Here is a 136,900-nt window from a genome sequence, read left to right as displayed (position 1 = left end):
AGCCGGCGGTGCACTTCAATGCCAACAATGCCCACTATATACTACATGCTACTACTTAATGATGGAATCTACCAAAGATGATTTAATGGTACATATTTGGACACGACGAATTTTTTTAAAAAAAATTATTGTAATATTGTTTAATTATTGTATTTTTTTAATTAATGTGGTGTTAATTTTTAATTTAAATGCTATTTATGTTGTTAAATTTAATACTTAAATCAATTGAAAAATACATTAAAAATAAAGACAAAATAAAAATTAAGTTTAAGAGTTGAAGTATAGAGAACTATTGAAGAGAATTAGTTAGATAGCAGTTAGTTAGATTGAAGACGATTATGAAAACTGTTAGTTAGCTCAAAATGTAATTATACCATGCATGCAAGTGCATGATAGCTTGTATTATAGACTCACGGTTGTAACACAACTATAAATACGTTAATAAGATATGTGGAATCTATTTATTATATGAAAACACAATTTTGTGACAAAATTGTAATTAAAGAATCAATCAAAGGATATTTATAAAACTCAACAAATCCTATATATTTTCTCTCTCCTCTCTTTCATCATACGCATTCTTCAATTTTCTATTCTCTCTCATATTCTCTTTTTCATATTTTGATGATTTTCAAAAAAATCAAATTTTATTTATAAAAAATATTCTATATATATCTTAAATTAAAGATAAATGCAAGATCTTTGATTTGGTATCAAATAATTATTCAACTCTTTTATTAGTATTCTAATAAATTCTAATAATATAATTTATTTTCCTACTTATCAATTGAAGCTTTTCTAATAAGATGACATAGGTAATAAGCTAACTTAGAAAAAATAATTTTATGCATGATTAGCTCATGTTTTAAAAATATATATTGTGATGTGAAACCTCTTTTTTTATTATTTCTTCGTTTCTTTTAATTTGAAGGATGTGTTTATTCTATAATTTTAGGGAAGAAAATAAAGTTTTCCATCAAATAGATGGAAAATTAAAAATGATACTTTTCAAAATTATAAAATAAAATTAAGGATCTTTACTGAGTAATTGATGTAGATTATTTTATTTTTTAAGAAAAAATAATTTACATTTACTTATATTCTAACTATATTTAATATTAATTTTTTATTTATTTGATACATCATTTAATTTATTTATTTATGATAAATTAACATGATTAAATAAAGATATTTAAAGGTTGCGCCACAGGAGGCTCGAACCCAAGACCTTCGGTTTTAGACATTAACCCCTAATTGCTTAACCGATATACACACACTACATCGTTTAATTTTGATGCAAAACTATGTTCGTCGTGCATCGCACGGGCGAATGTACTAGTAATAAGATATGTGGAAGTCTTTATCTTCCTTTAGCTAAAATCTCAGCTCATTTCATGCTCTTATCTTTGTAGTTTAACATAGTATCAAAGCTTGAATTTTTTTTAGATCCTTCCACTTGATATACTCATCCATGGATTCTGCAACCAGTCCAAATATTCATCTGATTAGTGTAAAACTGGATCAGAGCAATTTTTGTTGAAGTCTGGATTCAGGTTCTCAGCTTCAGATCACTCTCTTTTCTTTCTAAGGAAGAATGGGAAACTTCTTCTTGTATTAGTTTATGTTGATGATTCTAATCACCGGAGAAGATTCAACTCTCATTACTGATCTTATATCGCTGATGAGGAGTAATATATGCGGAGCAGAGGAATGAACGCGGAAAAATGACTCACTAGGGTCAGAGGAACGGACCTCGCCAGAGGAACGGATCTCGCCAGAGGAATGACCTTCACCAGAGAAATCATTAAAGATAAAAGGGCGATTTGCCTATGCGCCAGAGCAGAGGAATCGTCCGCCTACAGGTAAATTTACTACTATGCCCCCGACCACGCGGGGAGCATGTTTTTAGAGATGAAGTTACTATTTTACCCCTAGCATGTAATCTATAAATACCCATGCACCTGTATCTTGTAAGGACACGCTCTCTATCAATACTACAGCAATTTTCATCGACTCTCAAGCAATTCAACCTTTCCTTTCGCCTCTCACGATCAAACACTAGGTAAACTTTGTGAATTAGATTAGGTGTTGATAAAATACTTTATCAGCTGGCGCCGTCTGTGGAAAATAATGAGTTAAGGCGTGAGTTCCGACCACCTGCGCATGCAGATCTGTAATTACGGTCGGATTTACGTGCGCAGACCCCAATTGATCCGTTGTTTCGAATACCCAAGTGAATCTGGACCGATAAATCCATTTCTCGCTCCGATCTGTATGCAAATTCATAAGATTCATGGTTTTATTGTTTTTCTCGCATGTGCATGTTGGGAAAATGGGTGAGATCGAAAGTTGGGTGTTGATCTATGGTTGTGTTCCATATTGTCATAATCATTGCGTGCGATTGTCGTATTTTCTTACATGATCTCTATTTTTCTGACGAATCTAACATGTTTCACTAACAATCTTGTGATTGGTGCTCTGTTTTTCGTGTTTTTGGGTTTTCATGGTTGATTTATCGGGTAATATGTCCTCTCTACCAACTTTGAATCCGGATCTAGGAGGAAATCTCCGTTACTCTCTATCTATGTTTGAATTCGTGTCCTGGGTTTATTTCCTAATACACGGGGGTATTTCGAAAAGGATCTCATAATGGCCTTCGCGCCAATGTTCGGAATATCTTATATTGCGGCTTTCTCTGCCAAAGGGTGGTTCGATCTGTTTTTATTGAGATTTTCTCTCACATTTTTCACATGTAGGTACTATGGATTCTTCTGAGGCTTGTTGCACTCTCAAAAAGGAGTTCGAAAACACTGGGCTTAGCTCTGGCGCCGGCACTGAGATACCCACCTCGCTGCTCAACAGTCTGCCAGCCAGCACTATTTTCACCACACCGCCGGGTTTCCATAACACTTCCGCTACTCCGCTGATAGGTCAGAACATCACTCCCCAGAGATCTGCTTTGGTTGCCACCGGATCTGAATTGCAGGGTCTGATCCCCACATCTGGTGGCGGTCCGCTGAACTTCGTGTTAACAGAACAGATGATGGCTCTGCTTAATTATGCTGCTGTACGCCAAGCACTAGGGACTCCGCTGCTATCAACAGTCCCCGCCACGACTCCTCTGTTGGGAATGCTCAACCAATAGGGCACTAAAATTCCGCCTCCCGCTGCTCTGGAGGTGAATGACTAACTCGCTAACAAACAAGCCGCGCTACCTAAGGAAACACAGAGGTTCCCTGCTCAGAAGGAACTGGAAAGGAGGCCAGAGGGGAGCCGCGTCATGCTAAGTAGCATTATCAGGAAGGAGGGGGTAGACGAGTCTGACAGTCGCTCCATCACTCCCATGTTTGAGGAGGAGAGACCAAGGGAGAACGCGAAACTAAAAAACCAAGTGTCACAATTGAAGAACCAGCTTAAGGATTTGGAAGATACTCTGAGGGAGAAATCTCGGAGGAATGAGAGGGTACAGAGGTCAGAGAGATCTCACAAGGCAGAGAAACCGTACCGGTTAGAGAAATCGCATCGGTCAGAGAGGTCACATCAGACTAGAAGGTCAGAGGGACAAGAGCAGGAGTACTCCTCTGGCAAAAAGGAACACAGGGTCCACAAGCGCTATCATGCTCATGACTCGCCAAAGGAAAGAAGGAAACACGGGAAGTATAAGGATGATAAGCGGGCTAGGACATCAAAAGCCCATATCACTACCAGTCGGAGCCCATTTTCCGCTGACATCCTGGCGGATACTCTGCCAAGAAGCTACAAGCCTATTTCATTGGATTATGATGGCACCACTGATCCGGAGGTACACCTTAACCGTTTTGAGGGACTGGTTACACTGCACATGTATACGGAAGGCATCAAATGCCGAATATTCTCTACCACTCTGACTGGACCTGCCCAGTTGTGGTTTGGAACGCTAGCCCAGAATTCCATTCATTCTTTTGAAGATCTACAGACACGTTTTCTGCGTCAGTTCGCAAGTTCGCGAAGGGTTGGGAGGTCAGCCCTTTCCCTGATGGACATCAAACAAGACCAAAATGAAACACTACGGGAGTACACCGCTAGGTTCAATCTCGCTGCTCTGGAGGAGCCAGAGACGGAGTCGCAGATAAAGAACTGTGCATATGTCAGAGGACTGAAGCCAGGGCTCTTCTTCGATGAATTACAAATCAGGCCAGCACGGGATTTCGATGATATCATGGCAAGGCTACCAAGGTACTTGCAACTGGAGGACGCTAGGATGGCGCGAAAAGCCGAGAACGATAAACACAAAGCTAAAAGGACCGAAGCTGCACCGGAGCAGAATAACAGGAACCAGGACCGAGCACCTTTCAGAGGATTGCCTCCCAGGGTACTTCCTCCCCAAGCAGAAGCACAACCCCACCAACAATGTACTGTGAACGAGGTCAATCGTTTCACTGAGTACACCCCCCTAAACAAACCACAAGAGGAAATATTCCACCTAATCAAGAATCAGCCGTTTTTTCGGGCACCGAGCACTTATAGGGACGGACAGCCACAGCAGGGGCCCAACAACAAGTTATGTGAATATCACAATGCCTACGGGCATTACACTAGATACTGTGGACACCTCAAGCATCAACTAGAATTCTTAGTACGCCAAGCAACTTGGACCAATTTATCGCCAGGGGAAATGAGGGTCAAGGGCAGCCACCGCAGAGAAACGACCACAGCTAAAACGGATATAATTATGTTTAATTTGACTCAAATATAAATAAATTCTATTAGAAAAATAAACTTTTGACAAATCAATTATTCCTATATTCATCTATAGAAAGGTGTAAGATTAATTTTATTTCTTTCACCTTCTTCATGATCCTTCTTTGTTTTTTTATTTAGATTATACGTTCGTGGAACAATCCCCAGATACAAAATATATGAATATAGTATAACTGTTATTTCCGACTTGCTTTTTTCTTTTGATAGGGCTAAACAACCTTTTGGAGATTTGTGGTTGTTTTAGGAGGTAATTTTTGACATATACTCCCAGTGCCACCTATGGAAAGTCAGCATGACTTGGTGCATGCCTCCGTAAGTTAATCTCAACTTTGGAATATGTGTCAAGTTCTCAAGTTAACTGAGAACATGAAATTACATGTATTTTATTCTATCTTAATACATAATTTAATAAATTATATTAGCATGCATAATTTATTCATATTATAAACTAATCTCAATCAATTGAATATTATTTTAGTATTAAGTATAGTGATCAAATCTTTTTTTTACCTATGAATTTTGAAGTTAAAAATGTGCAATATTCAAGAAAATAGCAGGATGAATTCGATAGATATTTAAATATTTGTAGAATTAATAATAAATATTTTGATTTTGAAAACAGTACATATCAAATATAATTATTTTTTAATAAAAAATCAGGCAAATCCTTATGGTTCTAATGCAGAAGAAATCAAAAAAATTATAGAATAAATACTTAAAGTAGATGACGTTATTGTCGGTGAAAGTCTTGGTGATGGTTGTTTATTCTCGAATATTCCGGTGTTCTGAGATCTGTCTTTGCTTAGTCACTACTAATTTGAAGTCTGCTGTGGGCATTGTACGTAGAGAGATCCGTCGTGTAAGTTTCGCATTTCTCTGAAACTCATTCTCTCTCTACATTCAAAATGCTTGCTGACATTTTTGCACACGGAGATGTTTTGTGTGTGCATACGAATTGCAACAAATCTTATTACAACTATAGTAGAGAACACATACCCTGACGTAATTATTAAGTCATGTCTCTAATGTCTACCAAAGAAAGATGTGTTTATCTAATTTCATACAACATTTGCAAAGAAGATGGACAAGTTGACTTTGATGAAGAAGTACTCTGGGTTGAATATCTTAACACGATCAAGTGTTCATGATTGCTTATTCATGAAATTGAATTGAAAGAGAGATGCATAATCATGCTTCTTAGAAATATTGATTCTTCTAATGAGCTTAGGGAATATGTAATTAAAGGCAAACTCATTTTAAGAAAAATACGGGCAAGAAATTTCCTATTGTCCAGAATAATTATGAGTGAACCGAAATTTACTAAATGTCGTATTCGGTTCCAAAGAAGGCAATTCTAATAGGTCTAAAGATTTTAGTATGTGATGAAAATGGTCATACACATGACACAACAAGTAACGCAGTGTATGATGAAATTTTCGAAAGATTATATATGAGGTAATTATAAATTTAATAATTTATTCAGACTTTGTAAATTGAAGTCATCACTGATATTATTTAATTCATTTTTTTTTCAATGACTGGTTGCAGCTACATTAAAGACAGATTCACACTTTAATTTATACTTCAAACCATGTATTTCATTGTTGTCAATCCAAACCCTAAACGGAAGCTTAGATTATTATGTAATAATTTATGGAACATATTTTTTATATATAGTTATTTTGTGCCCCCCATAACAAGAAAATTCTGGACCCGTTCCTAACTACATTCTACATTAGGTAAAATTTAAAGAAATATTGCAATGTCTGTATTAAAATTTTGTGGGTGAGTACTCTGTTTAATACACATTTCATAAGACATTTAATTTAGGCCAATTTCAAATAAAAGTTACAGATTTTATATTTTAAAGTTATTTAATTTAATAATTTATTTTAGTGAAATAAAATTCATAAATAAAAAATTATATTAAATAATTACACAATAAATTCATATAATAATGAATTCCCGTCGAATTTCAACGGGCCACTAACTAGTTAAGATATAAAGGATTTATTTAATAGTCTCATTAGAAGTTTAATTTTTCTAGAGAATTGAAATTAAAATTAATTATGTAAAGATGAAACTTAGAAAATAAACATGAATTTCATATCAATCTTCTTCTCTTTTTGGTCACGTTTTTCTTTTTTTCTAATGACGAAAAAACTAAGTGATGCTTGATTAATTATAATTAAATATTTATGTTAAATTTAGATGATTCTTTCAAATTTTATGAGTTTTATAATATTATAATTTTAAAAAGATTATCCTTTAATTGGTTCAAAAATATATTAAAAAGATAAATGACATTATAAAATGAAAAAAAATATACTCCCTCCGTTCACGAAAGAACTTCCTATCTTTCCTTTTTGGGACGTCCACAAAAGAACTTCCTACCTATTTTTGGACTATACCTCACCACTTATAATCCTCTTACTTTTCACTTTTCACAACTGTCACAGCCCGACCTAAGCTAGTGTATAGTTAAGCCGGGGAAAAGTGTGACTGGGAAAGGAATCAGAAAATGAAAAAGAAAAATAGGTTTCAAAACTAATCATTAACCTGCTTAAACAATAATTTACCATGATGTCTGGTAATTATAAGCAATCACTTCCAAAAACTCCTGAGTAGACAACTTACAATAATATAACGACAAGTTGTCTAAGCATCAAGTGGCATAATCTCTAAGCTATTAGTTTGAAATTTTTGCAACACATCAATAAGGTGAAATGCATTAAGCGTTGCAGAGGAATAACTTAAGTGGATTACATGTATGAAGACATGGAATCCTGAGCCTAATTTAGTACTTATATATCAAAAGCTTTGCTCTGCTGACATCCATTTGCATCACAGCTTAACTTGCACATTTAGAAAACATATGCAGGACTGAGTACTAAAAAGGTACTCAATGGTCACATGCCGAAATAACTTTAAAGCTTGTTCTTAGAGCTATATATTGAACTTGCCATCTCAAGCATCACACAGGAGATTTATTTAAATAACCTGTGCACGCCAAAACTGTAAAATTTCTATGTAATCATCATATACGTCTGCAGACAATTAACATGTATGTGCCATATCTACGTATAATGTAACCTCGTGTTGAGAAGGAGGCCTCCTTCTCAAACACAGTGATCGTCCCGAAGGCTCTCTATCACAGTGACCGGCCAACCCGCTCGATGGCTCACAGTCACAACTTTGTGCACAAACCCTTACTGGCAATACGTCCAGCATAGTGCCGATATCGTCTATCTCTCGTAGATGGTAACATACAAGATCATAAAATTTTTGGCAAGTCAATAACTTTAATATAACTTCATTCATATAAACATCATTAAATAGTGTGCACTTCAAATTATGAGTTTAGAAAGCCCACCTGATCGTGGTCTGACGACACTAGTAATTCTGAACTATTGCTTTACCCTTGTGGTGAGGCACTTAATCACCAACACCTAAACTAGAAACTAAAAAGCAATAAATGACACACGGATTTACGTGGTTCGGTCGTTAAGACCTACATCCACGGGAGTTCTTCGTTGGTTTTCACTATAGCTTAAGAAAGTTTACATTTTACAAGTGTGTTGCTGGAATGAGTTGATCCCCTAGTTTTCCAATAGATGTGCTATTTATAGTTTGTGAGCAAACCCTAATTCTAAAAGCCCACTCATCTAGTCAATTGGGCCCAAAACTCAGTACAATGGTCTTATTCCCGAAGTTGAACTATCATACGTAGCTGCGCAGGAAAGGCACTTTGGTGGCGCTGCTCTGACTGCGCAGCGCTGCCGCGCTGCCTTGGTCTGCGCTGCTCTGCTCTGGTCTGCGCTGCGCTGCTCTGCTCTGGCTGCGCAGCTCTGCTGCGCTGTTCTGCTCTGGCTGCGCAGCTCTGCTGCGCTGCTCTGGTTTGGCTGCGTGGCTGCACGGGAAAGCTACTTGGCTGCGCAGGAAGGCACCTTGGCTGCGTGGGAAGGTTTCTGTGTGCAATCATTCTTCACTCCATCTACTTAGGTGGATTTCTTACTCTTTTATCCAAGATATCCTATCGTACCTGCGCTGTTAGTTTCTGTAATAATAATAATAATAGTAATAATAAGGTAAAATAGGCTTAGATTGCTAAGCACAGCGCTGATGGGAATTACAGTCCTCATCAGCTACTCCCCCCTAGTCTAGTTGAACAGCGTTCTCTTTGTTCAACTAGTGGTGTGTGGTGTGAAGTCAGCGCTGTGCTGCTCTCCCGTGTCAATTAAGCATACACGATTCCCTGCGACTTATTAGACAAGAACTGTCAATCTTTGCAAAAATGATAAAGACAAAGTATTTTAATGCTGGAAATAAGCTGAGATAAAAGAGATAGCAATTATTCCTTTTGATTCGTCGAACATCATTAAAGATAATAAGGGCTTAGATAACCTGTGCTGGGAAGACTCAAGTGATCTGCGTTGACAACCTCGCGCTGACTGCGCTGCACCGACTGCGCTAACAACCCCGCGCTGACTGCGCTGCACCGACTGCGCTGACAACCCCGCGCTGACTGCGCTGCACCGACTGCGCTGACAACCCCACGCTGACTGCGCTGCACTACCTGCACTGACAAAGATGATACACTCCCGCAACGCGGCCCTTAAGATGGTACATTTCCGCAGCGCGGCTCTTAAGATGGTACACCCCTGTCTAACTTTCGCGGCTTACGATATTCTTGCGCGGAGCATAGACAATCAAAGAACCCTGTCTAACTTTCGCGGCTTACGATATTCCTGCGCGGAGCATAGACATTCTGAACTGACAACGGCTCGGACATTCTGCGCTGAAAACTACTGAGATAACTGAGATAGCTGCGCTGAGATAAATTTCCTGACTGCGCTGAGGTAGCTGCCCTGAGGTAGCTGAGATAACTAGATAGCTGCTTTGAGATAGTTGAGATAGCTGCCCTGACTGTGCTGAGATAGCTGCGCTGAGGTAGCTGAGATAACTAGATAGCTGCTCTGAGATAGCTGAGATAGCTGCCCTGACTGTGCTGAGATAGCTGCGCTGAGATAGCTGAGATAACTAGATAGCTGCTCTGAGATAGCTGAGATAGCTGCCCTGACTGTGCTGAGATAGCTGCGCTGAGGTAGCTGCCCTGAGGTAGCTAAGATAACTGAGATAGCTGCGCTGAGATAACTGCGCAGAGGTAGCTGAGATAAATATCCTGACTGCGCTGAGAAGACCCAAATTCTACTTAAGGCTTTCCCTTCCGAAGCGTGGCTGAATTGCCACTAAAGCTCATTTTCTGCCGAAGCAGGTTTTCCAGCATTGTTAACCATTACTGATGTGCTGTAAATTTTCAAGAAAAATACAGATGGCAACATATACCCTACTCCCTCCCTCTTAGTAACATGTGCATGATTAAAATAAACATGTTATGTATATGCTTGTGATTGGTGTTCCTACTTGTGATGCTAGTGACAGGGCTAGTATGACTTTATGGTCCCAAAGTATGTTATCCAAATTATGTTCCAAGCCCTAGCACGTATGCAGAAGGTGTGCAGCTTCGTATACTTAGTCAATTCATATTTTAGACCTAGGCACATATGCAGAAGGTGTGCAGCTTCGTATACTTAGTCAATTCATATTTTAGACCTAGGCACATATGCAGAAGGTGTGCAGCTTCCAAGACATAATATCAAATTCCCAAATCCCTTCAAGAGATAATATAAATCATGATTTTTCTCAAGTGGTAAAGTATAACATTTCCTAAATCCCAACCATGCTTTCATGCTTCGATGAAATAATCTAAGATCATGTAGTGAGAAATTATAGTTCTGCGAAGTACCTGAGTCACCACTTATTAGTGGGTTACCTTTTCACGTTGTAGCGTGTATCATACTTGTCCAAGTATTTTCCCAAAATATGTTTATCCTTTGTTTCATTCCTGCATAGCTTGATAATTCTTCTTGCTTTAATTCCTGCGCAGCCTAATAATTCATCTTCATCTTGTTATTCCCCTGATTCATCTTTTTTCCTTTGCTATTTTGTCTTTCTTCGCATGACCCTCGCATTCATCAACGAACAATCGCAATTAGCTTTTCAACTACATAACATATATTCTCTTATGAATAATAAATAAATTTTAAATTATCATCCATTTGGTCCTGTCCAAATTTAAGAGTTGAATTCTACCACAACAAGATATCAGCAATAACAACAATTACATTTCATTTACCCCAACCATGATCCATTTTCACAAGAAAATGCGCTGCAAATTCAATTGAACCCCAAGTTAAAAATTCACGATTTTCCCACAGACGGCGCCAGTTGGTGAGGCACTGAATCACCAACACCTAAACTAGAAACTAAAAAGCAATAAATGACACACGGATTTACGTGGTTCGGTCGTTAAGACCTACATCCACGGGAGTTCTTCGTTGGTTTTCACTATAGCTTAAGAAAGTTTACATTTTACAAGTGTGTTGCTGGAATGAGTTGATCCCCTAGTTTTCCAATAGATGTGCTATTTATAGTTTGTGAGCAAACCCTAATTCTAAAAGCCCACTCATCTAGTCAATTGGGCCCAAAACTCAGTACAATGGTCTTATTCCCGAAGTTGAACTATCATACGTAGCTGCGCAGGAAAGGCACTTTGGTGGCGCTGCTCTGACTGCGCAGCGCTGCCGCGCTGCCTTGGTCTGCGCTGCTCTGCTCTGGTCTGCGTTGCTCTGGTCTGGCTGCGCAGCTCTGCTGCGCTGTTCTGCTCTGGCTGCGCAGCTCTGCTGCGCTGCTCTGGTTTGGCTGCGTGGCTGCACGGGAAAGCTACTTGGCTGCGCAGGAAGGCACCTTGGCTGCGTGGAAAGGTTTCTGTGTGCAATCATTCTTCACTCCATCTACTTAGGTGGATTTCTTACTCTTTTATCCAAGATATCCGATCGTACCTGCGCTGTTAGTTTCTGTAATAATAATAATAATAGTAATAATAAGGTAAAATAGGCTTAGATTGCTAAGCACAACGCTGATGGGAATTACAGTCCTCATCACCTTGCTTGTAGCCGACCTTCAGTATAAAAACTGACTAATAAACAATGAGGAAAATGATATGGACTGATTTAAAAGGAATACTTATGTTGGTTTTAAGATGATAGTTCTATTGGGATTTATGGTATGAAAACTAGTTGATATTTGGCAAACTTATCAATAAATACCAACATAGACTTAAATTGCAATAATCATAACTCTGGCGTTAATCATAATTCGACTCACTCTAATTTTATAAATAACTATTAACTTAGAAATAATATAAATCCTTTATACATATTTATAGGCTTAAATTAAAATAACTTATAGCTCACTTTAACTAAATTAAGGGGCCAACTAAATTAATAATAGCCCAATAATAAATCAAGGCTAACCAAAGCCACCACACTCCATTAATCAACCCAAATACGTATAATAAGAAATGGGCCCAAATTATCAAAACCCATTAGACTAAGTATAACTAATAAAATCAAAGCTTAAATTTTATTTCGGATTTCATCTATTCCATCTATTCTTCTTTTGTATATACTCAGTTATTAACTCCTTGTAAAACTGGAATTTCTTGTAAAAATTACTCTAGATGCTAAAGAAAATTGGTGTTATTGCTTGGTATATGCTTTAAGGATAGGTGTAGCTATTGTTTATATCTGTTGTTCTATTCATACTGAATGAATGGGCTGTAAATAAAGAAATGCTACCTGCTTGTCAATCGAATTGCTGTGAAAGTTTGTTGGGGATTACTGATTGTTGGTAAATGATGATGGCAGAATGGGAATGGGAAAAGAAGAATTAGATTTATACTCTTTCGAGTCGGCTTAAGAGGAGTAGCTGACTCAAAAGTTGAAGCTACGTGTTGGCTAGATACTTAATCAAGATTAATAACTAACAATTTGGATTTAATAATTAATCAACTAATTGTGTACATAAGTGGGGCTCGGTTACTCGCATACTAACAAAATCACTTGCCCCAGACTTTTCTATTTTTACACAAGTCTTTTGGCCCATTTATCATTAATTGTTGGGCTTTTTACATAAAATTCTATTGGCCTCACAATCCTACTTGGGTTTCTAAAATAATATTCTGGTCCAACTTAAAATAATTGGAATGCTATAGCTACAAACCTCAATGCTACTCAACTTACTGAATTTCTAATAAATATCGCATATAGCCATTTTTGGTGCAACTAATCAAATATATCTAATTTATTAAGCTTGAAAATCTCTACTTAACTAGATATTAACAAATAATAGTATAGTTAAGGTGCGGGCTACTACAACAACTCTCAATATTAATTATAACACATTTTCACCACTCCCAATACACTCAACTACCTTTTATTCATTCTCAATACACTCAACAATATTTTTTTCTTAAAACTCGTGTCACTCTCTCCTAGGAAGTTCTTTCATGGACGGAGGGAGTATAAATTTACACTTATAAAAAATTATTTAATAAAATAATTTATTTTTACATGTGAATGCGTGTCATCTCTCCTAGTAGTAATAAAAAAACTTACCCCTCAATAGATATTATCTTTCAATATAATATAAAAAAATATAGATCTGCGAGGCTTTAATCCGATTGATGGGATCTAGTGTTCCACAATTTCCTCTATTATATTTATTATTATTTTATATTTTAAGAAAATAAAATCTATTACTATGAATTATAATTAACTTTTATTTATATATATATATAGGTGTGAGCTAAAATAAAAACATCTCTAAAATGAAAAATAAGAATTATTTCAGCCCTGAGATCATCAAGATCTATTGTTGATCCATTTTTTTGTTGGATAAATTCATGGTCCCAAGTTTGAATCTCATAGGTAGCGAAAATTTTAATTTTCAAAATTAAGACATCTGCATAGTAAATTGATCATACGTGTTCAACATAGAATTTATATATTTTACCTGATTTGTATGTTTAGTTCAAGAGTTGTTTTTATCCTAGTCTCTCCCTATATATATATATATATATATATATATATATATATATAAGGGGGCCGCTCCAATGAGACCCCCTAATTTTAGTGAGATCTAGGGCACGATCTGGTGCGTTTATTTTATCAATCCTATGGCTGATATTGTATCTGGAGGGTGGTTTTTTTCGCAGGGTTCGAATCCTGGAGGGAGCAGAATAATTTAAATTTTGTTATTCATCAGTATATATTGCATTGTTCATCAGTATATACGGCCCTGTTCATCAGTATATATATCTTATTCATTACGAATTTTTTAAATTTTATTTTTCATCAGTATATACATCTTGTTCATTAGATATACGTTTTGTTCATTAGTATTATATGTCTTATTCATTGTACTCATGTTACACGAAAAATAGGGGGTCTCACTAGAGCGCGCCCCTATATATATGTACACACGCACACTCTCTAACTTTGAAATTATTAACCCTAATAATGAATTAAAATTAAAATTAAATGATAATATATATGATTATATACTCTAATTGAATGGAATGTATCCTGGCTAATAATTATAAAATTAAATTAAAGCATGCAAAATTCAAAAATGCAAAACAATATAAAAAATTGAAAGTGAAACCCAAATTGAGAAATAAAGGGTGACACATTAAATCTCAAATGTTAATCCAAGACGTCAAAATAAATACAATAAATGGTCCAAATTGAGTACGAGTATTTAGACAATAAATGGTCCCAATCCTGTACTATATTGTCATCTAGTATACAGACGGATCGGAGATATCAATCTAAAGTTTTATTCAAAACAATGATGGAGAAGACCAAGACTCATAATATCATTTGTACCGCAACAGAAACTCTTCTTCTAACTCACCAAAGTTAATTATTTTGTCATAATTATTAAATCATCGTACGTTCATCATATATGTGTTTCTTTCCTGTATTAATTGTTAAATAAAAACACATGATACACATTGATGTGCATATTTCAGTCTATGCCTTTCATTAAAGTGTTTTTTTTTCTTTTTCTTTCTTTTCAAAGGGGCCTTTCATTAAAGTTGAATGCACTAAGGTTCTAATATAATGCGACCACAATGAACTTGACTAATCAAAAGCACTTCTTCTTTGAGTAAAATATTTCATAATGATTAAGATCCTTTACCTAATATCGCATCCATATTTCATCATATAGTATAAAAATTATTAGAATTAAACAAACATGATTTCAAAAGGTAGAAAAAAACATAATATATCAATCATTGATGTATATTTTTATGCATGCATGCACTAATTAATTAACTCTCTTCTTTTCCCTCAAAATATGGACTTGCGTGCAGAGATCGAGGGAGAAGTGTGGCCCCTAGAATTTTAGAAAAAGCTTGTGGATATTTTTGTAATTTACATGTCACCTTTAATAATTAATATATAATTTTATATTTCCTAGTTCACAATATTTAATTCTTCGCCATCGAAGTTTTATAACTTTTGTGCAAATTCACTGTTATTTCTAGTTATTGTTGAATTTTTTTTATTTTATATCCAAGAGAGGTTAGTTTGTCTTTAGGATTTATTGTATAAATTAATCCTGGCTTTGTTTATTATTAAATTGACGATAAATTAATTAAATTTTGTGACCTAGCCTTTGAACGGTAGAAATGTTAAAAATAAGAGAGGCAAACCGAGCAGCTCATGAGCTTGCTCGCTTTTCTTTATCTTCTTCTGATGTTGTTGTTTGGAAGGCCGATTATTCTAATTGGCTTCTAGACATTGTTCATTCTGACTTGAATTAATATATGATTTCACCTTTCAAAAAAAAGGGAAAATTTGACCTTTCGATCGGCAATGTTATAACTTAATTATAATTATGATACGAGACAAAAATTGAATTGTAGTCCATGTTTATCATTGGGGCACACTTCGGGTGCATTCGAAGATATACATTTACCCTAATTAAACCTAACTTAGGAATTAATCAATTATATTAAATTTTAATTAGGCATTACTAATTTGGATTAACACAATTTTTGCGTTTATTTCGAATAACATTAGTAGGAGGTTTACTCTGTGCAGGTTTAATTAGTGGATTAATTCTTCTTAAAATTTGCTTTTTCTTGTTTCATATATTAAGTGATGAGTTGCGGGCCACTAACAAGAATTTCTGTGTCTTCTTTAAAGTATAGATAATCTATAAAATTTAAAGTACAGCACGTGTCTTCTTTTGATGATTTTGCATGATTCTCTTTTTTTTGGCGGATTTGTTGGGGGGGGGGGGGGGGGGCAATTTTTAAGTTTTTTTATGTAGATATATATTTTATATATCTATATATGTGTGTATAAATAAGAAATATAAGAAAAAGATATAGTACATTGTTTATTGTATCCAATTATTTATATTATTTGTTTAATACTGTACATTGATTTATTATATTTATGTTATTTTTATCATATTTTTCTTTCTTATTTAATTTTTAATGTTGAATTTGAGTCAATTCTCACGTTAAAAGTAAAATAACAAATTATTAATAATGAAAATTAGTTTATTTGTTTAGAAGATGAAACATTTATTTTTTAAAAAATGCATAAAAGTATGTCTTTATATACTTTCAATCTAAATCTACTTGATGTTGAATTAATTGAACTGCAAACAATTATCTATTAAATTAAGTGATTGTTAAGAAAATGTATAAAAATGAATTAATTGAACCCCGTGTAAATGTTTATCGTACTTCAACAAATTCAACCCCCCCTCCCCCAACATTAAATTCTGGATCCGCCCCTGGTTGTGCGGCCTTTCGCACAATAATTAGACTGCACTTTATAAGATATTTTATTTGTCTTTCTAAATTCAATTCTATTTGCTAGAATTTCATAGAGTTTTAATGTAACGATGAACGATAAAATATTACTTATATTAGATAACATTTTAATATATATTTAATAAATTATTATAATATTTTAATATATATTCCTTCTGTCCCATTATTGATGGTCTATTTTTTTATTGAATTGTCCCAAATATAATGACATATTTTTTTTATTTTAGGCCATAATTAGGGTTCTACTATTAAGAATATCATTAGGCACAATACATGTACTCCTAAAAACTAAAATCAACTCTTATTTCGGTCTCTCTCTTCACTCTTCACTCACCACCCTCCATTTTCTACAGCCTCCAACCATCAAAAACCCTAGCGTCGCTCTACCACCTCCACCGCCTACACCACTCTCAATCCTCGCTCGTCTCCACTGTATTCTCCCGCGCCTCTTCCGCCATTGGGCCTCCACTGAAAATTCCCTCCTTCGGTGTAACAGTTCGGCTCCAGACTTGACGGCTGTCCCCACAAACTAACACATACGAGTATTTTCTAGCGTGTTTTGTCTTTACTCGTACGCTCCCAAGAAATTTCCCAATGGGTCACCCATCCTAGAATTGCTCCAAGCCAAACACGCTTAACCTTAGAATTTTTTCCATATGGGCACAAAAAAAAAAGATGCATCTTGTTGATTTGAGTAGCACCTATCAAATCATTTAAGCTATTATCGAATATGCAGTCTCATACCTACATATTCTCAGAATCACACTCGTTCGGCTGTGTTCCGGTTCATCCCTGCGCCCCTCCGTTTGAAAGTCTTAATCGGAACCGCTCCTTGTTCGTGCCTCTTTTGCACCGACGATCACTCTGTACTTCATCCCCGGGCACCATAGTCGGTCAAGCCAACGTTGCTACACTCTGTGTCAAGATCGCCGCCGCCGACGTCCTCACGCAGTGCCTCGATCAGCTCCTGGCTGTCATATGGTATGAATAAGTTGTGCATCACCAACACATAATCTTCAACAAATTGAACGGTTTCACGAGTCTGGAGACGAGGAAGGCACTCCTCCACGATCCCCTTCTTCGTGTTTGTCTGAAAAGCTTTTTTTTTTTTTTGATTTATTGAAGTAATTTTCGTGTTTGAGTTCTTGTTGCTGAAAATTCCATTCTTGATTTTTGAGATTTTGAGTTCAGATTTTGGGTGCAATTTTTCGTGTTCGACAACCCATCTTTAAGTGCAATTTTGGGTGCAATTTTTTAGGATTTTGAGTTCAGATATGTTTGACAACAGATTTCGTGTTTGCAATTTTTGTTGAGTTTCAGATCTTGGGTGCGGAGGTTGAGGTTGAGGTTGGAGGTTTGATGAAGAAAGGATTTATGCCTCCTTGATTCATTGATTAACCATTATTAAAAGTAATTAAAAATAACACTAAGTATGTGGATCATATATTTTTTTTTCCTAATTTTAATCTTTTATACCCGTATCCAAATTAATTAGGTCACTAATAATGGGACGGATGGAATATTTAATTAATAAGTATTCTTTTAAGGATATATAATATTATTTTATTTTAAAGTTAAATATATATAATGGAGATATAATATGTAATCTATAACCATTTTTTTATATTAGTTTAGATTGTTAGAATTTAGAAATTCTAAATTCCAAATATTATGTTACTTGCTATTCTTTTTCTAGATTATACTCCCTCCGTCTCACAAAAACATGAACAATTGAGAGTGACACGAGTCTTAAGAAATGTTAGTTGAAAATTATTGTGAGTAAAAAATGAGTCTCACTTTATAAAGTGTTGTGAGAGTAATGAATTAATTAAAGAAAAGTATATGTAGTAGTGGACCATGATGGTTTTTTTGTGAATAATAAATATAAAAAGGAGGGATAAAAAGTAAAGGGGTAATGTACAAAAAAGAAAATATTCATGTTTTTGTGAGACGGATGAGTATATTTCTCTCTCATTCTAAAGTTGAATTTAGATTAATATTCATTCATGAGTTGTGACGGTTATGTGCAGAAGAACATCAATATTTGAGTATTGCAAGATAATGGAGTACCTATTGACTGTATAATAATTATTAGTGTTTTAAGGAATAGTTTAGACTAATTAAACAAGTTGTTTTGATAATAAATATATATAATGAAAATAAATTTAGTTATGAACAATTACTTTTTATTTAAACAAAAATTATTAAGATATCTTTAGAGTTAATTTTAATATTAATTATACTTTATTCTGACTATGTCGCTACCATTTTAGCATGAGAAATGAGAATTAATCTTGATTATTTATTTTTAATATCATACGTACGGTTAAGATCTCCTTCATTTTTTTTTGGCTTCTTATTTAAAGTTTCGTTTATTTCCTTTTTTTTTTACATTTTAAAGGATAATAATGTAACTTTAGTCATTCTTAATTATGGTAGTGGGAGATTTTTAAAGAATTTATTATATCATTCATGTTCCTCTTTATCTCTATTCTCACCTCTTTGTAACAGATTTAACACTTATCATGTGTGCAACTACGAATAATATACAATGTAATAACGTACACAACACTGTGTAATAATATAAATTTTTTTGTGAAACTACATACACTACAATGTGCAACAATCATTATTAAAATGTAACATACACAACATTGTGCAATAAACATAAATTGTTTGTGCAACTATATACACCAACAATCATTCTTAAAAAAAATCGCAAAAAAAATTTATTATTTTCCCACTCTTTATACTATTCCTGCAACGACAAACAGTATACACTGAGCAACATTATAAAATTTTATACTTATCATGTGTGCAACTACGAATAATGTATAATGCAACAACGTACACAACACTACGTAACAACACAAACTTTTTGTAGATTGTGAGAAAAGTAGAGAAGATTTGATGTTACCTTAAAATTGCGGTAATTGCAGTTTGAACAAAATTTGCATATGATAATCTTACCTTAATGCCCTTCTTTGATAATATCGAGGCAATTTTGGTGTATCCGCGTGAATGCTTCAGATAAAATCTGGGCCGTCAGTTTTTATCTAATCTATGATGTATATATTTGTTCTTAGTATTAATGTTAAGAATGACCAAAATGTTTCTTTATACGATACATTGATTTGTTCATCAAAATTATAAACTTGTTCGTTATTTTTTCACGCATTCTCCGTTCTCTAAATATTTAGCATTCTCCATGGAACCTTTCTCTCTCTCTCTCTCTCTCTCTCTCTCTATATATATATATATATATATATATATATATATATATATATAGGGTGTGGTTCTAGAGAGAACTACATTATTTGTGAGAACGTGAGAACCATCAAATCTAATGCATTCACTGTAAAAATTAATGCATTCGCTGTTAAAATTAATGCACTCAAAAAAATTAAAAAAATTGCTCCCTTCAGGATTCGAACCCAGGATCTGCATTCATCCAACAAGATGATACATCCACCGTAGATCTTGATAATCGAATGGCTGAAAATGGTTCTCCGTTCTTTTTTTATTTATGGTTCTTTCCTGAACCTCTCCCTATATATATATATATATATATATAGGGAAGAGTTCAATGGAGACAACTCCCCTATATAGAGAATGGAGACCAAATCAGAGCCATTGATCTCACCAAAATCAATGAATCAGATTCATCTGAATTCTTCAAGTTTAGGAAACCCCGTAAATTCCTCATTTTCCAATTCTGGGAACCAACGAACATTATTATGAACTTACGAACATAAGTATGTTTATTTGTATGTTCATTCGACGAACATTAGTATGTTCATTTGTTTTTTATACGAACACATCGACAAAAATTAGTATGTTCGTAAGTTCATAATAATGTTCATTGGTTCCCATAATTGGAAAATGAGGAATTTACGGGATTTCCTAAACTTGAAGAATTCAGATTAATCTGATTCATTGATTTTGGTGAGATCAATGGCTCTGATTTGGTCTCTATTCTCTATATAGGAAAGTGGTCTCTATTGAAGCTGACCCTATATATATATGAAATGGTTCCAACGAGATACCTCATATATGGTAAGATTTTAGATTGATTTGTATGTGTTGACTTAATGTATCTTATGGTTGATATTTAACTGGAAGACAAATTTTTTACCTGGGTTTGAATCCTGTAATAAGTGAAAATTGTATAAATATTTTTAATATCGTTATTCAACACTATGTATTGTCTTATTTATTATTCTCACTTCTCACGGAATATATATAGGGTAGGGTTAACATAGAAACCCCTGTTAAGATGAAAACTAGGAACCAATTTAAAGCCATTGATTGAAATAAAATAGACGGCTGAGATTAAACTACAGATGCACAATTTCGATTGCATAGATGCACAATTTCGATTTGATTGAGTATTTTGCATTGTTGGTTTCAATTGCATAAATTGCATATTTTTTAAGTGCACAGTAAAATATAATAGATGCACAGTTTCTTTTGTTGACTAAATCCTAACCATTTGATCCAATATTTAAAAGGTCAAGATTAGGTTCCTAGTTCTCATTTTAACAGGGGTTTTTATTAGAACCTCTTCCTATATATATATATATATAGATATATATATATATATATATATATATATATTTCACTTCTCACCTGGTTCTAATACTGAAAACTACACTTTTTATAAGAACATGAGAATTATTAAAATTATTGGATCTGCTGTAAAAATTAATGCATTTGTTGTTAAATTTACTACATTTGAAAAAATAAAAAATTCTCTCTCTTTAAGATTAAACTCGGATGCTGCATTCATCCACCAAGTTAATATATTTACATAAATCTTGATGATCGAAATGTTGAAAATAATTATTCGTTCTTATTTGAACATCTCCCCATACATACATAATGCTTTGATTAGTGGGCCTTTAAACTGTTCCAGCGCAACTCATCACCTATCTAGAAACAAGTAAAACGTAAATTTGAAGAAGAACAAACCGCAACTTTTAACATATGTGTAAAAGTAAAATTGTCGTGGAAACTCATTGTTGGTATGTTCTGGATAAACTTTTTTTGAAAAAAATAAATAAAATACATTATTTAACATGAAAGTGAAATCTAGACATCCATTTAGTCCATATCTATGGGATGTCGAAAATTATAAGAGATATTTAAATATAATTAAATAAGCAACTCGCACGTAGACGAGATCTCTTCATCACACAAAGATAGAAAAATAACTGCACGCAAAAAAAAATACTATACACAATTTATATAAAGGTGGGAACACTATCCACAACCCACCCAAAGGTGAAAACATAAACTTTATTCTTGTCAGTTTCATATCATTCTTTTTGAATGGACAAATTAAAACATATGAGAAAGATCTGGAAGACGGACTTTCCTCTGCGGCTTTCAGATATTGCTTCTTCCGTTTTATCTTAATATAAGCTTCCTTTTTCTCTCAAAAAAAAACATATATACATGTAATTGTCTGTATATATTTTTCTCCGGTCTATTTAATAACTTTTACATTGGTTAATTACAAAATATTGATATATTTAGTTAGTCAAGTCTTTTAATTTTTTTCGCTGAAAGGAAAAAAAAAAATAGCCTGTTTTGAGTTGGGTTAGAGACAAACCAAAATACAAACTTGATTGGACCAATATATGGGATCAAAAAAGAAAAAAAGAAAAAAAGAAAAAAGAAAGTACATATTACTTTCTTCTTTAATTAAGTGGTAAGTAGTGGAGATGATGCATAAAGTTTTATACCATTTTAAAGTCGAAGCACATTTCTCTCTTCTTTAGTGAAGTGGAGATAATGTGTAAAAAACTTGAGGTGGGTCTTGGATACGTACGGCCGGGACCGCCTCCATCTCCTTTCTTTTAATTTGTTTTGATCAATTAACTTATAGTTAAATCTAATTAATTAATAACTACATGCATCTTAATTGAAGAACAATAAATTTCAATAAAAGATTATTAAATCTTAATTAGATAGTAATTATTCTAACTAAAATTAATCATAATTGAAGACTAATAAACTTTGGGTGAAGACTAATTAACAAATCTGTACAAGTTGTATCACATTTCTATAAAAGGAATTTTGAGGTTTGGGGACCAATTGCATAGCTTATCGGTCCATTCTCGATGGCTGCACCGACAACCCAAAATCACTTCAAACATACAATGCTTCACGCTCGGGTGAGTCAACCTCCATGTGTACCCGCTTGGGTTATTAATCTTCTTAAATGTTAGCGTGCAGGCTTTGGATAGGCCTACTGGCTCCATCAACACACTGTGTAAAAGTAATTTAAGGAATTATTTATTATACAAGAAATAATACTCCGTCCGTCCACGAATTAAAGCTCTACTTGCACTTAAATTTTTATCCACCAATTAAAGCCCTATTGTGCTTTTTTGTACATTTTTACTCTTCTTCTTTTCCTATATTTACTACTCTTTGCCACTAATGGACCCACCTTACAACAACTTTATCATTTTTATATTCTATGTTTATTACACTTTATCACTAGTGGACTCACCACACAACACCTTTAACACTTTAGTCAACTACTTTATCATTTTAGTCAACTACCCTTATATTTCACCCACAACACATTTTTCAGCTTTCTTAGTCTCCGTGCCCACCCTCAAATGGGGCTTTAATTGGTGGACGGATGGAGTAATTTAAATTAAAATATTTACCCAGTATGATTCCTCTGAAATATAATCCTCTCTTCGTCCCTAGCCGAGCTGGCTCTGATATCGGCAGCTATAGGACCTCTGGGCCTTATAGCCCGTGAACTACTAGCAGAGGCCTAGGGAGTCGCAGAAATATGCGGCCCAGACCCCTTAGATGTGTCACCAGTCTCATCCTGTGCAGACCGAGAAGACCGACCAAACCCTAAGAAACCTCTACGACTAGACATGTTACCTGTTTCAAATTGATTCAGATAAGCATAGACACAAATAAAATATCCTAACTTCCAAGTGTTCAACTCAACTTGTTATGTGAATTTAGAAATACATTAATAAATAAAATAACAAACATTAAACAAATAAAATAACAAACATAACACAAACCTAATCATCACTACTGTCCTCATCAGATGTCAACGGTTGATCGTCGTCTTCTGGTTTATCGTCATCTTCAATGTCAACGATTCCACCGAGGGGATGAACAAGAAGTGGCGGGTCAATGTCTACAGTTGTATGGGTAGACATAATAGTAACCACCTCTTCTTGAAACAGTTGATCTAATGTTGAGTTAGATGCGGCAGTAGATGCGGCATCTCTCTAACATGTGGTTTTTAGCCTTTATGCTCATGAATTGAGTCGTCCAGTATAACTGTGAGTAAGTGTCACAGGATGGGTAAAATGGATTATCGGCTGCGTTCAACATGTTATAAATTTGTTAAGCGTCAGGATTGGGCGGCTCCACCAGATTTGAAAGATCTTGGTAATTACTAGGTCCAGCATGATCATGCATCATCCTTTCGTAGTTATTGTATGACCCATCATCCTCATCCATTACTTGGTAATTACTAGGTCCAGCATGTTCTGTCGGCATATACATCGGTGTTCCCCGTGATAAACTCAGGTTGTGTAATTGAGGACAAATCCACACCTACTAACATGTTCTCTGACTGTAGGTACAGATAAAAAGGATGCATTCTTGCACTTATTACACTGGCACCTAATGTTACCTTCTCTATCTGTGTACGCCGTTTGATTTATCGCATACTCAAGGAAACTCTCAAGTCCCGTTTCAAATGCAGAACGATCATTGTATCACGCGTACATTCACATACGATTATCACTCATTATTGCAAATTCTAATTGAAAAAAATAAATAAAAGATCATAAATTACTTGAATCAAACGAAATTTCAACAGCATAACCCCACTATCCTAACTATCAAGTGCTCGACTCTACCAGAAGCTATAGTAACCATAGTGGTCCTAATTTACTAAGCCTAACTAGGTCTACCCAGCCCCCCATTGTCGAAGCAATAATACAATACATATAAAACAATAAAAAATAGAGTAATTAAATTTAAAACAATCATTGTTGGGAGAAGATCATTTAGAAATAATCAATTTCTATCCCAAAAGGAGAAGATCCTTAAGAAATTGATTAAATCTATCCCACAATATATAATAACATATCATTTCATTATAAACCATACTAGCATACTTAAAATTCACTTAATTAATCAGTTTTAATTTAACAAAATTATCTAAAATAAATAAATTATTCTAACAAATTCATACTTAATATCATACTTTATAACCTAACAAATTAATCTTTAATTAAAATTAATCATACTTCATAATTAATCATACTATAAATTAATTAAAATTAATCTAATTAACATTAATTTTAATCTAACAAAATAATAGTAAATAAATTTAAAATTAATCTAATTAATCATGCTTCATAATTAATCATCTTATAAATTAAGTAAAATGGCGAGAGAGAGAGAGAGAGAGAGAGAGAGAGAGAGAGAGAGAGAGAGCGTACGGTGGTGGTCGGCGGCAGAACGGTGGCGGTGGCGGGTTGAAATGAAAGAGAGATCGAGAGAGGCATGAGAGAGAGAGAGAGAGAGGATCAGAGAGAAAGAGAAGGCTGGAAGAAGGGAGCTTACTTAGACGGCGGCGACGGCGAGCGGCGGGGGCTGTGGCTGGGCGGCGCGAGAGAGAGAGAGATTGCTGGGTGCGAATGCGGCTGGGCTAGGGCACTGCCCTAATTTGGGCATAACAATTAGCGGCGACAATTTGCCGTCGCTAATAAACGACCCGCATCACAATCACCGGCAGCAATAGTTGCCGACGCTAATTAGCGACAGTCACGCCGCCGCTAATTAATTAATATTAATAAATTAATTAATAATACATATAAAATAATAAATGTTAATATTAGCGACGGTGGCGCTGTCGCTAATTAGCGGCGACGCGATCGCCGCCGCTAATTCGTCGGTATAATGTAAGAAACGGGTCGCCATTTTTGCCGCCACCGTGCCGTCGCTAATTGCCGCTAGCAAATGCGCGCTTTTTTGTAGTGAGGGGAAAGAGTTTGTTGGGAGTCTTGGGACCAAGTATTTTAAGTAAAGAACTACTTGTCAGTTTTTTAATACAATCATTTCTTTCCTTTTAGATGGGATCCACAAAAGTTACCTTAGTCTTTTCACTTTAAAATGGCTATGAAACTTATAGTTTTATCAATGAATTTTATACTCATACTAGTTATGAGTTTGGCTACATCAGAAACTCAACCTTTTTTTTAAGTGTGGGTATTTAAAAAAAAAATTATTTTAATAACTAATTTTTAATTTTACTAAAGGAAAATGGGTATTTTCACAATCCACGCTATTACTTTGTGGTAAGTACTGGAGATGATGCATAAAGTTTTATACCATTTTAAAGTTGAAGCACACATTTCTCTCTTCTTTAGTGAAGTGGAGATAATGTATAAAACACTTGAGGTGTGTCTTGGATACGTACGGCCGGGGCCGCCTCCATTTCCTTTCTTTTAATTTATTTTGACCAATTAACTTATAGTTAAATCTAATTAACATCTTAATTGAAGAACAATAAATTTCAATAAAAGATTATTATTTTTTTTTTAATTTGTTACAACCAAAAAAAAAGAAAAAAAATTCACTCACACTTTAGCTCCTAGGGTGACTCGAACCCCCGACCTATTGGTTAAAAGAGAATCGTTTTACCAACAGACTGCGCTTCATCGTCAAATATTATTAAAACTTAATTAGATAGTAATTATTCTAACAAAAATTAATCATAATTGAAGACTAATAAACTTTGGGTGAAGACTAATTAACAAATCTGTACAAGTTGTATCACATTTCTATAAAAGGAATTTTGGGGTTTGGGGACCAATTGCATAGCTTATCGGTCCATTCTCGATGGCTGCACCGACAACCCAAAATCACTTCAAACATACAATGCTCCTACTCGGACTGCTCATCCTCACCTCTCTTCATCCCACAGGTAATCAATCTGCATTAATGCTTGCTCATCATATACGTGTCCAATACAAATCAAATACACAAACCAGTCAAATATCTGCAGTATTTACAATTATAGTGTTTGAATATCAACTTCCACTGACGTCGAAGAGGGGAGGAGTTTAACCCCCAACTTCTTCTTTTTTTTAACCGTCACATTTGTCAAAATTGTTAGAAAATTATTATCTCTAGCCCTTATTGAGCCAACACTGCTGAAGACGAATCATGCGAGGTTGGAGGTTGGCGGATGAGAAGGCGCTAAAATTGCAGTGAATTGAAGAAAAATCGGTGTCGAGAGAGAGATTTTAGAAAGGAAGAAAAATAAACTATGTTTTTCAATATATCAAATATTTATGCTTATTATTGTTCCAAATTTTGCTAGGAGCATGGGTTTCAAAAATTATCGACATGCTTATTTTCATGTTTGTGTCCCTGACTGCATGGGTTTCATGCAACATAAGCGTAGATTTTGTGAATCAGATTATGTGGCATGAAACACATGTAGCTATCATGCTGAACAAATGTTGATGAAAAAAAGAATGATGGCAGCTGGTCAGGTGGGCAGTTTCTTCGGGAGGCTAGGGACTAACTTGCCCGGCGCAGCAACAACTGTGGGCATATACCAGCAGAACAACATCCGCAGAATGCGGCTGTTCGACCCCCACGCGCCGACTCTCCGCGCCCTCAGCGGCACCAACATCCGCCTCATGATGGGCGTGTCGCACCCCGATCTCCGGGACCTCGCCAACTGCCCCCAGGCGGCCACTGCCTGGGTCAGCCGCAACATCCTACGCTTCCCCAACGTCACCTTCCGCTACATCATCGTCGGGAACGAGATCGAGCCGGAGTCGGAGCTGGGGCCCTTCGTGTTCCCGGCGATGCAGAACGTGTACCGCGCCATCCGCGCCGCGGGTCTGGGTGGCCGCATCCAGGTCTCCACATCCATCCAAATAAATCTCCTGACTATGTGGAATCCTCCGCAGGCGGCGGAGTTCAAGTGCAGCGTCAACTGGTTCATCAGGCCGATCCTCGAGTTTATAAGGGACACGAGCGCGTCTATCCATTTAAACGTGTTTCCCTTCTACGCTTACCTCAACGATAGGGCCAACATTAACCTCTCCTTCGCGCTTCTGCAGCCCAACAGCGGCGTCGTTCTCGGCGGTGTCTACTACGACAATCTTTTCTACGCAATCCATGACGCCTTCGTGGCCGCCATGGGCAAGATCCTTGCTGCAGCAACGCCATTGTCCGTGGGTACCGACGTCAAACAAGCGCACACGGGAACCGGCACGACGTCGAGCACTGGCCATACCACTGGTGCCGGACGCCATTCTCCAACACCGAGCGTCCCATTGGGCAGCGGTGATGAGATAATGGCTGTCACCGACGGGCCTATCGCCACTTTAGATAACGCGAGGATCTACATCAACAATTTGATGCGCGTGGTGAGGACTGGAACCCCCATGGTGGCCGGCCCTATACACACATACATATTTGCTACGTTTGACGAGAATCTGAGGCCCGGCCCCGAATACGAGAGACATTTCGGTATCTTTCTGCCTAACGGCCAGCCCAAGTTCCCCTTCCGTTTCCAGTGATATTGTTTTCAGTTTTTTTATCATCGGAAGAAGGAGCCTGTTTGCTCCATGTGTGGTGTCACTAAGTTGTTGATGTTGCAGTGTGTAATGTTTCATTTTAGATTGGATTCGGTGTTGATTATCTATTATCAGTCATCATGGATTGTTTGATTAAACTGGTAGCTTCACTGCCTTGATCAACAATGCTGAATAGTGTCAGTAATGAAATGACTGGCATAATATATCACGTGTTATCACCTCCACACTTACAGATACACTTGTGATATATATATATATATATATATATATATATATATATATATAGGGGCGCGCTCCAGTGAGACCCCATATTTTTCGTGAAACACTAGGACAATGAATAAGACATATAATACTAATGAACAAAACGTATATCTAATGAACAAGATGTATATACTGATGAAAAATAAAATTTAAAAAATTCGTAATGAATAAGACATATATACTAATGAACAGGGCCGTATATACTGATGAACAATGCAGTATATACTGATGAATAACAAAATTTAAAATATTCTGCTCCCTCCAGGATTCGAACCCTGCGAAAAAAAAATCACCCTCCAGATACAATATCAGCCATAGGATTGATAAAATAAACGCACCAGATCGTGCCCTATATCTCACTAAAATTAGGGGGTCTCATTGGAGCGGCCCCCTATATATATATATATATATATATATATATATATATATATATATATATATATATATATGATGAAGTTGATGGAGAAACTGAGCCTGGTTTTGCTAATTGAAATATAATACACATGGAGAGTGTTTGGCTAAGTTTATTTTGAACATCTAGCAGAGAGCATGTGGCGTTGCACGTCTAATTTTTCATTTAACATGATTTATTTATTATTATAAAATAGTAGTATGTTTGAAGACCAAAATAATGTTAAATATTATATTATTAGTTACTACTTCATTTGATAAATGTGGTGTGAATGGAAGGGCACAAATTTTTAACATGTATTAGGAGATGTATATAAAATTAAGAGAGGGATATTTTATGTGTTTATTCTTTTCTTTTCCTTTTTCTTTTTCTTTCTTCTTTTTTCTTTTATGTAGCTTTTTTAACTTTCTTATACAAGATACAATAATGGCACCTTCTTTTTTGGGTGGGAGAAGAGAAATTTGAAGTTGCTTTCATTTAAATGCCACCTGGCTCCCACGGACCTCAGCACCAAAATCCAAAGACTCACACTTTCTTGTTCTTTTGATACAGCGTAATTTTATTTTAACTAGCAGAAGGAATGTATGTTGATTAATGTTATTTTAATTAATAATCTATTATTTAAAAATATTTATTAATTCATTACTTTTATAAAATAATTTATTGGATGGATATATTTATTTATAAGCCTTATCAATAGCTATAAATATAAAGTATTCTTTATAGTTTGGTTGACAAATAAATGTATATGAAAATAGATTTATATTTTATAAATATAATAATAAATACATAACAAGGGTAAAATAGGCAATCCACAAGTTGTGCTTTAGGCTATTTTTCTATTAGTATATATATTAAATATGAATTTTTTAAAAATAATAATAATTATTATTATTATTTAAATATATATATATAGGGTTGAGTTCCTGTAGTATCCAAGCTTATAATAGATCCGTAGGTCCAAATCTAGACCACACATTTATGACATGTGGCGCATTAATATGGTGACACGTGGCAAGAAGCTTCCAAGCATTTCAAGGCAAAATCTGGAGAGGGGTAAAATTGGAATGTAATTTTCGGATTTAATAATTAAAAAAAAAATTAGATTTTCTCAAAATAGATATATTTTAGATGCATAAAGTTTAATACGAAAATGCATGAAGGTTCATATAAAAATGCATAAAGTTTCATATAAAAATGCATAAGTGCAGTAGCCCCACCGTATTTATACTATTGTTGATTATATAATTAAATTTCTATATTAGATTCTAATATAGATAATCGTCAAATAGAGGACTGTAGTAATTCAGCTTCTATATGTAGAGTTGATTGATTAAGTAAACTAGGTTATTTTCTTTTATGAATCACAATAAACCTTTTAATTGGGCTAAGAGTTTTATTTTAGAAGAGGCACAATAATGTTATTGTTGGGCCAGTAATCTTATTTGGAAACCAAAGCCCAGTATCTATATATATGAATCCAGTTTTTAACTGAGCCCAATAGCTTCAGTTTTTAACTGAGCCCAATAGTTGTTTTGGGTCAATAGTTGATAATGATAGTAGGAATGCCAAACCAGTTAATTTCTATAAGATTTACTGATTATATAAAACTCATTAGAGCATATCTGATCCCTGAAAGAACACGTAGCATACGTGACTCATTCTTCCCATTCTGCCGACTTAAAACAGTATAAGAAAAGAGGAGTTGCGCGTGAAACCATTTTTCCCTCATTCTGCAAATTCCCAACAGCAAACAAATATTCATCAAAACACAAACATCTCCGCAACAGTTCACAGCAAAGAAGGTAGTCTTTCTTTTGTTCAATACAGTGGATTCTTTATATACAGAATAGCAATCAAAAACAGCGAAAACAGTAGTAATAGTAATAAGCTACAGAAATCCCTATTCAGATTCAGTAATACAATCCCAGTTTCTCGATAATTAATAAATAAACAGATTTACATCATATAAAAATTGAATCTTGAGCAGTAGACGACTGTCGCTCTGAGTAATCCCTTGAAACCTCGGTTCCTGAAATAGAACAAGTAGAGATTCATTAGTTTGTGATGTTAAAGCTGAAATAGAAGTTAGATTGGAAGTTTGCTGGAATAAGATTTTGAACTGGTGATTGAAATAGAGAAAGGGAAAGGAGAGGTTAGCAGCGGCAGGCCGCGAACCACCGCGACGGAGGAGCGGCTGGTGGCGGCGACCATCGGCGCTGCCTGAGCCACGGCAGCCGCGGTGGCTGCTGACAGTAGAAAGGGAGAGGAAGATTGAGCGAGAGAGTGAGATAGAGTGTGAGATAGAGACAGATAGCAGGAAGAGAAGGAGAAAGGCAGAACGAGCTAGAGGGAGAGAGGAGCGGGGCAGCCGGCGGCGAGCGCCGGCGCTGCAAGCGCCGTCGTGGCTTGCGGTGGCCGCCGCGCCCTGGACAGAGAGAGAGAGCGAGAGATCGAGAGGGGGCAGAGAGAGGGAGTTCGAGGGAGAGAGCAGAAAGAGGAGTAGAGAGAGAAAGAGAGGGAGAGAAAGATAGGGGCTTACCTGAGTCAGAAGAGACGGCGGCGTGACAGAGACGACGGCGGGGCAGCAGGCTTCGCCGGAGAGACGAATTCCAGAAGGGATGAAGAGAGGTAGAAACCCTAGGAATTAGATTCTATAATTTGGGGATCTAGATATAGGGAAAAGAGGAAAGAAGAAGGGGGAAGAGAAGAGGCCGGCCTCGCCGCGCCGGAGGCAGCGAGGGCCGGCGACACTAGCCGGAGTACAGGGAAGAGAGAGAGACGGTAGGGAGAGAGAGGGGGAAAGTGTACCTGCGTAAGAACAAAAAATGAAGGAAGGGGAGAGATAATTAGTTTGAAAGAAAATTCTGAATTTTAATACAACTTTAATTTATTAAAATAGAAAATGGACAAATTGGGCTTAATTTAGTATTTGGACCTACCAATTTCTCATGAGCCTATTTATTTCCTAATAAGATTAAGTATAATAGATTATTGTTGGCCTTATTAGTTAATTAAATGATGGATTGATTTACTAATTGGGTCCACAATTTACTTAATCAAATTAAATTATTACGTTAAATCCAATAGTTCATGTAAATGAGATTAACTGTTCACTAATAGTTAAAGTTGGTTAATTGAAGTATTTAAACATATAGAATTATTTTAATCTATTAATAATTTATATCATTATTCCAAATATTTATACATAAATTAGACACTAGATTATTGGAAAGTCAAGTGCTGAAAAGAAGAGGAAATTGGACTTATATCTATTTTAAGTTCATTAATTAAGAATGGGTACAACATTTTAATCTATGTTGGCATTTGTTGATAAGCTTGCCAAATAGCAGTTAGTCTTCAGTCCATAAATTCTAAATAGGAATATTACCTTAAGACCCACATAAGTATCCTTTAAGTTAACTCCATATTATTTTCTCGTTATTTACTTAGTTAGTTAATCTATATTGAAGGTCATACACAAAAGAAGGTGAATCCATAGTTCAGAATCACCTGAATCATCAGACCACGATCAGGTGGGCTTTCTTATATAAAAATCAAAGTTTAGATTATGCTACAGTTGAATAAAATCTTGCGAACTATTATCATTGCCTATCAATTTTAAGATTTATGTATGATACCTATCTGACACCAGCAGTTAATCGAATTCGGGTCCTGTTCTATCCAGATGTTAGACAGGATTAGTGTACACAAGGGACCGTGAGCCGGTTAGCGTATCGGCCGGTCTAGGACCGTGAGCCTGTTTAGCGTATCGACCGGTCAGTGACCGTAGAAGGTGGCCACCTTCTCGGCACACAGATATCATTGCAGATATGGTAGAGTACAAAAGAACACAGTCTGCGCAGACGAACTTTAGTACAAGTAAATGACTAATGGGTACAAACTTTTTACTAAAACCTCTGTACGCCATGAGAAAAGGCATGATAATTTACAGCTTTAGTATGCATGTACGTATCTTTGGCATGTGTCCACTGAGTATTTTATACTCAGCCCTGTATGTATTTATAAACGTGCAGGTTGAGCAGAGATGATGAGGAGATGGTGTCGAGCGGTCTTTTGTTTTGTTTGAATGTATATTTCGAGACGCATGTCTTTAACATGCCTCTCCTGTCAGTCTTCCGCTTCGAAAACTTATTTTGTGTAAAGATCACAATAGGTCTTCTCTATTGCGATTCTCTTATGTAAATTACATCTTTGGCTTGTGAAATCCTTTCAAGTTTATAAAGAGTGACTTCTTTATACATTAAAATTTTCTTTCGGTTCAGTGTAAACTTTCGATCCGCTTCTAAAAATTAATCCCTTTCTTATTCCCGCTTCTTAATTCCCTCCATTGGTCATGATTCCCCGGATTAACTATCCTTAGTTAAGTCCGGTCGTGACAATAAGATTTCACCCCACCCCACCCCCTCACACCCCTGAACCCCACCCCCCCACCCCCCTTCCCAATTTTTTTTTAAACTGATTTTCTGACCACTGACCCACCCCTACCCTCCACCCCCCACCCCACCCAAAAAAAAAATTATTTTTTTTAAACTGATTTTCTGACCATTGGCCCATCCCATCCACCCACCCACCCCCCTAAATTTTTTTTTTAATTTTTTCAAAAACTGATTTTCTGACCACTGACCCATCCCCACCCCACCCCACCCACCCATCCCTCCCCCAAATTTTTTATTTTTTTTTATTTTTTCAAAAACTGATTTTCTGACGACTGACCCACCGCACCCACCCACCACCCACCCCTTCCCCCCAAAAAAAATTTAATTTTTAATTTTTTTTTAATATTTGGGGATGCATAATTTCATACACTAATATGCATATATTATTATATGAAAATGCATAAAACATTAACTACAAATAATTATTTGTACAAATACACCCTAAAATAAATACTAAACACTAAAACCTATATACACTAAAACACTACACACTAAAACCTAAAAACTAAACCCTAAACACTAAAATCTAAACATCATTAAACCCTAAATACTAAAACTCAAACCCTAAAATAAATACTAAACACTAAAACCTATACACTAAAACACTATATACTAAACCCTAAAAACTAAACCCTAAACACTAAACCCTAAACACTAAACCCTAAACAGTAAAACACTACACACTAAACCCTAAACCCTAAACCCTAAACCCAAAACACTAAATCCTAAACACTAAAAACCTAAACACTAAATCCTAAACACTAAACCCTAAACCCTAAAAACTAAACCCTAAATACTAAAACACTACGCACTAAACCCTAAAAACTAAATCCTAAACACTAAAAACCTAAACACTAAACCCTAACCCTATACCCTAAAATAAAATATTATAAAACGTGTGTATATAAAAAAGAAGAATGCATAATCAATAACAATAAAATTCATATATTATTACATGAAAATGCATAAAACATTAACTACAAATAAGTTTTTTTTGGGGGGGGAGGGGGTGGGGGTGGGTCAGCAATCAGAAAATCAGTTTTTGAAAAAAAAATTTGGGGGGTGGGGGGTGGGGCAGGGGTGGGGTGGCGAAACTACCAGATTTATTAAAATGAAATGCATTTTTTGTATAATTTAATACATTTTTATATGAAAAACTTTATGCATTTTTGTTTGATTTTATATGCATGTGAAACATTGCCTATTTTTTGGGGTGGTAATGGGGAGGGTTGGGGGGTGGTGTGGGGTGGATTGGGGGGTGGTATGGGGTGGGGTGGTGAAAATACCAAAACTGTAAAAATCAAATGCATTTTTCTGTTCAAAGTTATGCATTTCATATGAAAACTTTACGCATCTTCGTGTGAGACTTTATGCATCTAAAATATATCTATTTTGAGAAAATCTAAAAAATATATATATTTTTTTAATTATTAAATCCGAAAATTACATTCCAATTTTACACCTCCAGATTTTGCCTTGGAATGCTTAGAAGTTCCTTGCCACGTGTCACCATCTTGATGCGCCACATGTCATAAATGTGTGGTCAAGATTTGGACCTACGGATTTATTATAAGCATTGGATACTACATGATCCCATTCCTATATATATATATATATATATATATATATATATATATATAGGGGACGGTTATTCAATAAACCACCCTTATTTTAAGAATTACGAACCAGCAAAAATGCATGAATTTTGTGTATAACACGCATGAATAAACTGTATAAAGGTATGAATATCGAAAAAATAATTTTTTGCTACCTTTGGGATTCGAACTCATGACCATGAATATATCCAACAAGGTGATGAATCAACCGTAGATCTTGATGATCTAAGGGCTGAAAATGGTTCTTAATTTATATTTTAATAAGCGTTCTTATTTTAGCCTTCCCCTATATATATATATATATATATATATATATATATATATATGGTTGCGCTAAAATAAAACCCAAGCTTAGCCTATAAAATAAGACTATACGATTGATCTGTGTGAGATGGATGGTCAGATTTTCGCCCATAGATCTGCCAAGATTCAAGGGATTACAATATTTATTATTATTTCCATTTAAAAATCAAATCCATATTAATTACAATATCCTTAATTAATATCTTCCCTCAATTTAGGGAATCACGTTTGCATATCAAAATTAATCAATATTTTTTTCATATCTTCATTATCCAATATTATTCTCACGTATGCTATCATAATTAGTTTCATACATATTCACTTATTTATTCATGGAGTAATACATATTTTCATAATCAATATGTAATTGTGCAGGATGTGCAGTGTTCACATCGAAATATATAAATATTCATACAATGTTTTGTGTTTCGTTCATCAAGTTTTTAATTGTGCAGGATGTGTGGTGTTCACATCGAAGTAGTGTTTCGTTCACACACAGTCCACTTAAAATTCATTCACATAAACTAGTATATTCATGATAATTATATAGAACCCAAAATAAAATCCATAAAAAAAATGCCAACACACATTCACACCAATACATTTATTTATTTATGTAGTTAAAACCTACCTCTCATATTTGATATAGAATAAATTCACTCAACCATATAATATTCATTCAGTTAAACAACAATATTCATCCTAATTATATTACACATGTAATACACTATAAAAAAAAATCAACCACTGACATATGTACAGATAGAAGAGTATCAGAAAAATTCATCAAAATACTTATATTTATTCATATATATATCAAACTCTGCCTTTAAAAAAATGCATACAAATACTTGTTTTTATTCATTACCATAACAATGAACAAAATCTCGAAGTTATCAAGCAAAAAAAATTCACAGCTAGTAGAACCATTTGGAAGATCTGTCGGATATTTTTGAGCAAAATCTGGAAGTTATCAAGCAAAAAATGGTTGAACGACGTGTGTCGCCTCCTCCTCCAGATTTAGACGGCGATCAGTAGCTCCGCCACCACCACAGCTCACGCCAGTCCACCACCGTCTGCACCTGCAATTGCTGCACCGTTCAAACACCACCCCACGCGTCGTCAGCGCGCCTACGCGATTCAGAACCACCGCACCAGCCTTCCTCCACCTACGCCAACCGCCAGAACTTCGCCTCTTCGTTTGAAGAATTTTTTTTTGAGGATCTCTTCGTTTGAAGATTTAATTGGAGTGAGAATCGGAATCAAATGAGTGTAGATATGGAAGGAGGGATCAAATTTGATTTGTTTCGTGTGTAGATATGGAAGGTGTACAACATATGCCAATAATACCCCACGTAAAAAATATGTATGAATATTTTCTATTACTTGATGAACTATTTAACCCATAAAATATGGGATGACAGCCGTTGATTTCATTTGATCGACGGTCATAAATTAGTCTTATGTTATAGACTAAGAAAAGTCCATTATTGAATAGCGCTACCCTATATATATATATATATATATATATATATATATATATATATATAGAGAGAGAGAGAGAGAGAGAGAGAGTAGGGTTTAACAGAGAAGCTAAATATTGTGGAGAATAGAGAATTCGTAAAATAAAAACGAACAGATCTATAATTTTAATGAACAGATCAATGTACCACATGAACAGCAATTTGCCAAAGGTTCGAATCCTGCTGGTGGCGAGTTTTTCTTTATTTTTACTAAATACGACTGTTCATTACTTATGTTGATCTGTTCGTAAAATGAATAGATTTGTTCATAATGAATAAAAAGATAATTCTCTATTGAACTCAACTCAACCCTATATATATATATATATATATATATATATATATATATATATATATATATAGGGGAGGGCTACGGTAAAAACACTTCTTAAAATATAAATATAAACGTTTTTTAATGTACGAATTTTATCCAACAGGGTTACGAATTCATCAAACATGGTTACGAATTGCGAAAAATAATTTTTTGCTACCTTTGAGATTCGAACTCGGGACCACGAATTCATCCAACATGGTTACGAATCAACCGTAGATCTTGATGATCTAAGGACTGAAAATCATTTATATTTTATACACTTAAGAGTGTTTTTATTCTAGCCCTCCCCTATATATATATATATATATATATATATATAACTATAAATTTAATAAAAATCGATTATTCAGTTAACCTAAATCGATTATCAGGTTAACCGATTTCTGAAATTTTTAAAAATTTAATAATTGATGCTAAATCGATAACAGATAATCAAATTCGGATGGTTCGGTTCGATTACCGGGTTATCCAATATCCATATCCATTTAAACAGTCCTATGTTTATTTAACCAATATGCAACTCTTAGAAATATACTCCCTCCGTCCGCGATATCGTTTCCACATTGTGGACGACACAAGTTTTAAGAAAAGTGGTGGATAGTAGTAAATATATATGTAGTGAGTGGAGTTTGGATCCCACTACTGTTGTGAGTGGAAGTTTGTGGACCATACGTCTATAAATGGAAGTGGAAACGATATCGCGGACGGATCGAAATGGCAAATGTGGAAACGATATCGCGGACGGATGGAGTATAATTTTTGTTAAATGATTATCATTTTTAAATTTTTACATCTAAAAGTTTTACGTTAAGTATTAGATTAAAAACACGTCTGGTGATCGTCGTATACCACCAAATAATTCCTGCAATCAGTCAAAAATTAGAATAGTATAGCAACGAACAGGGTCGAACCACAGAGAACAGGTAAATGCAATCAATTTCCTAAAGATTAAGTTTGATGTGGCCACGACACCTTAGATTGAGAGATTGATTATAAACTAAGAAATATAATAAATAAACTAAATAGCAAATACGAGATAAATCAAGAAATAAACGGATTCGGCTTCGAATAAATCCACGCTAGTCACCACTCTGATCATGGACGCAAAGATAAATTAATTCTCATAGACCAACCAGTTATAGGATACCGTGAATGCAACGGACATACCCCCATACTTTATTGATAGTTAGCTGCAGCCAAACCTAACTATTTCCCTTATCAAAACACTACCTAGCTGTAGACGTCAAACCTAGATTTAATGTTTCAATAACATTAAGATGGAGGAGTCCAATTTAGACAAATTACCCAAGAAACGCAAGTAATTATTCATCTACCAATTTATTCCCTACTACCTTCGTCACTAATTAGCCCGATTCCAACAATTACGGATTGAGGGAACTAATTGACACTAATCTAAATTAACCTAAGGTGATCAGACTCAAGAAAATCATATTAAAGCACTCTGCTCGGAGAACAAATCAAAATCCAATTAAATCAATTAAATATATGATTAAGTCTCACAGATTTTAGACTAGTGCTTCATTATTTTCACGGAATCAAGAAAATTAACTAATCGTGATATTAAAGTAAAACATAATAAAATATAAAGAAAACATGATTAATACTCTTATAAAATAAACTAAAGCAAATACTCTTATAAAATAAACTAAAGCAAAAGATATCACCAATATTCCAATCGAAGAATGATGAAAGATGCCGTGAATATTTCTCCAAAGTTGTGTGCATAAAAATAAAAGCTAATCTAATCTCTCTACGCCAATTCCCTGATTGTCGTCCAAGCCAGAAGTCTGCTCTCGCCCCGCCGCCAATTCTCTATGAATTGCCCAACTCCTCGTATTGCCGTCCAAGCCAACTCTCCTACCAAAGTCAATATCTAAGAAATATAAAGCCACACCCCTAATCTAATTACCTAGGCGTCATTTACATGCATAGGCCAAAAGAATAAGTTAAGGCCCAATATTTTCTAAATTAAAAACGTAGCATACAAGGATTATAATTTCTTGAATCTTGCTTCTTTAATAATTGACCCAAAATCATTTTCTCTTCGTCCGTCTTTCATTCCACTCTGTCAATATCAAACTCTTCAATTCCAGCACCAAAAATCATCTAATTGTATATATTAAATTCTATTAAAGCGCAAATACTCTAAGAATATGAACAACTAAAATACCCACATCAACGTCTCTAAAAAAAAGATTAAAAACACGAAGAAGTAATATGATGTGTATAAATTTTGAATATTGAATTTATGATATATATATATATATATATATATATCATAATACAGTTAATTACAAAGTTTTGAAAAAAAAATCTTATTATACTAATTTTCAAAAATAAAATAATGATGTTGAAAATCAAATAACGAGTGAAAGTTCATATAATCAAACGGTCACATTGTTTTCGGATCAGCCCTATAGGATTCGGGCTATTTTCGGGCCAACCCTATTAGGTGTCGAGCTATTCGAATTGTAATTTTATCGATTAAACATTTTCAGCCCTAAACCCTCTCAAATTATCGGTCTAATCGATCAGCCCACAAGTTTTAGATTGACATCTAGTTCTAACACTCACAAAATTGCAAAATATCAAAAAGAGGGAAAATCAAAGTTTCCCAGTATATTTGATAGTATAAGCTAATAAGCCCGAAGTCAAAAGCAAAGAAGCCAAAGATGGGCTAAACTACCAAGTACCAAGGAAACAAATAAGCTACTATTTGAGAAGAAAAATATCAACCTCCACTAAACAACTATACTTGGCACACCAAATTCATCGACACCAACACATATATACAAACTATTAATTATTTTACGAACCAATGCAAACGGTCTAGCTATCACTTGTTATGTTTCTTCTTGATCTCTTCCACAGCAAACTTGTCTTTGATCTTCTGTAGAGCAGCCACGACTTCCATCATGTTGATCCTTTCCTCGGGCAAAAAGGCTAAACATTTCATCGCCAAATCAAAAATAGATAACACGCATTGCTCCTTTGCACAGAAATGCGGATCTTCTGTTGATAGCAAGCCAGGCGCCACTACTTCACTTATCCTATCTTCTTGTAATGCCTTACCCACCCATTCCTTTATGCTCATTTCCGCGCCAAACATATCATTTGTTGGTCTCTTACTTGTAAATATCTCCAACAACAGTATTCCGTAGCTGTATACGTCCCCACTCGTCGATATCATTCCTTGGGATCCAAACTCTAATAGCATTGCACATCATAAAATAAATGGTCAGTTCAGATGACTTTCAAAGACAGAGCAAATAGAAAGAGTGAAGTTTAAGATTTTTGAAAAGTATGCATCACCTGGTGCTGCATAGCCGATTGTTGCCATGGTTACAGTATGAACTGCAGCCTCACCATTGTCAAAGAGCTTGGAAATACCGAAATCACCAACATGAGCAGTCATATCTGCATCGAGCAACACATTGCTTGGCTTTATATCACAATGAGCAATAGGGAAAGTGTGACCATGATGGAGATATTCCAAGGCAAATGCAACATCTATTGCTATCTTCAGTCTTTCAACCAAATCCAGACATAATTTATCAGAATGCAACCATTCGTCCAAGCTTCCATTAGGCATGTATGCAAGAATCAAGGCTTTGAATCCGGTGTTACTGCAACAACCAATTGTCTTGACTAAGTTTCTATGTCGAATGGTGCCCAATATCCGGCTTTCAGTGTCGAAGATCTTGGTAGCTCCTTCTACTTGCAAGTTGAAGACTTTGACAGCAACCTGTGTCCCATCTGCAAGTGTTGCTTTGAATACTGAACCGATGCCTCCTCTTCCAAGAAGATTCGTCTCACTAAAAGAACTCGTTCCCAGCTCGAGTTCTTTCTCTGAAACTATTTTCCAACTGCTAGTTACTGATGAATTCGCACTTGTAGATGGTTTCTCTTGCGGTCTCCATCTCCTTAAGAGAATGAGTATGCCGATCACCACTAACATGAATCCAACAAGGGGAGGAACAACATATTTCATTACTAGAGAAACAGTCTTGGATGTAGATCTTGGATGATCTGTTTTGCAGGATGGCACTTGAAATCTTTCTGGCCCACAGAGACCAGAGTTGTTAAGAAATGACTGAGCACTAAAGTTGGCAAAACAACCCTCATTTGGAATTTCCCCTTCCAATTGATTACACGACACATCAAATTGCTCAAGCTTAAGATTTTCCAATGACTTTGGTATCAAACCAGAAAGATTATTATTGGAAAGATTCAATGTCTGCAAGCCTCCGAGCTCCCCCAAATATTTGGGGATGGATCCATTCAACTTGTTATTTGATAAACTTAGATTCACCAGTGATTTGCAGTCTCCAATTGAGCTGGGAATATTTCCTGAAAACTTGTTAGATGATAAGTCTAAAAAGTTGATAGCCCTCATCCTCATCTGATATGGAAGCTCACCACTCAAATAGTTTGAAGATAAGTTTAGAAATATGAGATCTTGTATATTTAACAAGTTGGAAGGAAGTGTGGAATTGAGCTTGTTTGAGGCCAATGAGACTTCTCTTAGCGATTTGATTTCTCCCAAACATTCAGGGACTGAACCCGTAAGCATATTAACACCCAAAAACAGATAAACCAAAGTACTGATATTGCAAAGCTCACGAGGGATATATCCTTGCAACTGGCAATCATAAAACTGCAACTTTCCTAGTTGCTTCAACTTTCCCACTGTTGTCGGGATGAATCCTGTGAATTGATTCCAAGATAAATCCAGAGTTTGCAAACTGCTTAAGTTTCCAATTTCAAAAGGAATAGCACCTCGAATGCCGCAGTTATATGCTGAAAAAGTGACAAGAGAAGTAGATAAATTCCCAATGGAAGCTGGGAGGATGCCATTCATCTGTGGATTGTTCGATATTTCCAATGTCTCCAAATACCGACAGTTAGTCAATGAAGAGAGAAATTCAGCTCCTGTGAAGTTATTTTCCCAGAGCCGAAGCACTTGCAGCTGTCGTAGATTACCAAAGTCGGGGATGGAGCCGGTGAATGAGTTTGAGTTCAATTCCAAAACAGTAAGCTTCGAAGCATTGCTAATACAAGTTGGAATTTCGCCGCTAAGTCTATTAGTATGCAAATATAGCTCTTGAAGATTAACAAGTGAGACACACATGTTTGGAGGAAGACTGCCGGAAAATTGATTCAGTTGAAGATATAATATCTCCAGTGTTGAGATATTGAATATGGAAGCTGGGATGGAACCTAATTCAAATTCAGTAACAAATTTCATTACCGTTAGGTTGAATTTTTTCTGACGAAATCAAATACTACTAGGTTAAGACCAAATATAATTTGTTGAAACTTCGAACTCCAGCAGTAGTTTTAAGATCTCAAACAGGAGTACTAGGAAGTTCTTGCCAGCTTATATTAAAATAATGTATTTGAAAAATCAAAAAATTAAAATAATGTATTTGAAATAACGTATTTGAAAATAAAAAAATTAAAAGTCCTACATCATGTATCATAAAATTTTATCACAAAGTGTATTTTGATAACATGATAGTATTATTTAGTGTTAGTGTCATTTTAATATAGTGTTAGTGTCATTTCGAGATAGTGTTATTTATATAGCATGATAGTGTCATTTGTAAAACAAAATAGTGTTAATGTCATTCCAAGATAGTATTAATGTTAGTGTCATTTACATCCGATGTACGATACACTCGAGTGTACAGGAGACCACCTCAAATTTTATATATATGTGTGTTTTAGAAATGCAGCATTAATTATTAATGGGAGAGCATTAATTATATATGTGTGTGTTTTAGAGCAATTGACCAATTGATTATGTGTATTTTATAGGTATATTTTGAATGAACTAGCTAGCAGAAACAAAGATACATTGTGCGTGTAATAAATGTCGTTACATGAAATTAAGGTTATTTTATTTTATAAAATTAAAAGATATAAATATAATATATTGAATGAATCGGAGCTCTCGCGGCTTGGGCAGAATTCGGGGGAGTAGAGGATGAGGCGGCGGCGGTGGAGGAGATCTGGTCCTCTGAAATCGGCGGAGTGGAGGAGGGACTGGTCAAATGGCGGAGGATGAGGCGGCGGCGGTGGCGGATCTGATCTGATCTGATGAGGCGCCGGTGGATCTGATTTGATGAGGCGGCGCCGGTGGATCTAATCTGATCGTTGCGCCGTCTCCTTCATCGGCAAATCTGATCTACGCTGCAACAGTAGCATTCACTTCCTTCGATTTCAGCCATCGGCAGATCTGATCTGATCTGTATTTGTGCTGCACGTATGGCACTATTAGTGCCATACGTACAACATTTTAAACACTTCCCCATAGGGTTTAGATATTCCATTTAGGTTTTAGATTATCCATTTGGGGTTTAGATGTTATATTTAGGGTTTAGGTTATCCATTTAGGGTTTAGATGTTCCATTTAAATGATGTTGTTATTTCTGTATTTGTGCTGCACGTATGGCACTTATGGCACTATTAGTGCCATAAGTGCCCAAATGACCATTTTACTTAGTTTTATTTTGAATTTTCGTTGGCACTTGTGGCACTAATAGTGCCATAAGTGCCAAAAAAGACCATTTTACTTTGTTTTATTTTGAATTTTCGTTGGCACTTATGGCACTAACGAAAATTCAAAATAAAATAAAGTAAAATCTTGGCACTTATGGCACTAATAGTGCCATAAGTGCCTAACCCGACCCGACACGCGACCCGCGTGTCTGATCCTACCCGGTCCGTCTAATTTAGGGTAAAAACGTCCGAATTTGTAAAATATGGCCAGAATTTAAGTTTTTTCAAAAAGTGGCCATAAATTGATTTCCATGATTCATTTTGGCTATCTCAAAATTTTTCTCTTATAAAAATATATTATTTTCTAATTCAGTATCTTACGAACGTGATTAAACTTTCAAACATTTTGGTGGTCCTTTTATTTTATTTCGACTTGAAAGGGAGTAATATTTTTGTATTATTATTTTGGTGGTATTTATTTGTTTCATCGAATTTGTCTTCAATTTTTTTTAATTTGATTTCATTTATTAATTTTTGGAAGTAATATATATATATATATATATATATATATATATATATATTAATTTATTAATTTTGTGGCCCGTTTTGGCCCGACCCGCCCGGCGGCCCGTATAGGGCTGGGCTGGGCTTCATTTCTCGAGGGCCGCTGAAATTTTAGGCCGGCCCGACCCGGCCAAAAAATTGCTATGTGTATTTTATAGGTATATTTTGAATGAACTAGCTAGCATAGACAAAGATACATTGTGCGTGTAATAAATGTTGTTACGTGAAATTAATGTTATTTTATTTTATTTTATAAAAGTAAAAGATATAAATATAATTTTTATTATATTTAATTATTTGAATGAACAATTTGATTTATTTGATTCTATAATTAAATAAGGGTTATTGGTGCTTAAATACACCAACTTTGGGCCAATTTTTGTTTTTAACATGAACTTTGAAATCTAGGTATAAATACATGAACTTTAAAGTTTGTTAAAATTTGACATCATCCAAGTTTTAAAAATTGAAAAATTAACCCCATTTAAAAAATTATTATGCAAATACTCCACTTTGTTCTTTAAATTGCTAAATGCCTTGTTAATGAGATCTTTATTATTATTTAACACCCACGCTCGCCAAAATGGTATCACAGCGAGTTTTTATTGAGAAATTATATTATATTTAATTTATTTTATTATTAACCTATAACGGAGAAGACTCCATTCAAAATTATGGATCCGGACAATTGTCTGAAATGTATGGTATACAGGAATTCTCTCCAACATTTGGAAAGAGAAACTACTTGTCTACTAGACGAACTCATTAATTTTCACCAACCACTTTATCTACTTTTTACACATTCATTAATTTTCGTGCCCAAAAATAATGGAAGTACTAGATAATAGATTTCTTAATACTTTAGTTTTTATGTTTTAAAATTATGAATTGATATATACCGACGACTAACTGTCATTATTTTGATATAAAGCAACACACTTTTACCATCGTAGGACCGCCCACCACATCCATCTCTGTCTCTCTCTCCCCGCACCACCACCATCACCATCTTCGCTCTCTCTCCCGCCTAGGATCAAGTCGACCACTACCACAACAACCACCACCATCGTGAATCACAGGACATATGAGTTTGCTTCCAGTGTATTTCGAGATAAAAGGCCGTGGCTTTTGAGGGTTTCGGTAGCGGGAGAGGAGGGCAAAATTGTTGGCTCTAGAATAAGAGAAGAAGAGGGATTTGGTTGTGGCGGCGGCGGACGTGGATGAGGGGTAAAATGGATGCGGTGGGAACAGGGCGTGGCTGAGCGCAGTAGCCATTGAAGCCATTCGAGGTGCTGTAGATTCTGAAAATCGATTTCCGAGTGGGGTGGAACGAAGGAAAGGTGGGAGAGAGAGTGGGGTGATCTGTATATTCTTTATTTTTAATTTTCTAAAAAATTCTATGCGGCAACAAAATGACATTGTTTATGGCCACATCATTTTCAATTTTGACATAATTAGATTTGATTTAGGGATAATCTAATTTTGTGGAAAATTTCAAAAGATTGAAACTTTATTATGTTCAAATTTTAAAGTTATTTGCAAAATTAGAGTTCGGTTAAAGTTGATGTATTTAGGAACAATTAACTTAATCCACTTAAGAAAAAAAAAAAAAAAAAAAAGCTTTTAATTAAAGCAAAAACTTGCGTGCGGTTAACTGCTAAAACCGAACCATTATATTAAGCTCTTCACAACTGAAAACATAAATGACGCCTTGGTGCAATGGCTCGCATCTTGCCCTAATTCGCAAGATCATGGGTTCAAAACCCTATTGCACCATTTTATCCCGCTTTTAAGTTAGTATTTTTTCCTTTTTATTTCTTATTTTTTGTTTTCTTTTTCTATTTTCTTTATAGATGCGTTTTTTCTCTTTTTAAAAAAAAAAAGAAAAGAAAATGTTTTTGCTTCATTTCTTTTTATGTTGTATTTATGTTTCTATTTCAATTTTTTTTTGTTTTGTTTCTACTGCTTCAATTCTTTTCTTTTCTCTTTTTGATTTCTTTACAATGTTTATTTTATTTTATTTTGTTTGTATTTTATTTATTTTTATGTTATCGCAAAATAATTATTATTATGATAAAAAATAATTATTGACATAAAGAAAAGTAATATTTTTGAATCATTACATTTCATCATATCAATATGAAGAAAAATACTCCATCCGTCCATAATTTAAAACCCTAATTGCTCTTAAATTTTTGTCCACAAATTAAAGCCCTATTATACTTTTTGTACTTTTTTACTCTTCTTCTTTTTATATATTTACTATCGTTTGCCACTAATGGGCCCACCTTAAAACACTTTTATCATTTTTATATTTTATATTTACTACACTTTATCACTAGTTGACCCACTCACAACACCTTTATTATTTTAGTCAACTATCTTTATCACTTTAGTCAACTACCCTTATATTCCATCCACGTCACATTTTTCAGTTTTCTTAGTCTCTGTGTCCACACCAAAGTTGGGCATTAAATCGTGGACGAGGGAGTAATATTTTTGAAATATTACATTTCTTCCTATCAATAATTACTTTTTTAAAAAAAGAAAATATTCCTATTAGGTTTCAGACTTCATGCTTTAGGGTTTTAGTGTTCAGGATTTAAGGTTCAGGGTTTATAAAATATAATACTTTATATTGAATGAAGGTAAATATTTATATTAACATAAGTATACATTCACAAATGTATACTTAGTTTGGTTAAGTAATTATAGTTGAAAGAAAAAATTATCATTGATGTGAATAATTAAAAGTAATATTAAAAAAAAGAAATAGATGAAAAAAAAAGTTAAAAAAGTGTTGAAAAGAAAAAAAATAAACAGAAAAATAAAAGAAAATAAAAGAGCTAAAAAAAAGTAAAAACGAAAAAGACCAAAAAACTGAAGAAAAAAAAAAGAGAGAGAGAGAGAGAGGGAGAAAAAAAAAACGAATAAATGGAAGAAAAAAAAGGCAAATCAGAAAAAGAAAAAAAAAGAAGGAAAAAACGGAAAAAAAATTGTTTTGGGATAGGGAAAATAGCACCAAAATCCTTGTAGTTTCGCCAAATTCGCATTTTTTTCTTGACCTTTAAATTTATTGTTAAAATCCTTGACTGTTGCTCCTATTCTCGTTTTTCCCTTATTTACGTAGATTAATTAGAAGCTAAACGACGTCGTTTTGCGTCTAACCTAATAGTGTCAAAACCCCTAAAGTTTGGCGCGATTCTCGTTTTTCCCTTGACCTTAAAATCTCGTGTGAAGGACAGAGAGGGAGATTCAGAGGGTGTTTCAGTTTGAGGGAGTATAGACGAAGGACGAGGCCGACGCTCCTCGCCGGAGTTACAGCGGCGGCGGCCTCGTGCTTATGTGTCCGTGTGCGTAGGTCCAGATCTATGAGCGTGTTTGATGGGGAGAAGAAGGGTTCACTTGAGTAAAGAGAGAGGGGTTAGCGAGAGAGAGGAGGTTGGCGGCCGGAGGAGAAGAGAGGAGAGGGGATCTGTAAAGAGAGGAGAGAGGGGTTAGCGGGAGAGAGGCGGCCAGGGGCCTGGTCGCGGCAACCAGAGAAGAAGAGAGGAGAGGGGATCTGTAAAGAGATGAGAGAGGGGTTAGCGGGAGAGAGGCTATCGGCGGTCTGGTCGTGGCGCCGGAGGAAAAGAGAGGAGAGGGGCAGATCATCTTTGAAGAACCCTAATTTTATTTAAGGCGACGGCGTTTAATGTTCACTTAAATACAGTCAGCGATTCGCCAGAAATTTAATCCTACATGGATTTCCGATCGCCATGTCAGCAACAATTTAGGAGCCAATCAATTTTATGGGAAAAATAAGAATCGAAATTAAGTTCAAAGATTTTAACAAAAAAATTAAAGGTTAAAAAAAAATGCGAATTTGGCCAAACTACAAAGATTTTTGGTGCTATTTGCCCTTTGGGATAAGTGGTAAAAAACGAAAAAAAAAAAAAAGGTTTTGGAATAAAGTGGGATTTCGAACCTAATAAGCTTGGGCATAGAAAACCACTTGAGGTGCAAAATGTTACCATTGCACCACAACTTTCGTCTTGCTTATATTTGTCAAAGTATTAATATAATGTATTTTAAAACAAATTGTAACAGTATGGGATGCGGTTGACCGCACCCAAGACCCACACTTTAATTAATTAATTAATGTCACAGTGTAAACAAGACATATATAGAAGAGAAGAGATGATTTATCGTAACTTGATTGAAAAAAATAAAATAAAATTAAGGTCACGGAGATATACAAAACATAAAAGTTGATAGACATACCTGACAAATTATTAGAATCAATAAGCAAATTTTTCAGCAGAGTAAGGTTCCCAATTTGCTTTGGTGCGTGACCTGGATTGCACAACGATATTAGCAAATTCAGAATCTACAAATGAAAATTGATTTTTGTAATTTAGTCAACGTGTTAAAGTACCTGTCAAGTTGTTGTTCTGAAGTGCTAGATACTTCAAGGAGGTAAGATGGCCAATTTCTTTTGGTATGCCACCTATATATAAATTCAATAATGTAACACAGTTGATCAAAACAAGACTTCCAAAATATATGCTTAGTTGCTTACACATATATATAGAAAAACCGTGGAAGAAATAATTTTAAGATATACGCACTCTTCAAGTAGTTAAAAGTTACCTGTCAATTTGTTTGAGTCAAGATACAAAAGTTGAAGTTTGGTTACACCTTTGAAAAGTGGGATACTTCCGGAAAGACTGTTGCCGCCGAGGAACACAAATTCCAGAGAAGAAATGTTGGAGATAGAAGAAGGAACTTCTCCTGCTCAGTTAGTAAAAAATTAATGAATATTCTAAATTAAACATATATAGAATTCCAAGTAAGAAGAGATGATACCTTCCACATGGTTTGATGACAAGCCTAAATATGTAAGTTTGGTCAAATTCCCAATTTCAGTTGGTATGTTACCATTGAATTGGTTGTAGGACAAGTTCAGCTCCTCCATCTCTCTGCACTTGTATATACTCTTTGGAATTTTTCCATTAATTTGATTCTCTCTGAGAGATAATCGCTTGAGTTTGGGAGTGTTACTGCATATATCACTTGGGAGTTGGCCAGTTAGCTCATTAGACATGAGGTCAATCTCTACCAACACAGACATGTTGGTGAAGACGCCACTCCGTAGACTACCAGTGAGCTGATTACTCGCTAAGTTCAAAGAGTGCAGCCTTCGGATATTGGACAGCTCAGAGGGTATGGAGCCTGTGAAATTGTTGTAGCTCATGTCCAGAGATCGAAGGAACGTTAAGTTTCCGAGATGTGGAGAGAGAGTTCCTTGGAGGCCAAAGCTGGAGAGATTGAGGGCCGTAACCCTTTGGTGGTCGAGGCTGCAAGAGACGCCGGTCCAGCTACAGATGGGAGCATTAGTGGACCAGTTGCTGATCAGGATGGAATTGGGGTCCAAACTGATGCCATTTTTGAAAGCGAGTAGTGCATCTTGATCAGTGGTTGAATTGGAAAATGGTAAGGAGGAGGCGACCAGTGTAACGCTGTTTAATGTCAAGAGCATGAGAGCAAGGGAGAAGAAAAAGGAGAAGGCCTCCATTAGATGCTTCAATCTTGTGAAAGCTCAGAAGATGAAGAATAAGATGAAGACGACGACGAAGACGAAGAAGATCAATCAATTCTTAAAGTTGTTTAGTGGAAACGGAAAAAGAAAAAGCCATCCACTTTTTCCTAAAGTACCGTTGTATGGATTGGCTTCTCCACATATCTTAATCTTTAGTTGCTTCAATCTTTTGAAAGCTCAGAAGATGAAGATTAAGATGAAGACGACGACCAAGACGAAGACGAAGAAGATCAATCAATTCTCAAAGTTGTTTAGTGGAAACGGAAAAGAAAAAGGCATCCACTTTTTTCTAAAGTACCTTTGTGTGGATTGGCTCCTCCACACATGTTAATCTTTAACAATCTACTATAGCTGATTATATCTTTGTTGTGTCCTACTTTATCATAGTATCAGTAGGTCTATTTTGCTTCTTTATTATTTACTACAGTTTACCTACATATTATACACACGAATATTATGAGTTTACAACCCGAGATTCGTCTCTGAGGTGCAGAGATTCCTGAACAGATGCTCAATGGCTCTAGTATCCATTATTCAAGAATTGTCACCTTTCACAGTATCTTTCGGAGTTGGCTTTCTCCTGGGAAACAATTTGTCATCATCCCGAACCAGTAAAAGAGAAACAGTGATCAAGGTACATGTTAGGGATAATACACTATTTTAGCCAAATGTTGGTACGATGGAATGAAAGTAGGAATAGAATGAAGGTGAAAATGAAATGAAAAATTTTAGGTGATTTCTTTGCTTAGTATGCATAAGGAATACCAAGGGAATGAGATTCCTTCTTTGATTCTGTTTCTATGATTGGTAGCTAGAAATAAAGTTTATGGACAACACCAAGTTTAGGCTCAATAAATAGGTGTGGTGTCAATTTTATTCGTAGACCAATTTTCGGCACCAAAAAATACAATTGGCAGCCGGAGATGATACATGGAATCCCACATGGACAAAACGATGCCATTTTGAATCCAAAGGAAAAAAAAAAAGAATTTCAACCTTATCAGAACTACGGAATTTCATTGGTTTTCTTATCGAAAATCCTATCATCGTGAGACCCAAGCAATGCCATTTTTATGAAAAAAAAAATACTAGTAGACAAGGCTTCATGCAAAAAATAAGATATACTGGTTTTAGATTGTTGATCTGCTACATTGCAACCAAAAAGAAAGTAGCTCGCTGCAGCACGAAGTCTGATCATATTAGAAGAACACATAGGCATATACCAAGACCCCATATTCAGATGACAATTTTGTCTTCAGATGAATTATCACATAAGCATAGACTACCAGCCAAAGCCGACAAGTTAATATATATGTAAAATATCACAGTACCTATTACCATACATTGATCCACCATGTATTATTATTAAGCTCTAGAAATCAAACAAGAGTCTCAGCCTGCTTATCTCGTCCCCGATTTTGTTGTTGGTCGTGCTGCATTTCCTCCACTGCTTCTCATCTTTATCCTGTAAAATCCGTACAGCCACTCCACCAACCATTTAGGCCTTCCGTACCCAAGACTGAAACAACCCACGGTAGTGCTGAATACGAAACCAGATCCATACCCGGAAACAACAGCCTGCCAACTGAATCCCGCAAGAATATTATCATCATCATCATCATCACTACCTTCTTGCGGCGTCACTGGAGGCCAAGGCTCTTCACATTTTCGTGTTAATGGAATTCCGCATAATCCAGAGTTGCCAACATATGAGGTATTCTCAAATGTGGAAAACTGGCCGCTGGATTGAGGTATCTTCCCGGAAAGATTGTTCATGGAAAGGTTTATCACAGAAAGAAATGTGAGCTTCGTTAGCTCAGTTGGAATTCCCCCGGCCAATCGGTTTGAAGAGAGGTCCAACGACTCGAGTGCAGTCATGTTTCCGAGAGATGCAGGTATGTGTCCTGTGAAGAAATTGCGAGACAGATTCAAGTATATTAAGGAATTTAAATTTCCTATAGAATTGGGGATAGTGCCTGTGAATCTGTTGGATGACAAGTCGATGGTTGTAAGAGCTCTTAGAATTCTCACCAATATTCGATCCTCACCTTTCACTGTTAATGTGAGTGAGTCTATATACGTACTATACGTAAAAGATGATAAGATATCATTTTCTTGTGAATGGTTCTCCTTTACATCAATCATCGCTTTGAAGTTGATGAGATATCGATTGGGCAAATTCCCAGTGAAGGCATTACGGGATATGTCAAAAACTTGCAGCCTGAGGAATGGATGCGTAGATGTCCAAGTGGGGGAAGAAATGGTGCCGCTAAAATTGTTGGACCTCAATATGAGGACGCGGAGATCAATTAGATTCTCCGTCCAAAATGGGAAGGCGTCTTGAATTCTGTTGTTTCCGACATCAAGAACCTGCAGACTTTGACAATTGGCAAGGGATTCAGGTAATGCTCCTTCCAATTTATTACCATTCAACCTGAGTGACTCAAGACTACAGCTCTTGGTAAATGTAGTCGGAATGATGCCATCAAAGCGATTTCCCTTTAAATGCAAGAACTGCAACTCCCTCAACTTCCCTATAAACTGTGGAACCGCTCCTTCAAAACCGTTTTCTGATAGATATAACCCCACCAGTCTTTTCAAGTTTCCCATTGTTGTCGGGATGGATCCATTCAACGTATTATTTGATAAAACTAGGAATGACAGATTCTTGCAGCTACCAATTGATTCAGGGACTGAACCAGAAAGATGATTGTTAGAGAGATCCAATTCGTTCAAGCCTTTGAGCTCCCCCATTGATTGAGGGATGGATCCATCAAGCATATTATCTGATAGATACAAGTTTTCAAGCGATTCGCAGCCGCTGATTGTGCTCGGAATACTCCCTGAAAAATATGTGAATTGAAGCTAGTACTATACGAATTAACAAATAATAACCCAATTTTTCATGATGCAATTCATTATGTTGAATGCATGAATTCATACCGATCTACTTAGTTCGTTTTGTAGAAATCATGAATTCATTGTGTAAAAAACATGAACCGTTATCAATCATGAATTCATACAAGTAATATGTGAATTGAAGGTAATATTGTGTGAATTAGAAAATGAAGGTAGCAGTTTAGCACTATGTGAAGTAGTCAGTATGTACATGAAAACTTATTTAGTATTTAATATCATAATCCCTTAAATATAGTAATTGATTAACTTAAAAAGTAAAAGTACTTAATTAACTCATACTTGATGTATGCGTTTTAGTTGTCCAGATTTAAATTGTTTTCTGTAATTTTTGGTTGATATTATACAAGTTTGGTGATATTCTGTGCAGGATTTGTATGGCTTGCGAATAAAGAGTGATTGATGCAAGGAACTAATGAAAGACGAGATTCTTGTAAAGTTTTGGCTTGAATTTGAAGATGCAAAAGTGATGGGCTTGGAATTATTTATTTTGGATGTAATGGTATGAAAACTCTCTTATTAGTTGTTTTGGGCCTTTTGTTTCAAACTTATCAGCCCAGTTTTTGTAAAGGGGCGGCTGATTGGTATTAGGGGAATTAATTCCCTTGGTGAGAAAATAGTGGTAGCCGCCACTTTGGGAGTAGTAAGTATATTAGGATGATGAATTAGTTTTAAAAACACTTTTCAACCTAGACTTTTATTTTGATTTTTGCTTTTGGATTTTATTGGTGATCAACCCTTGGCAGAGACGTTCCTTCTTTGTTCCACTTCGTTTGGTGACTAATTCTACTTTTCGGCTTTAATTGCAATTTATTTCTTTAAATTTTATGCTTTCTTTTATTTCTTTGATTGTTTCTAGTTTAATTATGAGTAGCTAATTTCTTAATTCGACGAGAATATTGAAATATTACTTTAATTTCCGTGAGACCTAAATTGTTCATATAATTTATTCCCATTGATTTTGATTTATTCCTTGTGCTTAGAGTCAATTTCGATTTTATTTAAGCATGGTCAACTTAGATTTAGTTGGATTAAAGTCAATTGGTTCCTCCAATTTGTAATTGTTGGAATAGGGCTGATTAGTGATAAAGCTATCATGTTCGTAGTAGGAATAAATTGGTAGACGAATTATTATTTGTGTTCTTGGGTAATTTGTCTAAATTGGGTTCTTCTTCATAATGCTATTAGAATATTAAATCTAGGCTGACGTTTATAGCTGAGTTATATTTTAATAAGGGAAATAATCAGGTCTAGCATCTACAGTTGTCTATCGACAAAGTAAGTAGGAATTGGGGTATGTCTATTGCATTAACGGTATCCTATAACTGGTTGGTTAATAGGGATTAATTTATCTTTGCGTCGATGATCAGAGTTATTGAATTAGTATAGATTTATTCGAGCCGAGTTATCTTTCTTTGATTAATTTTATTTGCAATTTTTGTTAATTTATTTGCTTTCGTAGTTGATTAATATTTTCTCCAAATGAAGGTGTGGTGGCTACACCGAATTCGATCTTTAGGAAATTGAAGATTATTACTCCATTCTCTGTTTGTAGGATTTTTTTGGACTTTGAAAGTTTGGGGGTATTCAATCCAAACTTTTAAAAGTCTTTAAAAATCTATAGATGTTCAATATGGGTTTTGAAAAGTCTTAAAAAAATTTAGGTATTCAAAAGTCTGTGTATTTTAACTCTTTGGATTTTGATGGATTCACCTTTAAAAATATAAATAGAGAAATCTCACCTCATCACACGAGATTTCTGTGGATTCTTTCACCTCTCTTATGTCCAGATATAAATAGTTGATGAAGATACTAACTCGATATTTTTTCTACATTCACCGAGAGTCACTAGTAATCCCACGACCTTCTGCATTCACTCCTTAAAATTGATTAACCGGCAATAAATTAATAGCCCCAACAAATTCCGAATTCCAAGACCCCCTGAAAATGGAATAAGTCTTGATGTGTGCCAGCATTACATTTTGTTGGAGCCGGATGCTAAGCCTGAGATCCTCAGCGGAAACTGAATCCAAACATGAGGGAAATAGTTCTTAAGGAAGTACTAAAGCTTCTCGCTTTGGGAATCATATATCCGAGCTCTGACAGCAAATGGGTGAGCCCAATTCACATGGTTCCGAAGAAATCACGTCTGCAAGTGGTTGAGAACGAGCGGAATCAGTTGGTGCCAACGCGTCTTGTCTCTGGATGGCGCATGTGCATTGATTACCGAAAGCTAAATGCAGCCACTCGTAAGGATCATTTTCCTTTACCGTTTATTGATCATATGTTGGAGTGTCTAGCTAGACAAGCATATTTCTGCTTCTTGGATGGTTATAGTGGTTATTTTCAGATTCATGTAAACTAAGAAAATCAAGAGAAGACTACATTTACGTGTCCCTTAAGCATGTATGCATGTAGCAGGATGCCGTTTGGAATATGTAATGCACCTGACACTTTTCAACGATGCATGATGAGCATCTTCACCGACTTGATCGAGATATATATAGAAATCTTCATGGATGATTTTATAGTATATGAGAATCGTTCGAAGGTTGTCTTAATAGCTTGGATAGAGTTTTGACTCGTTGTGTGGATAAGGATCTGATATTGAATTACAAGAAGTGTCATTTTATGGTCAATGAAGAAATTGTATTAGGCCATGTTTCGGGAAAAGGAATTCAAAGCCAAGGTGGATCTGATTGCAAAGCTGTCGTACCCTATAAATGTGAAGGAAGTCAGGGGTTTTCTCGGACACGCAAAATTTTACAGACGGTTCATCAAAGATTTCGCGAAGCTCGCGCAACCTTTGACTCGGCTCCTGCAGAATGATGTTCTGTTTGCCCTAACGGATGACTGTAAACAGGCTTTTGATTTGTTAAAAACTAAGCTGACCACGACTCTCATTATCCAACCACCCAACTGGAAGCTTCCATTCGAGCTTATGTGCGACGCCAGCTACTATGTAGTGGGTACGGTTCTTGGCCAGAAGTTGGGAAAAGAGAGCCACGTGATATATTATGCTTCGAAAACATTGAATCCAACTCAATGCAATTATGCCACCACCGAGAATGAAATGTTGGCTATTATTTTTGCTTTTGAAAAGCTCCACTCATATCTGTTGGGAGCAAAGATAATTGTCTACACAGACCATTCGGCGTTGAAATTTTTGTTATCAAAGAAAGAGTCGAAACCGCGTCTGATTAGGTGGATTCTTTTGTTGCAAGAATTCGATTGGGAGAGTAGAGACAAGAAATAAGCAGAGAATAATGTTGTTGATCACCTCAGTCGTTTGGTTCAAGATCATGATGATGTTGTTCCTATCAACGAAGCTTTCCCGGAAGGGCATCTATATGCTGTCAGGAACTGCACGGCCACCTGTTTGCCCAAATGGAGCCTACCTTCCGAGTCAGAATGTACTGCAATCGACAAGTTTAACTCTGACCCTTGGTTTGCTGATTCGTCAACTATTTGTCAACTGGAAAGTGCCCATCCTAAATCACAAAGGCACAAAGGCTGAAGCTTAAGAATAATTGCAAGTATTACTTTTGGGATGAAATTTATTTGTGGAAGGTGGGAGCAGATCAAATCATTCGACGATGCATTCCTGAAGCAGAACAAGGTGAGATTCTTTTGCATTACCATTCTTTAGTCTGCGGTGGACATTTTGGTCCGAAGCGTACAGCCCGGAAAGTGTTGGATTCAAGTTTTTTCTAGACTACATTGAATAGAGATGCATATCTTTTTTGTAAGAGTTGTGACCGATGCCAATTGACTAGAAATATTTCCAAAAGATATGAGATGCCTCAAGTTCCGATGATATTCTGTGAAGTATTCGATGTGTGGGGAATGGATTTTATGGGGCCGTTTCCTAGCTCGTTGGCAATCTCTACATTTTGCTAGCCGTGGATTATGTATCGAAGTTGGTAGAAGTAAAGGCCACGCGAACGAATGATTATAAGGTGGTCGCTGCGTTCTTGAAGTCCCATATATTTACCAGGTATGGAGTGCCGCGAGCTGTAATAGGTGATTAGGGAACCCATTTTTGCAATCAAACCATTGAAGCATTAATGAGGCGATATGGTGTTCATCATAGGCTGGCCACACCTTATCATCCCCAGACGAATGGTCAAGCTGAGGTTTTGAATCGAGAGATTAAGCAAATCTTGGAGAAAACTGTGAACCCTTCAAGGAAGGATTGGAGTTTAAGGTTAGACGACGCGCTATGGGCGAACCGGACAGCCTATAAAACTCCTATCGGCATGTCACCTTATCGATTGATTTTTGGAAAGATGTGTCACTTGTCGGTCGAATTATAGCACAAGGCTTACTGGGCGGTGAAGCAAATGAATATGGAATTGCTCAAGTGTGAGGAGGACAAGAAGTATCAACTTCAAGAATTGGAGGAGCTTCGTCTCGAAGCTTATGGTGCTACCACGTGGTACAAGGATTGAACAAAAATGTGGCACGACAAGAATCTGATAGGGAAGACATTTACAATCGGCCAAAAGGTACTCTTGTTTCAATCAAAGCTGCGTTTGATGCCTGGAAAGTTGAAGACGAAGTGGATTGGTTCATTTGAAATACAGTGTGTTTACCCAAACGGGGTGTTTGAAATCCGAAGTTTGGACACGGCGAAGACATTTACCGTCAATGGACACTGATTGAAGCCGTATTATGATCCATCACTCATGGCGACAGTGGAAACCATTTCGCTGTTACCTTCGACAAGTTCTTGATCGCATTGGAAAGTCTAGCCGACGACGTTAAATAATGGCGCTTATCAGGAGGCAACCCGAGTTTTTTCTTCCCTTCGATTTTTTTGGGGGGGTTTACGAGTTTTTATTTTTCGTTCATTTAATTTATGTTTTATACAAATATATATAATATTATATATAGGGGTGAGCTACCGTGAGAACACATCTTAAAATAAGAAATAAGAGTAATTTTCAATGTATGAATTTTATGTAGAACACTTGTGAATTCGTTGTATAAAGGTATGAATTGTGAAAAATAAATTTTTGCTACCTTTAGAATTCGAACTTAGAACCATAAATATATCCAACAGGGTTATGAATCAACCGTAGATCTTGATGATCTAAAGGCTGAAAATGATTTTTATTTTATATCTTAAGAAGTGTATTTATTTTAGATATATATATATATATATATATATATATAGGGTTAGGTTCAATGAAAAAGGCTTAAATGTAAGAAAGAAGAGAGAAGTAATCTCATCCGTTGATCTTATCTAATCTAACGGACATGATTTATTCACGCCATGTTCAACGGATTTTTTCGTTGAACATTCGTGAATATATACAATATTTTTGGGGATTCTAGGTTTCGACCCCCCATATGTTCAACGAAAAAATCTGTTGAACATGGCGTGAATAAATCATGTCCGTTAGATTAGATAAGATCAATGGATGAGATTACTTCTCTCTTCTTTCTTACATTTAGGCCTTCTTCATTGAATCTTGGCATATATATATATATATATAGGGGGGGCGATTATTCATAAAACTCCCCTTAGCATATAAATTAAGAACTAATCTAGACCATAGATCTCTCTATAATCAACGGCCCAAATTTGAAATAACTCATTTTATAGAATTCATTTTACCTGAACTGTGAATTCATGCCAAATTATGGTAAAAGGGTATAATAGTGAATCATTGTGTTTGACTTTCTGTGTATAACTTTTAATCCCCATTATTTTTGCCCAATAATATGGAAAGATGAATTTGAATTTTCATTTCTAAATGAATGATATATATATATATATATATATATATATATATATATATAGGGTGTAGTTCTAGAGAGAACTACATTATTTGTGAGAATGGGAGAACCATCAAATCTAATGCATTCACTGTAAAAATTAATGCATTCGCTGTTAAAATTATGCACTAATTTTTTTTTTAAAAAATGCTCCCTTCAGGATTCGAACCCAGGTTCTATATTCATCCAACAAGATGATACATCCACCGTAGATCTTGATGATCGAATGGTTAAAAATGGTTCTCCGTTCTTTTTTTAATTATGGTTCTTTCTTGAACCTCTCCATATATATATAGGGGGCCGCTCCAATGAGACCCCCTAATTTTAGTGAGATCTAGGGCACGATCTGGTGCGTTTACTTTATCAATCCTATGGCTGATATTGTATCTAGAGGGTGATTTTTTTTCGCAGGGTTCGAATCCTGGAGGAAGTAAAATATTTTAAATTTTGTTATTCATCAGTATACACTGCATTGTTCATCAGTATATACGGCCCTGTTCATTAGTATATATGTCTTATTCATTACGAATTTTTTTAATTTTATTTTTCATCAGTATATACATCTTGTTCATTAGATATACGTTTTGTTCATTAGTATTATATGTCTTATTCATTGTACTCATGTTACACGAAAAATAGGAGGTCTCACTGGAACGCGCCCCTATATATATATATATATATGCAATTATTTTTGGCCATTTTGCATGGATTGAACACAAAACTCTCACTCTCTCTCTCTCTCTCTCATCGCCATATACTTACAATAGTCATGTACTAATGCATTCCATTCATGCGCATACACTGAATTATTCATGTGCCAATGCATCCTATATTTTTCATGCGCATACACTGAATTATTCACGTGCCAATGCATTCTATTCATGTCGAACTACAAAGATTATACATATCGAGCTACAAAAATTATACATGAAACTTTTAAAATTATTAAGGGCATCTTATTCATCGCATACACTGTCTTATTCACATACTGATGCATCCTATTCATGTGCATACACTGAATTATTCGTGTACCAATGCATCCTGAATTAATACTTAGATGAATAAAAGTGAGTTTTAGGCATGAATCGTTTTGTCAGTTTGCATGAATTTAAAATATCTGGACTTCATCGCAACATTAACATTGCTACCATGAATGGAGTGTTTATGTATCATAGAAAATAATTGAGATCAAATCTGAAACTGATCCCACGATTCCTTCAAATAAGGAAAGGATAATTACCCCAAAAATGAAATTACCTTTCACCCCTAATGTGTATTCAGCGTGTAATTGATGTGTGTGATTTAGTTGTCTAGATTCGAGTTATTTATCGTGTGATTTTATTTGATATTACCCAAGTTGTTGGTATTTTGGGGCAGGAATTACGTGGATGGAGAATGAAGATAGTAGATGTCGAGAGATGGTGGAAGTCGAGTTTTTGGATGAAGTTCGTGTGAATTTTGAAGATGTTTGGAGATTGGGCTTTGAATTAATTGTTTAGAATTTATTTAAGCCTTTAAACTCTTGTTTATGTTAATTTTGGACTTATTTTTTAGAAAGGGTCGATAAGCCCATTGTTTGGCGTAGGGCGGCTGAAAGAGATTGAAGGAATTGATTTCCTTATAAATCTAATAGATGCAGCCGCCACTTAAGCAACAACACATTAGGATTATTAGATTAGGATTTAATTTTAGTTGAGAGGAAGATATTAGGGAGTTAATTTGTTTTGGAGACACGTTACTTTTCCTTAGGCTTAGATTTAGATTTTTATTTTGCTTTTGGGATTTAATTTCTTGGTGATCAAAACCTTGGCAGAGACGTGTTCCACCAATTCCAAGTGTGGTGTTTGGTTTGTTATTCAATTGCAATTTATTATTTTTGTTTTATGTTTGTTTTTATTTATTTAATTGTTCTTAATTTAATTATGAGTAGCTAAAATTTTAATTCGGCGAGAATAGACCTAATTGAGCCTATAATTGATTCCTGTTGATTTTGATTTGTTCCTTGTGTTTAAAGATAGTTCTGATTTAATTTAAGCCTGATCAACTTAGGTTAAATTGGATTACAGTCAATTGGTTCCCCCAATCCGTAATTGTTGGAATAGGGTTGATTAGTGATAAAGCTACCATGTTCGTAGTAGGAATAAATTGGTGGATTAATTATTACTAGCGTATCTAGGATAATTGGTCTAAATTGGGTTCCTTCCTCTTAATGCTATTAGAATATTAAATCTAGGTCTGGCGTCTCCAGCTAGGTTATATTTTAATAAGGGAAATAGGCTGGTCTGGCGTCTCCAGCTGTCTATCGACACAGTAAGTAGGAATTGGGGTACGTCCGTTGCGTTTCACGGTATCCTATAACTGGTTGGTTGATAGGGATTAATTTATCTTTGCGTCGATGAACAGAGTTATTAAATTAATATGGATTTATTCGAGCCGAGTTACTTTTCTTTGATTATTTTCTAGTGTTATTTGATTTGATATAATTTGCTTCCTTAGTTAATTAATATTTCTCTCAATTTAAGGCGTGGTGGCTACACCAAATTTTTAGATCTTTAGGAAATTGATTGCAATTACCCGTTCCCTGTGGTTCGACCCTGCTTACTACTAACTATATTAATTCTTAGCTATTGCAGGAATTATTTGGTGGGATACGACGTCCACCAGTAATTGATCAACTAAATATGGGTAATATCTAACCGCCCAATTTTGAAGATCTAATGGTTTATATTGGTTCTTAATTTATATCATAAAATTAGTTCTTAATTTTGAGGAAGGGGGCGGCAGATTTTACACATAATTTTATTGAACTTATACATATAATTCTATGAACTTTTGAATTTGTGGTATTGAACTTCTGAACTCCGGCCACCACTCCCTTCTCCGTACCTTGAACATTCGCCCGAGAAGAGGAAGGGGCGGCAAAATTTACAGAGGGAGAGGAGAGAGAGAGAGAGAGGAGAGAGGGGACGAGAGAGAGAGAGAGATGAGGGAGAGAGAATGAAAAATGAGTAATTTTAGGGATATATGAATCTTACCAATTTTAATTATATTAACTTCTAATCTCAGCCTTTGATCAAGATTGATCTAACGAACCAGATTGCGTCTCTATTCTCCATCTAATATTGTGTCTCCATAGAATTCGACCATATATATATATATAATTGTGGGTGGCTAATTGGGGGATTTTTGTAGGTGTTAGGGGTATTTTTGCATCATCTGCAAGGTTGGGGATTGAACTGCAAGTTCTGATTTTAAGTTTAGGGGTCATTTTGCTAGACTTGAAAAATTGGGAGTTCAATTGCACTTCTTGAGGGGGCTAAATTGCAATTTCTAACACTAGGGTTTTTTTTTTACTTAAGTAAAAAATTCCTCAACAAGCTTTCCCCCCTCACCCGACTCTCCCACTTCCCCGCCGATTCAGCGCACCCCCTTTTTTCTCCGGCTATTCAACTGCTACCACTGCCCTCTCACAACCGCCCGACCACCGCGCACACGCCGCCGCTGCTGTGAGCCACCATGGCCCCAAGACGACGCAAGGCCCCTGCTGCCAAACGTCGAAAGACCGCAGAGGAGGCCACCGATGCTCCTCAGTCAGAGACATCGGCTTCCGCCGTTCCAACCACCGGCGACGAGGGTTCTCCGCCGCGTTTTCGTTCATCCACCCCAGGGGACGCCAACCCGAGCACCACTGCCACCTTTGTCGAGCATCTGGAACGCTCCCTTGACATCAGCCGCCAAAACTCTTCGTCTCCTGCCACTGACTCCGAGTCTTCCGACTCCGACTATGAGTCGGAATCGAGCTACACTTCCACAGATGAGTCGGTTGTGGACTCAGACTCGTCCTCAACGCACGATCATGACGCTATCACAACCGAGCACATTCCAGTCGAGTTCAATGACTTAGAGGGTGTTTGGCTGAGCTTATGAGCTCCTCAAAACAGCTTATAAGTTGTTTAGGAGCTTATAAGCTCCTTCAAAGTGTTTGGTAAAATAAGCTCCTAAACAGCTTATAAGCTCCAAAAATAAGCTCCAAGAGCTTATAAGCTCCTCAAAAAATAAGTTCATCTACCCCAACTTATTTTTTTATAATCTTATATGCAACAATCATTTTACAAATATTTTTCAACTATAATTTATTATTTTCATCATTAACAATTTAAGTTCATTTCTCTTTGATTTTCTCTCTCTAAAAAAATAATTTCTCTCTCTAGCAAAAAAATCTCTCTCTAGCTTATAAGCTCAATTATCCAAACACTTTGACAACTTATAAGCTCTTAAAAATTACATCTTATAAGCTCTTGAAACATCTTATAAGCTCCAAGAGCTTATAAGCTCTTTAAAATAAACTTAGCCAAACACCCTCTTAGTGGAGGTGGCTGAACTGCTCAACTTCACAAACGAAGCATGGCTGACCTCTCTACATATCCGACGCCGCAAGAAGTTCTTCTTAGGTAAATCGTTGCATGTTCCATCTCTACAGCGCTTAGGTATTTATGATCGTTTTGTGCGTTGTTTTGAAAACATTGGGTGGCCGTGGTTGCTGTCTATTCCTGCTGTTACTATGTATAATGAAATCGTGCTTGAATTTTTCACAACTTTTAAGTTTATGGATACAGCGGAGCTTGATACTAAGTACATTTCTTTTTGTCTTTTTAATATGCACCATGACTTGTCACTGACCGAATGGACTGTTAAACTCAGCATTTGCACTTTAGAATAAGCTCTAGGTGACGAGCATAGTAGTGCTATTTGTGGTGTCAATTCTTCCAAAACTGATGTTGTGAACTCTAAAACTTCTTGGTTGTTGCTTGCTCGCCCTGAGGCTAAGCCTTTTGACGTCTCTCGGTCTGTCGTTTCTGATATTATTGACCCTGTGTTGCGTGTTTGCCACCTATTTCTGTGTTATAACTTGATACGGCGGTCTACTAGTTTTTCGAAGTTTAGTGGTCAGGATTTGTTCTTCTTGCGATGCATGCATAGTGGCGTCAAGGTCAATTTAGGTTATTGGATTGCATATGCCATGCACCAAATCAGCACACACCTTGTTCGCCATCTCACATTGTGTCACTTGCTTGGTATGTTTGTGGCCCGAAATGTTGATTTAACTGTGCAAGCTTGTATGACTCCTTGCAAGCCTCCTGCCTCATTTGATTTGGACACATTGGCTGACTCTAGGATTTTCTTTTATAACTCTGAGGGAGAACCTCATTTTTATGAGTCGAGAGACATGCTCGGCACATGCACTGGCAGACATGCTCGGGAGGCTATCTCCCGGCTCATAAAATCGGCACCTACACTGAGTCCACAACCGACTCCTCTGTGGAAGTGTAGCTCGATTCCGACTCATAGTCGGAGTCGGAAGACTCGGAGTCAGTGGCAGGAGACGAAGGGTTTTGGTGGCTGTTGTCAAGGGAGCGTTCCGGCTACTCGACAGAGGTGGCAGCGGTGCTCGGGCTGGCGTCCCTTGGGGTGGGTGGACGAGAACGCATCAGAGAACCCTCATCACTGATGGTTGGAAAGGCGGAAGCCGATGCCTCTAACTGATGAGCATCGGTGGGCTCCTCAGCGGTCTTTCGACGTTTGGCAGCAGGGGCCTTGCGTTGTCTTGGGGCCATGGTGGCTCACAGCAACGGCGGCGTTCTTTCAAAGATAAATCAATTCACATGAACCAACCAGTTATAGAATACCTGTGAGCTAATTTGAAGCCTTGACCACGTCCTTTCATCTCAATCACTAAATACGAAACCATGGCTGTTTTTAGAACCTCTTGGGCCCTGTGATGCATATTCTAAATTCGAAATTTCATCCCAATTTTTTGCTAGAGAAATGAAGGTTGTGCTTATATGCTCTGTTTGCCCAAACCGATGTCTGTTAACCCTTGTGCTCTGAATATGTGGATCTGCGATATGTTTGGTCAAACAATGGGATTGATTTCAGACATAATTTGAGTGGTTATTGCTTGGGAATGTTTTGATGTGATTGTTGCATGTTTGTTTGATGATATTGGGAAGAGAAAAGTGCTTAAAAAAAAAAACGAGGTTGCACCTTGATTAGATTGAGCATGTAGTTTCATTATTATAGATGGAGTTTTTTACCCCAAGATATGTTGGTTGCCTTTTCTCGAGGTACTTGTGATTGAGGATGATGTTTCGGTTTAGATAAGCATACTTTTGATCTTAATTTCTTAAGCCTAGGAACCCCTTAGATCCTTCCAAATTCATGAAATGGTCCATAGCCCCGCTGTGGAGTTTTGGCTTGAATTTGAAGATGCAAAAGTGATGGGCTTGGAATAGCATGAAAACTCTCTTATTAGTTGTTTTCGGCCTTTTGTTTCCAGTTTTTGTAAAGGGACGGCTGATTGGTATTAGGGAAATTAATTCCCTTGATGAGAAAATAGTGGCAGCCGCCACTTTGGGTAGTATATTAGGATGATGAATTAGTTTTAAAAACACTTTTCAACCTTAGACTTTTATTTTGACTTTTGCTTTTGAATTTTATTTGTGATCAACCCTTGGCAGAGACGTTCCTTCTTTGTTCCACTTCGTTTGGTGACTAATTCTACTTTCAGTTTTAATTGTAATTTATTTCTTTAATCTTATGTTTGCTTTATTTTTTTGATTGTTTCTAGTTTAATTATGAGTAGCTAATTTCTTAATTCGGCGAGAATATTGAAATACTAATTTAGTTTCTGTGAGACCTAATTGTTCATATAATTAATTCCTATTGATTTCGATTTATTCAATTCTGATTTTATTTAAGCCTGATCAACTTAGATTTAATTGAATTAAAGTCAATTGGTTCCTCCAATCCCTAATTATTGAAATAGGATTGATTAGTGATAAAACTACCATGTTCGTAGTAGGAATAAATTGGTAAACGAATTATTACTTGTGTTCTTGGATAAATTTTTCTAAATTGGGTTCCTTCTTCGTAATGCTATTACGCCATGTTTGTTAAGTAAGGCATGATTATGCTTGATTAATAAACACTGGAAGGCCCATTATTCACAAGGGTTGTTTATTAGTCTTAATAAATGTTTGGTTAATGGTTTTATTTGACATTTAAGAACACATTTTTGTTTGGTTATGCATTCTGCAATCCAAGAATAATACTCAAAATTACTGTATTACCCTCATTTAAATTTATAATGACAATCCCTATCCCTCCCTAATTAAAATCAGCCTCCCTTGTTTCCACAATACAAAACACGTTCTAGCACATAGGAGGGAATATTTTGGCTCACCTTCTTGCGGAAACAAAATTTGAGGAAAAGATGAGGAATCAGCCAATGGAAACAGTGAAATCAGAGGCCCATCAACCATATGCCGTAGAAATCATGCAAGATTCGAAAATAATTAAATAAACAGATGAAAGAAATTGGAAATTTGTTCAAGAATTGAGCCAACAAACAGAACCCAAAAGCCACTCTCCATGTAAACCCCCAACAAAACCCAAGGCTTTCACAGGGTCGTCTTTGAGGGCGGGCTAGCATGGGCGACCGCCCAGGGCCCATGATTTTTGAGGGCCCAAAATTTTTTATATCCTATTATTATTATGAGTCCAATTTTTTTTTTTTTAATGTTTAGCACAAAAAAAATTAGGGCCCAAAAAATTATATTCCAAATTAATTTGGAGCCAAAAAATTATATCCCTAGATATTTTTTAATAATAGTGATTTAGCATAATTGCATCTTTAATTCTCTCTGCTGCAACGCTTCGTTTTTCACACAAACAGCCGATTCAGCGATTCTTCATCTTCTTCTCCAGCCGTTCTCAGTTCTCACTTATCATAAATCTTTTCCCAATAATTTTTGAACCATTAGAATCATGAAAATAAATAGGAGAATTATAAATTGTATTATCCTACAGTTCTATCTTGTTCTTCAGATTTCAATCTTAAATTCCTTACCCAAATTCTGAAATTCATTGGTCCTTCAAGATTGTGATTGATGATTGAAATGATTAATTGGAGAATTTGATATTATGATGCAAGATCATATTAGGCGTATACAAAACAATGAAATTCAGTATCACTATCTTGGTCCTTCAATTCAAAATGATTTGATTTTTCTTTTAACTAATAATGTTAGAAGTATAATCATTAAGAAAAGGGATCTTTGCCCCAAAATATATGAACTTTGCTCCAATTCTTGTTTTGCATCCTAGCTTTCCATAGTTGCGAAAAAAAATATACCAACTTTAAGATTTGTCTCAAATTGCACATTTCCATGTCTTGAATATTTAGATTAACCCCTTTTTGAATGAAATATTGCTCATTCGCCCCAGAAATTTTGGTTTTAAGACAATTTATACCTAAAACATGTATAAGATTGGGCTTGAATGGTATATCGGCTGGAAACTTTCCTCGTGCCCGATAGATTACCTGGTAATCTGGGTCTGGACTGTGAGACAACGCCACGTACTTTCAAGCAAAAAACAGTTTAAAAGATCCTTGTTTAAAATGGTATCAGAGCGGGTTTTTATAGAGGAATTATATTATTATTAATTTATTTTATAATTAACCTATGTGGGAGGAGACTCCATCAAAAATTTATGGATCCGGACGAGTGTCCGAGATGTGTACCATACAGGAATTCTCTCCAAAATTTGGAGAGCGAAACTACCCGTCTACTAGACGGACTCAACTGGAACAATCGAGCCCTCGTTACCAATGTACGACGAGGAGAAGATGTCGAGATTATTCGTGATATTATCACGAGTATTCAATTCTACCATGAGAACCTCATGGGACTCGCCGCCACTAGAACGGCGATTGAACGAACCAGAGACGAGGCCCATCAGTCGCACGATTGATGGAACCAAAAAACAAGGCAGGAGTAGCCTATCCAAGCTACCATAAGATCGAGCCAGACTCTTCCGACAATGTCAACTTGCGGGAGATTCAAAAAACGGTGGAATATTACGGCAACAAGCTGTATGAGCTACCAATGGAGATGAGCAAAATATCACTCAAACAAGAGGAAATTCTTACCCTCTTGCGTGATATCCAGAGAAGAGTGGAGGAGATAGAACGGCGAAAACCATGTTCCGGGAAAATTCGGAAAAAATGGTCCAAAGACCCGACGTATCCATTACCACTTGATGCAGCACCCAAGGAGCTGACACCAGAAGATATAATTCGAATCATGAAAGGCAAATGAATAGCCTTGATCGAATCGGATTAGAAGATCTACAGGAGTTAGCAGAATCTTTTGCTAACCTCAACATGGTTGATCTAAAGATGAACCAAGGTGATGAGGTGCCCAAACCTGAGCACCAAGAAGAAAGTTCGTCAAAAAGAGGTGGGGCTTCAGATGATGCGAGCCATTACCAACGAACTAGAAGACGTAGGCCACAGATGCGGGATACTCCTGTAGGAAAGGCCACTCTTGAACCAATCCATCCATACGGATTGATTCTCAACCTCGATGAAGCCAGTTTCAAAGATTGGGAAGGACTTATCGATGAATGGGCTTCAGCAATGAAGATTGTGATTGCCACGATCGAATATGACAAAGAAGAATTTGTCAAAATCTTCGAGGCAAGTTTTGCGGGCATGGCAAAACAATTCTGGGATAGAGCCGACACCGAAGGAAAGAATGAATTGTTCATCCACACATCAGCGGCTGAAATTCTTACGTTGGCTACCAAGCAAATTAAAATCCATTTTCTTGGAATGGGTTTCTTCGAAGGATCTGCTGAGGAAAAGCAAAAGAAATATCATCAAGCACTGTACAATCTAAGATTGGTTGTGCTTGAGCCAAAAGCTCTTGATGAATTTCTGCGCCTTTACACCCTATATGTCCATATGGGGGTTGTGGATGACCGAACTGCCAAGGACCTCTTTTTCACAAAGTTTCCAAGTCCATGGCGGGAGATGCTCACCAACGAGTACGTTTCACCAGGAGAATATCCACTTGATATTGCATCAAGAAGGATGTCATATGTTCACAAGAAGCTGTCCGAATGGTGCCAGAAGGCAGCGGACCAGAGGAATCTCAAGAGATTGAGGAAACTCAATAAGAGATCTCCATTATTGATGTGCGACAACATTGATCTTCCAACAGAGATTGGTGCTGAGTTGCTGTATCAAAAAAGGAACCGAAAGAAACATAGGTACCAACCCTATGAAAGAAAGTCTAGAAGGAGTTCTTGGAAGCCAAGAACTATGTGGACCAGACAAAAGGCACGCTCCTACAAATCGGGCCAACGGAGCGGACCATCAAGAAACCGATTCTCAAATCAAAAGAGAATCCCGGCGAGGAAAACTTTCAGGCGCACTCAGGCCAAAGCAAATGAAAGTTTCAAGGATTGCAACTGCTGGTCATGCGGTGCAAAGGGGCATATTTCTACCAATTGCCCAGACAATGAGAAAAGGAAGATAAGAAGATTCGAATCCACACCGGATATCGAAGATGCTATCTACCACCAGAAATTGATACCCGTGTATCAATTTGAAGATATATCCTCTGATGAGAGTATATATGAGCAAGAAGAGGTCTTTAGTTCTGAAGATTCGGAGGTGTCCGATGGATCAACCGGAGACGAGTCAGACTAAAGAGGAACACGAGGTCCACCACATCCAGAAAGAGGATCAGAATGGATTCACTAGCCATTTTTTGATTCCACAGGAAGAAGTGGTGAAAAAGCTCGTGAAGAAACTCAATAGGGAAACTGGAGAGGTACAAACATACCAAGGGTTTTCCAATGGGAGATTGAATCGAGTTTTTAATAGCTTGATTCCATCCAAGAGGAAGCATCATGTCTATTTTGGTGTCACAAACCGAGAAATGGCGCTTCCAATGGAGATTACAAGTAATCAGGTGGAGATCCAGCTGGTTCCTGCTGAAGATATTAAGCAGGATCTTAAGAAAATGAAGCCAGAAGTTGCAAGCACGATGAAATGGATTCATATTGGAGCAATTCAATTGGTAATCAAATCTTCCCTTTCCCCAGGGACAGACCAACCAATTGATGTCGCACTTTGCGACAAAAGAATCAGAGATACTAGAGCATCAGTTCTGGGAGCCTTTTCGGGCAATCTCTATGCCAAGAGGATTATAACCGAGTTCTATCCACAGATCGCTTATAATCTACAGGATTCATCCTTCAGCCGAGCCCTGACCCTCTATCAGGACTACAAAAAGAAGGAGCTTATAACAGAAGGGAATAGGCCATACTCACTGACTTATCAAGTCTCGTATGCCTTATCAAATTCCCATCACACAGAATTATTTCTGGGAAAAGAGTTCATTGAAATTCCAGAAATATTCAAGGAGGTAGCCAAGGCAGTCAAACCAAACCGAGTGGAGATTCCTCAGATCGGAGAAATCGACATCGATATTGGAGACAAGACGGTGCTTAGCCATACCCAAAGTCTCAGACTAGGAGCACCAAGGCTATCATTCCAAGGAAATAGGCTAACTTCAGGGCCTATTACAAGGAGTTTTTCTCATTCATATGAGAGAAGGACGATCCAGGAAACACCAGTCTCGGACATGAGAGTCAAGCTCAAATGTCCTGAAGGGTGGAGACAAGTTTCTACAAGATTTGATACAACAAGTAGGGAGAACCAGTTTCCTTGTAGCTCGTTGTATTATCTGGCAAATCCAGGAGACAACCGATACATCGGAACCTTGGAAGTTGGAGGTTTTGAAATCCAAACCGAAGGCCAGGCCGGACAAGAAGCAGATGTCCTGATCCTAGGACGAGATTTCCTTGACAAATATAAACCATGGTCATGGAAATCAGGAAGAATGGAGATCACAATCGGACGGCAAAGATTGATGATCTAATGACCAGTCCATTCTCGATATACATCTCTGTAGGGATGTTATACGAGAAATACAAAGCAGAATATTTTGCTGCTTATGTGGATTCAGGAGCAGAAATCTGTACAGCAAAACGAGGAGTCTTTCCAGCAGATGTGGAAGAAGATCTACCTCGAATTGCAGGAAGGGATTTCTCCAAGAAGATTTTGCTTCTTTCAAAAGGAGTAAAACAAACGGAAATATTGATCGGCGGAGCAGGACAGACACCTTGGTATAAGGTCAAGACTCCACCAATTTATTTCCATGATACCGGAGCAGATATTTTATTCGGAAATAATTTTCTGCAAAGCTTCAAGAGGTATATACAGGACAATGAAGCCAGGAGGTTAGTGTTCACAACCAATTGTGATCACAAAATCATTGTGCAAAGGCTCAATGGAGCTTTTCATCGTTCAATGCCAATCAAATTCCGCAGCAAGCGTGGTGATGATGGCAGACTCCGGAGACCTCAAATGAAGGATCAAAGGAGATTTGGAGAAGTTTTGCTCAAATGCAGAACGGAGGGATTCCCAAATCTCTCTGAGGAAGAAACTCAAATCCTCAAAGTATCCCTGATATTACACAAAGATATCAAGGAAGATGAACAGGTGTCCATTGCCGACATCAAAAGAAGGATTCAGAAGTGTTACCATGAGAATCCTTTGGCATGGTGGGACAAGAACCAGCTCAGAGCAACCTTGAAAGTTAAAACTGGAAAGGAGCATGAGTTCGTGAGGTACAAACCTATCCTGATGAACCCTCAAGATCAACAGGATATGATGAGTATAATCAAGGAACACCTTGATTTAAAGCTGATCGAAGAAGGAAGATCACCCTACAGCAGTCCGGGATTTCTGGTGAGAAATCATGGGGAGATCAAGCGAGAAAAACCAAGATTGGTCATTAATTATAAAGGGATTAATGACATTCTTGAGTTCGATGGATAGTTCATCCCAAGTAGAGAACATCTCATCAACTGCATCAGAAGTGCAAGGGTATTCTCGAAGTTCGATTGCAAATCCGGATTCTACCAGATTCGCATGGAAGAAGGGAGTAAGAAGTTCACAGCTTTCTCAACTCCACAAGGACATTATGTCTGGAATGTTATGCCAATGGGGTTAGCCAACGCGCCTCAGATATTCCAAAGGAAAATGGATAATCTCTTCAAAGATTATTCTTCGTTTATGTTTGTTTACATTGATGACATCCTTATTGCATCAAAAAACATTCATGAACATGTCAGGCATCTGGAGATCTTTGCGGATGTTTGTCAACAAGAAGGACTTGTGCTGTCTGAAAAGAAGGCAGTCATAGCCACCCAGAAGATGGAGTTTCTGGGGATTGAGATCGATGAATCTGGAATCATTCTACAAAATCATATTGTGGAAAAAGTCCAGAATTTTCCGGAGGATCTCAAGGAGAAAAAGCAGCTCCAAAGTTTTCTCGGAGTGGTCAATTTTGCAGGGATGTTTATCAAAAACCTTGCAGAACATAGAAAGGTCTTCAGTCCACTACTGAAGAAAGATGTTCCATTCATTTGGAAGGAAGAACATCGGGAGGGTATGAAGAAGTTGAAAGGGATTTGCAAGAATCTCCCGAAACTTTCAATACCACAAGACGAGGATGACCTGGTCCTCTACACAGATGCGAGTGATTCATGGTGGGCAGCAGTGCTCACAAAGATCACCCCTTATGGAGAAGAACCTTGCAGATACTGTAGCGGTCTTTTCTCCAACGACGAGGCTGTGCGATGGCACATAAACGAAAAAGAGTTTTTTGCAGTCAGGAAGGCGTTCAAAAAATGGCCGCTATTCTTACTTGCTAAAAAATTTGTTTTGAAAGTAGATAACACTAACGTTAAAGCTTTCTTAACTAAAAAGATTGAATCTAAACCTGAAAAGGCTAGATTGATTAGATGGCAAGCAGAATGCCAATATTATGATTATGATATTGTCGTTTTGAAATCTGATCAGAATGTTCTTGCAGATTTCCTGACAAGGGATGGAGCTCCCTGAAGTGGAGGCCATCGAGGCAATACAGGGGCAGCTCTTTGAAAGCCTAGAGCTGCTACAACAAGAGTGGCACAAATGTGTGCTGCATACCAAACAGGCAGGAAAGATACAAGCGGCTGACGAAGCCAAAGTATCTAGCCAAATCGATGTCTGCTTCATGAAGATGTTCAATCTTCAGGAAGCAACCAACAAGCCGCTCTTGCGCGCTGTCCGTGAAAATCGGGCTAAAGCAATGCTTTCCGTACAGGGCGGATTACCTGTAGCAGGGGATTCAAGTACCCCTAGCACAAGTCCTGAGACAACGGTTTCACAGCCAGACTCTCGAGGAAAAAATGTTGTTAAGGGGTCACACCCTGACTCAACATGTCAACCCTCCACCTCTGGGGTAAAAGAGGGAGAGGTCAATCTTAGGCAATGACAGGCCAAGTTAAGGTTGACACTAACTTTTTTGAAATTTCTCCTTCTTGGCAGATGTACCAGGACAGATGGGAGAAACTTCTCACAAGGAAGGGCATTAATCCGGGAAATTGCCGGGTTGATGTTGCCGGAAAATATCCAAGGGTTTGGACGACTCCAGGAGCCAATCCAAACGATGTCAAGGAATGGTATGAGTTTGGGGCTTTGGCCTCAGTTTATACCACTGCCCCAGCCTTCACCGAAATCAAGGGTCTACCAAAATGGATCCAGAAAACGGTGTTCGACACGTGGGAGAACAACGAGTCCCTCAAAATGGGAGATGTTCTGGAATTTTACTGTTTCAGTGCAGCACCAGATCCAGTCGGAAAAGGAATCCGTGAAGCTTTCCACTTCATTAAGCTGCGGAGACCTGATACGGGAGCCCTTAACAGGATCAAAGTTCCCGACTTCCAGGCCGCAATCGTCTCAACATTCACGGAGGATCAAATCTCCACTAGACGAGCATGGGGTCTATGGGTCTGTCTCACAGAGATGGACAAAATGAAATCCAGATTCAAGTTCTATCAAAGCTCGGATCTGGGAACGTTCCTGGTTAATACCATGACAGGAACAACAACTCCTTTTGCCGAAGAATCCTTCGAGAAGAAACGGCAAATGATTTGGAAAAACAGGATTGCGGGGAGCCAGGAGACTCGTCGCAAATTCTGCAATATGGCTCATCTAGGCCAATGGAGCGACAAGATCTGCGATCAATGCTCATCGCAGAAGGAGCCAGAATTCGGCAAAGGATTCTTTCCAAAGCCGGATAAAAGGAGGTTCCGGTCTGATGAACATGATAAGCATCAGACTCCAAAGGGAAGGACACCTCGGGCACCAAAAAAGGAAGGTGGCCAACAAAGCTAAGTGAATCATGTGATTCACAGCAAGGATCGCACCCACAAAAGAAACGACAAAAGTGGGTGGAAGAACAGGAGAACCACTCACCAAAAGCTTCAGGACAAAAGTGAGTGGAGAGAAAAGTAGCCGGCCCCTACCAAGCATTATCACAAGAAGATAAAGCAGGGGTCCAGTACCATGTGATGCCACTAACAAAGTGTCGGCAATCAAGGCCGACAAAAGAAGGTGGATGTCATAATCAAGCAAGCTGGCCACGAAGAGGGAATCTGGGGCCAACAACCAAGTAATAATAGAGGGATTCAGACCTCTATATAAACCCAAGTGCTGGAGAGAAGAAGATCATCCGAAAATTCACAACATTTTCACACACCACTTCCTCTCTCTAGAAAATTATCTTTGTAATTTTTAATTCTTATTTCAAAGTTTTCCGTTTTAGTTTTAGTTTCTTTTTATTTTATGTACACAAGTATTAGCTACTATGAGTAGCTAAAACAAGTTAGTCTCCTCCCTTGGGGAGTTTTTATGAAATAAATTAATTTTTATATAATTCCTCTATAAACTCTTTGTTTTTGTCCAACTATTCCGGGTTGAGTAAAAATATTTTCTTTATTTTTCCAACAAAGTATTTAGTCGACACTTAGTGAAGGAGAAGGGTTGCAACCATCTCTTGCGAGTGTGTGGTTGGTGCGTGCCAAGGTGGGCAGACGAGCCGTAAAACGCAACAAGACCGACTCCTGAAGAAGACCAGTCGACAAAGGTATAATGTTGGTTTAAATTAAGATTTATTTTGAAGTGTTACGGAAGCATGTTGGGCCTGATTAATTATTAAACTGTTTTGATTATATATAATGAGGTTTTATTGTCTTGTTTGGTAATTGTTGGGGTTATTCTGCAATTTTCTTTTTTAAGGGATTGATTTCTAATTATTTGAAAATGGGAAGGTCAAGATTGGCTACAATTTGAAAGGTGATATATTTCTTGGCAAAGATTGAAAGGTTAGATGCAAAATAAGAATTGAGTTAAAGTTGGTATATTTTGAGGCAAATAACCCTTAAGAAAATTAAAGAAGCAAAATACTTTTAAGTTATTCTTGATTGTACATCGGATATAAGTCACCAAGAACAAATTACTTTGATAATTCGATGTGTTGATATGTCATGCAGCAATGTGAAAATAGAAGAATACTTTTTAGAATTTTTAAAAGTTGATGATACATCTGGTTTAGGACTTTTTAATGAGTTACAAAATGTGTTAAAATCACTTGATCTTAATATTGAAGATGTTAGAGGTCAAAGTTATGATAATGGTTCTAATATGAAGGAAAAACACTAAGGAGTTCAAACGATATTATAGACGACTTTGCAAGTAAAAAGGCGAGAAAAAGTCATTTTTTGTAATTATAAATAGTTTTTTCTACTGAAACATTATAATATAACTTAAAAAAAGTGTTATATTGTGTTTTTATGATGATGGATACGGGCCCATTTTTATCGTTTCGCCCTGGGCCCATTTTCAATCAGAGACGGCCCTGGGCTTTCATTTGCATCAAAACGGGCTGTAGAAAGACAAGAAAACCCACCTCAAATAATGCACCAAATGTGAAGCAAAAGCTCATTCACTATCTCCTTTTGGATATTCTTTTTTAATATTTTGGAATAAGATGCAGTGGTTAACAAATGTGAGGTGAAATAAATGAGGCCGCGTGCTGAAAACAAAGTTCTAGGTCGAAAAGAAAAATCCTTTTGCACAGACACCAACAAAGAAAAGAATCAAGAAAAATGGAGCTTCTTCTTTCTTTCCTTTTTCTGTTTTTTTTTTTTTTTTTTACAGAGAATTGGACAAGGAAATACTCACTCCCAAAACCAAAAGCCAAGATTTTGCTGCTACGATGCTCATTGTATCAAAGAAGAATAACGTCTACGAAATTTTCTAAAATTCAAAGAATAAAGCATCAACAAAAAAATCATCCCTCTCTCTCAGTTCCAAAGCTTGGTACAAAATCCAGTAGGAACTGCACTCAAACATGCCTTGTTGGAAACGATATCAGAGAAAGGATCTAGAAGCTGGACAGCAAGAGATTCTGGATCCTCAACGAAGGTGTCAATGAATACCTTGACAACGCGTACCTCCTGAGCCGTCACCCTCAAGCTGTACCACGTCAAGAATTTCTGCCGGAAAACCGTCTCCAAGTGGCCCTCGCGCTCCAGCCAACGAATCACATTTTTTGATGGAAAATGGAAGACTTGAGATATTCTACCATATTCGAGAAGTAGACGACTACAATAAGAATGGTGGAGTGTTCTACCCTAGGTTATTGTTGGATTTCGAAACATGGATTCTCTGGGGGTAGAATTGAAAATAAAAAAATTGGTCTGATTTTCAAAGCCCTCCAGATACCCAAACTGGCGACTTTCGATGGATAATTAAGAGGGAACTGTCTACGCTGCACAATGTTCATGTGAACACTGCTGTTATGATTTTGACACGTGGCCCAAGTTGTTTTTGAAGACCGATTTAGCTGGACCGGATTTTATGCATTTCCGTTTCTTTTTGATAAATTGCCGTTACTTTACCCATTTTCAACATTTGCTTTTCTTTTTTATTTTTTAACTTCATTCATTTTTTTTCTTGTTTCTCTTTTCTTCTTTATATTTTATCCATTTTCTTCTTGTTTCTCTACGTCCAAAGTTCCTCAAAATATAATGGCAATCAATACAAATACCATTTTAATATATATATCCCCCCAATATATATATATATATATATATATATATATATATATATATATATTGAGCATATAGATCGATAGAGAGATTTTTAAGAATTTTTTATTTGTTATAAGATTTAGCAAATATATTAGTTATTGATTCATCTTCGTCTTCTTTTTAATAAAATTGATTCATCTCCTTTAATATTTTAGCACATATAATATATATTAGAATAAAGTAGTAATTTATTATTAAAATAATTAAGAAATTAGATTTAAATAAATATTTAGGAATTTCAATAATACGACTAAATTTCAATGAGGTAGTTAACAAATTATTGAACTTAAAATTAGTGGTGCTCAACTTAATTTGACTCGAGCTCTAATTTTATACTAACTATTTTGTAGTATATAAATTAATTAATATTGAAACTTTAACAATTTTGTAGTATATATAAATTAAGCAACCTGACCGTGTACCCGTGTATTAAGCAATTTATATTGAAACTTTAACAATTTTGTAGTATATAAATTAAACAACCTGACCTTGTAGTATATTGAAATTTTGTATATGAAACTTTAAGCAACCTGATCGTGTAGTATAATGAAACTTTAACAATTTTGTAGTATATTGAAATTAAGCAACCTGACCGTCCGTGTACCCGTGTACCCGTGTTTCAATATAATTAATATTAATATTGAAACTTTAACAATTTTGTAGTATATAAATTAAACAATTTTATACTAACTATTTTGTAGTATATAAATTAAGCAACCTGACCGTGTACCCGTGGTTGGATGAGCATAACGTGTGTCGTGCAGTCGTGTAACCGTGTGTAAGTTAAAATCTTAGTTTTTTTTTTAATATTTGTTTAATTAGATTTGAAATATATCATCACTATTATGTTTTATTAGTTTCCCTAAATACATATTGACTCAATATTCGGTATGAATGATTGCTACAGTGTCATCTATGGATCAAATTGCACCAATTGATTGAAAAACATAGTTGTACTTAGTAGTAAGCACTACTTAATAGTTCAACCTAATAAAGAGTAATCAAGTTATGTGATGAATAACAAATGACTATTAGTTAAAAATCCTTCATTACAATAAAGTTATCACATATTTTAGTCAAAATCCATTACGCAAATGCTATAAAATTGTCAAAATATTAAATCAATGGTCATTCCCTAACAAGTCACGGTTAGGGTTCACGGTTAGGGTTTAGGGCACACGGTTAGATGTTTCTATCACGGTTATATAGAAATCGTGCACGATTACACTGCACGGTCTATTATAACTTGTAAAGAATTATAATATCGTGTATATGAAAATAGCGTGAAGCGTGTAGCCGTGTGACCGTGTATAATTCAAAACTGAGAATTTCAATTCAAATTATAGTCATTTGTTTATATCTTTTAATGCTCATCTAAATTTTTAACGTATGCATAACGTATATTGAGTTCAATATAACACAATTTTTAAAACAATTTTTAATATTATATTTTGGCGTGTTTCATTATAACACAATTTTTTAAAAAAAAAATTGGTGCTAAAATTCTGTCTCATCTCATTTATTCTAATTTAAGACTATTAAAAAGATAATAAATTTAATTCATAGAAAATATTTAATATGCATCTTAAATTAAAAATTATAACATGATCTTTAATTTGATGAATAAATCATAACAATTAATTTTTTTTAAATGTTATAGTATTTAAATTGATACTATAATAATAATTAAAAAAAAAATGATTTCCATTATCCCCACATCCACGTTTTTTATTTTATTTCTTTGTTCTCATTTTCATATTTTTTGTGTTTAATTTTGTGTTTTTTATTTACATGATTTTTAATTACATTATTTTTTAATATAAAATTTAAAGTAATTATAAAACGTGGATGTGGGTACACGGTCAGGTTGCTTAATTTTTGGAATCAAAACCATTGTACTCAATATTAGGTTGCTTAATTAAAGTATTAACACAATCCGTTATAGCAGCTTAATTAAAATATACATACACGTTATATTGAACTCAATATTAGGTTGCTTAATTAAAATATTAACACAATCCGTGTGACCGTGTATAATTCGAAATTGAGAATTTCAATTCAAATTATAGTCATTTGTTTATATATTTTAATGCTCATCTAAATTTCACTATTTTTTTACTAATTGAATTTAATATAAACCACAATATAACATTCACGGCTGCACGCTACACGCTACACGGCTGCACGCTTCACGGCTGCACGCTTCACTCTATTTTGATAATATGAAATGGTTTCACAATATAATTATTTCATTATTGTATTACATATTATAGTATGTTGTGTATCATAATATTAAATAGAACCAAAATGTAAATAAATGTAAAATATATTTCAATAAATAAATAAAAATTTCATATACTTAACATAAACAAAAAGTTGTAAAAAAACTAGAGAGAAAACATAATATATTTTAAATTTTGAAATTTATTTGTTTTAATTTCATTTTTGATGATTTTTTTATACCATATTAAAGATCTTTTCACACGAACTTAAATTTAAGATGAGTATTAGATATTTTATCGTGAATCAAATCTAAGGATATTTAGTAAAAAATTAATAAAAGAGCAGCGAGAAAATTTATAGAAAACGGAGAAAAAATTGGTGGAAGAAAATAGAGAGAGAAAAAGAAAAAGGAAAGAAATAGAGGGAAAACTCCTCTCTTTCATATATATATATATATATATATATATATATATATATATATATATATATATAGATTAAACAAACAAAAAAAAACAAAACCAATGCATTTAATGCACAACCACGGTACACCGCCGCATATAGCGTGTACCGTGCACGATTTCTTTTTCAGCGTGGCCGATGAACTCCCCATCGTGTGCCCTAAACCCTAAGCGTGAGCCCTAACCGTGACTTGTTAGGGAATTGACATTGATTTAGTGATTTTCTAATTTTGTTTGATATGTCTAATGCAGTATGACGAAAAAATGTGATAAGCTTATTGTTATGAACGTTTTTTAGCTAATAATGGTTCGTTAGTAATCACATATGTTGATGGTTCTTTATTAGCTTCCACTATTAAGTCTAGGTTTCCACCTAATTTTGACTAAGATTTTCAATCAATGGCTGCAATTAGATGCCAAGATGTCACCATAGTAATCGTTCCACCGCATGGACGAGCCAATCTGTACCTTGGGAAACTAGTAAACTACATCAGTGATGATAAATTTAAAATCTAATTAATCAAAACTTAAAAGGAAGCTATGCATTTAATGTGAACACGGTTACACGATTGCACGACACTCTTCACGTTCATCCGCACACGGCCCACGATCGCTTGTAGCGTGTACCGTGCTTGAATTACGTACTTAGCCAAATTATATATATGAAATTCCATATGAGAATAGATAGTAGATTTTTTTGCATATGAATAATAAATTAATAGTAATTCTTATTAGGTTGCTTAATTAAAATATTAACACAATCCGTGTGACCGTGTATAATTCGAAATTGAGAATTTCAATTTAAATTATAATCATTTGTTTATATCTTTTAATGCTCATCTAAATTTCACTATTTTTTTACTAATTAAATTTAATATAAACCACAATATAACATTCACGGCTGCACGCTACACGCTATACGGATGCACGCTTCACGGCTGCACGCTTCACTCTATTTTGATTTTTTTTTGATCGGGCAAAGTCATGTTAGATGTTAGTAATTAGTTCCCCATCCACTCCAAGAACCACCTTATCTCTCCATTCACCGAAATCCACCTTATATCTCCAATCTCCAATTCGCTCCCAAGAGGGATCGAACCCGGGTCACTTCACTCTATTTTGATAATATGAAATGGTTTCACAATATAATTATTTCATTATTGTATTACATATTATAGTATGTTGTGTATCATAATATTATATTTTCTAATAAACTTATAATTAAAATAGAGCTTATATTTTATAATAAATTTATAAAACACACACATATATATACATATATGTATATAGGGTGCGGTTATTGTGAGAACCACACTTATCGTGAGAACATAAGAACCATTAAAATCAATGCATCTACTATATAAATTAATGCATTCGTTATTAAATTTAATGCATCCGAAAATAATAAAATTTTTGCTCCCTTCAGGATTCGAACTCAGGATCTGCATTCATCCACCAAGATGATGCATCCACCGTAGATCTTGATGATTGAATGGTTTAAAATGGTTCTCTGTTCTAATTTTATTTAGTGATTCTTATTTGAACCTCTCCCTATGTATATATATATATATATATATATATATATATATATATATATATATAGGGAGAGGTTCAAGAAAAGAACCATAAATAAAAAAAGAACGGAGAACCATTTTCAGCCATTCGATCATCAAGATCTACGGTGGATGTATCATCTTGTTGGATGAATGCAGATCCTGGGTTCGAATCCTAAAGGAAGCAATTTTTTGTATTTTTTTTAATGCATTAATTTTAACAACGAATGCATTAATTTTTACAGTGAATGCATTAGATTTGATGGTTCTCACGTTCTCACAAATAATGTAGTTCTCTCTAGAACCACACCCTATATATATATATATGTATGTATATATATAGACATGTATAGCAGAATATCATTATGTCAATGTTTTACTACAATAAATTGTTAAAGTTTCAATATTAATTAATTTATATACTACAAAATAGTTAGTATAAGATTAGAGCTCGAGTCAAATTAAGTTGAGCACCACTAACTTTAAGTTCGATAATTTGTTAACTACCTCATTGGAATTTAGTCGTATTATTGAAATTCCTAAATATTTATTTAAAAATAATTTCTTAATTATTTTAATAATAAATTACTACTTTATTCTAATATATATTATATGTGCTAAAATATTAAAGGAGATGAATCAATTTTATTAAAAAGAAGACGAAGATGAATCAATAACTAATATATTTGCTAAATCTTATAACAAATAAAAAATTATTAAAAATCTCTCTATCGATCTATATGCTCAATATATATATATATATATATATATTGGGGGGATATATATATTAAAATGGTATTTGTATTGATTGCCATTATATTTTGAGGAACTTTGGACGTAGAGAAACAAGAAGAAAATGGATAAAATATATAAAGAATAAAAGAGAAACAAGAAAAAAAATGGATGAAGTTAAAAAATAAAAAAGAAAAGTAAATGTTGAAAATGGGTAAAGTAACGGCAGTTTATCAAAAAGAAACGAAAATGCATAAAATCCGGTCCAGCTAAATCGGTCTTCAAAAACAACTTGGGCCACGTGTCAAAATCATAACAGCAGTGTTCACATGAACATTGTGCAGCGTAGACAGTTCCAATTAAGAGAGGGATTTCTGGCGTCTTACAGCGGGCCGCCTTGCTTAATTGCTGAAACTAGCAAACACTGAAAAAGCTCCAGACTAAAAGAGAGTCCGGTGTTACGGCGTCTAGCAAACTGGGCCTTAGAATATTAAATCTAGGTTGACGTCTACCGCTAGGTTATATTTTAATAAGAAAAATAGTTAGGTGTGGCCTCTACAGTTGTCTATCGACAAAGTAAGTAGAAATTAGAGTACATTCATTGCATTCACGGTATCCTATAACTGGTTGGTTAATAAAGATTAATTTATCTTTGCTTCGATGATCTGAGTTATTGAATTAGTATGGATTTATTCGAACCGAGTTAACTTTCTTTGATTAATTTTATTTGCAATTTTTGTTGATCTATTTACTTTCGTGGTTGATTAGTATTTTCTCCAAATTAAGGCGTGATGGAATTCGATCTTTAGGAAATTGAAGATTATTACTCTGTTCTCTGTACGTGGTTCGACCTTGTTTGTTGTTATACTATTCTAATTCTTAGCTGATTGTAGAAATTATTTAGTGGTATACAACGATCACCAATACTTTATACATGCGTACTCATATTACCTATAAAATTGGAACAAATCTGACCATCTATATTTTGTAATCCAATGGTCTATAAGCATTTCTATTTTAAAGTATAAGGAGGATTTTTGTTTTAGCCAATTTTTTTATTTTTGTCGAAAATTCATTATTTTGGCATGATCGCCGTCAAAATTATACATATCTGAACACAAATATGCATAAATATAAACAAAAATATACATTATATACATGGGAAAGTATCACTATGTAACATAATTGATAGACATACCTGCCATATTATTAGAATCAATACGCAAATTTTTCAGCAGAGTAAGGTTCCCAATTTGCTTTGGTACGTCACCTGGATTGCACAAGCAAATTCAGAATCTACAAATGAAAATTGATTTTTGTAATTTAGTCGACGTGTTAAAATACCTGTCAAGCTGTTGTACTGAAGTGCTAGATACTTCAAGGAGGTAAGATGGCCAATTTCTTTTGGTATGCCACCTATATATAAATTCAATAATGTAACACATGCAGTTGACCAAAACAAGACTTCCAAAATATATGCTTACACATATATATAGAAAAACCGTGGAAGAAATATTTTTTAAGATGTACGCACTCTCAAGTAGTTAAAAGTTACCTGTCAATTTGTTGAAGTAAAGATACAAAACTTGAAGCTTGGTTACACCTTTGAAAAGTGGGATACTTCCGGAAAGACTGTTCTCGCCGAGGTACACAAATTCCAGAGAAGAAATGTTGAAGATAGAAGAAGGAATTTCTCCTGCTCAGTTAGTAATGTTATATTTAAAAATTAATGAATATTCTAAATTAAACATTTACAGAATTCCAAGTAAGAAGAGATGATACCTTCCACATGGTTTGAAGACAAGCCTAAAAATGTAAGTTTGGTCAAATTCCCAATTTCAGTTGGTATGCTGCCATTGAATTGGTTGTAGGACAAGACCAGCTCCTCCATCTCTCTGCACTTGTATATACTCTTTGGAATTTTTCCATTAATTTGATTCACTCTGAGAGATAATCGCTTGAGTTTGGGAGTGTTACTGCATATATCACTTGGGAGTTGGCCAATTAGCTCATTAGACATGAGGTCAATCTCTACCAACACAGACATGTTGGTGAAGACGCCACTCGGTAGATTACCAGTGAGCTGATTACTCGCTAAGTTCAAAGTGTGCAGCCTTCGGATATTGGACAGCTCAGAGGGTATGGAGCCTGTGAAATTGTTGTAGCTCATGTCCAGAGATCGAAGGAACGTTAAGTTTCCGAGATGTGGAGAGAGAGTTCCTTGGAGGCCAAAGCCGGAGAGATTGAGGGCCGTGACCCTTTGGTGGTCGAGGCTGCAGGAGACGCCGGTCCAGCTACAGATGGGAGCATTAGTGGACCAGTTGCTGATCAGGATGGAATTGGGGTCCAAACTGATGGCAGTTTTGAAGGCGAGTAGTGCATCTTGATCAGTGGTTGAATTGGAAAATGGTAAGGAGGAGGCGATCAGTGTAACGCTGTTTAATGTCAAGAGCATGAGAGCAAGGGAGAAGAAAAAGGAGAAGGCCTCCATTAGTTTCTTCAATCTTGTGAAAGCTCAGAAGATGAAGATTAAGATGAAGACGAAGAAGATCAATCAATTCTTAAAGTTGTTTAGTGGAAACGGAAAAAGAAAAAGCCATCCACTTTTTCCTAAAGTACCTTTGTATGGATTGGCTTCTCCACATATCTTAATCTTTACTTGCTTCAATCTTTTGAAAGCTCTTAAGATGAAGACGACGACGAAGACGAAGAAGATCAATCAATTCTCGAAGTTGTTTAGTGGAAACGGAAAAAGAAAAAGCCATCCACTTTTTTCTAAAGTACCTTTGTGTGGATTGGCTCCTCCACACATGTTAATCTTTAACAAACTACTATAGCTGATTATATCTTTGTTGTGTCCTACTTTATCATAGTATCACTGTATCAGTAGGTCTATTTTGCTTCTTTATTATTTACTACAGCTTACCTACATATTATACACAAGAATATTATGTGTTTACAACCCGAGATTCGTCTCTGAGGTGCAGAGATTCCTGAACAGATGCTCAATGGCTCTAGTATCCATTATTCAAGAATTGTCACCTTTCACAGTATCTTTCGGAGTTGGGTTCCTCCTGGGAAACAATTAGTCATCATCCCGAACCAGTAAAAGAGAAACAATGATCAAGGTACATGTTAGGGATAATACACTATTTTAGCCATATAATAAGGAGGTGATTGGTATGATGGAATGGAATGAAAGTAGAAATGCAATGAAGATGGGAAAGGAATGACAAACCTTAGGTGATTCCTACCTATGCTTGGTATGCACAAGGAATACCAAAAGAATTGAATTGTGCTTCTTTGTTTCATTCCATTTCAATGACTGATAGCTAGAAATAAAGTTTAGAAATGGATAATACCAAGTTTAGACTCAATAAATAGGTGTGGTGTCAATTTTATTTCTAGACCAATTTTCGGCACCAAAAAATACAATTGGCAGCCGGAGATGATACATGGAATCCGACGTGGATGAAACGATGCCAGTTTGAATCCAAAGGAAAATAATACTGAATTTCCACCTTATCATTTCGCAAATCCTATCATCGTGAGAGCCAAGCAATGCCATCTTTATGGAAAAAAAAAAAAAAAAAGTAGCTGAGAAACACATATATATCTCACAAGACAGTCTTTACATAATATTAGTAGACAAGGCTACATGCAAAAAATAAGATACACTGGTTTTAGATTGTTGATCTGCTACATTGCAACCAAAAAGAAAGCAGCTCGCTGCAGCACGAAGTCTGATCATATTAGAAGAACATATAGGCATATACCAATATTCAGTAAAAAGCTCATAGTCCTCTGTGAAAGTTGGTCCTAGAAGAAGCTTCGCAATTAGAATGAATTTACGTCTTCCATTCCAAAACTTTTCATCGATAGAAAGCTTGGGGTGTGGAGGATTGCATCGATACGTGAATGATTTCCACCACGAGCTTCAAACATTTTGATCTTCTTCGTAGTTTTAGTCTTGTCGGAGTAGTAGAACAGGAGGAAGTCTTCACATTCCATCAAGATGTCACCATCTTCGAAAACTTTGATAGGGAAAACAAGCACATAAGCTCCACAAAGGTCAGGATCTTTGCTGATAACGTACTCCTTTGTCCAAGATGTCTCGACCCCATATTCCCTCATCACCCAGATGACAATTTTGTCTTCAGATGAATTATCACATAAGCATAGACTACCCGCCAAAGCCGACAAGTTCCCAACAAACCCTCCACTTGCCAAAAGAGGGGGATGAGAAAAGGTGCTGAAAAGCTCTGTTTCAAGATCAAGGCAAGAAATTTGTGATGGGGCATTTGGATCTACCACCAACCAATGAAGATTTCCATTAAGAAATATCCCAAACGTATCGTACATTAGCAGAGCACCGGGTATGATGCTTCTCCATGTTCGTGTTCCAAGAGTGTACACCTCACAATGGGACTTGGTAACTCTCAGCGAATCCTCTGTTTCTAGATCATAGTCGTAGACAATCCTCACCACCTTATGTTGGCCAGTCAATTTGGTCACTCCAAACCCATAAGCAACTATTTGTGATAAAGAGTAGACAGAGTCTAGATCTGGACGGAGCTTGATATAGTGTCGTGTTATAGGGTTGCATACATAAAGATCACAAGGTTGGTCGCCGGTCAGAAAAAGCAACCCGTTGGCCGAACCCCGTATCACTTCAGCATGAGGGAAGACAAACTTGGTGACTGAACTGTAGCGGAGATGATGGGGTTCAAGACCGAGGCTGTCTTTGAATTCAAAAATTTCATACGAGTTAGACTCCACACCAGACCGCACAACAGCCATCCCTGGGACTGATTTAGAAAGATGAGACTTGACAAACTCGTGAGAGTCAAGTAGCTCGAGCCATGACTTGCAAACACATCTGCAACTAATAACGGCTCTAGGGGGGAGTCTTGACAGGATATCAATGGTGATTTCTAACGGTAAATTCGCGAAGAATCCTTTCCTCATTTTGAGATTGTTAAGAGGTATTTTCTGGCTTTAGTCAATAGATCGTGCTTCAGTATATTTGGTCAGAAATATCCAGGTCACTGTAGTCTGCAAATTTATCCCAAATTCTTCATCATTTCTCTACCTAAAAGAACAGACAGCAGTATTATAATGTTAATCTAAGAAATTTAACCATATGTTTGATATAATGTCAATTTCTAACAACAAATCACTTCTAGAGATGGGTCTTTCAGCAAATACCATCTTAAAATTGGGCGTAATACGTAACCCTAATCGGTTAATACAGAATCTGCAACATTTTCTCACAAAACCCAAAAAAAAGGCAATCGAAGAAAGAATACAAGCTAAACATATAGAATCCAGAATCATATAGCTCAGACCAAATGAAAATTTTCTGAAAAATAACGTAGAAAAAATTTGAAGTAGCCGAGTTGCGAGATGTAACGAGCCGAGAACTTACCTGCTCCGCCGTGAATTACGATTGCCGATGAGTTAGGGTGGCGACGCCGCCGTGCTTCGGAATATATAACGATGGGCCGATAGGCTCAGCTATAAAATTAGTGGATAAAGAGGGTAGATATTCTCGGTGAATTCGACTTGTGTGTGTAGAACGGTTGTGACTGGTGACGGTTAGGGGAAAATTAATGTGTACTTTTTCCTTTTTCATATACAAATACAAATTTCCTTTAAAAAATAAACAAATTTATACTTCCTCCATCCTGCCGAGCTTGAGGCATTTTTTTTTATTATAGAATTTAAGGAGATTGTATTTAATTATTTAAGTATGTTTGTAGATTTGAAATTAAGCCATTATCTATATAATTAATAATTTTGAATTATTTTTAACTAAAAATTTAAAATTTCATAATCTAATTTTTATATTTATTTTTTACTTATTAATTTTTTTAACTTTAAATCATAAATTAAAATAATCATAAAATTTGATTATTGCTTACATTTGTCCGAATTAAAGTTTGATTCCCTCTCATATTTTGTCACAATGATTTGAAACTCAAAATTAAAGTTAAAGTAAACAAACACAATGTTAAAAAAAAAAATCTGAAAACACAATTCATTTCAACAATGGTCCCAGAGATCATCTCATTGACCAATACCAACAACAATCATTATCAACAACCATCTTATCGGGGTAGGTTGCCTTCGCAGTGGCGATGAGAAGCCACAACATGAGTGTGGAATTAGGAGATGAAGAATGGACCCCTGATTTTATAGAAGGGTTTTCGGGCCTGTCGTTGCCTCCTCCACCACTCAAACACATCATAGCAGTGGGGGGTGGCCAGGGAACACATCATGGCGGAACTAGTGATGAAGTCAACTGAAATCACTGAAAGGAACCGAAAATGACAGTGCAGATGCCACCAAACACCAGCAATCCCGCTGGATTTCCTCCCCCTACCACCCCAAATCCCCAGCAGCCCCGTTGCCCTCCCAAACCCTAGCCACTACCATCACCACAGAATGTTTAGCCTTTAATCTGTGATAAAAAGAAAATCAGAAATTGAAGCCATCGATCTACTCGTGTGCACATAGCGAGGGTTAGGGCTGCCATGGGCCAACCGGAATCGACGGTTCGACCCTCAATCGGCCCGGTGGTCAACGGACCGCCAAACGTGAAAGGCCGGTTTAGGTTCACGGAAATTCGACCCTTGGCCCGCCGGTTCCGGCGCGGCATATATATATATATATGGAAAGGCTAAACTAAGAGCATTTCTTAAGATATAAAATAAGAATCATTTCCAGCCCTTAGATTATTAAGATCTACGGTTGATTCGTAATCCTGTTGGATGGATTTATGGTCCTGAGTTCGAATCCCAAAGGTAGTAAAAAATTATTTTTCACAATTCATACATTTATACAGTGAATTCATACGTGTTCTACATAAAATTCATACATTAAAAATTACTCTTATTTCTTATTTTAAGATGTGCTCTCACGGTAGCCCACCTATATATATATATAGGGAAGGGCTAAAATAAGAGCATTTCTTAAGATATAAAATAAGAATCATTTTCAGCCCTTAGATCATCAAGATCTACGGTTGATTCGTAATTCTATTGGATGAATTTATGGTCCTGAGTTCGAATTCCAAAGGTAGCAAAAAATTATTTTTCACAATTCATGCCTTTATACAACGAATTCATATGTGTTCTATATAAAATTCATACATTAAAAATGGCTCTTATTTCTTATTTTAAGATGTGCTCTCACGGTAGCCCACCCCTATATATATATATATATATATATATATATATATATATATATATATATATGGGGCCGCTCCAATGAGACCCCCTAATTTTAGTGAGATCTAGGACACGATCTGGTGCGTTTATTTTATCAATCCTATGGCTGATATTGTATCTGGAGGGTGATTTTTTTTCCCAGGGTTCGAATCCTGGAGGGAGCAGAATATTTTAAATTTTGTTATTCATCAGTATATACTGCATTGTTCATCAGTATATACGGCCCTGTTCATCAGTATATATGTCTTATTCATTACGAATTTTTTAAATTTTATTTTTCATCAGTATATACATCTTGTTCATTAGATATGCGTTTTGTTCATTAGTATTATATGTCTTATTCATTGTCCTAGTGTTTCACAAAAAATATGGGGTCTCACTGGAGCGCGCCCCTATATATATATATATATATATATATATATATATATATATATAGGGGCGCGCTCCAGTGAGACCCCCTATTTTTCGTGTAACATGAGTACAATGAATAAGACATATAATACTAATGAACAAAACGCATATCTAATGAACAAGATGTATATACTGATGAAAAATAAAATTTAAAAAATTCGTAATGAATAAGACATATATACTGATGAACAGGGCCGTATATACTGATGAACAATGCAGTATATACTGATGAATAACAAAATTTAAAATATTCTGCTCCCTCCAGGATTCGAACTCTGTGAAAAAAAATCACCCTCCAGATACAATATCAGCCATAGGATTGATAAAATAAATGCACCAGATCGTGCCCTAGATCTCACTAAAATTAGGGGGGTCTCATTGGAACGGCCCCCTATATATATATATATATATATATATATATATATATATATATATATATATATATATATGGGCGCGCTCCAGTGAGACCCCATATTTTTTGTGAAACACTAGGACAATGAATAAGACATATAATACTAATGAACAAAACGTATATCTAATGAACAAGATGTATATACTGATGAAAAATAAAATTTAAAAAATTCGTAATGAATAAGACATATATACTGATGAACAGAGCCGTATATACTGATGACTAATGCAGTATATACTGATGAATAACAAAATTTAAAATATTCTGCTCCCTCCAGGATTCGAACCCTGCGAAAAAAAATCACCCTCCAGATACAATATCAGCCATAGGATTGATAAAATAAACGCACCAGATCGTGCCCTAGTTCTCACTAAAATTAGAGGGTCTCATTGGAGCGGCCCCCTATATATATATATATATATATATATATATATATATATATATATATATAAATTCAAATTCAAATTTCTCCCTCCCAATTTTATCTATACATACCCCCCCTTCTTCCACCTTCAAACTCACCCCATTGTGTTAACAATTTTACACTCTCTTCTCTTCTACTCCTAATTTTCCTTCATTCTTTAAGTGTTATTGCTCTTGCTCTTACTCTATAATTATTTTGCTATTCTTTTGCTTAATTGCTTTACTTTATTGTTCTTGCTTTATATTATATTACTACTAGTACTACTACTAAGTACAAAATACTATATTATACTATATATTTCAATTATACTATCACTACACTCACTTGCTCCTTTACTTTATTGTTCTTGCTTTACATTATATTACTACTAGTACTACTATTAAGTACTAAATACTATATTATACTATATATTTCAATTACACTATCACTACACTCACTTGCTCCTTTACTTTATTGTTCTTGCTTATTATTCTCTAACCTCTATTATCTATATACTATTCTCTACTTGTTTATTTGTTATCGTGTCTTATGGTAGTGGTAACCGTGGTAAGTCTATCAATGTCGACCCCGAAGAAGATATTGATAGCACTCCCACTTCGCCCGCTTTTACTCAAAATGTTCAAGTTCCATCATCATTCTCTAGGAGTAGGTGGAAAGCGCTTGTTGAACGAGGACCTTACGGCGCACGCCGGGAGGCTGCCGATTTGGCGGGTGAAGCATATGCTAGACAACTTCAAGAAGAGGAGGATGAAGCCTATGCACGTACTTTGCATAGCGAAGAGGCGGATGAGGAAGCCGAGCAAGCACGTCACAACGTGGAGGAGAAAATCCATCCCACTAGAGGTAAGGGTAAGGGTAAGGGTAAATCACTTACTTCTAACATTTTCACAAAACATTTTAGGAGAGTACCCGCTCCTAAAAAGCCAAAGGATGTTCCAAATGCTCCCGAGAGGTTCATTGCCTATTGCAACTATTGCAATGCTACTTACCAATGGCAAGCGGGAGGGGGCTATGGCACCCTCTCAAGGCACATGGGTCATGGAGAGTAAGCATGCCATCGAGTATGGAATCTATACAACTCAAACTCAACTACATCCCGAAGCTTTCCAAGGCCAAGGTAATGTTTTATGGAAATTTGATCCACAAAATGCTCAAAATTACATGGTTCGTTTTGTTTCAATGAAGCATTTGCCTTTTATGTTTGCCGATAAAATATATTTTGAACATATTATGAAAAATGTTTATAATCCTTCCGCCAAAAAATTGGTCGAACTACTATGTGCAAGGTTATTAGGCGACAAGCCGAAGAAAAAAAAACATGATTTAAGAAAATATTTTAAGAATTTAAATCAAAAAAATTTCTATATGTTCCGACATATGGAGTGATTCTTACCAAAAAAATATTCTTATATGGGTGTTACTTGTCATTGGGTTGATGAAAGTTGGTTAATTCAAAAACGTTTAATTGCATTTAGAGATTTTAATGAAATACATAATGCTACTAATATTGCTCAATTGATTATTTCTGTTTTAAATGAGTATCGCATATTAAATAAGATATTTTCTGTTGGATTTGATAATGCATCTGCCAACACCGCCTCCATTCCCGAGTTAGTTGTCGCATGCTCACCCTCTTTTAATTGTAGGTATTTTCATGTTCGGTGTATTTTTCATATTTTAAATAGATGTGTACAAGATGCTTATTCTCTTATTAATGATGATGTTGATCCAATTAGACAAGCCGTTAATATTTTGCATAGAAAAGCTAGTATTGGCAAAAAATGACAAAAATATTGTCGTGTTAAAAAAATTCGATTTACGAATTTTGTTAAAGATGTTTCTACACATTGGAATTCAACATTTGGCATGCTTGCATCTACCATGGAACAAATTGATCATTTATGTGATTTTTTTAGATCAACTCCCGAGACTAACTTGCTTTTATTGCACTCTTATTAGAAAAGACGTGGTAGTTTATTTCAACTTTTAAAGGTTTTTCAAAATGCTACTACAGATTTATCCAGTATTTATTATTGCAATAGTATTAAAGTTTTAGAACATTGAATGTATATTGGTATTGCTTTAAATGATTGTTATAAAAACCCGATTTGAAGGACGTATCATATCAAATGATCCTTAAGTGGCTTAAATATTTTCTTGAAATTCCCGATATTTTTTTAGTTGCTAAGATTTTAGATCCTATAATGAAAATTTCCGGTATTTATCGCATGTTAGAAATTTATTATAGTACCTTTAGGGATATTTATGAGAAAAGATTAACAAATAATGGAGTGCTAGAATGGTACATTCCCGCATTAGATGATATTAAACTTAGAATAGATAACATAATTAGGACCTTGTTTAATGACTATGAACAAAAATATATGCTTGCAAACCCCTCATACTCTTCAAGTGGTACTACTAGTTCACAAGGTCAATATGGCTCCTCCACTTTAGGAAGTAGTTTTGATCAAAACGAATGGGCTCAAGCCGCTTATTCATTTATGCATACACAAATGAGCTATACTACTAACGAGTTAGATATATATTTGTCTAGTGCATTTGCTTTCAAAAATGTAGGTGGTCAACAATTGGATGTCTTGAAATGGTGGTCCACGCACGAGAGGGAATATCCCATACTCGTCACCATGGGCAAGGAGTTATTCGCGGTTCCGGTCTCCGTCGAGCAAGCATTTAGCGTTGGTGGACTTGTCTTGGACGAAAGAAGAAGCAACATGGATCCTCGAAACATGGAGGCCACCATGTTGCTTGATGATTGGTCCAAAGCCGAGTTGCAAAGAGAACCAAGGGGATCAAGCCGACGAGAGCCCAAACGATAAATTCACCGAGTCCGAACGATCTGAGGCCGAGGAGGACTACGATTAGGTAACTTAACGTAAGAGAACTACGTGGGCTTTGATTCTTCATTATTCAATGAAGATACGTAGGCCACTCAATTTTAATATTTATATTAAAATTGAGCTCAAGCCCTTAATTATCTTTTGGGCAAATTGCATGAAAATACCCCACTTTTTTCCAAATTTGATTTTTTGACAATCTTTTTTTTTGTTGCAAAAATTTGAACGAGCTTTCAATTTGTTGCAATGTCCGTCCGGAGATACCTTCCATGCAATTTTTTGTTGCAATGTCTATCATATCACTACATGGATGCAATGAAATGAAAGCCTTAATGAAAGGTATCTCCGGACGGACATTGCAACAAATGGAAAGCTCGTTCAAATTTTTGCAACAAAAAAAAAGATTGTCAAAAATCAAATTTGGAAAAAAGTGGGGTATTTTCATGCAATTTGCCCTTATCTTTTTTCCCCATTTTAGACAACTTTCTTTTGGATTTATCATAGTGAATTAGTTATTTAGTTAGTATTAGTTAGTTTATTTATTCAATTTTGAATATTGTAATTTATATCCTTGACTTGTAATATTTTTTTTGTACATAGAATAAATTCAATAAAGATATCAATTTTTATGCATTATTTTGATTGTCAATGTGTTATAATTATTTTTCTTTTATTGTATTTCAATTTTCAACATAAGTCATTTAATTTAAAAATATTTTTTGATTGTCAAGTTTATAACTTGTTATAAATTTAAAAATATGATATAAAAATATTATTTAACATGACACAAGTCACAAATATTATTTAAGATGACATAAAAAATATATTTTCAAAAAATATATTAATTGTCATGTTTATAAATTTTCAACACAAGTCATTTAATTTTAAAATATTTTTTGATTGTCAAGTTTATAACTTGTTTTAAATTTAAGGGTTAATAGTGTTTCATGTCTCGAACTTTAAGCGTTTTTCATAAAATGTCCCGAACTTTCATTTTCTCCTAAAAAGTCCCGAACTTTCAATTTTTTCCATAAAATGTCCCGCTATACAAAATCTGATGATGAAAAGATGCCAAAAAACTCTGAACTATCAATATTTTGAACAACGGTGGTTCATAATATGATTTTCAACAATAGTGGTTTTCAAAATATTTCATCCGCGCGAGATAAGTCATCTTTCTGTAACCAAATTTTATATAGCGGGATATTTTATGGAAAAAGTTGAAAGTTCGGGACTTTTTAAGAGAAAATGAAAGTTCGGGACATTTTATGGAAAATGTCGAAAGTTCGGGACATAAAATACTATTAACCCTAAATTTAAAAATATGACATAAAAAATATTATTTAACATGACACAAGTCACAAGTATTATTTAAGATGACATAAAAAATATTATTTCAGAAAATATATTAATTGCCATGTTTATAAATTTTCAACACGAGTCATTTAATTTAAAAATATTTTTTGATTGTCAAGTTTATAACTTGTTATAAATTTAAAAATATGACATAAAAAATATTATTTAACATGACACAAGTCACAAGTATTATTTAAAATGACATAAAAAATATTATTTCAAAAAATATATTAATTGTCATATTTATAAATTTTCAGCACAAGTCATTTAATTTAAAAAGATGACATAAAAAATATTACATGTTTTATGTTTATAACTTATTATAGATTTCCACAATTCCAAATTTCCACACATATAATATAACTATATAAGAATTATTTTGATTGTCACTTGACTTGTTTGTAAGTTATTATATTATTTACGATATTTAAGTTAAGTAAAAAATTTGAGATTTCATCACAAATCATTTAATTTCATAAAAAATAATTTTAAAAAAAAGCCCGAAAATCACCGATTTTCGGCCCGGCTCAGGGCCCGAAAATCGGCCCTTCAACAATAAGGTAGGCCGGTTTAGGTTCATGCTCCTTTCGGCCCGAAATCGGTGGTATTCAGCTCGGTGGCACCACTAGCGAGGGCTGGGCACTGGGCAGGGCAAGCGACATCCTCTACACCATCGACGGCACCGTCTCGACGGGAGAGGCAGAGGAGCCAAGAGGGAGAGAGGTGTGATTGTAGAGGCCGAGAGGCCGAGAGATGTAGCAACTGCCGGCCTCCGTCGACGGCAGAGGAGTCGAAAGGGAGATAGGTGTGTTGTGCTTGAGAGAGAGAGAATGTGTTTGAGAGAGGGAGAGTGAAAATAGGTTGAAAAAATAAGGGTGTAATTAGTAGCTTTAATTAGGGTATTAATTTCCCTAATTTTTGCTAAAAAATAAAACGACTCAATCTCGTTGGGACGGCTTGAAAAGGATTACAACTCAAGCTCGGCGGGACGGAGGGAGTAATATATAAATTAAATTAAGATTTTATAAATAAAAAGAAAGAGAAAATGTGACCAAAAAAACTCTTGAAAGAATAAGATAGCAGACTAAGGACCCGAGCCTCGATAAAAGAGTGTTTGTCTATCAAAAGAAATCAACAAGAGATGTCGAGCGAACACGCCAAGGAAGATATCCTTTAAAAAACAAAACAATGCAGCACTCAAAGCGTTTCAGAAAAATCCTCAGCCGCAAAACTCACCTATCAAGAAAGTGTATCAGTTGTGGATTGGGTGTCACCCAACTCCACTTCATCCGACCATTGTATATTGGTAGTATTATTCATAGCACGGATATCATCGTCGTAACTGTGGTTAACAACATAAACCCTTGACTTATGACCTACCTCCACCGTTTTTCTGAAGCGGTATTTTGTGCTATCTTCTGGCACAAGACCTGTAGCATGTTGCAATTGCTCATGTCCCATACTCTTTGGTGGGCAACCCCGTCCGCACTTTGGCGGCGCCTGTGATGTTTCAACTAAAAGTTGAATCCCCTGACTAACCTGTTCCTCCAAGCTGCTAATTTCATTAGCATTTTCCAGCTCTAGAAGGTTAATATCTTTAGCAGAAGGATTGGCTGTAGAGACCTTCTCCGCCACTTGATCCGTATCATCATCACAAATAGGACTCATATTTGGTGACCTCGACTTGGTGGGGGCGTAGTCGTAACCGGCAGAACGGAAAGCTCCGCAATAACATCTTTCTCGGGCAGAGCCTGGGATTGTTTGCTAAGCATCTGAATGTCCGGAACTATAATTGCTTGAAGCAGGTCTGGTCCAGATATGGCTTGTCGCTAGGCTCTTCTTCCATTCTCCATAGATTTCTGCCATACTTGGCGATCAGCTAACTTAATAGGACGTGGCAGCCTGTTTCTCATCGGCGGACGTGATATCCTTACCTCCTTCCTGGCAGGCTGAACTTCCCTTTTAAGTTTACGGCAAGTATCCTGAGCGTGGCCTGTGATCCCAAGACAAAAGGTAAGCTCTCATAACCAAATTCAACATGAAACAAATGGCTACCTCCATCCACAAGGAATGATTCATGCAATGGCTGAGACATCACGCCCGATTGAAGTTCCATCTAATTTCAGAGGGTGGCCCATTGCCGGCAATAATTTCCGGATACCAGTATTCTTTATCTCGTCAGAGGCAGAATTCCTCGGGTGTTGGAAGAGATAAGGGGCAAGTTCAGAGTCGGCGTACCATAACCGGCAGTAGCAGTAGGGCTGGTAAACCGGTTTCGGTTATCCGGTTAAAACCGTAACCGAACCGAAAAAACCGGTTATCGGTTAACCGATAACCGGTTTTTACCGGTTCGGTTCGGTTTTCGGTTACTATATTTCCAGTTAACCGGTTAATCGGTTTAACCGGTCGGTTAACCGGTTAAACCGATTAACCGGTTTATTTATTAAATTAATTAATAAATTTATATTTTATTATATTAGAATTAAAAAATCAGCCCATCTCTATTAAAATTTTTTCTAAGAATGCGGCCCAACTTTTCCTAATCAAAAGCCCAATTCTCTCTCACTCAATTCACGCTCAAACCTCTTCCTCCCTCTTTTCTCTCCCACGTTTCAAAGCTCACGGACAGAACAATGTCTGCCCACCTATGTCTCTCTCACGCCACACCAAAATCGGCCGCGCCACCGGGCGCTGGGAATTCTGGTGACTGGTCCATGTTGTTAGGCGCCGCCCTCTTCTTCCGTTCTTCGTCTTCTTTCCTCTCAAGCTCTTTTCTCAATTTCCCAAACTGAGCCCTAGTTCCCCTTCATCGCAGATCGCCGCTGCCTTCACACAATCCGGCGAGGTTGATGCTCATCGGCCTGCACAGCGGCGGACTTGTTCTGTCGCAGCGAACACGCTTCCTCCTCTGAAGCGCCTCTCTCTTTGACTCTGGCTTGGACACCAACGCGCCGACGACCGGCGGGATCCGTCAGGTGAGGCCGCGTGACGTCCTCGGTGTCGCGAACTCCGGCGACGGTGGCGGGCTGAAGGGAAAGAAGGCGGTAGCTGCTTTCTAAAACTTTAATTTGAAAACCGTAGATGCAGAGAGAGTTTGGGTTTGTGTACAGTTTGGGTTTGCAAGAGGTTTGTTGGAATTAACCGGTTAATTCGGTTAACCGATTAACCGATCCGGTTAACCGGACCGGTTAATCGGTTAACCGAACTGTAATTCAGTTCGGTTTTCGGTTATTAGTTCGACTGTAATTCGGTTCTGGTTAACCGGTAAACCGGTTCGGTTATAACCGAACCGGACCGATTACCAGCCCTAAGTAGCAGCAGCGGCTAGGATTTAGGGAAACTTGAGAGAGACAAACACAACTTTCAATTAAAAATCAATTTCAAATTTAAATGAAATATTTGTAATTATAATAAAATTAAAGATTAATTCATAAATTATACTACTTTTTATTTTCTTTTTCTTTAACTTCTTTTTTTTTTAATTGTGAAATTCGACTAATTATAAAATATTTGATATGCATATCAATTTAATCATGACAAGACCTTTAATTTGATATATGTCATGCAAATATTGAATTTTAAATGTAAAATTATATTTATTTAAATATTAAAACTTAAGAAAATTTTCTCTCGTCTTTCCGCTCTTTATGTTTAATAAATCTATTTTAATTCTTTTTTATTTTATTTTTATATGTTTCTTTAAACTTATGTTATAATTTTTTTTCTTTTTCACAATATCAATTTTTAGATTGTGAATTCTTCTTTATTTTTTTATATTAAACTGAAATATATTTAGCAAGGAGTAGTATTTTTTTATATAATAATAATAATTGAATTTGTATCAACTGTATATAATAATTGAATTTGTATCAACTTTATATATAATGAAATATAAAAATATTTTCCTAGTATAGATAAAATTACGTACTAATACATAGAACTTCTATAAATTAATTAATACCTAAATACCGTGAATTTTTTTATTTATTTTAGAGAGACATTAATTAATCAATAAATTAATAATTTATTAATTAAAAAAGACATTTTATATTTAATGAATTTAAATTTAATTACATAGAAATTCAACGAACATAGATTCAATCCAATTGGTGTCAATCATCTATCGGATTATCTTAGGGAAAATAAAGTATTAAGAATGAAGCTTAAGATGATGCATACAATTAGATCCAATATGGGAGCTAGGCTCCCAAAGGTAAGGCCTAAGGGGGTAAAAATAAAAGATTATTATAATTTCTACCATTACTTGTGTTCTTAAAGATGTCTTATGTATTATCAATTATCTCAAAAAAATAATCATTCATCCAATGAACTAGTTTTATCTTTGCCCCTATTTTTTATTTTTGGTGGACTAATAATTAAATATCATTTTAAAATCACATATAAATAGAGATATGTAAAGTATACATACTCAAAATTAAGGGGAGGCCTCAAAGTGGTGAAATAGTTGTGATTGAGCTTGAGACTAATAAGTAATAAGTACTAATAAATGATGGGCTGAGACTATCCGTTTGCTTATCATTATATTTAATTCCGAAAAGTGATGAAATAGTTATGTGATAGAGCTTCGTTTTTATATTGATAGTAATTATTTTCTAAACTAACAAATCCAACTGCATGAACTTACAAATAAAACAATGCATAGAAAGAACTTTGCTTCTCTCTGTTTTTACGAGCAATGAAATTCCCCAGTATCATAACAAAAGAACAAGGCCTCTCAAAAAACAATAACGAAAGAACAAGGAAGCTTAGATATTAAAAAAATAAAAACAAAAAGATGAAATTTATAACCCCGACATTAAAAGCACACATAATAAGCCCCATTCATCAACATGAAACATAGGTTTCATCTACTGCAAAAGCACTGCAGATTTGCGTTCTTCAAATACAAACGATCAGAATGAGAAAAGATTGTCCATTTTCAAACTTTTGAGCGAAAGAAAACTTGGAGTGAGAAGGATTGAGTAAACAGGATCAGAATTTGGATCTTCATCTGAATCTTCATCTGGGAAGTGAAGTGGTTCAGCAATAAAAGTCTTGCTGGAGTAGTAGACGAGTTGTGAGCTTTCTCGTAACATCAAAATGTCGCCATTTTTGACAACTTTGAGAGGGTAAACAAGTTCAGACCCATCCATAAGAAGATCTTCATTTATGTAGATGACATGCTCTTTTGTCCAAGATTTGTTGATCCCATATTCCTTCATCAACCATATAACAGTCTCACCATCTTCCCCAGTGTTATCACATAAACACAAGCAATCCCCCAAAGTAGACAAGCCTGCGAGGAGATCATGGCTTTCATCATAAATGGGAGGAGTAGAAAAGGTGCGAAAACGTTCTTCTTCAAGATCAAAGCAAGAAATCCACAGTTTGCTATAAGAATCTGATACTATCCAGTGAAGAGTACCATTAAGAAACACGCAAGAGGTACGCTCACTATACTCAAACGGGGCACCAGATTCGACATGTCTCCAAGATCCTGTTCCAAGAGTGTGAACATGACACACAGATTTAGGAATGATCCTCCTCCCTCCTTGATCAGTGACAAAGCCATGGGAAATCCGAACCACCTTATGTTTTCCAGTTATTTTGCTCACTCCAAATCCGTAGGTGACAGATTGATGATCATCGTAGACAGGCTCCTCGAGAATTTCAGGATCTACCTCATCTTCCTCATCTTCTGGACAGGGTTGGATTAATTCTTCAGGGAAATGAACCTCGACATATTCACGGGTGATCGGATTGCATACATAATGAACTTCAGACTGCTTGGATAGAAAAAGCAAGCCATTAGCAGAACCCATTATTTCTACTCTGTGAGGGAAATAAAATCTGGTCAGCTGGTTGTACTGAAGATCGCGTTGCTTAAGATTGTGATCATCTTCAAATTCGTAAACTGTGCACAAACTTTGCCTATCAACCATGGTGTGGGATTCACAACGCGTCTCTCTACGTACATATTCATATTCAAAAAACGAGAACGGATTATGTGTCCAAAATGGTGTCAAGACAACCAGAGTGGGGACCGATTCAGCATGATGGGAACTGACAAACTCATCAGTCTCAAGCAGATGGAGCCATGGTTTGCAAACACACTTGCTTCGTGCAATGGTTCGAATAGGGAGTCTTGAAAGGATATTAATAATGACTTCTGATGGTAGATATGTGAAGAAATCCCGTTTCATTTTTCGTTTCATTTCTGGATAGACTATAGAGGGCTTCCGGCGTTCACCAACTTGAGACTTCTCCTTGTGTAGGATTTGAAAATGGGCACAGAGGCTTCCAGTGGATCATTCTACTGCAAGAAACTGATCCCAATAAGAGAGATTAAGAGCATTCTCAAACTTTTCCAACTAAAATTATCCAATATGCACCCTAAAACGACGTCATTTTACCTACTAAACAGCGTAGTGTCATAATTGTAACGTTTTAAATATTGTGTGCTAATTGTGAATTCAAGTAAATTTATCTTGTTTCCAGCAATAATAAGAAAGTTGTCTGCAAAACTTATCCCCAATTCTTCAGTATATATCCCTAAAAGAACAGACAGCAGTATTAGAATGTTAGTCTAAGAAATACAACCTTATGTTTGATAGGATACCAGAATTCGTAACATCAATAGGGATAGGGGTTTCGCCAGATACCGAATCAAACTTAGGCGTAATAAGTAACCCCAATCGATTAAATGAGAATTTGCGACATTTGTTACGCAATCCTCTTCACACAACACCAACAAAAGGAATAGACGAAAGAATATAAGAAACAAGTATAGAATCCAGAATCATATAACTCAGAAAAGGAGCACATTTTCGGAAGAAAAAAAATTGAAGGAGCAAAGTTGCGAGACGTAACGAGACAAGCTAGCTTACCTTCTCCGCCGTGAATTCACATGACCAATGAGTTAGGTTGGTGGTGGTGGCGCCGCCGTGAATCAACTCGTGTGTAGCGGTTGTAGTTGTGACTTGCCACTGGTGAGTGAAGTGACAGACTGACAGCCGCAACCGGGTAGATTCTAGGGTTATTTGTAGTAACTTTTAACAATTAAAACTTTTACTTATTAATTGAGTCAATTTATCTATTATCTTCTTTATAATACCATTAAGCCTTAACTTACATGCAGGGGCGGAGCTAGGGGTGGGGCAGGGGGGTTACTGGGCCCCCCTGGGATTTTAAAAAATAATAGGGGTATTTTCGTATTTTTATATTAAAAATAAAAAATATATATTTTATCTACATTATTATTATGTTGAGCTATTTTAAACTGTAATTGGTATGCAATATTTAGAGTTAAGACGTTTTGAAGAAGTGAGTACATAATTAATTTATACATATCATGATTGGATTGGATTCTAGAGATTTATTTTTTTAATTTGATATTGAAAGTTACTTTGTCTTACAAAGTTTTATGAGATTTTTGCAAATAAAATCACAAACTATTTCAAATTTGTAATTTTAACGTGACTTTTGACTGTGGCGAATTAAATCACTATTTTTTCAATTTTTTCAATTACGTCCCCTATTTTTTTTCGATCGTCAAAGTGTTGAATTGCAACTTACGTGAATTAGTAAAAACGACGTCGTTTTTGTGAGGCCTAAACGACGTCGTTTCGTACAATTTCAATTAATTTTTTTTTCCAAATTAGAAAGAGACTGCATCTTGTATTTGCACCATAATTTTCAAAATGTAGTAATTTTATTGCAAAATACATCGTAACATGAATATTACATGGAGAAATAATTCACACAAACTTCAAGTTAACAATTCGACAATCGAAAAAATTGAGGGATGGAATTTCAAAAATTAAAAAAGATGAGTGATTTACTTCGCCACACTTTCAAAGTTACGTTAAAAAAATTTTGGACCCCCCTGAATCGAAAGTCTGGCTCCGCCCCTGCTTACATGCATACTTAGAATCGCTCCATTTCAAAAACTTACCATATATATTCTTCATCATTTATCAATTAATTAACTATTATATTCCATATAAAAATTCATTAATCTTAATAAATATAATTAATTGTAGATATATATATATTATATTAACATTACATATAATCTAAATTAATAATTTTTATTATTTATTTTATCTCGATAAAAATTAGATTTACATGTCTGACAAGAAAAAAAAATTATAATTTATATACGATAAATGTTTTTAATTAAATGTTACTCCCTCCGTCCCGCTAAAGTTGGCTACATTTCTATTTTGGGTGTTCCACTAAAGTTGGTCACTTTCTAAAAATGGCAAAAGTTTACTTTAATTAAGTCAACAATTACTCACTAATTTGGTCAACAATTGTAGGCCACTTTATAAAAATGCCAAAATTACTTTAATTAAGTCAACAATTACTCACTAATTTGGTCAACAATTGTAGGCCACACTCTATTAAAACATATAACACTCAATTTCTTAATTTCCGTGTCGAAACGAATGTAGCCAACTTTAGCGGGACGGAGGGAGTAGTAATTAGATGTATATTTTTCAATATATTATATTGTATGAATTAATTTATATATATAGTATTTATATTCTTAATTTTCAATAAAATGATTGATTTTTTTAGAATTACAAGAGGGTATCTAATATAATAATCTAATAAGCAACCCGCACGCAAGCGGGACCTCTACAGCACAAAAAGGTGGGAAAACAACCGCACGCAGGCGGAACCACTACCCACACAAAATGAATTTTAAATTGGGTTTGACTTGAGACATGCACGTGTATTTAAATTATAAACGAGTCCGATCATTGATTTACATGTTTGCATAATAAACACAAATTCTATCAAATGAATACTTTAAAATAAAATCTTATTTTACGTCTATCAAAATAATTAAAATTTTATTTTTAATTTTTTACAAAATATATCCATAAATTTTATCTGTATCGTGAAGAAAAATATATTTTTCATATCTAAAAACTTTATTTGTTTTCGTATCGTCCATAATAATAATAATAATAATAAATTATGAAATTAGTAATGCATAAATGAAGAATTTAGATAAAGAACAATAAATGATATGATGTTAAAATATAGTATTTGAAATCTTTAATCATCTATCAAATTTATAATAATCTCAATCGGGTGAAGAATTCATATAAATCACCTCATTTCACATTGATTTTTTTTATAAGATTTCACCAAAATAAATCCTATACACGAAGAAGTTCTTGCTCTCCAAATTAAAATTTACATTTAATTGGCGGTATGATTGAGATTAATAGAATTCGAATTGCTTTGTCAATTCAATTTGACCAAATTTATTTAATTGTACACATAATTTAATTAATTTAATTTTAAAAAATAAATTGGTGTGATTAAGTAAATCATTTATTCAATTTCATTTAGTTATAAAATAATATATATTTGTATTTATTTCTAAAAATAAAATTTGGATACACATTGATTTTTGAAAATTTATCAATCAAATTACTAAATAAATTAATACAACTTGAATCTCGAATCAAGTTTCTTAAGCTTCATATGAGATGATTTTCAAAACTTAGTTATGGTATTTCAAACTTCATATGAGATAATGTTCACAACTCAATTTTGTTCTTTGCAACTTTTGAACGGGGTGGTGCTCGAAACTCATTTATGATATTTCAAACTGCACATGAAATAATGCACAAGCATTTGTCTAGATTTTTCAAGTTGCATACAATATATATGTTTAGAAGTAGTTATGATCCTACAAGCTTAAGATGATAATGATCTTTAAAGCTGCACATGAGATAATTTTTGTAACGTAGTTATGGTCATTAAAAGTTCAAATGAGATGATACTCACAAGTTAAATTTGTTATTTCAAACTCCAAACGATATGATTCTCGGAACCCAATTATAATATTTGAAGCTAATAATGCATAAAATTTTGGGCAAATTTTTTTCAAGTTCCATACAAAATAATGTTTACAAGTTAGTTATGATGTTGAAAGCTCCAAATCATACAATCTCACAAGTCAACTTTGAGTTTTAAAGCTCCAAATAGTGGTGTTAAAAAAATTGACGTATAAAAACTCATTTTTTGTATTTTAAGGTATACACGAGATGATGCTCAAAAGTCTAGTGTTCAAACGTTAGATATCGTCTTTCAGGCGTTAGATGATGCTATGATCCTACATAGTTTAGACAAGATGATGCTCAGATGAAGAAAATCTTCAATCTTATATCGACATTTTTCAGAACATTATTAAATAAAAATTTATATAAAAATAATATTTATTATTATAATAAAAAGTTAACATTTAATCAAAAAATATGGTTCAGATTAATATAATTTCAATTATATTACCTCAAATTAAATTAATTTAAAAATAATTTATTATATAAAATAATATCATATAATTTAAATAATAATACAAAATAATAACTCGCGAATTTCGACGGGTTACACACTAGTTTATCTATAAATACTGAAAGGTAAATTTAAATATTAATTAAATTAATAATTATAATGTGTTGCTTAAATATGTGTGGTGTATTACAATAGTCCCTATGCATCAGAGATGTGATGTATGTACATAGTAATTGTATACTCTGTGGGTCAAAATAATGGACTAGATTATCTCTTTATTGATTATCAAAAATCAATTCCAGAAAGAGATCTATAGTTCTACGACTGAGCTTCCTTTTTATATTGAAAGTAATGTACAAAATTTTTACTATAACAATTTAACAAATCCAACTGCATGATCTTACAAATAAACAATGTTCAGAAACTGTTTCTCTCTGTTTTACGAGTAATATGACTCCCTATTTTTCTTTTCCTAGTCAATACAACTCCCTGATTTCCTAACAAAAGAAAAAGGAATATTACATACTTAAGGAAAAGAAAAAACAAATGAAACTTGCAAACCTCAAACATGAAAATCACATATACATCAACATATACTTAGGTTTCATCTACTGCAAAAGCAATGCAGATTTGCTTTCTTGAAATACAAACAATCAAAATGAGATAACATTCTCCATTTTCAAACTTTTGAGTGAAAGAAAACTGGGAGTGAAAAGGATCGAGTAAAGTTCACCATCTACTACACCAGAGAGACTAATTTCATGAGCAGTTTGAGTCTTGTTGGAGTAGTAGATGAGTTCGTCCCCGTCATCTAGTGACATCAAAATGTCACCATCTTTGAAAACTTTGATAGGACAAATAGAGCTAGAGCCTTCAATATTAGGATATTCCTTTATGTTGAAGACATATTCCCTTGTCCAAGATTCGTCAACTCCATATTCTTTCATCAGCCATATAACAGTTTCATCTTCCTCAGTGTGATAACATAAGCACAGGCAATCCCCCAAAACCGACAAGCCCACAATAAGTGCGTCGCATTCTTCATAAAGGAGAGGAGTAGGAAAGATGCTAAAACGTTCTGTTTCAAGATCAAAGCACGAAATCCAAAGGTCGCTAACAGCATCCGATACTATCCAGTGAAGATTACCATTAAGAAATACACAAGTGGCATCAGTACTATACTGGAACGGGGCACTAGATTCAACACGTCTCCAAGATCCTGTTCCAAGAGTGTGAACATGACACTCAAATATAGGAACGATCCTCCTCCCTCCAGGAGCAGTGACACGACCATGGAAAATCCGCACCACCTTATGTTGGCCAGTTATTTTGCTCGCTCCAAATCCATAAGTTGCAGGTTGAGGATAACGGGGGAAAAACAACTCAACTTCAGGACAAGTGAATTGGTTTGGAAACAGATGGACTAATTCTTTAGGGCAACGAACCTCAACATACTCACGGGTAATCGGATTACATACATAATGATCTTCACTGTGAGCTTCACTGCGAGGCTTGGATAGAAAAAGCAAGCCATTAGCAGAACCCTTTATTTCTGCACTGTGAGGGAAATCAAAATTGGTCAGTGGGCTGAAGTGATGATCGTGGCGCTCAAGATTTTGGTCATCTTCAAATTCGAAAACTATGCACAAACTTGAGTCTCTCTGTAGGATGACAGGTAGGCTGCGAGTCCTCTCTCCATATTCAGATTCAGAAATTGAGTTCGGACATGGTTTCCATGTTGGTGTCAAGACAGCCAGAGTGGGGACTGATATAGCAAGATGTGAACGGACAAACTCATCAGTCTCAAGCAGATGGAGCCATTGTTTGCAAACACACTTGTATTGTACAATGGTTCGAATGGGAAGGCTTGAAAGGATACTGGTGATGATTTGTGATGGTAGATATGTGAGGAAATCTTGTTTCCTTTGTCGTTTCATTTCTGGATAGAGGGCTTCTGGCATACACCACTTGAGACTTCTTATCCTCTATGATTTAAACGATGGGCACAGAGAGGCTTCCTGTGGATGATTCAACCAAGGTCTCGACTTAAGACATTTTACTGCAAGAAACTGATCCCATAAGAGGGATTCACAACATTCTCAAAATTTTCCAGCTAAAGTTATCCAATATGCACGCTAAAACCACGTCATTTTACCTATTAAACAACATTATTTTATTCTTAAAAAAACTGGGGATGTTATAAAGAAAGTGTTATAACTGCAATGTAGTAAACATTGTGTTACTTTGGGATTGTGTAAGAGGGATCTACTGGCTTCAGTCCATAGAATGTGCTTCAGAATAAATTTGGTCAGAATATCCAGATCAATGTAATCTGCAAATTTATCCCAACTTCATCATTTATCTATCATAAAGAATAGACAACATTATTAGAATGTTAATCTAAGAAGTTCAACCTTACGTTTGATATTATAGCAGAGTTCAACTGGAACTTCCAACACCAGAACACTTCTAGAGTATGAATTTTGGCAAAAACCGAATCATAATTTGGCGTAATAAGTAACCCTAAAAAAGCTTTTTTCATTCTTTTTACAATTCTCGCTTTCTTTCCTCTTCTTCTTCTTCTTCTTCTTCTTTTTTTTTTTTTGCTTTTACATTCTTGTTGAACATATTTAGCCACTGTTGCGTTTGATTTGGTAAGAAATAAGAAAAACGAATCATATGAAATTCAGTGTATATTAATTAATGCTATAAATCAATTTTCTTTCCCTGGTAGCAAATGAAATGGATAAAAAATTATGCTTTCATAATTTTTAGTAAAATAAAATCAAATTATGTACTATGTCAAAGTCGCAAAGAATAGTTATGTACTTAGTTTCCACAAACAAATGACATGAATTATTAACCAGAGGGAGAGGGAGATACATATAGAAACAACTTGAAATCGGGAGGGTACCAGAGTATGATATGAGCTGCTTTATGTGAAATGCGCGTTCGTAGGTTCGCTTGATCATGGCATAGCTGGTGTTCTCCTTCAGAGTATTCATCAATATGTGCTGCTAAAGGGACAGGAGCTACTGTAGCTACGGGTCACGTTGACATCTGCCCCAGAACGGAACAATCCACTATATTAATTAGCTCGTGCATGTTGTAACAAAAGAAATAATGGTAATCGAATATAAATCTTTCCCATCCACTTAGCATGTGGACAAACTTCACATTACGATCACAAACACCCAACACATTTACAAAAATGAATCCTTTTCTATTTCTATAGCAAGGGACATCAGAGGTATCGTAACTGGTATATACATATCATCTAAAGCACCTAAGCATCCCTAAAAAACAAATCCTATATAATTAGCATGTACTATCACAGACTTAGTAAATTAATTGCATAATAGCTAGCATTAGTATAAGTACCATAAAAGGTTTCCATTGTTCAATAGTTTCATCTTTAGGCACGGGCATTGGGGTTACTAACTAGAGATGTTGGAGCCCGCAATAAAACATATAATACTAAATAAAAAAACTACGACTTATGGTATTTCCGAAACGTCTAAAACTTCACAATGAGGTTCTTAGTGTGGTGTGCTAAGATTACCAAAAAAGAGGCAACTTTCCCCTCAACTCCAACATGTTTGGTTGGAACTAAACCTCCAACGTGTTTTAAAAGTTAGCATTGCTATAACTCGATTCAAATACTCAACTTTTTTAGGGACCTTTTCAATAATGTTATACTTACGCTGCCTACTAAATGCTCTTGTACTAGGTAAAATGTGTTTATAATGGTGGTGACCCATCATCATAAGAACAAGAAGGTATCCGCGTATAAAGAGAAGGGTTATAATAACTAAAATAGTCTTGCATCTTCTATCATCCATGACATGTGTTTTGCAGTTTTCACAACATAGTACAATTCAACATTAAATAAGAGCATGAATAATTTAACAAACCAGCAGCATCATTCACAAGAATGTCTATTAAAGCTAGCATGATATGCAATAATTATTGAAGCATGAACATTGGTGAAATTAATGAAACAGAACATGACCATAAATGAAATGCAATCTGTAGAATCTAAACAAAACATGTACAAACATTTGTGCTGCTATGCATGCTATTTTATCATTTTACATATGTTTGCTACTAATCTCATCATCAAGAACTACCAAACTAATTGTTTTAAGTTACATTTCAAATATTTGTTGTAAAAATTGGTATATAGTGCATGTATAGCGCCATAACTATAAACAACGTGAGAATATGGACCACCCTACAAAAACCACCATCCTGATGTGCCGCAAACATAATTCACACACAACACAGAGGGCATTACCCCAGAGTCAGTTATATAATCTTCTACCATGTGATGCGTTTTTTTCCCTAGCTCCCAGATACATTTTGTGTCTGGAGCAGCCTCTTGTTTAACTGCATTAATGGATGTGATATTGTGTTGAACCAACCCGACTCAACTTAAACAAGAGGGCAGCATTTGCTTCAAGCATCTCGAAATAAAATAGCATGAGTCGCAGTTTATTCACAAATTCTACTGGAGACAATATACATATAGACTCTATAGTTTTACAGGATAATATAAAGAATGAGGACAAGTAACATTGAGAACAACTTACAAGATTGGCATTTTGATATCAACTTATATGTTACTATAGTTACCTAGAGGCCATTTCAAAATAAACTATCAGTAAGCACATTTCATTGGTGGCACAGACCTCTGTATTAAGCACAATCATACAACAATAAATAACAAATTACCGAATATATGACAACAGCCACAGTAAATAACACATTACATGTCTCCACTGATTTATTTTTCAGCTATCCCCAAATCCAAATTTCCAAACACAGACTGCTGTTACAATTTTTGAGTACTGGAACGACCACCATGTAGCTTAACAGCCATAGTCGACTACTACACTACAAGCTACAAAAACATCCATTAACAACAATGACACGATTTAACAGAACACAAAGGCGACAAAAATCCAATAATCTGCACAAGAATTACTAACAGATACACGAAGCTCTTTTTGCTTACATTTTCATACATACAATGTTCAACTATTAAATACGCAAATTCGCGAAATCAAAACTGTGACAGCTAAACACGTAATCAACAATAAAATTTTGTGGAGTTAACTGGATGAGAGAGAGAGAGAGAGAGAGGGTGTAGGCGAGACGAATGGTTTTGTTTTGGAGAAAAATCACAAAAGTACCCTGCCAACGAAAATTGAATCTATCTTTCACAATGCCGTGACACTAGCAATTAATTTCACCTACCTAGAAAGCTTGAGATGCAAACATACCGGTTCCTCGATAGTGGCGAAAGTGCGGGAAATTAGTGAGATGATCTTTCCCCGAAGAAGCAGCTTTGATCCTGTTCGCGGCGAGCTCGCTACCATGGCGGAATTGGGTGACTAAACTGACGGAGAAACCCTAAGCAATTGATGGATGTTTTGTGGCAGGAGAAGATCAGAAATCGATGGGTAATGTGGAAGGATAGATCAAATTTGCAAGAAGTGTGTTTTAAATAAATTTAATTAAAATAATATAAATGAAAATTGAAAAAAAAAATAGTCTATTATATAATAGGATTAAGCTTTAACCTATGTGGCATATCTAAAATCTCACCATTTCAAAATTTACCATATATAAATATATAATCTTCATCATTTATTAATTAATTAACTATTACATTCTATATAAAGATTCATTAATCATAATAAATATAATTAATAATAAATGTATATATATAATAATAATAACATTACATATAATCTAAATTAATAAATTTTATTATTTATTTTTTCTAAATAAAAATTATATTTATATGTCTGATAAGAAAAAAATTATAATCTATACACGATAAATTATTTTAATTGAATGTTAGTGATTAGATGTATATTTGTTATTAATTTTATATTTCTCAATAGCGTACATATTATATGTATATGTTGCAATATATTATAGTGTGTGTGTGTGTATATATATATATAATATTTATATTCTTAATTTCAATAAAATTAATTTTAAATTAAGTTTGAATTGAGACATGCACGTATATGTAAATTATAAACGGGTCCGTTCATTGATTTACATGTTTGTATAATAAGGAACAAATTCTATAAACTGATTAATTTAAGACAAAATCTTATTTTATGTCTATCAAAATAATTAAAATTTTATTTTTATTTTTTATAAAATAAATCCATACATTTTATTTATATAGGAAAGAAAATTATATTTTTCATTTCTGCAAACTTTATTTGTTTTTGTTCGTCCATTACTATAATAATAATAATAATAATAATAATAATATATTCTATAATACGATTAGACCTTAGCCTACGTGGCAGGCCTCAAATTCTTTCTTTTCAATTTCAATCTCCAACGTGGCATTTGAGAATCCAATCTATATATTCTCATTCTCACTTTTAAAACAAAAGTCACGCCTCCCTCTTCCTCACCCCATCGCCGTCGTCCCTGAATCCGATCGGCGTCGTCTCCCTCTTCACTGTCTCTCTCTTCTCTCAATCCTTTTCTCTCTCTAAAGTCGATTGCACACTCAAATCGAGCCCTAATTCCTCCCTTAAACTTCCCGCCTCTCTCTCCCTCTAAATTCCGGCGTCGCCGCCGTCCTAAGGGCGGCGTTGCTTCGCCTCATCTCTGACTCCCTCTTTCATTCCTTAATTAGTTCGATTTTGTTTCCACTTCTTAAACCCATGAGAATTCTCCATTCGAAGCAATAAATACAAGAGCCCTAAGATTTCTTTTTCCTATAACCCGTTTCCGTTCCTTCTTCTAGACTCCGGCGAAATAGTCGCCGTTGAGCTTGCGGTTCGTCCGCCGCCGAGTCACCGCTGAGCCCTGGAGTTCGTCCACCGTGCTGTCGACCCCTACCCCACCGACGACTTCTCTATTTTGATACCTCCATTTCCGGATCTGCCGTGATTCTTCCTACACCTATGGTAAGTATTAAATTAGTTTCCTAATTTAATAACACGTTTCACTATTTTAAATATAGAATGATTATTATTTTAGAAAGAACAAATTTTGGAAAGAATTTTAACAATGGAAACTTATAACCTAGATTTTTAGCAGAGTTGCTAGAGCAGAGCTTTCAGAGCAGAGCTGCCAGAGCCAGAGCTAACCAGAGCAGAACTTCCAGAGCAGAGGGCTAGAGCCAAGTTGCCAGAGTAGAGATGCCAGAGCATAGAGGCCAGAGCCAGAGCTAGCCAGAGCAGAGTTGCCAGAGCAAAGCTTCCAGAGGAGAGCTGTCAGAGCAGAGTTGACATAGCAGAGCTTCCAGAGCAGAGCTGCCAGAGCCAGAGCAAACCATAGCAGAGATTCCAGAGCTAAGTTATTAAAGTCAGAGCCAGAGCCAAGTCGCCAGATCCAGAGTCAGAGCTAAGTCATTAGAGTCAGAGCCAGAGCCAAATCGCCAGATTAGGCCTTAGTTAATTGCATACCTACATTTTTAATCCACGCTTTTCCGATATTTATAAGTTTTAATTGCATACCTAGATTTTTAGCTATAAATTCCTTAGTTAATAATGATTTACGCTTCATCGTGTTTTTTCAGCCAACACAAGGTACTTTTGTTCTTCTTTTGTTGTGTTTAGGGAGCAAAGCAAACCTTTTGCTGTGTAATTTTAGTGCTTCGTATTTGAATAAAATTTGATTCTGACTTGTGAAAGATATGTTATAAGCCTTTCGACGGAATATGTAAATTGCAGATGATTGGGTCCATATAATACCATTTTGAGTTGCCAGAGTAAAGCTTCCAGAGCAGAGCTTCCAGAGCAGTGTTGCCATAGCAGAGCTTCTAGAACAGAGCTGCCAGAGCCAGAGCTAACCAGAGCAGAGCTTTCAGAGCAGAGGGTCAAAGCTACGTTGCCAGAACAGAGATGCCAGAGCCAGTGCTAACTAGAGCAGAGCTGACAGAGCCAGAGCTAACCAGAGCAGAGGGCCAGAGCCAAGTTGCCAGAGCAGAGATGCCAGAGCAGAGCTGCCAGAGCAGAGATTCCAGAGCTAAGTCATTAAAGTCAGAGCCAGAGCCAAGTCGCCAGATCCAGAGTCAGAGCTAAGCTATTGGAGCCAGAGCGCGGAGCCACACGCTAGAGACAATTCGCCAGAAGGCGGAGCTACTTAGCAGAGCGGAGCTAAAGAGTAGAAGTCTGCCCCAAGGAAGGAAATCCAGAGCTACTAGACAGAGCGGGATGATGAGGACATAATCCAGCTCTGTAATTAGGGGACAACGACCTGGCAAGTTATAATCTAATAATAGCCTTAATTAGTTTAATGGCGAGCATGCAGAATAGATGACCAGACGAATTTACTACTTTACCCCGACTGTAATGCCTATAAATACCCACGATGATGAAATAAAGCACACGCTCTCTCTTTTACTGCTTTAAGAACTCTTCTATTTCCTTTCTCTCTAGACTTTGAACTAATAAAATTACATATATAAATAAAATATCTAAATTGTTAGAGTTATGTTTGTTAGATAGTTGACAATTGGAGTCATGGTTGAATATAATTTCATATTTGATGATGCTCTCTCAAACTCTAGATGAGATGATGCTCAAAACTCCAGACGAGATGATGCTCTTTCAAGTTTTAGACGAGATGATTCTCTTTCAAGTTTCAGACAAGATGATGCTCAGAAGTTAGAGGTGATCTGTCAAGTTTGCGACGAGCTGATGCCCACAACTTGGTTGGTCTTAAAACTCCAAATGATACGATGTTCGATAAATCAGTTATGGTCTTTTAAATATCAGGCGAGATTATTTTCATAATTAGTTATGCTTTTAGAAGTTCGGAATTATATGATACCTATGTCAAATTTATATGTATTTCTACTCTTTTTTTTCTTACGCGTTAACTTTTTATAAAATTTCATATGAAAATTAATGGGTATTTTTATAATCTCAACAAAATTAATAATTTAATTGCTAAAAGTTGTTGACATTAATATAATTTAAAATGTACTACTAATTTAATTTAATTTAATTAATTATATAAATAATTTACATAAAAAATTATTTTATATAATTATCATAAGAATAACATAAAATATATAAATTACAAGAAAATATGTACCCGTCGAAATTCGACGGGTAATACACTAGTATATATTAAAAGAGAAGTGGGTGGAAATAAATTTAATTTGAAGAGTAAAATTGGAATTGAACAAAAATGCATGATCTACCCTAAACCAAACTGCCGAAATTTTCAATTTAGAAAGAAGAAAAAAAACTGCTCAAAGTTTAATGTTACAATTGTTCTTCCTTTTCTTCTCATTTTATAGATAAAGCATATTTTTTTATTTTCATTAAATTATATTTTGGATAAAATATGAAATATACATCTTCATGAAATGTCATGAAATTACCTTTAATTTGATGCTAATATATATATGGAGTATATAGTATGTAAAAAATAAATTTAAGATGAACAAGCTATCATAATTTAAAATTTACATAATAAATAATGTATATTTCACTACAAAAAAATATTTTTTTACCGAGGAATTAATGTCCCTCGGTAATTACCGAGTATTTTGCGATAATTTTCCGAGAAAAAAGTTTTTTCGAATATTCTCATGATTTACCGAGAGAACACCGAGGGAATACCGAGTGAGTTCAGTACCGAGGGATTCAATCACTCGGTAAAGTTTAAATTTAATTCAAAATTAAAACTGTTAGTTTTACCGAGTATAACATCCCTCGGTAAATTGAATTTATATTGCTTACCTGGTTTCCAACCTACAACGATTTCCCTCCCCCAAATTAGAAGCCCTATTCGAATCGCTGCTGCCGTCCGTCTGCCTCCATTGTTTCCGCCTCCATTTGCGCCGTGAGCTCTCTCCCCCCCCTCTCTCTCTCTCTTTCTCTCTCTCTCTCTCTCATTGCCATCCGCCACATCCTTGTCAGCTTCCTCATTCCACTGTCGTTTTTGCCGTCGCCACCGCCACCGCCGCTCGCCGCCTGTCGCCCGCCACGCGCCGCTGTCGCTGCTTGTTGCTCCCACACCTTAGGAATGTGAAGTGGATGATAGGTTAGGTATTCTTTCCTTTCAAGTTCCAGTTCTGCAGGTGATAAGTTCTAAGCAAACCTTGATGAGGTTTATGCTATCTGTATCCACAGGAATTGGATTCAAAAGTCTGGGATTGAGAAGAACACTGCAGAAATTCTAGCAGCTGAAGAAATTGAACTGTGAGTATTATTCCCCAGAAATCCAAAATGTTCAATAATTTACAGGCTGCCTTCATCTCTCTTTGAAGTCGTTGATCAATTTTGTTCTGCTTTTGCTTCTCCCTCTATGTTTCTGCGACACAAACAAGCCTAATGTGTATATATATATTCAATTTGTAGCATTTGTTTGGTAAATTTGAATTATAAGGTGTGATAGATGGAAACATGCATGTATCTATGAGTATAAATCCTTGAAGAGGTTCCATTAAAGTGGGTGTAGAATGAGGATATCTTCCTACTTTTATTCAGGTGAAGCATTAATGGAGATTCTAGAAGCTCTTAACTATTCCTGCCATAGAATTACAGATTGGTATAGACATTTTGTAAGCCCTTGTGTCAGTTGGTCTCACGTTACTTGCAGAAACGGAAGTGTAGTATTTGTATGGCCGTTATATCTGATATACAATTCAGATAAAGGAAGTTCTAATTCTTTTACATGCAGAGAGAAAAGCAATCAGCAATACTCTAGTTGTGCCACTAGATTCTGTTTCAATGTGCACACTTGTTAATTCTATGGAAGTTTTTTATGATTATAGTGAATTCTTAACATATAAGTGTTTTTCCAGGATCCTCTCTAAATAGCATTTACTTACTGCAAGAGTGGTAGGGTTCACATGGGAGGTCAGGTCTTGTTTGAAGGATCCTCCATTCCGGAATTCATTGCTAGGTGAAATTTGCCAAAAGCCAACAGGTGGGTCAAAACATATCCAACCATGCACCTTATTATGTATTGATACTTATCATCCACCTGAACAAAACAGATTTATTAGGGTGTTGTCAGCAAGCTGAGGCACAGTACTTCTACATAAAGAAAACATTGCCCTCAGAAATTTTCTTGAGGAAGAGGCTGTTTGACTGTACTTCTCCTTTAAATTCAGGCTCCACAGGATCAACAAGAAGAACTGCTTCCGGGTAAGCCAGCTCTTGACCTCTTCCAGGTAGCCGATCATCTGGTAGGGGCATATATCTTTGCCTATTATCTGCCACAGCCATGTAATGAAACCTGGTGGCATGAATAGACATTTGTAAATTATAAAACTCATTGATATATAAGTACATCAAATTCTACGCGTCAATCTTGGAAATTTTTGCTTTTCCTATTCTGAAACTTAATTTATTGCATCAGACCATCTGTTTAACTACTTTGTGTTGCATATATCACCACTATGAAGTCAATTGCAGTTAACTATGTAAATGAGATCTTACTTGTCTTTTCTAAGCATGAATTTTATTTCTCCCAATAACTTGGCTTTCAGTCTCAACTCTTTGCCCCCTCTCTCTAGAATTTATTGAAACCTCACTCTCTCCGCAAATACTGTGAGTGATATTTGTATGGCCGCTAACTTGCAGCGCACTCGTGGACTGGCGAAATTGGGCAAAAGATTAGCTGGCCAGATCCGCTCTCGCGATTCCCTCGCCATTTCTTAGCTCCACTGCAGGTGTGTATGTTGTTGCTGGTGATGTCGATTATTCACCTAATTTTTTTGTTCAGGAATAGTAGTTAGCAATTAATTTGTGGAACGATCATGGGATTGATATAATCGAAGCTGTTTTTCTGCATAAATTTTTACAAGTTGTTGATATCGAGCTTCTCTCCATTCTATTTTCTGGTAGTTTCTTCACAACTGTCTTTTTTGGTTCACCTAATGATTCTATTTAGATCACATGTCATTGTCCAATAATTCTATTTTTTTCATGCTTCTTATCTCTTGAAAATAAGTTATTTACTCCTGCTGAAAATCTGTGAATTTTCTCGGCATTTTAGTTGATGAAACACTCAGTAGGTAAGTTTTGTTGGATATTAATCTTTTGGTGGCCTAACAGCATATGTTGTATGATTAAAAATCAATTTAGATCATTAATCTTTGGTGGAATGAAGATCTATGATAATGGAGGGGAAAAATTGGGTGACAAAATAAAGATGCATGTTTTTTATGTTTGAACACCTCATTATATGTTCTTTTTTATGTTTGTAGTATACCACTCCGCGCTTGACTCGTGAGAAGTGTAGGAAGAAGTCAAGAACAAGAAAAAAGATTGAAAGATTGTGATTGCTTCAGGAGGAGCGCGAGCATACACTCCAGCAGCTTCAGGCGGAGCGTGAGCAGAGAGTTCGATTGGAGGAGTCACTTCGGTTAACTAATGAGATGCTCCAGCAGTTCTTGAGGTCCCACCAGTCGAGGAGTAGTGGCTCAGGAGGTTCTTAGCTTTCGTGTAGTATGTTTGGTACATTTTGATACATTATTATGATATTTCCCTTAGATGTAGTTTATTTAGTACTTTTTATGTTATTGTGTTATTTACATATAAACATATTGTTGGATATTGTCATATTGAACAATGTCGAATGAATTTTAAATTATGTTTAGATTATGTTGTGATTGGATTTATTGATAAACAGGTTGCCGTAACTAGGTACGTAAAAAATAAAAATGAAAAAACATAAAAAAATAGAACTTTACCGAGGAATTGCCGAGGGAAATCTCACTCGGTATATTTAAAAAATATAGCCGTAAATTACCGAGAGCAACACATTTCTCGGTAAAAGGAGAGCATTTACCGAGGGATTACCGAGGGAATTTTCCCTCGGTAAAATGAAGACATAATCCGACGTGCTACGCGACGACACATTACCGAGGCTGAATCCCTCGGTAAATCTCTCGGTAATTTTACCGAGGGAATAATCACTCGGTAAAATTTTTACCGACATTGAAATTATCGACGGAGCGTTTTAATCGGCGATCTCTCGGTAAACGTTTTACCGAGGGAAAATAAGGCAATTACCGAGGGAATATTCCCTCGGTAAAAAAATTATTTTTTGTTGTGTTTTGAGTAGTGAAATTTTACATACTATATACTCCATATAGTATGAAATTTTACATTCATGCATGAAATGAAGTAGGATAATTTTACGCTTTTTAAATTTTATTTTTATTAATAATGATATTTTAAATTTTTTAAATTATGTATTTATATTTATTTTAAAAAAAGATGTGGAGTGTGTAATTTTTTTCTTCATTTTTTACACAAAACACAATTTTATAGTAGATGTAAATGTAATTATAGAATTACATTCAATGCATAGATGTAATTATAACAATTGTACATTGAGATTTATGAAATTTAAAATTTGGTATGACTTAATTAAGTTGTTTTTCGAGTTTACGGCTACAACCTCCCTAATATTTTATCTATAATTTTTTTATTGATAGTTATATATTTCTTTTCAACTTTAGGGCATCTTCAATGGTGCACCAAATTCTATTTTGGTGTACCAAAATCTATTGGTGTACCAGAAAGTAAATACTTATATTAACATAAGTATATATTTGTGCGAACAAATGTATATCTTATGCTTATAAAAATTAAATATTTCTATTAAGGTTCAAGATTTAGTATTCAAGGTTTAGGGTTTAGTTTACAAGGTTTAGGATTTAATTGTTAGGTCCGGAGGGTCTCGAATAGGTGTATGGGGGGAGGGAATACACCTATAGGCTATTTTTCGATCTTAACACAGAGATCAAAACGAAACTCTTCAAACACAAACTCAGACACCTGTTTACTGAAAAGAGTTTTGACCAAAACAGGGTTGACGATTGATACTGAAACCTCTTCAGTAAGGAGTTATTAGTTAAGTCACAAGAACTTAACTAATGCACGTAAGGCTTCAGTCGAGTTTGATAAACAGAGATGTTATTAATCTTACTGACTATCAGAGGATAGATCAGTCATACTGATAACATACGCAGCGAAAAACTTTTTGTTTCGTAATAGCCTTTGAGTTGAGCACGTTGTTAGTCTTAAGTTTCTCTTTGGAATTAATCAGTTTTCAGTTTATGAAAGGAAGAGCACAAGTAAGTAAGTAAATACTGAAAGCTGTAAATAACACGGAGATTTTTACGTAGTTTGGAAAACACTTCATACATCCACGGTCGGTTGATCAGACCAACAACTTCACTCTGTAAGTGCTTACGGGTGCACTGCAAACCGATGCTCGTGCTTACGGGTGCACAACAAACCTAAACGTGTGCTTGCGAGTGTACACAACCGAAACAACTGAAAATCCAATCTTCAGTACCAATACACCTTGTTGGATTTCTCATTCCTAGCACGCACTGGACACTAGGATCTGACGGAGATAGAGTAACTTCCTGAACTCCTTTACAACTCAAACACTCGATTTTATCGGTCGAAGGGATGTTTGAAAACTTGCCAACTAAACTTCAAAGAACAAGTTCTTTGCAGTTAGTTTGACCTAGGCTTTGGATAAACGAGGTTTGCCTAAGGTCTAAGAGAATTTATGTAATCAGCAGTGACTGATTTTTGGCTTTGGAATTTTCTTCTTTGATTCAAACTTTGGAGAGTTTAGGCTTTAGCTGAGAAACAATTTCGACAGAGTTTCAACTTTTGTTGTTGAATCGGTGAAAATTGAAGTGATCCTCGAGCTCTATTTATAGGAGAAGTCTTGAATAGATCCGTTGGCGGAGAAGGTCTTCAATCTTCGAGGTTCAATCATCACTTGGGTTGAGGCTTCAATCTTCGAGGTTCCTTATTTGGTGAGAACGGCTATCTTGAAGAGCAGGAGATGCGACATCTCTGAAAAAGTAATCACCAAGGAGGAATGACCTCTGTAGAGAAAGGACGATCCTGAGATCTCTGCATTTAATGTGGCTGTACTTCTGGAGTGCGTGGCTTCCTTTGAACGTTGCAGGTTCAGTCTGAGGAAGAATGTTTAACTGATACTTGACTTTAGTATCAGTCCGCTGATTCCACATGGTACGCATTAAAAAATCAGTTGAAAACTGATTCTTCGACTGTTGCTTCAGTCGGCAACTTCAGTCTTCAGTCTTCAGAACTACAACTAAACTAGAAAAAGAACTCTAACACTTGAGTTCATGCAGTTCTAGTTTATTACAAAAGAAACCTATTGATTTTGGTATCATCAAAACAAGGATTATAATATTTCATTAAGTTCCCAACATTAGTTTATATAATTAGGATTTAGGGTAGTTTTTAAGGTTTAGAGTTTAGTTTTCAAGGTTTAAGATTTAATTTAATAATACTTTATAATGAATGAAGATAAATACTTATATTAATATAAGTATACATTTTGTGCTAAGAAAAGTACATTTTATACTTATTAAAAGTAATTATAATCTTAATAAAAAAATTATTATTCATAAGAAGAAATGTAATATTTCAAAATTATTACTTTTTTCACGAAAATAGTTAATTTTATTCATGAAAACTTATCATTTTAATTATTTGGTTAAGTAATTATGATTGTAAGGAAAAATAACCATTGATATGAGTAAAGGTATGAAAACAGAATGTAAAAAATAGTAAAAAAGTAAAAAAAAAAAAAGTTGAAAATAAAAAATTAAAGGAGAAAATAAGCAAAAAGGAAGAAGAAACAAAAAAGCAAAAAATGAACAAATAAAAGGAATAAAAAAATAAGCAAAAGAAAATGAAAATGGAAAAAAAATGTGGGGGAAAGAGGTTTCAAACTCTTGACCTTTGAGAAGACAAAGGGGAACACCAACCACTGCACCACATGATAATTTGGATTTCATTTAGCGAATCTACTATATAAAAGACAACCTGTAATATAAATGTGCACCGCCGCATCGCACACAAGACCAACTCAACTATTAGAAAGCTTCTCCTTCTTTTACTCATCTTTTGGACCTAAGTGTTTTGGTCCTCACTAGTTTTAACTGAAGTAGCAAAGACTGAAGATCAGCTGATTAAAGATCGAAGACTGAAGGCAGTTTTAATGAAGCATATTGAACAAACCAACCGAAGGACGCACCCTAACTGAAAGTCATCAGTCACCAGTCAGAGATACTCAAGCAATTTATGTCATCATCAAACTGAAATACCAGTCGACTATCTGCATCGGACTGAAGTAAAGAGTATCGATCAGACACGCCGCATTAAATGCTCTAGTACAACATCATTAAATGCCGAAGATTTGAAGATCGTCCTTGCAAGAACCAGAGCTTCTCTTTTAGTGTAAAAGCTGCAAAAGCGCCATACTTCGATGACAAGACAATTCAAATATTTACTACATGGAGTATCTGAAGATTGCCACCTCAGCCCAAGAAGTGACATCATCTCACAACGGTAGAAATCCTGAAGACCATCTCTCCAATGGATCTATTCAAGACTTCGCCTATAAATAGAGCTTGAGGAATGCCTTCAATCTTCACCGATTTGAAGACATACGCTGAAGCTCTATCAAATTTACGAGCCAGCATTTTCTTCGATAGAATTTTGAATCGAAGAATAGAGCAATTAATTGTTGTAAAATCAGTCTAGCTAATTACCTAAACTCTCTTAGATTACTAGGCATCTCTTATTTTATCTTTAGCCTAGAATAGATTACTTGAGAGCCTATTCTCAGTAGTCTTAGTTGGAAGAGTCCAAACCCCTTTTCAACCGAGAGAAAATAGTGTTTGAGTGGTTGTTTAGTACCAGGTAAACTAAACAGATCGGTTCCTTGGCACCCGGTAAGCCAAGAGGGAGTTCAGACCAGGGTTCTGACACCAGAGATATTGGCGAAGCGTTGATAGGGCACGAGTGTGTCTAAGCGTGCTAAGAGTGAGCGAGAAATCTAACTCAGAGTGGGTTGGTAGGTTTGCTGTGCACATATATGCATTAGCCCAAAGTGTTTGTCAAACTAATCATCTGGCAGTGGAGTAGGAATGTTGTTTCCGAACCACGTAAAAATTCTTGTGTTCTTTATCTGCTTTCAGTTATTTCTTTATCTGTGCTAAAACTGTTTTCAACTGAACTTACTTAACTGAAAAGTGTAACTAAGGATTTATAAGTGATAAACCATTTCCTAAAGGTTATTCGCATTAAATTTAAATTTCGTTGCTGAGTTATTTGTCTAACTGACTATTCAACTGATAGTCACTGAGATCAATAACTCTACTATATTTACAAACTCTAGACTGAAGCCTTACGTGGATATCATTTAAAGCTCAGTGCTCAACTGATGTCAAATTTACTGAAGTCTTTCAATATCAGTCTACAACCATTTTCCAACTGAAATTTGGTTAAGTTTGTTTTGGATTTTGCGAAAAATAGCATACGGGTGTATTCCCCCCCCCCTCTCCCCCCTCATACACATGTTCAGTCAACCCTCCGGGACCCAACAGTAAGTTGTCGAAATTCGACCGAAATTCACTTCACATTATAAATTATAAATATGAAATTAAAAATAAATCAACGATTTATAGAATTATAAATATAATTTATTTCTATGTAATAGCATTTGATAATTTATTGAGGAAAGTTTTATAAGATAATTAAAATTATAATAGAAAAAATATGTTAGAGAGCATGCATGTTTGTTTGTTTTTTTAACTCATGTTTAAAAGTCTACTAGTACGCTCTCCCGTGCGATGCACGGGTTACGATTACACTAAAACATCAATATAACTAAATTAATAGCCGTTATTTAATATAATAATTTTGGCTCGTAAAAGTCCAAATCGTATATTATTAAATTGTTGTATGAATAAATAAATAATTTGTATACATAATTAAATTAATATATATAATATTTTAAATTCTAATTTTAAGATATATAACTAATATTTTATTTACAAATTCATATTAAAATTAATACAAATTTCCTCCTCCTTAATTGCATTAAAAATTATTGTAGTTTAAATAATTATATTTAAAAATCATGTAAAATTTTTTAAAAGAAAAAAAAATGACATATGCTTATGTTTGTCGCCAATAAACGAAAATACAATGAAAATAGAGTACGATATTCAACATTATAGATAAATGAGAGCAAACAAAAATTAATTTTAATATTTTAATCGATCATAACTTAATAATCTCAAATTTATTTTTTATAATTTTTATATCAAATTAAAGATCTTTTCACAATCTTTAATTTAACATCCATTTTCATTATTTTTATAATAGAAATTAATGATTTTTTTAAAAAGAATTAAAAAAAAGATACTATAAAATTTGAAGGGAAAGTTTATGAGGAGAGAGAAAAATTGGAGGTAAACAAACTCCTCTTTTATACTCCTTCCGTCCCAATGAAAGCGGTGCATATTCATTTTTAAGTCGTTCCAACAAAAGTGGTGCATTTTCTTTTTTGGTAATAATTTTACACTACAAACAATGTGACCCCACACACCTTTACACATTTTTACACTACAATCTTATTCTCCTTAAATCCCGTGGCGAAAAGAAGAGCACCGCTTTCGTTGGGACGGAGGGAGTATTATATATAGATTATTTCAATAATGGTGTTATTGATGAGTTGTAAGTTTATATGTGCCAAGTAATTTGAATAAATATGAAAATATTTATCTTTATATGCATTTAAATTTTAATTTGTGTTGCTTTACAAACAAATATTTTTTTTATCAATCGATTAGTGTAAAAACAGGGGTTGAACATGATATAATTGTCATTCATTTTTAAATAATATACATGATCTTTTTAAATTTAAATAGACGTGCTACTATAAAATTAAGCAGTTCAATTTATTTTTTTATTTTTAAATAGTATCAATACTGATTCTCCAATTAATAATTTTTCAATGAGCCATTTTGATGCTTAATATATAGTAAATGCAAATCTAATATAATATTTAATTAAAAATAGTAATAGTAGATATGTTAATACAAATAAATATAAAAATCAATACAAACACAATTAAAGATTTAATAAATTTAAACCATATCTGAAATATAATTTTTAAGATGATATAGTAATTTATTATTAGCTACAAATTTATATTAAATTAATTTAAATTCTACTTTAAAAACAATACTTTTAAATTGAAGAGCTTTGAAATGAGCTAATATGATTTAAAAAATACTATAACGTGACTTCAATATTAAAAAAAAGAGTGGAGAGTGGAGAGAGGAAAGAGGAGAGAGGAGAGAGGAATAAATTAATTTTATGATTTCAAACTATTATAACTTTTTTGTGTCAATTTTTTTAAATATAATTTTTACATCAAATTAAAGATATTGTCATGATCTTTAATTTAACATCCATATTGAATATTTTTCACGAATCAAATTTGATGATTTCTAGGAAATAATCAAAGAAAAAAGAGAAGTGAAATAAAATTTGGTAAAAATCATATAATGAAGATGGTGAGAGAACGTGTGAGATGAGAGATATAGGAGAGAGAAAGTGTGATAAAATGAGTGATAGAAGAAGAGAGAAAATCTGACGGTAAAAAGTTACCGTTAAAAACTGGTGTTTCATATATATATAGATATAGATAGATATACGTATAACTATCACATACTCAATATATTGAAAAATAATTTTTCTATGCGTGCTAATCTCAAACTGATCATATAACAATACCTACTAAATATTTGATTTGGTTTAAATTTATATATTTTTATATATAATTATTGCTTATGCGTCTCAAAAAAAAATGTGAACATTTATAAGCACACATTAATAATAAATACTATAAATAACAAAAAAAAGGAAAATATCATGGGCATGTTGATTAATATTAAAATCGATTAAGAATTTATATACTTTTACATGTCACAAATAAAATTAAAAAAATTATTTTTACTACCCATATCTCAAACCCATTTTTTATTAAATTGAGGTTTATTATAAAGTGAAAAAGAAAAAAACATCACTTGAAAGCACAAGATGCAGACTAAGGGCACAAAACTTAAAAAGCGAAGGAGAACAACTCAAAAAGGAAAGTCAGGATCATTATCCAAATCATCCGACCAACGCCTATGGACGACATTATTCATTGCAATCATACTAGGCTTATTGGTGACGTCAGCCACAAACTCCATCGGTTTGTTACCCATTTCTTCCGCATTCCTGAGACGACTTTTAATACAACCTTCCGGAATTGCATGTATAGGCTCTCGTCCCTTTACCGAGCCCTTTGGACGACCACGTCCGCGCTTCTGCTCCGAGAGCAACTGCATCCCCTGATTAACTTGCTCCTCTAACCTAATAATACGACTCGCCATGTCATCCGGAGAAGAAATGGATTTATTATCAAAATCAACTTCCTTAATCGGCGAATTAACCCGCTGGCTCGCTGAATCTTCTGCCCCAACTACCGGTTGTTGCTCTACCACAGCTCCACTATTCGTTCCAGAATCCAACTCCAAAGTTCCCTCTACATTCGAGCCCTCCTTATCACTAGCCTTGTCCGTGTGAGGCGACCCATCATTTTCTTCCTCATGTAAAGGCTCTGCTTCATAATTGGAGTCCGCAATGATAGTCTCCTCCATTTCCTCTTCCTCTTCCTCATCCTCATCTAGCGCTTGATATCGGTTAGCATCCCCCGCCAGAGGGAGATCATTTTTCTTAAAAGGTGCCGCGTCTAGAAGATCAGGACCTGATAGAGGTTTAAGAATATCAACTTTGGGCTGCCATGCAGGAGTCAGACCCTCTTCCTTATCAAGATTCTTCACAACCACAACAGGAGGCTCAGTGATCTTTTGCTTGCTCGTGGCCCTATCAGCTCTCCGGCATTTATCCGTTGAATGACCCGTAAGTTTACAACGCGAGCAAAAAAGGGGCATAGATTCAAAACCAAACTCAATGTAGAACGATCTATCGCCGTCATCAATGTACATCGAGTTGAGAATAGGCAAAGCCATGTCAAGTTCCACCAAAACCCGCGCAAAGTGTCCCACATGACCAGTTGCGGAGGCATTATCAATTCGCATAGGATGACCAAGCACACGACCTATACCAGCAATAATCATCGGAGTCCATAACTCCACAGGGAGATAATATATCCGAACCCATACCTAAGCCAGAGACGACACTTCCTTATACGGATCGAAATACCTAGTCCATTCACGGAAGCGTACGTGGCCGATTGATAGTTGGAGAAAAGAACTCCCCTTAGCTTTCTTTTTCGCTTCCATCGTCAAAAATTTAACAACGAAGAATCCCTTAGCCATGGGCACCAGTTGACAGTCGGCGCACTGCCATATGGTTCGAAGTTCATGAGAGAGGTCGGCGAACGTGCGTGGCTTGTCCCCTTTACGTTGGATAAGTCTACCGATTAGTGCAAATTGAAACTCTTCCAACTTTGTTTGATATTCCGATTTGGGCACTGAGAGGGTGACAACCTCTCCTTCTCGCTGTATTTGAAGGCCTCGGAGGCCATACGCTGCAACATCCGGCTTCTTAAGGGATTTGGGTTGGACTTTATCAGCTACTTTGGCAGCGAAAGAAACAGCCGGAGCAGAACCCGGCACCTGCGCTACTGTAGTCGGCAGCGGCTGTATCAAACCAGGGATGGCCTGGTGAGGCTCACCGATCAAACTCTGCGCCGGTGAAAAACCCGACGAGCGCTGCCCAATAGCCACTGCGCCGGAAGAATAACCCGGCTTTACGAGAGGCGGGTGCTGAGACGGAACATTGGCAGGGGACTTAGATCGAGACCTGTCAAAATTAGAAGAGACCAAGGGAAGATTGAGGCCCCCCTTGTCACGATGGACTTCCGGCGAACTCGAATCCATCACCGGTAGGATCTGTAGTCGCGGCCGGCCGGAGAAGAGCCCTCGCGGTGGGAGAGTCTGGAGTCTGGATCGGTAAAGAGCCCTCGCCGGTGGAGAGTTTGGAGTCTGGATCGGAGAAGAGACCTCGCGGTGAGAAGAGCCCTCTGGATCGGCAGGCCCGTCGTGCTATCAGCGCCGCCCACCGGATCGAGAATCCGAGCAGAACTGTCCTGGAGTCGCGGCCGAGTCTGGATCGGCAACTCGACGCCTGGAGTCGCGGCGTGCTCTCGGCGGCGCTGTGCAGGTGACGCTGGTTCGTTCCAGAGGACTGCGCAGCAGCGGTCTTGTGCAGGTGCAGCAGCTGCGATGGAGAGGAAAACACCGGCGCCGATGGCCGGTGGGAAGAGCACCGGTCGCCGGAGGGCCTGGAGGCGTGAAGCGTGAAGGACGGACTGAAGAGTCACAACTCGGCGTGCTGCCAAAGTCTCGTTCCTCCAACTCGGCGTGCTGCCAAAGTTGTTCACCCATATCTCAAACCCATGTATTTATTATACTCACTAATTTCCCAAACACCAAAAAAAAAAAAAAAATCATTTTACTTAGATTTTCTGTAGATAAAGTCTCATGAAAATCGATGTGTAATTTCAAATTTGATTAACTACGTGAGGAAAATAAAGAATGGAAGAACATGAGGATTAGGGTGTTGACTAGCTACATGGATATCTTGGTGGGTATCAAACTTAAATATTATTTCCTCAATTTTATCTGCATAATCCTTTTACTACGTTGTTTTGACTAGATTAGGGTACTGTTGGCTCTAAGAGGGTGTTTGGCTGAGCTTATAAGCTTCTCAAAACAGCTTATAAGTTGTTTAAGAGCTTATAAACTCATTCAAAGTGTTTGGCAAAATAAGCTCATCAACAGCTTATAAGCTCCAAAAATAAGCTCCAAGAGCTTAAAAGTTCCCCAAAAAATATGTTCCTCTACCCCAATTTATTTTTTTATAATCTCATATGAAACAATCTTTTTACAAATATTTTTCAACTATAATTTATTGTTTTCATCATATATCATTTAAGTTCATTTTTCTTTGATTTTCTCTTTCTAAAAAAATATTGTCTCTCTCTAGCAAAAAAATTCTCTCTCTAGATTATAAGCTCAATTATCCAAACACTTTGACAACTTATAAGCTCTTAAAAATGACATCTTATAAGCTCCAAAAGCTTATAAGCTCTTTAAAATAAGCTTAGCCAAACACCATCTTCAGCAAAGGATTATGTAAGATAATTTGTAACCAGGATATTTAGTGTGGATAATGATAGATTATTAATACTGAGTTGGTGTTTGCTATCATAGCTAAATACAGAATATCCTGGTTTAAGTTAATCCTAGGGGGAGGTGGTATTATTAATCCTAAGAAATCTGGATTAATAATACTGGGTCGTGGGATTAAACCGGGTCATCCGCATTATTACTAAATAATACTCCATCTGTCCCATTATTCATGGCTCGTTTCCTTTTTGGGCCATAATTAGGTTTAGATTAATTACTTAATTAATACTTGAATAAAACCCTAAATTCTATCCAGATTTTCACCCCATCAATTCTCTCTCTTCTCAGCCGCTCTCCCCTCTCTCCCTCTCTTTTCATCTGCTCTCTCCACTAGTCGTCGGCCACCGCCTCCGCCTCCGCCTCCACCGCCTCTGCCACATCCTCTGCCGTGTCCTCCGCCGCATGTTCTACCTCCGCCTCCATCCTCCGCCGCGTCCTCTGCCTCCCCTACAGGCTGTGGTGCGGTGGTGACAGAGATGGAGGGTGCAGCGTCGCAGCATATCGGCGGCTCGGTGGCGCCACAGAACAGAGGTGGATGGGATTGCAGACTGGAGTGCAGAGGTTTCTCTGTAATTCAATTTTTTCTTTATGGAATTTATTTCTCAGAGCTTGATTTATGGTAATTTGGAGCTTTTTGTATAAGAGCTTAATTTTCACAAGAAAGGGGCTGGCCTCGCCGGCGTTAAGATTCGCGGCGGCGGCTGAAGCCATAGCGCCTCCAAACCCTAGATCCTTCAAATCTCAGCCCCTGGCCTCAATTCCCGGCGATAGCACGATCGGAAAGCCACCGCCGCGTGAGATCTGCCACCTCGCAGCAAAGCCTCCACTGCTGCCTCGCCGTTGCCATCCTCTCATTTCCAACACCAACCATTTCTCATCGCCGAAGTTAGGGCAGGCGCAAGAGTCGAGCGCCACCGCGTAGCGGTGGAATTTGGTCTATCGTTAAGAGCAAATTTTCATTTCTATTCCAGCCCCAGTTTTTGGCTGAATTTTCAATTAATTTTATTTATTTTATTGTATAAAGCACTTTATTAAGTAAAAGTGTTGAGGAATAAAATAGTTGAAAGAAATACCTTAATCTTGCGGTCCCTACTACTTTTACCACCACTTTAACTCTCCTAAATACCCGTGCCGAAAAGTTTTGAGCCATGAATCATGGGACGGAGGGAGTACCAAACTCTAGACTGATCTATACTAAATTTAACTCTCCTAAATATCCGTGCCGAAAAGTTTTGAGCCATGAATCATGGGACGGAGGGAGTACCAAACTCTAGACTGATCTATACTAAGGGGGGTGTATTCAATTAAGATTTTAAAAGATTTGAACAGATTTTTTATAATCTGTGGACTCTATTAATTCCATGGATTATTTTAATTCTATGTAGAGTTTAGCAGATTCTGTTAGATTATTTTATCTCTATTTTCATAGACTTTATAAGTCTATAGATTGTTATAATAAAAAAAACATGTCATATAAAATATCAAAAAATGGCCTCCTTCTCAGTCTTCAAACCACGGCCCCAGTCCTTAAAATAACAATAGGAAATCTTGTAATAATCAATAATTATACCATATATCTATAGTCAAGCTATCACTAATCCAATCAATGCAATCAACATATTTGCATGAGGATTTCTTGTAGATGAATACTACAATAGAACGAGAGCATTATTGCAAAAGATCACAATGGTACATCAACTAACTTCCTTTAACTTTCCACTGATTGGAGGATGGAAACGAACGAGGACAGCCGCACCAACTCATTTTTTGTTCGCCACCACATTAAGCATTGTATGAATACCATAACAAAGGTAAACATAATTAAGCATGCCACCAGCTCCTTGGATAGTCATTGATTCTCATTATCCATGTGTTCCTCATTAATTTCATTATCATTATTGTGATCCTCATTGCCACCCTCTTCATTCTCATCACCGTTATACCCCGGCCTCATTTCCCACATAGCATTAGCAATACTCGCTCTCCATGCATTGGCTTCCGTTCTTTGTTGTAGTTGGCTTTGAGAAAGCACTTCAAAATTTTCATCTTCCATGTCAAGATGTGGTGAAGCTTGATTTTCTTCATGTTCAATTGGAAATTCATCAGAGCGACATTCTTTCCGAAGAAAGTTGTGTAATCCAGCACAAGCTAATACTAGCTCTGCTTGTGTGCGAAATGGGAACGGAGGTGCGGTTTTGAAAATTGTGAATCGCGACTTAAAGATACCAAAAATCCTCTGAATCACATTTCTCAATGATGCATGACGAAGATTGAATAACTCACTTGCGTTTCTTGGGTGACGACCTTGACCACCAAAATCTTTTAGATGATATCGAACACTGCGTAATGGAGCTAAAAATTGACGTCGATTAGCAAATCAACAATCCACGAGAAAATATTTACCTGGAAGTACGATTTTTGTATTTAATTAATTAGCTTGTCATTAATTCAAAAATTTAAACACAATAAAATATATATATATTACCTTGAGGCACTTCAAGCCCATTTCTTCCTGATAAGGCATCATTTAGAAGTTTTGAGTCATGTGCTGAACCTTCCCACCCACTAAGCACATATATGAACTGCAAATCAAAGTTGCAAGCTGCCAAAACGTTTTGGGATTGAATACCATGACGATTACGATAACTGCTTACTTCTCGACCTTTTACCATTGCAGGGATATGAGTTCCAACAATAGCTCCAATGCAATCCTAATATAAAGTAAATTCTTAATAAAAGAAAACTACAACATTTGATATATATATTGAAAATATTACCAAAATGATTCATACCTTAAAGAAAGGGTTAAACCTTGTACTTTCCCGAATTTTTGCAGGCATTCCTGTAGTGGGCTTAACCATCATTTCCGGTGCTACAGTGTTCAAGGCCTTTAAGGTTTTGTTGAAGTTTTGACTAGTAGCAAAATGCGAACGACCGAACCTTTGACGAACATTACAATATCGATCATTGTGTCCTACAATGATCAAGAATGTTGCCACCATTTCTTCAACACATATATATCATGTATCTTCCTGTAGAGCTTTCTCTCTAATAATAGTGCATAACTTTAGAAACACATCCGGATACATCCTATGCAACTCTCGAAAACTCTGTGAATCTTCTTTGAGCATATTATGTACAAAATGATATCCAATTCTAGTAATTGGTCGTCGCTTCAAAGAAGATTCAATACGTCGAGACGTCACAAGGATATTTCCTAATAAGGTAATCACTGCTTCAATTGCCGACATTAAGAACTTAATATTTTTGTAAAGTTCCATCTCCATATCTTCTTCTATTTCCTCTTCTTCTATTTCTTCTCCCAATATTTCATGTATTTCCATGCTGCATATAAAAAACAAATGGATGAGTATGTGGTTCTCCATGGTAAACAAAACAAACAAAAATGAAAATTAAAAGAAGAGTAGTTCGATTAAAAATAAAAAAATTGTGTAGCTAAAATATGGATTGATTCAAGTTCTGCTCTATAAGTTTTTTTCTTCAGTTTTCGGTATATTTCATGTGTGGTATAGACAACAAAAGCTAATAATGATCGAGAATTTCTACTTGTTTTTTTAAACTCAAAACCTATAATGCATACTCTAGAGCCCTGTTCTCTTTAGAAGCAGCAGATGCACACACTATTCACTTCCCTAGACCTATATAGATAATATATAATCTTTACATTAAGAAATAAAGAATGAGAGTAACTGACTAACCATGGAGAACTAGACATGCTACCACTACAACTCTTCACCGACAATCAAATTTGTTACCCATGCAGGAGCATCTTATAACTAATCAATATGCAGTAGCATACTAGCATAGGAATTATATACCTATCTACCTAATTTCTATTTGAAAACTTCACCCAATCAGAGAATCGCAAATCACTTATCTGTTACTTTTATGTGGTTAATTAGCTGCTAGACATCAGATGAACCATCGGTCTAAAAATTCATACACATTGCACTGACAAAAATGATCCACAAAATTAATGACATATTCTTCAGTGTATTAAATTAACTAAGACATGTATCACCATTTTGTAACAACAAATGCACGGATTAGCTAGTGCCAAATTAATTAATTCCATACTCTGCATTAATCAAGAATGTCTTAAAAGATAAATTAGATTTTAAAATATATACAAAAAAATCAATGCGGAATGAGTTTGTGGATCGAACAACTCAAAGCAGGGTTAAGCAATGATTAAAAAAAAAGAGAAAAATGGATAAATAAAAAAATACATGTCCAACTAAAATTCCACACAAAACAGTCTCGACATCACAAAAGATGCACCTCAAAAAATAAGCTTATAATATCTAATACATGATTCAAATAATCATTATTCTCTTATTTTGTGATTGATCCAATTAGCTCGTTCTTCAGGAGTCATCTTCAAAAAGCCATCTTTTTTTGATTTGGTGTCAAGCAAGTCAAAAGCCTTGACACCAATGTCTTCATTCAAATTTGGGATCTCCTTGATAGCATCCCAAGTAGTATAAACTCTCTCTCTTTCTCTTTTCTACAGTATATTATAAACTCCTTGAAAAGTGGTTGTTAGTTTCTTAATTTCTTCCATAATACCATTTTGAGGAATATTTTCAGTAGAGCTAGAATTTGTTTCATACTGGGCTCTACTTCTTTTTGCTTGGCTTCTTCTTTGATTGGAGACCTCAGACAATTCAGGGGATCCTAAAGGTGGTGAGGAACCAAATGGTGGATCATTTTGGGTTACTCCTACAAATGTCTCATTTTCAGCATCATAAGTGAAATCTTCTATGCGCGCATCTTTATTTCCACCATCTCCTAATGTCCTTGCATCAGTTTCACTACCCAACCCAATGGAGCTTTTCCCTACAGCAACACCATTTCCTACAGCGATTTCCAAATCCTCATAATCAAGACACTCCGCATAGTGCAAGTTCACATCTTTTGAGTGAGCCTAGCAAAAAAAAAGAAAATTTTAATTTTTTAACTATTGTTTCACTATATCATCAAAATAAAAAAAATTATAATATTAATGTAATATGATGTTTAAGAAGCTTACCACTAGATACTCATCCCACATTTCATCTGGGGCTGTAAACCTTTTGGTAGTATAGTCATATCCAAAACCAGAGCTAAATCGCAATAGGTTTGAATAAGATAACCAACGATTTTTAAACCATTTCAGCCGACTTTGGTAATTGTTGTAGGTCTTATTACACCCAAATTTCAAGTTAAGAGCAGGAAGTATTCTTTCTTCCACCGTTGTTTTTGCAAAAACACCACTATTATCACGCCATCCCCGAGACGCAGCATCAACCATGAGTTCTAACAATAAGTCGCTTTTTCCTTAGTCCATTGCTCATAAGATGCCTTCTTTTTGATATCTTGTTGTGAATCTCCCATGGTAATATCACTATGGCAAACACCTTAGTAGTAAGACTTTTGCACCTCAAAATTCAAACGAGAACACATTTGATCATCTTAATTTTCTGTTATGATAATAATAATGACGTCTTTGATAAAAGGGTGTTCATTGGCTATTACTAATAATTAACTGTAAGTCATTCATTCTAGTTAAGAGACTACACGCACAAAACACACACAGTTCGTATATATAATTAATATAACACACCTAAATTATGAATTTTCCCATCGTTCTGGAAATACCTTTCATCTTGCTTTTATATGCAGTTCTCTGTTCTATGCTTTACCTTTTATCGTAAATTATGCACACTTGATATAGTGCTAGAGTGTTGAATATTTTGGGAAATACCTTTCTCTGAAACAATAAAAGTTACTACCTCAAAAGATAGCATTACACATTAACTAGTGATGCCCCACTATGATCGTCATTAGTGGCAAACTTAGGACCAATATTAACTACAGCAAAATAGGGAAACATTGATGACAAAAAGAATTAATTGACGCAGTAAAACAAATAATTGTTCACGTTCACGTTATCAATGGAGAAAGAAAGAAAGATATTCGCATACCTGGTATCTTTCTTTTTCACGTTATCAAATAATTGATCGATGCAGTAAAACAAATAAGTTGCATACCTGGTATCTTTCTTGTTCACGTTATCAATGGAGAAAGAAAGATAGTTGTTTACGTTCGATGGAGAGAGAAAGACAGAGTATATCAAAATCTCTTACGCACATGTGAGATTTCTGGAGAGGCTTTGTATTTATATTAGGGTATTAAGAATCCTATAAAGTCCATGATTTATTAAAATCCTAAAAATTTTCAATATCACCAGATTTATATGGATATTTAATAGTCTTAATTGAATACCAACAGATTTTTAAGGATTTTTTAAAATCTAAATTGAATACCTGTGGACTTTTAAAATACAAAAAAATCTTTTAAAATCTTAATTGAATACACCCCCCTAAATTAACTAATACAATGTATTAGCCAATATCAAACACGCTCTTAATATGCTACATAACATACGTTACACGCTCTTAATATGCAGCATTAATCAATACATAACATACGTTATATCTATTGCAAAAGCAACGGAGATCCGCATTCTTAACAAATCAAAACGAGACAACACTCTTCATTCCCAAACTTTTGAGTGAAAGAAAACTCGGAGTGAGAAGAATCGCGGTGACGAAAGAATCCACATCAAAGATACCAATATCTTTAGCAGTTCCGGTGTTGGTGGAGTAGTAGAAGAGCTGGCCGTTCTCTCGCAGCATCAAAATGTCAGCATCTTGGAAAACTTTAATAGGGTAAACAAGCTCAAAGCCTTCAATATCAAGATCATCTTCATTTAAGTTGATCACATATTCCCTTGTCCAGGATTCCTCGACCCCATATTCCTTCATCGCCCAAATAACAGTCTCAACTTCCCTAGTGTGATCACATAAACACAGGCGACCCCCCAAAGTAGACAGCCCCGGGATGAGCTCGAAGCTCCCTTGATGAAGGGGAGGAGTCGAAAAGGAGCTGAAACGCTCTGTTTCAAGATCAAAGCAAGAAATCCACAACCTGTCGTCGGAATCCGATGCCACCCAGTGAAGATTGCCGTTGAGGAACACGCATGAGGAACGGGGAGAGTACTCGAGTAGGGCCCCGGGCTTCACGCGCCTCCACGTCCCCGTTCCGAGCGTGTGAACGTGACATTCGGATTCTGGAATTGTTCTTATTCCTCCGTCAACAATGACGGAATCGTGGTAGATTTGAACAACCTTGTGTTGGCCGGTTATTCTGCTCGCGCCGAAACCATAAGTGACGGATTGTGGATAAGAGTGGAGAGACCCGCTGAGAATCTCGGGATAATTGACTACCTGTGGATAGGATTTTATACAAATCAAATAATTGTGCACTTTATTCTGAGTGTTCAATTTTTTATGACTCCAATCCAAGTGCAAATATATATTTTATACGAATACAATCAAATATAAATGAGAAACAATGTTAATACTCGTAAATATTTAAAAAAATATTCGAATTGGATTCACTTTGTTTAGACCCTCCCTACCTTTGGAAATGATCGGATTATTTCTCTAGGGTAATGGAGCTCAGCATATTGACGGGTGATCGGATTGCACACGTAGTGAGCTTCAGACATGGACAGAAAAAGCAGGCCGTTGGCGGAGTCCTGTATCCCTGCGGCGTGAGGGAGATCGAATTTGATGAGTGGATTGTAGTGAAGATCGTGGCGGTCGAGGTTTTGGTGGTCTTCGAATTCGAAAACTGTGCAGGAAGACGAAGTCAAGACAGCTAGGGCGGGGGTGGATTTAGCAAGATGGGATTTGATGAAGTCGTCGGTAGCGAGCAGATGAAGCCATGGCTTACAAACACACTTGCTCATTGCGATGCCTCCAAGTGGGAGTCTTGAGAGGATGTTTATGGTGATTTCTGAAGGTAAATTTGTGAAGAAATCTCGTTTCATTTTTGTGGTGGTGGTGTGATTGCTCTGTCTATGCATATGTATGTATAAACACACTCACCGACATCAGACTTCTCGTATACGACTTGAACCAGTCAACAAGGACCCGAAGACGTCCTGCGGAAGATTTTACCAAATCAACGTCAACATTGAAATAAATTTATAACATTGAATGAAATAATTTTATTTTACTTTTTTTGATAAATTACACAAGTAAATAAAAATATTTTAAAAATCGCACAACCGTTTACTCGAACCCAGAACTTCAGACTTTGAACATTAACCACCTATCATTTAAATGTAGTCGATTTGATAGATAAGATTAGATTTAATCACATGATAAGTTGGATGGGCTCAGTTTGATATGTAGTCGATTTGGTAGATTATGTTTGGTCGTCCATATGACAATACTAATATGATAATATCGAATAATTTGAACTAATTCAATATCGAGCAATATCAAATGTAATTTTGAATAACCGAACGCACCTTAATGTCATATACTAAAATTATTTTAGAATACCTCTAAAATAGAATTACATCAAAAATTAAAATGTAACATAAAAGTTTTCACGGACAAATCCAAGCCCACCTGGTGGAAATCCAGCTAACTAGTTTTAAAAGCATGGCCTCGATCCAGCCCCAAAACCATTACCTTTTTGGGCTCCGGTCTATTTTTCTAGGCCAAGCCCGAAATCCGGTCCGGTCAAATTTATGATCCTAAGTTGGATCTGGCCTATTTTGACACTTGTAATCCTCTTTTCGTTTTAATATGCATGATTAATTTCTTTTGGCATATATGTATTTAGAAGATGAAAAACAAGGAAAAAGGAAAAAGTGTGTCATGTGTGGCTTATATATTTAGTGTAGTTTTTAACTACTCATTCCGTCCCACGAATCTTGACACGTTTTTCTTTTTGGACCGTCCCACGAATCTTGACATGTTTCCATTTTTGGTAATAATTATTACATTCTTTCTCCTACCTTATCACTTTTAATATCTTCTCTCTCACACTTTATCACTTTTATTACATTTTCTCTCATACCTTATCATTTTTATATTTTATTAACTACACACTTAAAACACTAATCTACAACTCCTTAATTCCCGTGCCGAATCGAAACGTGTCAAGATTCGTGGGACGGAGGGAGTATTAACTAATATTATACTCGTACATATATCAATATTGTATGATACAATATATTAATGAATCAACATACATATATGGGACATTAATCTGATTAGAAATATGTAGATTGACCGAATAAATTGAGGAAATTAGAGAATAAATTGAAAAAATTAGAGGCTAGGGCTATATTTTTATAACGTGTAATGAAAATTGGGTCAGATCAATTGGATAACGGGCTAGCCTTGCTAATCCGATGAATTTACAGATTGGCCCGACGGGCTAGTACGAGTAAGTAAAATAATATTCCAGTTTCGTAACATCTCTTATATACAAACAATCTATTATATAGTATTATTACACATACATACATAGGGTGCGGTTATAGTGAGAACCACAATTATTGTGAGAACATAAGAACCAATAAAATTACTGCATCTGCTATACAAATTAATGCATCCGCTATTAAATTTAATGCATCAAAAAAAAATAATTTTTTTGCTCCCTTCAGGATTCGAACCCAGCAT

At 35.6% G+C, this 136,900-nt stretch overlaps 6 protein-coding genes and 1 long non-coding RNA gene across 18 annotated transcripts; 2 read left to right on the top strand and 5 right to left on the bottom strand.

Annotated features, from left to right (window-relative positions):
- The first annotated feature begins 26,328 nt into the window (after positions 1–26,328).
- On the top strand, positions 26,329–28,259 carry LOC131010116 (glucan endo-1,3-beta-glucosidase, acidic-like). Its single transcript, XM_057937524.1, has 2 exons — positions 26,329–26,489; positions 27,056–28,259. The coding sequence occupies exons 1-2, from the start codon at positions 26,405–26,407 to the stop codon at positions 28,102–28,104; spliced, it is 1,134 nt and encodes a 377-aa protein (XP_057793507.1). The 5' UTR covers positions 26,329–26,404; the 3' UTR covers positions 28,105–28,259.
- Positions 28,260–39,705: 11,446 nt separating this feature from the next.
- LOC131010112 (probable LRR receptor-like serine/threonine-protein kinase At3g47570) lies at positions 39,706–84,107 on the bottom strand. 3 transcript variants are annotated; one of them, XM_057937514.1, is made up of 7 exons: positions 83,888–84,107; positions 83,051–83,703; positions 82,824–82,964; positions 82,613–82,684; positions 82,467–82,538; positions 40,365–42,272; positions 39,706–40,259 (listed from the first exon to the last, which is right to left on the bottom strand). In XM_057937514.1, the coding sequence occupies exons 1-7, from the start codon at positions 83,911–83,913 to the stop codon at positions 39,889–39,891; spliced, it is 3,243 nt and encodes a 1,080-aa protein (XP_057793497.1). In that variant the 5' UTR covers positions 83,914–84,107; the 3' UTR covers positions 39,706–39,888. The 3 variants fall into 3 exon arrangements, with proteins under 3 accessions (XP_057793497.1, XP_057793495.1, XP_057793496.1); XM_057937512.1 differs by having other exon boundaries at positions 83,051–84,105; XM_057937513.1 differs by lacking the exons at positions 82,467–82,538; positions 82,613–82,684; positions 82,824–82,964; positions 83,051–83,703; positions 83,888–84,107 and adding exons at positions 48,384–48,455; positions 48,538–48,609; positions 48,753–48,893; positions 48,969–49,998.
- Positions 84,108–84,862: 755 nt separating this feature from the next.
- LOC131010117 (F-box protein CPR1-like) lies at positions 84,863–86,908 on the bottom strand. 2 transcript variants are annotated; one of them, XM_057937526.1, is made up of 2 exons: positions 86,697–86,908; positions 84,863–86,323 (listed from the first exon to the last, which is right to left on the bottom strand). In XM_057937526.1, the coding sequence occupies exon 2, from the start codon at positions 86,234–86,236 to the stop codon at positions 85,106–85,108; it is 1,131 nt and encodes a 376-aa protein (XP_057793509.1). In that variant the 5' UTR covers positions 86,237–86,323; positions 86,697–86,908; the 3' UTR covers positions 84,863–85,105. The 2 variants fall into 2 exon arrangements, with proteins under 2 accessions (XP_057793509.1, XP_057793508.1); XM_057937525.1 differs by having other exon boundaries at positions 84,863–86,360; positions 86,697–86,899.
- Positions 86,909–98,806: 11,898 nt separating this feature from the next.
- LOC131010114 (F-box/kelch-repeat protein At3g06240-like) lies at positions 98,807–100,996 on the bottom strand. 3 transcript variants are annotated; one of them, XM_057937522.1, is made up of 2 exons: positions 100,849–100,996; positions 98,807–100,277 (listed from the first exon to the last, which is right to left on the bottom strand). In XM_057937522.1, exon 2 carries the CDS (start codon positions 100,174–100,176, stop codon positions 98,875–98,877), a length of 1,302 nt encoding a protein of 433 aa, XP_057793505.1. In that variant the 5' UTR covers positions 100,177–100,277; positions 100,849–100,996; the 3' UTR covers positions 98,807–98,874. The 3 variants fall into 3 exon arrangements, with proteins under 3 accessions (XP_057793505.1, XP_057793504.1, XP_057793506.1); XM_057937521.1 differs by having other exon boundaries at positions 98,807–100,287; positions 100,849–100,989; XM_057937523.1 differs by having other exon boundaries at positions 98,807–100,274; positions 100,849–100,986.
- Positions 100,997–104,831: 3,835 nt separating this feature from the next.
- Positions 104,832–113,518, bottom strand: LOC131010113 (putative F-box protein At2g02030). 6 transcript variants are annotated; one of them, XM_057937517.1, is made up of 4 exons: positions 113,387–113,518; positions 109,564–109,835; positions 107,193–107,338; positions 104,832–106,296 (listed from the first exon to the last, which is right to left on the bottom strand). In XM_057937517.1, exon 4 carries the CDS (start codon positions 106,237–106,239, stop codon positions 104,932–104,934), a length of 1,308 nt encoding a protein of 435 aa, XP_057793500.1. In that variant the 5' UTR covers positions 106,240–106,296; positions 107,193–107,338; positions 109,564–109,835; positions 113,387–113,518; the 3' UTR covers positions 104,832–104,931. The 6 variants fall into 6 exon arrangements, with proteins under 6 accessions (XP_057793500.1, XP_057793502.1, XP_057793498.1 ...); XM_057937519.1 differs by having other exon boundaries at positions 104,832–106,337; positions 113,387–113,506; XM_057937515.1 differs by having other exon boundaries at positions 104,832–106,347; positions 113,387–113,454.
- Positions 113,519–114,014: 496 nt separating this feature from the next.
- On the top strand, positions 114,015–116,567 carry LOC131010111 (uncharacterized). 2 transcript variants are annotated; one of them, XR_009096479.1, is made up of 6 exons: positions 114,075–114,118; positions 114,196–114,319; positions 114,409–114,477; positions 115,083–115,207; positions 115,278–115,428; positions 116,493–116,567. It is a non-coding gene; the product is annotated as an uncharacterized LOC131010111 (long non-coding RNA). The 2 variants fall into 2 exon arrangements; XR_009096478.1 differs by having other exon boundaries at positions 114,015–114,319.
- Positions 116,568–128,397: 11,830 nt separating this feature from the next.
- On the bottom strand, positions 128,398–135,703 carry LOC131010110 (F-box protein At3g07870-like). Its single transcript, XM_057937511.1, has 3 exons — positions 134,836–135,703; positions 133,731–134,641; positions 128,398–128,543 (listed from the first exon to the last, which is right to left on the bottom strand). Exons 1-2 carry the CDS (start codon positions 135,283–135,285, stop codon positions 133,889–133,891), a joined length of 1,203 nt encoding a protein of 400 aa, XP_057793494.1. The 5' UTR covers positions 135,286–135,703; the 3' UTR covers positions 128,398–128,543; positions 133,731–133,888.
- Between the last annotated feature and the right edge of the window lie 1,197 nt (positions 135,704–136,900).

This window comes from Salvia miltiorrhiza, chromosome 2 (assembly GCF_028751815.1).
Source record: "Salvia miltiorrhiza cultivar Shanhuang (shh) chromosome 2, IMPLAD_Smil_shh, whole genome shotgun sequence".
NCBI lineage: Eukaryota > Viridiplantae > Streptophyta > Magnoliopsida > Lamiales > Lamiaceae > Salvia > Salvia miltiorrhiza.
The sequence above is the reverse complement of the archived record's forward strand: the minus strand, read 5'-3'. Positions and strand labels throughout refer to the sequence as shown.

Excerpts from the sequence above, each read along its gene's own strand:
- LOC131010116 (XM_057937524.1), top strand. The coding sequence starts at position 26,405 with ATGGCTGCACCGACAACCCAAAATCACTTCAAACATACAATGCTCCTA. Across the intron at positions 26,490-27,055 it reads CACCTCTCTTCATCCCACAG|CTGGTCAGGTGGGCAGTTTC; the intron begins GTAATCAATCTG and ends GAATGATGGCAG.
- LOC131010112 (XM_057937512.1), bottom strand. The coding sequence starts at position 83,759 with ATGGAGGCCTTCTCCTTTTTCTTCTCCCTTGCTCTCATGCTCTTGACA. Across the intron at positions 82,685-82,823 it reads TTACTTCAACAAATTGACAG|GTGGCATACCAAAAGAAATT; the intron begins GTAACTTTTAAC and ends ATTTATATATAG. Across the intron at positions 40,260-40,364 it reads AATCGGCTATGCAGCACCAG|AGTTTGGATCCCAAGGAATG; the intron begins GTGATGCATACT and ends CAATGCTATTAG.
- LOC131010117 (XM_057937526.1), bottom strand. The coding sequence starts at position 86,236 with ATGAGGAAAGGATTCTTCGCGAATTTACCGTTAGAAATCACCATTGAT.
- LOC131010114 (XM_057937522.1), bottom strand. The coding sequence starts at position 100,176 with ATGAAACGAAAAATGAAACGGGATTTCTTCACATATCTACCATCAGAA.
- LOC131010113 (XM_057937517.1), bottom strand. The coding sequence starts at position 106,239 with ATGCCAGAAGCCCTCTATCCAGAAATGAAACGACAAAGGAAACAAGAT.
- LOC131010110 (XM_057937511.1), bottom strand. The coding sequence starts at position 135,285 with ATGCATAGACAGAGCAATCACACCACCACCACAAAAATGAAACGAGAT. Across the intron at positions 134,642-134,835 it reads TAATCCGATCATTTCCAAAG|GTAGTCAATTATCCCGAGAT; the intron begins GTAGGGAGGGTC and ends TCCTATCCACAG.